Source organism: Vombatus ursinus, unplaced genomic scaffold, assembly GCF_900497805.2.
Source record: "Vombatus ursinus unplaced genomic scaffold, bare-nosed wombat genome assembly UNPS02012319.1, whole genome shotgun sequence".
NCBI lineage: Eukaryota > Metazoa > Chordata > Mammalia > Diprotodontia > Vombatidae > Vombatus > Vombatus ursinus.
The window spans coordinates 1,298,043-1,427,602 of record NW_020952097.1 but is presented as its reverse complement, the minus strand read 5'-3'; the positions used below and the strand labels follow the sequence as shown (position 1 = coordinate 1,427,602).

At 44.5% G+C, this 129,560-nt stretch overlaps 4 protein-coding genes and 1 pseudogene across 4 annotated transcripts in view; 3 read left to right on the top strand and 2 right to left on the bottom strand.

The window, feature by feature from the left end:
• The window catches only part of LOC114039900 (cytochrome c1, heme protein, mitochondrial), a 4,718-nt gene extending 355 nt beyond the window's left edge, over window positions 1-4,363 (top strand). The window contains exons 2-7 of the mRNA XM_027857821.1: window positions 2,090-2,286; window positions 2,479-2,605; window positions 2,832-2,989; window positions 3,149-3,309; window positions 3,763-3,863; window positions 4,027-4,363. Coding sequence (XP_027713622.1) covers window positions 2,090-2,286; window positions 2,479-2,605; window positions 2,832-2,989; window positions 3,149-3,309; window positions 3,763-3,863; window positions 4,027-4,131 — 849 coding nt within the window. The 3' untranslated portion in view covers window positions 4,132-4,363. The remainder of the gene's footprint in view (window positions 1-2,089; window positions 2,287-2,478; window positions 2,606-2,831; window positions 2,990-3,148; window positions 3,310-3,762; window positions 3,864-4,026) is intronic.
• A 3,313-nt stretch (window positions 4,364-7,676) lies between these two features.
• On the bottom strand, window positions 7,677-11,509 carry SHARPIN (SHANK associated RH domain interactor). Its single transcript, XM_027857597.1, has 9 exons — window positions 11,119-11,509; window positions 10,809-10,995; window positions 10,471-10,587; window positions 10,101-10,242; window positions 9,855-9,945; window positions 9,567-9,735; window positions 9,325-9,443; window positions 8,299-8,427; window positions 7,677-8,170 (listed from the first exon to the last, which is right to left on the bottom strand). The coding sequence occupies exons 1-9, from the start codon at window positions 11,308-11,310 to the stop codon at window positions 8,084-8,086; spliced, it is 1,233 nt and encodes a 410-aa protein (XP_027713398.1). The 5' UTR covers window positions 11,311-11,509; the 3' UTR covers window positions 7,677-8,083.
• A 13,258-nt stretch (window positions 11,510-24,767) lies between these two features.
• On the top strand, window positions 24,768-33,974 carry MAF1 (MAF1 homolog, negative regulator of RNA polymerase III). The gene is made up of 8 exons (XM_027857753.1): window positions 24,768-25,007; window positions 26,206-26,352; window positions 30,381-30,509; window positions 30,647-30,812; window positions 31,039-31,160; window positions 32,662-32,781; window positions 32,928-33,065; window positions 33,351-33,974. The coding sequence occupies exons 2-8, from the start codon at window positions 26,270-26,272 to the stop codon at window positions 33,370-33,372; spliced, it is 780 nt and encodes a 259-aa protein (XP_027713554.1). The 5' UTR covers window positions 24,768-25,007; window positions 26,206-26,269; the 3' UTR covers window positions 33,373-33,974.
• Window positions 33,975-34,898: 924 nt separating this feature from the next.
• Window positions 34,899-98,744, top strand: WDR97 (WD repeat domain 97). The gene is made up of 20 exons (XM_027857705.1): window positions 34,899-35,326; window positions 35,685-35,815; window positions 36,081-36,709; window positions 36,937-37,058; window positions 37,488-38,250; window positions 38,363-38,505; window positions 39,599-39,841; window positions 40,041-40,131; window positions 40,447-40,579; window positions 40,905-41,026; window positions 42,125-42,188; window positions 42,562-42,717; window positions 43,865-43,933; window positions 47,038-47,133; window positions 81,992-82,123; window positions 88,278-88,475; window positions 89,146-89,267; window positions 97,616-97,737; window positions 98,304-98,538; window positions 98,657-98,744. Exons 1-20 carry the CDS (start codon window positions 35,194-35,196, stop codon window positions 98,742-98,744), a joined length of 3,792 nt encoding a protein of 1,263 aa, XP_027713506.1. The 5' UTR covers window positions 34,899-35,193.
• A 16,092-nt stretch (window positions 98,745-114,836) lies between these two features.
• LOC114039823 lies at window positions 114,837-115,571 on the bottom strand (annotated as a pseudogene).
• Window positions 115,572-129,560: the final 13,989 nt, after the last annotated feature.

Below are 129,560 nucleotides of genomic sequence, written 5' to 3'. Positions count from 1 at the left end.
GCCGGGCTGGGCACCGTGTCCCCGCTCCCCGCCCTGCAGCCCGGGCCGGGCTGGGCACCGTGTCCCCGCTCCCCGCCCTGCAGCCCGAGCCGGGCCAGGCAGCGTGTCCCTGCTCTGTAGCCCGGCCCCCGGCCTGGGGTCCCCGCCCTGCAGCGCTGGTCCGATCCATTCCTCCAAGGATGCGGCTAGTCCTGGACCCTGTCAAGAGTAACAGCCCCTGCCCCAACTACCCCCTTCCCCGGACCCCCATTCTCTCCCTCCCCAGGGTCGATTCCCTGTGCCCCGTGGGGCCCCTACTCCACCCTGCCTTTCCTCCCAGGGGTCCCTGCTGGCTTTAGCCTCACCTTAAAATCCCCACTCCCCTGCCCTAGGGGTCACTGTACAAGTCAGGCTGGAGGGCAGCCCCACCCTTTGGCCTAGGCTTTCCACGCATGACCCTCCACGCCCCCTGTGACCTCTTTCTGTCCACTCTGAGTCTGTGTAGCCCCCTCCTAGGTTATTTTGGGATTGCGGAGCCCCTAGGCCCCTCTATCCTTGGAGCCTGAGGTGACCTTGGCCCAGGGCTATGGGCTAGGGAGGGAAGCTGACACAAAGTACAAAGGAGGAGGGCTAAGCATTTGTAACTGTCTCCAGCCCTGGGTAATGCTTCTTCTCTAGGAACTGGGAAAGGGACCATCATGGGAAAGAGTGAGATCACACCCTAGAGAGAATCCTTCCCAAACACCAGCAGTCTGATATGCGCTGGTCTGCCCTCTGTATAGGTGTAGGTCCTGGTTCTAATTTGGAGCTCCAGCCTCTAATCAGCCCCCAGAGCTGGCTGACTGGCTGTGGGGAAGTAGGTTTTTATCCTTGGATTGGTTTGTTTTCTGGTTCCTGTGGCCTGTGTCTGCCTACCCTGCTCCACTCAACATTTAGGGGTTGCTGAGGTCCACTTTCTTCCCTCATTTTCTCCTGGATTCCTCCAGCCTTGGCAATCCCCATATGGGGGACCTTGGCCTTGTATGGCAACTGGAGCTCCTGGGACCTGGAAGTGGGAGAAGCTGACTGAAGGTCTGCATTGCAAGAGAGAGGAGGGCATGCTGTCTTCCATTCCTGCTGCCTTAGTGTGGAGAGAAGGGATGTATGTGTTGCAGCAGGAGGAAGAGAGGTTAGATCACCAATGAGATGTGTAGCTTCTTGATAGGCAGTAAGATTTATATGGTCCTTTAAAGCAGGATTTGTACGATCCTATAAAAACAAGGTAGATCTCCTTCCCCAGTCCTGTCTAGAAACAGAAGGACCCTGGCTGAGTTGTCCTCCTAAGCATCCTGCTTACAGGGACATAGAGACGTTTGTATACCTGTACTCTGTACAGTGCTCCTCTCCACTTGTGTCTGGGCATGACCTTAGCATGTTCTGGTCTAGCTACCTTTGACCTTGAGCTTCTGCCCTTACCTAAGAGATCCATCTGAATCCCTCTTCCCTTGTTTCCCTTCATTCTCTAAACCTCCTCTTAAAATTCATTCCTTATCTAAGGCTGGGTTAGGTCAACCCTGGGGGCTGATCTCTACCTTTGATTGAAAGAAAAAGGTGGGGGATGGTCACCTTTTCTGTTTCTGAGTGGGGGAGAATGGAGCCCTAGGCCTTGTTGAAAATAGTTTTCCTCTTCCCCTAGTTAGGATGGGTAAAATAAGTCTTAGACCTGGAAAGTACCTCAACCATATAGGAATATTATAGTATCTGGAGCTAGAAAAAGCAACTTTAGGGATCATTTTTTACTGATAAGAAAACTGAGGACCAAAACAGTTAATGAATGAATTTGCTTAGTACATAGTCACAGTGGCTAAGACCTGATTTTCCCCCACTATTCTTCCCTTGGGAGACCAGGGGTGGGAGGGGTGAGGGGGAGGTCTGCAGTTCATTTGGCTATATATAAACACCTGTTTTTTGGGGATGTGAGCTTTGTATTAAGCAGGGCACGGGAGGTGTACTATAAATTAATTGGAGCCTTGTAGACTTCTGGGAACGAGAAGGGAACCTTTAGGCACTGAGCTGATGAGAGCCCTGAGTGAGGATGGCAAGAGTGCTGAGCTAAGTGGATACCTTTCAGGCTGCCACAATGTCATCATTCTCAAACCTCTCGAGGGGCCGGAAAGTCGTGCTATCAGCCCTGGGCATGCTGGCGGCGGGAGGTGCAGGGCTCGCCGTGGCCTTGCACACTGCTGTAGGTGCCAGTGACCTAGAGCTGCACCCACCAAGCTACCCCTGGTCTCACCGAGGCTTCCTCTCCTCCTTGGACCACGGCAGGTAGGGTTAGGATTTTGCTATTGAATCCTGTGGAATTTAAGTTAGTGGGTAGAACTTTCTGACAGGGTGGAGTGGGAAGTGGTAGAATGGGGGACAAAGTGAGCTGGCTACCCTCAAGTGTGTATGTGTGTATGCATTTGTAGTGGAGGGTTACTTGAGGCTTCCCTGAGTTCTCTGTCTTTTCTACTCTAGCATTCGCCGGGGCTTCCAAGTATATAAGCAGGTGTGCTCCTCCTGCCATAGCATGGACTACTTGGCTTATCGCCATTTGGTGGGTGTGTGCTACACTGAATCAGAAGCCAAGGCCTTGGCAGAGGAGGTAAGGAAGATGTGACTGTATCAGAGCAGAGGTCGAGGTCCTGAGAAACTGAGATCGACCAATAGAACAGAAAAGGGCTGGGAGAGCTCTTTGAAGGCCACATATAGGAGACAGGGTCTATGCCTGGGCTATCATCAGGGAGACTTTGGGGAAAGTTAGTTGGGTGACTGGGGATAGTCTGTACCTTAAATAGCTTGGTGACTTAGGGACAATGTCTGGATTCTAGATAGAGGTTCAAGATGGCCCTAATGAAGATGGAGAGATGTTCATGAGGCCAGGCAAGCTTTCTGACTATCTCCCCAAGCCTTACCCTAACCCTGAGGCTGCTCGGGCTGCCAACAATGGGGCGCTACCCCCCGACCTCAGCTACATCATCCGAGCCAGGTACTGCAACCTTTTTTTTTTTTTTTTTTTTTTTACCAGTCATTGGGAGCTGAGCTAGGTCCTAAACTTAAAGGACCCCAGTGGGTAAGTCAGGGGCCTGCGTATGAGCATGGGTTTGGGAAGATTGTAGTTAGTACTTACTACTGTCTCCTGGACCAGGCACGGCGGTGAGGATTATGTCTTTTCCCTGCTCACGGGATACTGTGACCCACCTGCTGGAGTCTCCCTTCGAGAGGGTCTTTACTTCAATGCCTACTTCCCTGGCCAGGCCATTGCCATGGCTCCTCCTATCTACAATGAGATCCTTGAGTATGATGATGGTGAGCTTCATACTGCCCCCATCCTCTGTGTCTTCTTTTCCTTTCCCCTACCCACTCTGTCCTATTCTTAGACCATCTCCCTGTGCCTTACTCTTTCCTATTCCCCACTAGTCCTAGTCCTCTTCTCCCATACCTTATTTACTTACTAGTTGTGTGACCTTGGGCACAAATGAAGGCCTTGAGCTATACATCCTAAGGCCTCTTCTAGCTTTGAACTCTATGATCCTTCCCTCTCTTCCTATTTTCTGTTATCAGGGCCGAAGTGGAAGCTCAGGGCCCTTGCAAGAGGCTTTGCCTGACCCACAAAGTCCTGTCAACCCATCATCTTACCATGGGGACCTATCCCCATGGTCCTATTGCTCTGAGCCCAGTCTCTTCAGTGGTCTGGGCTGTAGTAGCAAATCTTGTTGGTAGTGCTTTGTGTTCATCGTATCACTATTCTGGTCCCCACAGGTACACCAGCCACTATGTCACAGGTAGCAAAGGACGTGTGTACCTTCCTTCGCTGGGCAGCTGAACCAGAGCATGATCATCGCAAACTTATGGGGCTCAAGGTGATAAAGGCCTGGAAGAGGCTGGGGTGGGAGAAGATGGAAGTTTGGGGGGGGGCAAGGAGAGGGAGAAAGGAAAGGGTGGGGTGTTGGGGCAAGAAGCCCGCAGCCTGTAGAGGGAGGGAAGGGAGTTTCTCCCTGAGCTCTTTGAGGTCTTCTTCCCCAGATGCTGCTAATGTTTGCTTTGCTGATCCCCCTCACCTACGCCATGAAAAGGCACAAATGGTCAGTGCTGAAGAGTCGGAAGCTGGCATACCGGCCCCCTAAGTGATTTCACCTTGATGTGGACATCTTCCTCCACTATTGGGCTTGATTCACTTCAGCCCAACCTGGCAGATCTCATCCTGCAGGCATGGTCAGTCTGGCCATCAGGTCCAGCCCAGTCTGACCACTCCTCTTGGATGGGCAAGGGTCGGGGTGGGGCAGAAGAACTGGCTTTGCCCCACCAGCACTGCCGGTCCCCTCCTCCCCCCACCAGAAATAAATTAAGTTTCTCAATGTGACTGTTTGAATGGCTAAATGAGGAGACTGAATAGGGCCAGGTCAAGGTAGCTAGCTTGAAGTTAGGCTCTTCAGAAAACTGAGTGTTAATAGGTTTTAGTTGCCCTCAGGAATGAGGAATAGGATATGCCTATGCTCTTCTGAAGCAGTTTAGATAGTTGTAAGTTAGGGTTTAGGCAGGGGCTAATCTGTCACCCTTTAGTAGCAGGGACTTGATGTAGAGGGAGGGACCAAGTAGGATCAGTTACCAATCTCTTCATTTTTAGAGGCCCCAGAAGTTGTTGATTTGCTCAAGGTCACACTGTTAGAAAGCAGTGTTTGGGTTTGTAAGGGAAGGAGTTTGGGGGAGGGCATTGTGATAGACCTGAACTTCCTTATGTTCCCTGAGGCACTTTCCCTGTTGTCCCACCTTCTGAAGAAGCCCTTAAAATCCCTCCTTCCTTTCTGCCATCCTTGATGATATTTACTAGGGAGGAGGGATAACAGGACATAGAGGTTTATGTTTCTATACTTTGAACAAAAAGATGCCCTCATTGAGCTCTAGGTTTGGGTGCCCTAGGATCCCGGAGTTTTACCTATCCTCTTATCTTACTCCTCCCTATTCCTCTGCCCCTCAATAAATATACAGTATCGGAGGTGGTACAAAAAGAAACATTTCCACACCCATACACACACCTTTTGGGGATTGCCACCTTCTAAACTCAGACAAGGCAAGGAGAGTGGTGTACCCTGCCTGGGGGAGTGAAAAAGACTGGATTTTCATCTCCAGTGCAGTTACCATTACCCCAGTTTCCCTCAATTCTTCCCCTTAAAATTCACCTGAAAAAGATTAGCAACTAATGACACTTCTAGACCCCCCAGGCTCACATCCTGTCATGCTCCCATTATTTTAAAGTCCTGTTGACTCTACCTCCGGTAGCTCATATCTGTCCCTTTTCCTAATGGCACTGCCCTGGTCTCAGTCATCTGCCTTCTCTAACCTTCCCACTACTGAGTAACCTTCCCTTCCTCAGACACTGTTCTCATCCTATCATCCTTCTACTCAGAAACTTTCAATGGTTCTCCATTGAGGAAAAAAAAAAATAATGGTGCCCAGCACACAAAGCTTTCCATAACCGGGCTCTAATCTCTTTCCAGCTTTATTTTGCTATTGCTGTTTACATACTGTGTTTGAGGTAAGTTGTGATGACAAATGTCTCTAGTTCTTTCTTGCTGTCCTCTCCCCCAAAAGCCTGGAATGGACTGTCCAACCCTTCCCAAATGCAGGAATGCCTACTTTCCAGGCCCATGGCATGTTTCTCTCTGTAGAACTTTTAGGACATCTTTCTCCTTAGCCATCTCTCCCTACCGCACCCCACTCCTTTCAGTGAAAATGATTTCCCTCACGTTGCTCACAGAGCATTTTCATCTCTCCTTGGTATTTGGTATCTTGCTCTTTTGTGTGTGTATGTGTTTCCTTTGTACTACATCATGAGGTCCTTGGCAGGATGGCAGTGCCTTTTGTACAGGGGTGGTTGTAGAATGCATGAACTAAGGGAAGGAGAGATGTGCAAGTTACAGGACCAGTCTCCTAAGAGCCAATCCCTTAGCCCCCAATGACCCACACAGCTTTTATTAAAGATAGAACCTCCACATTTTCTCAGCCCCTTTCCTCTTACCTCCTTGATTTCCATGGTTATCCCTTCTTACTAAAGCCAATCCCTCCCTCCTTACCCTTCTGACTCCTCTAGAACTTCATTCCACCATCTCATCTCCTTCATGCGTCTTGAATTTCTCCTTCCATTGGCTCCTGCAAACACATCTTCCTAAACCTGAAAAAACCCTTTACACTTACACTCAATCGCTTCTATTTTCAAAGCTAATATATATGAAAATAACTGGCAAACCAACTGTTATTAGCTCCATTTTACAGATGAAGACACTGAGGCAGACATTTGATCTTCCTGACTCCAAGGCCAGCATACTATTCACTGCACCACCCAGCTGCCTCTAAGGAAATGCCTGATAATAACCTGCTATTTTTACTATTTCCTTACCATTCCCTCTCTTGTCATCTGGCTTGCATCACAAGTTTTTACTGAAACTGCTCTCTCAAAGATTGCCAATGATTTCAATCACATAATCTAAAGGCCTCTATTTAGACCTCATTCTCCTTGACTTCTCTGCATCATTTTATAATGCTGCATTCTGCATAGTCAGTCTACTGTTTCTCCTGTGACTCTGGGATTCTTTAAAGTGAGCATTCCCCAGGTAACTTTCCATGGCTTTCTTCTCTCTACACTCTATTAAGCAATTTTAATCATTTCTATGTAGATGATAAGGCTAGGTGGTGAAGTGGATAGAATGCAGGGCCTGGAGTCAGGACCACCTGAGTCCAAATTTGTCCTCAGACACTAGCTGTGTGACCCGGTGCAAGTCACTTAACTCTGTCTCAGTTTCTTCGGTAAAGTGAGCTAGAGAAGGAAATGGCCAACCACTCCAGTATCTTTGCCTGGAAAACCCCAAATGAGGTCATAAAGTCAGACATGACTAATTAACAACATCAACAGATATCAACGATGCCCCAAGCTGTATTTCTAGTTCTAAATTTCTGTGCTCCAGCCAGGACATCTCCACCTCGGATGTTCTACCAGAACATCAAATTCAACATCTCCAAGCCTAGGCTTATTTTTTCCCACTATGAAAACATGTTTTATTCATCCGGTCTCCTGTATGTCACCTTGGTTATCTTTTTTCTTCACCCCTTCTTATCTAACCAGTGGCCAAGTCCTAGCAGTTCCACCTTCTCGATATCTCACACCCAGGACCTCCACTATTCCTGCTGCCATCACACTGGCCTGGGTTCTCGTGATTACCTGCCTAGACCATTCATGATGACCTTAAGTGGATCTCCCTGACTCCACTCCACAGCCATGCTGCCAAGTCAATCTTATGTAAAGAGCTCATCACATCAGTCCTGCTGCAAACTCCCAGTAGCCACCTCTACAAGAGCCTTCTGAGGGAAGTTGATATTTCATATCCTGGCATTCAAGGCCCCCCACAACTTGGTATTCCCCCCTGCCTTTCCAGCCTTATTTTATATTTACTTCCCTGGCATTATTCCAGCCAAACCAGACAATTCTCAAACCCTATACATTCCCACCTCCTGAGCTTTTGCTATCCCACAAACATCTCTGTATGGTGGATTTTTACCCATCTTTTAAAAAACCCAAGTCTGTACTCTTCCAGGAAGCCTATTCTCATCCATATGCCCCCTCAAAAAAAAAAAAAATTACTAACCCTTCTGACTTCACAAAACACCTTGGTTTTCATCTCTAATGAATTTAGGTAATGTTTATTATGGTTCTCCATTCTTATTCCCTTCTTGGCCTATTGAGTTCTCTGATAGGCAGGGATCCTGTGTAGATGTGGAGATGGTATTGACCACAGGAGGTGGTAAACACAGCAGGTGTTTAATAAATATTTGCTGAACTGAACTGATAGCTTCCCAGTGCGTTTGGGGGAGAATCTCAATCATAGGAGCTTGGCTTGGATAATGGATGTAAAAGTGCTTTTACATCTTCTCCAGTGCTTTTTAGTCTTCTCCAAATATGATGGCTTGTTTTTATTATTATAGTCCAATTTCCATCCTGTTGTCCATCCAGGATTAAGTGGGTAAATCACTCTCAGACTTCTCTCCATCCTATAACTTAGCCCCAGTCTGTCAGATTGACCTTATTGGGTCAGGAAAATTCACTTGACAGGTGAAGGAAGGCATCTAGGGACCCGATGCTGGGGGGAATGGTCATGTCCTCTCCCTGCCTTGTGATCTGAGGAGGAAACACGTGGAGGTCAGTTCTTAGTCCTTAGCACTGTGCACTGCATACGAGACTGCATACAAGATGTTCACTGAATTCATGAATTAATGACTGATCCTCAACACTTTCCCCACCCTTACCTTTGGGGGCTGTTGAGCAGAAGCCTCTGGCTGGGGGCTTCGGAAAGCTGGTTGTTCGGTGCTGCACATTTCGCACCCTGGTCGCCCAGGAACATTGATGAAGGTGCAAGAAGGGCAGGACCAACCCACCTGGGAGGAGGACAGATAAGTTCAGGGATCAATTCAGCCACCCTTTCTCAAGCCCCGAGACCTGGTATGTTAAGTACTTTATAACAGTCCTCCCATGGGGCAGTGAAGAGAACCCCGTACTAGATTATGAGTCAACAGTCTGGATTTAAGAGCCACTTCCGGCAGGGGATGACAGTGGGGGCAAATAAGAAGCACAGTCACATCTGGCTCTTTGTGACCTCATGTGGGGTTTTCTTAGTAGAGCTAATAAGTGGTTTGCCATTCACTTCTCCAGCTCATTTTACCAATGAGGAACTGAAGCAAGCAGGTTTAAGAAACTTGCCCAGGGTCACACCGGTAGTAAGTGTCTGAGGGTGGATTTAAACTCATGAAGATAAATGTTCCTGATTCCAAGCCCAGTGCTCTAACCACTTTACCACCTAGTTGCCCCGGAATCAGGAAGACCTGAGTTCAAATCCAGCCTCGGATACTTAACTACCTGTGTGACCCTGGGCAAGTCACTTAACCTCTGTCTCCCTTTCCTCATCTATAAAGTGTAAATACTAACAACACCAACTTCCCAGGATAGCTGTAAAGATGATAAAATGACAGTGTTTGTAAAGTCTGTTCTTGTGTACAATCAGGGGATGAAATTAGATAATCTCTAAGTAAGGAACCTTCCAGCTCTGTCAGTTGGTATCCTAGCAGGTGCTTACAGAGTGAACTGAACCGATGTTCATTTTTTCATCATACTCTTCCCAAAAACCTGGGAGAGGTATGTGGGATGTTGAGGGTATGGGGTGGAGATAAAGCAGGACACGGTTAACCCTTCTGACGGACGGAGAATGGGACTTTCCAACCAGTCCCATTCCCCGTCCACCCTTCAGACTGGCAGACATTTTCACATGATACACTCACTTGCAGGCATCCAGACAGGTTGGTGGGGGCTGGACTCGAGGCTTGGGGAAGCCCTGGTTGCTGGGCGAGGAGGGAGCTGACCTCCCCATTTGACTTCTCGCTGGCCTCTAGTCGCCGGCCTGTATCAAAGAGTAGGTTAGTAGGCAGAAAGGAGTACTCCTCTCCCACAACTTCACCTTTAGGCTAATCCCCACACCTGGCCCTGACTGCTTTGCCACCCCCCTCCTGATGCTGTCACTGACCTGGAGGCCGAGCACTGTGAGGTCCAGGGGGCCCGGAAAGCAGGTAGAGGAAGGCAGGGTCTCCATCTCTCTGCACCCCGTAGGAGGCCAAGCTCCTTTCGGGCACACACAAACATCGGCCTATCACCCAGCGCTGCACCCGAGGTGGGAAGCCGTATTCTTTGAACACCTATGGTACGGAACAGCCCAAGTCACAAGGTCCCTTATCCCTGTGGGGATTTGAGACAACCACCTCCCCCCCCTTCCCCTCCCCCCAGGCCTCAGAAGCCCCACCTTTGCCACTCTCACCTGTTCTTGTAGGGCTGCTACCGTGCTGTGAGGATGAACTCGGAGGGAGATGTGAGCTGATGATGCTGCATCCTCCACTGTGACCTGCACCCTGGACCAACAGATGAACCGATGGCAGAATGGATGGATGGACCTCTTGGTGGCCTGGGGATCTGCCCGGAGATCTCCCAAACATGTGGCAATGACTCCCCACTAAGGCCTTGGTCAGGATGGGACTGGTGTTGGCCAAAGAAAGAAGGCTCTCACCTGATGGGACCTGGAGGGAAGCAGCTCTCCTGCAGCAGGATGCTGAGGGACACTTGCCTCTGAGCCAGGGCAGCTGCGGCTTGAGCTGCTCCCTGTTCATCTCCCCCACAGATGGCCTGGGTCAGACGGTTTGCCAGCTCCTCTGCCAGGGACAGGGGGACAGAGGGAGGGTATGTGAGAGTGCTCAGCTTACCTAAAGACTGACTGTCTTCCAGGCCAAGCCCCTCAGCCCCATCCTGCCCTCCCTTTCTCAGTCTCTGGACCACCTCTTCTTCCCTCCTTATCCTCATGCTCTCTTTCCTGACCCAACCTAACCCCCCATGACCCAGTCATGTAGTCTCTGAAAATGGGAGCCACAGCCCAACCTCACCTTTCTCAGAAAAATCCTGGGGGCTCCACAGGGACTCAGCCTCAGAAGCTGGAGGTGGTGTGGAGATACTAGGGGGCAGAATGCCTGGGGCAGGGGCTGAGGCAGGGCTGGCAACAGCTGAGAGAGAAGACAGGGGACAGGACAAGCAATTTCTTACAAAACTGCCGACCCTGCATGTGTACTCCCAGGCCCCAGTGGTATGAACCCATCCCCTGTGACTAGTCAGTCATCTTCTGTGACCCAATCTGATGTGGTCTCATACCCAAGCACTTGCCCGTTTCTGTGACTCTGTCCCCAGTGCCTGTTCCACCCTGGACCTCCATAAGCCCTGAACAGACCTGTGCCCCTGAGGGCAGGATCCCTGGCTCTCTCCAGCAGGGCACTCCAGCGCTGGGCGTCTTGAGTATCGCGGAAGCACAGTGTCAGAACACCTGGCCCGGGCCCTTCCTTAGGTGGCTGGAGCTCCAGCTCGCAGGGACTACGGCTGGTGCAGGCCACGGATTCCAAGGGCCACTGAAAGCCCTCCTGGGTGGGCAACCACGGCAAGCACGCAGCTCAGTTCGGTGCCCGAGCTCGTCCTGGCTCAGCTACTTCTCCCCCCCACCCCCACCCCGGCCTCTCTCCCTCCTAGCCCCAAGGTGCGCTCACCCCGGAGGGGCTCCCGGAGCCCTGTAGCTCCAGGCGGAAGTGCCCCGGTCTCGACGCCTCCGCGCTCAGCTGCAGCCGCCACTGCCCATCAGGCCCCGGCCCGGGTCCCAGGCCTCGCACCTCCACAAGCACCGCCGCCTCCTCGAGCGGTGCGCCCTCCCCCTCCTCGCCCCCGCCTGCAGGCGGCGCCATCACCCCAGCCGGCCCGGGCCTAGGCTGAGCCGCGCGTCGGCCTAGGGCAGGGGGCGGAGGAGAGAACCGTCAAAACCACCCGCAGGGACAGGGCTCTACCAGGTGTAGTATGGCGGGGGGAAGGAAAGGGCTGGGAGGATTCCAACACCAATCCGCGGGGGTGGGCGGGCTGAGCCAGTGCCGGGCCTCTTCTCCAGAAGGAGCGTGAGAAGGACCATACCAATAACGGGGATGGGGGGGAGCCGAGGCGGGCTGTACCACTGAAGGGGGGGAGACCAGGGCACCTGAGAAGGGAAGGTCGCGGGGCTGGGGCTGAGGTGCAGATTCTGGAAGAGCAGACGCCACCTTACTGCGCTAACAACAGCAGCAGCAGCAGAAACATAATAATAAAGGCTAGGCGACTTGTCCAGGGTCACAGAGCTAAGTATGTAAGGTGGAATTTGAACTCTGGTCTTCCTGCTGCCTGGCCCGTAGCGCTGCCCGTTGTGCCCCCGAGCACTCGTGGATCCCTGTATCTAGACCCTGACACTTACCTGTGTGGCCTTGGGGACGTTCATTTCGTTATCTGCGGTTGTTTCCCTCCTAAGGTTTCTCGGATTTTCAGAAAACAAGGAAAGATTCCCCACCCCCAGGCTGGGACAGCCGCGTGGCAGGCGGTCTCCCGTGGAGTGACGCAGGATGCTGTAGTAGGCCCTGTGCTGCTTCATAGTTTTATCACAGACTTGGACAAAGGCAGGGATGGTCTCCTCATCAAATCTGAAGATGACCCCAAGCAGGGAGGAGAGTGAACCAGGATCTAAGAATATCTTACACGCTAGAGCATTGGGCTGAATCTATTAAGAATACAATTCAATGGGGCAGCTAGGTGGCGCAGTGGATAGAGCACCGGCCCTGAAGTCAGGAGGACCTGAGTTCAAATGCGGCCTCAGACCAAACACTTGACCCTTACTAGCTGTGTGACCTTGGGCATGTCATTTAACCCCAATTGCCTAACCCAAAAAAAAAAAAAAAAGAATACAATTCAATAGGGGTAAGTGGAAAGGTTTATACTAGGATTCAAAAATGAACATCACCAGTACAGAATTATGGGAGGTATGGTGAGGTATCTGTGAACCTGAAGAAGAGCTGGAGGTTTCAGTAGACCACAAGCCTAATATGAGTTGGCAGTGAAATGTGGTGGCCTAAAAGGCTATTTTAGTCTTGGGCTGCATTAAGAAAGGCATGTGGCCTCCAGGAATAAGGAGATGACTGAGACTCCATCTGTACTCTGACCTGGTCAGAATATTGTATTCAATTCTGGTACCGCAATTTAAAAAGAGTATTCCTTTTTTTTTTTCTTTTAATTTATTTTTTTAAGGCAATTGGGGTTAAGTGACTTGCCCAGAGTCACACAGCTAGTGAGTGTTATGTGTCTGAGGCCGGATTTGAACTCAGGTACTCCTGAATCCAGGGCCTGTGCTCTATCCACTGTACCACCTAGCTGCCCCGTAAAAAGGGCATTCCTAAGCTGTAATGTCCAAAGGAGAGGCAACCAATAGGGTCAAGAACCTTGAGTCCACGTAATATGAAGATGACTTGAAGAAACTGGGCTTGCACAGGGACCGACATATCAGTAAGTGCTTAATACCGAATGCTTGTTAATCAGTTGATTGCTGATTGACTGATACTTAGGCTGGAGAAGTAAAGACTCATCTAAGAGGAAGGCTTGATTTGTCCTCTTTGTTCCCAGAGGGCCAAACTAGGTTTAAATGTCAGGAAAAAGTTCCCAAGGGAGCTGACCAAAGCTGGCATGAATGGGCCGCCCATCTGAGAAGTGCTGGGTTCCCCATCACTGGAGATCTTCCAGCAAAGGCTAGATAGCCACTTGCATGCTACAGTGGCTATTTCTTTCCAACGTATGTTGGACTGAACGGCTTCTAAAGTCCTAACTCTCCAATTCTGGGATTCTTTGGCTTGCCCAAGGTCCCTTGAATGCCCCACTGTAAGATGGAGATTTTTTAAATCACCGGGCTTTCCAAAAAAGAGGTGCTAAAGAGAGACATTGTAGGCTGTGAGAGAAGACCCCAGTGTGACTCCTGACCACATACCCTCATGATTCAGCCATGAGGTCAGCAGCTTCACCTGCTTGGGAATGATAAGCATACAGAAGAGCCTATGGAGAGGCATCAGGTGATCCTTGCTGTAGTAGCCAGAAGGCAGGATGTCAGGAGACTACCCTGCAGGTAGTACCTTTGGACCAAAATGCTGTGTGCAGGGCATCCCCTAACAAAGTCTTTAGGTGTGCCTGTAGAAAACCAGACCCAAAGGACTGAGTGGGAGGGGCTGAGATTCCAGGAGGTGCCATGGTGAGGACAATGCTCCAGAACCTTGTCCATTTCAGTTCTGCTTTGATAAATATACTCTGATATACACATAGATATGTTTTTATATGTACATGTATATAGATGAGCACACACGTGTATGTGTGTGAGAGAGAGAGAGTAATCCTTTTAGGACTATATATGAAAGTGATTCCATTCTGTCTTCAACAGCAGATTTCCCCTTCCATCATCCCCACTCTCACTTGTCTTCAATCTTTTCCTGTCTACTAGCTGCTACTGTATTGCCTACAAACATGCCCACGTCTCCCACATCCTCAAAAAGTCCTCACTTGATCCCGTCTATCCTTACTAGTGATTATCTCATATCTCTCCAACCTTGTATGGCTAAATTCCTTGAGAAGGCCATCTATGTTCAATTTCCTCTTACTTTCATCATAACTCTCCATAGTCTGACTTTTGATTTCATCATTCAACCAAAACTGCTCTCTCCAAAGTTATGAACAATTTCTGGATTGCCTAATCCAATGGCCCTTCTTCAATCTTTATTCTTGACCTCTCTGCAGCCAACACCCTCTTCTCTTTGATATTTTATTCTCTCCAGGTTTTCATGACATTATTCTCTCCTAGTTCTCCCTATCTGACCACTCCTTCTCATCCTCCTTTGCTGCAGCTTCATTCAGGTCATTCCTGCTAACCATGAGTGTTCCAAAGGGTCTGGTCCAAAGGATCCTCTTCTCTTCTCCCTCTATATTATCTTGCTTGATCTTATCAACTCTCATGGATTCAGTTATCATCTCTGAGTTGATGGTTCTCAGATCTAGTTATCCAGCTCCAACCTCATTGACCTCCAGACTCTTATGTCCAACTGCAACCTCCACCTGGATGTCCCATAGACCTCTTAAACTCAACATGTCCAAAATCAAACTCATTCTCTTTCTCCCCAAACTCCCCTCTCCCTAACTTCCCTATTACTGCCTAGGGTACCACCAGGTGTCCTAGTCCTCCAAGCTTAAAATCTAGGTGTCATCATCACCTCCTCATTCTCTCTCTACTTCTCCCTACTCCTTTTCCAACCTGTTGCCATGGCCTGTTGATTTTACCTTCATAACATCTCTTTTACATGCCCCCTTCTATCCTCTGACATTGTCACCACCCTAGTGCAGGCCCTCATCACCTTGTGCCTGGACTGCTGATGTTTCCCCACTCCAGTACATCCCCCACTCAGCTGCCAAAGTGATCTTCCCAAAGCTCAAGTCTGACCATGTCATTCTTCTATTTGATTAATAATAATAATATTTATATAGCACTTACTCTATACCAGGAACATTGCTAAGCACTTTACAGTTATGTCATTTGATCCTCATAAAAACCCTGGGAGGTAGGTGGTTTATTATCTCCATTTTACAGATGAGGAAACTGAGGCAAACATAGATTAAGTGACTTGCCCAGGGTCACACAGCTAGTACTTATCTGAGGCTGGATTTGTGAAGTCAGGTCTTCCTAACTCCAGGTCTGATGGTCTATCTTTTTTGGGGGGGGAGGAGGCAATGATAATTTTTTTAGTATTTTATTTTTCCCCAGTATTTAAAAACAATTTTTAACATTTGTCTTTTAAACTTTGAGTTCCAAATTTTCTCCCTCCCTCCCCACCCCCCACACCCATTGAGAAGGCAAGCAATTTGATATAGGTTATACATGTGTTTTCATGCAAAACATGTCCATGATAGTCATGTTGTGAAAGAAAACATAGACAAAAAAGACCTCAAGAAAAATAAGATGAAAAAAAGTTGCAGGGCAGCTGGGTGGTACAGTGGATAGAGCACTGGCCCTGAAGTCAGGAGGACCTGAGTTCAAATCCAGCCTCAGACCAAACATTTGACACTTAATACCTGTGTGACCCTGGGCAAGTCACTTAACCCCAATTGCCTTAAAAAAAAAAAGTTGCTTCCATCTGTATTCAGACACCATCAGTTTTTTTTCTGGGGATGGACAGCATTTTTCATCATAAGTCAGAGTTGTCTTGGATCGTTGTATTGCAGAGAATAGCTAAGTCATTCACAGCTGATCATCTTACAATATTGCTGTTACTTTGTACTCAGTGAATTTCACTTTGCATCAGTCCATGTAAGTCTTTCCAGGTTTTTCTGAGAGTATCCTGCTCATCATTTCTTATAGTACAATAGTATTCCGTCATAATCACGTACCACAAGTTGTTCAGCCATTCTCCAATTGATGGGCATCCCCTCAGTTTCTAATTCTTTACCCCCAGAAAAGAGCTTCTATAAATATTTTTGTACACACAGGCCCTTTTCCTTTTGTTTTTTTTTTTATCTCTTTTGGGATACAGACCTAGTAGTGGTATTGCTAGGTCAAAGGGTATGCCTGGTTTTATAGCCCTTTGGACATAGTTCCAAATTGCTCTGCAGAACGGTTGGATCAGTTCACAACTCCTCTGGTGTTCTATCTACTGTGCCCCCTCAATAAACTCCAGTGGTTCTTTGTCATCTGCAGGATCAAATATAAAAGTCCTTAATAACCTTGTCCAGATGTATACACATCTGTCTGGTCTTCTTACACATTATATCACTCTCTATCGTGGGCCCTGGGATTCAAGGACACTGGCCTCCTTACTCTTCCTTTTTTTTTTTTTTTTTTTTTGTTAGGCAGTTGGGGTTAAGTGACTTGCCCAGGGTTACACACTCCTTACTCTTTCTTGAACAAGATGACTCCATCTCAGGTAGCTAGGTGGCTCAGTAGATAGAGCACCAACCCTGGAGTCAGGAGGACCTGAGTTCAAATCCAGCCTTAGACACTTGACACTTACTAGCTGTGTGACCCTGGGCAAGTCACTTAATTCCATTGCCTAGCAAAAAAAAAACAAAACCAAAAAACAAAAGATGACTCCATCTCCTCATTCAGGGTATTTTCACTGGTTATCTTCAATACATGAAATGCTTTCCCTCATCTCCACTTCCTAGCTTCCCTGGTTTCCATTTAGTCCCAACCCTTCCTAATTCTAGTGCCTTCTCTCTGTTGTTATTTCCAACTTAATCTGCACCTATCTTGTTTGCACGTGGTTGTTGGCATATGATCTCTCCCATCTGATTATGCGCTCCTTGAGGGCAGGGACTGTTTTTTTGCCTTTCTATATATCCCCCATGCTTAGCACAGCATCTGGTACAGAGCAGACACTTAATAAATGTTTGTTGACTGACCAACTGATTAGAATCTCAATTGGATAGAGGCCAAACCGTGAGGTATTTATGAGTTATCACTTTACTGGAAAAGCTAAGGATGACAAAAATTCGGATCTCATGCTTCTATCAGGAGCAAGGTGGTATAATTCAAGCTTTGAGCACTCTCTACTGGCTTCATCTAGATATAGCTAACCACCAACAATACAGGTTTGTTCACTGAAGTCATCCAATGAGTAAGCCCACTTGCACAAGTTTAGGAGAATCTGGAGTACCTAGATCGTAGGAAATAGGTCATTAGTGAACCTCCAGAAAAGGAAAGTTGATTATAATAGCCAGCATAGCTTCACCAAGAACAGGCCATGCTCTGTGGGTGTGGAATATTGTATACACTCTCAAATTACTGGTTTTGCTGAATCATTATTTTTTCCTTTTTCTTTTTTAATTGCTTGTTCAAGGGGTGGCTCACTAGGTAGGGTAGTATCACATACACATAGATACGTATATGTGTATATATGTATATGTTGGGCATATAGGTGTATATACACTTATATTTAGAAATGAATATTATATAAGAAACAAAGTGACCAATAAAATATGATTTGAAAAGAACAGCTTTTGTCAGACTAACCTTATTTCCTTTTTTGAAAAGAATTACTAAACTATACATCAGGAAAATGCTGTAATTTTAGTTTAACCTAGATTTTAGGAAAGTATTTGACAGAGTACATCCTGCTATTCTCTTGTGGAAAAGATGGAGAGAGGTGCTTATTCATTGATAACACAAGTAAGTGGATTTGGACCTGGCAGAATGGCGGTACTCAAAGTAGTTAATTTTTTTAACGCAAAGAAGAGAGCCAGGGGAAATTGTCTCTCCCTTTGAAGGCTACTGAGTGAGTGACTCTTCCTGGCTCAGGGTCCACTCTAATTTGACCCATCACATGGGCCAGGGGAAGCATATTCCTTAATAAACAGCTGAAATCCTTATCTCACGTTCCTGTGGGGTGTGTTCTACTCTATTACACATATTTAATGATATGCATAATACATGTGACATGAATACAAGGCAGTTGGGGGATGGGAGGGAGGGGGAGGAGCACTAGCACTGGAGGAATCAGGAAAGGCTTCATGTCGAAGATGGTGATCGAGCTGAGTCTTAAAGAAAACCAGGAATTCCCAGAGGTAGAAGTAAAAAGGGACTGGATTCTAAGCATTGAAGCTAGCCAACCAGTGCAAGGCATGAAGAGACAGGCCATGGAGCATCCTGTGTACAGAGCGGGCTAGATCACAGGGTATGTTTGGGATTGGGGCAGTGGAGGTGGGGGAGGGAATTAATGTGTGAGAAGGAAGATTGAGAAAGGAGGGAAGGGTCAGGTTGTGAAGAGATTTAAATGCCAAATAGGTAATTTTACATTTCATTCTACAAGTAATGGGAATAGAGAGTTTATTAAGCATAAGTGTGATATCAAATCTGTGCTTTAGGAAAATCATTTTGAGGGTTATATGGAAGGTGAAGTGGAGTTGGGGAAGAAACCTGAGGCACGGATGCTAAATCGGCTAGTGAGCTGGAAAGCTGGAGTGTATGGAGCTAGGCTCTTGGAGTCAGAAACACCCAAGTTCAAATCTAGCCTCCAACACTTACTAGTTGTGTAACCTTGGGCAAGTTACCTAACCTCTGGTTATCTTTATCTGTAAAATGGGGATAATAAGAGCTCCTACCTCCCAGGGTTCTTGTGAGGATCAAATGAGATAATATAAAGTGCTTTACAAATCTTAAAGCACTATAAAAATGATAGCTATTATTATAATAATTATTAAAGACACTCCCCCTCATTGGGAAGTGTTCAGAGGTTGGATGACCCTGTGTCAGCAAGGTTGTTGAAGGGACTATTGATCAGGTACAGATCTCTTCCATGAGATCTTGGGAAAAGATCTGACTCTTATCCTCATGAATTTTACAATCTCACAGAGGGATGACACAAATCTAGACAATTATTATACAAGATTACTTTGCTTTCTAGCCCAGCTTCTACTTCTGACTTCCTTATTTCAGTCAATGACACCATCTTGTAGTCTTCTGCTTACTCAGGCTGCCTCATATAGGGAAGTAGTTAGAAATATGAAAGTCATACAGAGTGAAGTCATCTTGTAGAGAACTTTGAATGCACGGTAAGGACTCTGGATTTTATCCTGTAAGCATAAGCAGGTCAGTCAGTCATGTCCTCCCAGATCATTGGGTGTAAATAAGAGAGAAACTGAAACCACACTTGCCCATAGCCCATGGGAAAGGAATGAAGGAAAGGGATGTCCCCTTTCTATCTCAGGTTCATGTACTAGAAGCCAGGGAAAACAAGGAAGATCAGTTTCCCAGCTCACCATCCCAAGAGAAGTCATAAGAATTGGTAATCTCAGGAATTCTGGATCTTCCCTCCTCTGGGCTCACTGCTGTCTCCCTCCGTGTAATCCCAGAAACTCAAGGCCAGTGGAAGGATGCCAGGATGCAAACTGTGGATTATGTCTGCCCTCTCCTGGGGCATGGCTTCTTGTTCCCAAAGCACCTATGTTGTCCCCTCTCTGTCCGAGAGGCAATCAGGGCAGTCTCACTTCTGATGGAGTATCTCACAAACGTTTCTCTGTTTCTCTCTGTGGAAGACCTCCTGAGCCCTAGAGTCTTCACAGAGATGAAAAGAGGGGAATGCAAAAGTACTAACTACAGAAGTAACCTGGGTAAAGGGGCTAAGGGAAAACAGGTATATTTAATTCACTGTTGGTGGAGCTGTGGATTGGTCTAGCCATACTGGAAAGCACTTTAGAACTATGTCTGAAAGTAAAACTTTGTATACCCTTTGGCCGCACAAAACCACAGCTAGGCCTACACACCAAAGATATTTTAAAAAAAGAGGAAAAGGACCCACATGTGCAAAAATATTCATAGCTCTTTTTGTGGTGGCAAAGAATTAGAAACTGAATGGATGTGCATCAATTGAGGGATGGCTGAACGTGTTATGGTAGGTGAATGTGATGGAACACTATTAGTGTTATAAGAAATTATGAAAGGGATACTTTCAGAGAAACCTGGGAAGGCTTGTATAAACTGATGCAGAGTGAAGTATGAAGAATTAGGAGAACAACTTACATAATAAGAACAATGTTGTAAAGATAAACAACTTCGAAAGATTTAGGAACTCTGATCAACACAATGACCAACCATAATTCTGAAGAGTCATGATGAAACACGCTAGCCACCTCCAGATAGAGAGCAGATGGACTTAGAGAACAGATGAAGACATTTTAAAAAATACATATGGCCAATGCAGGAATTTGTTTGGTTTGACTATACATGTTTATAACAGGGTTTTGTTTTTCTTGTTTTCTCAATGCAGGAGGAGTGTGTTTGGGTGGTGAAAGAACATGGAAATGAAACTAAAATTGAGTTTAAAAAAAAAAAAGAACCTCACCAAAGTGGTGTTTAGGAAGATTAATCCTGTAGCTGTGTGCAAGGTATAGTAAAGGAGAGATATTGGAGGTAAAGAGTTGGTTAGATTAGTGTAATACAGTGGGGAAAAATACTGGATGAAGTATCCAAAGGCCTAGTTTTAAATTCCAGCTCTGCCATTTATAATCTTTGTGATTTTTTGGTGAAGTTATTTAACCTCTTTGGATCTCAGAGGGTTGAACTATATTATGTTCCAGCACAAAATCTATGACCCTAAATGATAAGTGCATTAGAGAGGTTCAAAACAAACTGAGTGATCTGTGGGGTACCAGGGGAAAATCTTCCTGACTAGTAGAATTGGGGAAGGCTTACTGCGAAAGAAACTATAAAAGCTGGGTGGAAAATAATCAAGCAAAGACAGGAAAGGAGAACATTTCAGGCCTAGGGAACATAGTGAACAAAGACAGGATGGCAGATGGGCATGGGCGAGGGAAATTAAACTATCCACTATGGCTGGAGTGTAGAGTATGAAAGTGTGAAAGACAGGAAGAAAAGTCTAAAAAGATATGGTGGTGCTAGCTCTGAATTGTGGCAGGCCTTGAATGCCACACATAAATTGTGTGGACTGGCTGTGCCACTTTGTGTGTAGACTATGACACTTGGGGCACTGCATTTGGACTCTAAAGCATAAGCAGTTCAAATTGGCTTCTATCTGGCCTTCCTTAAGCCTATAGAAAGGCAGGGTGTCACTGTATTATCATCTGAGAGTATAATATGCCTGAGTTGTCCACCAGGTGGCATTCTATTCCAGTCAACAACCAAGTGATAACTTACACTACTATGTCAAGAGGGTTCTGATCAGCGGAGCAGTTTAAAACCCATGTAGGCTGGGTTTGGCATTGAAATGAGTGAATATTATGCAATGTTGGTCAAAATAATTAAAAATAGTAAATCTATGGCTCCTCCACTACCGTGAATCTCTGTCAAAATAATCCCACATTTACAGGACACAGGTATTCAGCCTGCTGCAGTCACATAGTTTATTAAACACAGGGAAAAAAAAAAAAAGAAAACAAATGGCTGAGGTTTCTACATGGAACCTTCCGCCTAACCATCCTCCAAAATTCCCCTTGCATCCATAGGTCATAGAAAGGGAATAAGAAGAGAAATCAGGGAAACCTAGAGGTTCCAAGAATGGAGCCATCTTTCCTTCTGTCTACACCATCTGCTGTTCCCAATAGCTGCTAGTCCCTGCTGCTCTGGACCTGCCTCTACTGTGCTCATCTTTACCATCTGTCTTGAAGTGCTGTGGATTTGGGGAGCACTAGGGAGCACAAACTTGGCTCCTCCTCTTCTGGCCCTAGCCATCAGCATAGTCTTCTGCTTTTGACGCATCTGCTACCACCCCAACATCCCCAACCTCCCAGAGGTATGTCTCTTGCCAGCATTTTGATTAGCACCTTGGCTCCAAGCCAGCCACTGAGTGACCTAATTAATAGTTAGCATTTATAGAGCACTTTGGGGTTTGCAAAGCACTTTACCTGTGCTACCTCATTTGGATCTCATGACAATTTTGGGCTGTTATTTTCCCCATTTTACAGACGAGGAAACTGAAGCTGATGGAGGTTAGGTTAAATGATTTGCCAGCGGTTATGCAGCTAATCAGTGTTTAACTCAGATCTTCCTGGCTCCAAAGCCAGCAGCACTCTACTGTTCCATTAGGTTGCCAATTCCCCTCAAAGCAATAGGAAGTTAAAATCAGAAAGAAAGGGAATTACAGACACAGGTCTACTACTTTAGGAACAGGAGAGGCTTTTCTTCTATTGTAAACACACTCAGGGCAGTTCCAGGGAGGGGCAAGGGCATGGAGATCATCATAAATGTTTTTTTTCCAGTTTATCTTTCTCAGAATCATCATCTTCCATCATTAGCAGCAACAACAATATACCTGGGGGTGGAGACGGACACATAAAGGTAATTCAAATAGATAACAGGAGTTAGCAGAGGTTAAGGAATTTGAATTTTCTTTATTAGGCAATTGGTAGCTGCTTGAAATTGCTGAACAGGACTATATACATATATATATATATATGTATGTATAAATATAAATATAAGAGTGATCCTGCAGAACTGAATGCAACATACTCATTTTGCAGATGGAAAAATTGAAGCCAAGAAGGGAGTGGTGACTTGCTCAAGGTCACAAAGTCAGCTAGTGGCAGGTTAAGGACTCAGACCTAGGTTGTTGGATTCTTGGGCTTCAGTGAAGAGAAAAACTACCTTATAATCAGAACTGCAGTAAAGGAGCAGAAAATGGGGGAAGATGGTAAGGGGTTTTGCATTGTAGAGAAAGAGAGAGGAAAGAACTCACTACAAATAGTTTCTATTTTCTTAGTCAATCAGTTAATCAATAAGGGGTGTATGGGTGCTCAAGAAGGACCAGCACCTCTGATGTGAGGGCTTGCTGAGCTCTTTTTCAGGGCAGCTCATCCACCTCTGGTGTCCACCTGGCACTCAACTCTCATCTGTGGCTCCAAGAAGGTATAGCATGCACAGTGGCTACATCCTGGTAAAAACATTTGGCAGGTAGACTAAACCAGATTGAGGGTGACCGACAGGCCTCAAATCCATCAGTAAATTAAAAGGGGTGTCTACCCCAAGTGTGTGAAGACTTCCCCTGGCATAATGAGTGGATGAAAACAATTTTTTCCAACATACATGAAGGCAGCTGAAGTAGGTGCTGTGGAGTGCTTAGAGCTTGGTCAGGCATTGAAGATGCCAAGGTCATCCACTTCATCTTGGGCCATCCCAGTCTTTTGTCTTGCTACTGGGTTTCTATGACTTTGGAAGACAGAATGAGGCTGATGACTTTGTGGAAAATCTGCCCCACTTAAACCTGATTCATACACAAGTCAAGATATCACCCCCCTGAAGTCATTGGTTCTCTTTGAAAACAAAGGACAAATAACAAACATGTATTAAGTGCTGGGGTTACAAAGGCAGTATGTTTCCCAAAAACTCCAAATGGGATCATGAAGAATCAGGCACAACTGAACAACTGAGGTGATGAGGGCTTGCACCAGAGTGGTGGCTGTGTCAGAGGAGAGAAGGAAGCATATTCCAGATATGTTGCAAAGGCAAAATTGACAGGATATCGGGATTGAGAGATGGAGAGGAATTCTGGATGACTCCTAGGTTGTGAGCCTGAAAGACTGGGAGGATGTTGTCCTCTACAGTAGTAATGAAGAAGTGGGAGAGGAGGAGTGCAGTGGTTAGGTAGAAAGATGAGTTCCATTTTGAACATGTTGAGTTTAAGATGTCTACCGGACACCCAGTTCGAGATGTCTGAAAGGCAGATGGAGAAGTGAAATTGGAGGTCAAAAGAGAGATTGGGGCAGGAAAGGTAGATTTGAGAATAATAAGCACAGATATGTTAATTAAATCCACTAAATCCTCAGTAAAGCATGAGGCTAGGTTATTTGCTGACAGACGGGAGAGAGACGTGTGGGACACGTGAGAGTAAAGTTTTGGAACACCTGCTGTGAGGAGCATGCTGGAGAATCAACTGGGGAGGAGTACAGAGGATGGACTTGCAGAGTGGAGGCTTGCGTGGAGATCAGCTAACAATTTTGCAGTGGACCCTTCAGCTTGGGAGACACACTAGGACCACAGCACCATAGGTTTGGAAGTAGAAGGGGCCTTAGAGGGCATGGAGTTCAACACCATCGTTTTTACAGATGAGGAATTTCCTGCAGCAGAGGAATAGGAACGGAAGAGATCAAGGATGGGGGTAATTCAGGGTTGGGGTTTGGGGGCAAGAGATTCAAGATGAGAGGTCAGAATGAAGCCAGAGCCGGGTTGATGGCATGGGGGCGGAGGTCACGGGGTGGCACTGGGAGAGATGAGGCTGCAGGACTAAGGCTCCCAACTCCAGCTGGCCAACTCCACCAGTATAGGAGAATTGCTGGAGAGACAAACACGAGCGGCAGCCAATAGTACTTCTGTTCCCCCTCGCATTCTTTGTCTCCGAGCGTCCAACCCGCAGGCGCAAACCAGCTCACTCCTCCTCGTCCCCGCCCCTTTCCAGGCCCTCCCTGAGAGGAGTCCGTACTTAAAGCACACAGAGAAGGGAGAGAGGGGGGCGGACAACAGGGGAGACAAGAATGGCAAGTGGGGTCACCAATGAGAAACAAGGCAGAGTCTAAAGACGCTACAGGGGAACTACACCACTATGAGAGCTTCCCTACAAAATAGATCAATCGGTGGGCCGGGCGCAGAGGCTGTTAAAAAAAAAAAATGACGAGCAGGAATAATAGCCAATAGTTATGAAGGACGTGGTGAGCGGAGGGAACCTAGACCAATGGGAACAGGTTGGCTAACCCAGGGCGGAGAAGAAGAGCCCAATCATCAAGACAGGATCCGTGGTGGGGGCGGGGCCGGGCCTAGCGGGCGCTTGTTGTTCTCGGGGTTGAGGGAGGCGGAGGCGGCTTCGTCTGTGTGTCCGTCTCTACCTGTGTTGCCATAGTCGGGCGCTGAAGGCAGCCAGAGCCGGGTTGGTGGTGGGGCCATGTCGCGGAGATCGCCCGCGCAGGCGGGCGGGACCCAGAGGAGAAGACTGTCGCTGCGAAGTTTTCCTCGGATACAGCGCGGCCCAAGCGGAGGTCGCAGCGTCGTAGCCCCCAGGGACTGAGGAGCCTCTCGGACCCCTGGATTTCGTGGTGCCCAGCAGACGGACGCCCCAGCCAGGTTGGTGTCGCCGACGCCTCAGTGGCTGTCTCCGGACTACAGCTCCCAGCAGCCCCCATACCCTCCCTTCTGGCCTTCCAGCGCCGCACTGCCTCTTGGGAGTTGTAGTTCCGGGGAGGCGGGGCTTGACCTGGGGGTGTGCCCGGCCTGGGTTCTGGGAGGGGTGAGCTGGGAGCGGGCTCCTGGGAGGCTCTGATAGCATTAGGGGCTAGCGTATGGAGCCTTCCTCTCCCTCTGGGGAGTCGAGGCCGGTACTGTGGAGATCTCCAAGTGCTTTAAGCAACCTGGCGTACCAATCCAGGTAAAGGAGACTCGGCCTTGTTCACTGGGGGAGGTGGGGGTGGGGGTGGGGGTATGGAGGCGTCTTGGGTTGGTTGTTGACCGACTCCCTCGGGTGTGGCTTTGGATTTTCCTTCCTCTCCCCTCCCCAAGGGCAGCAAGTGTCCAGGCCCTCAGGCCCTGCCTGTCTGCTGAACCTCAAGAGGTTCATGGACAGCTACCTATAGACTGCCCCCTCCCCCATCCTCTCCAGGCTGAGCAGCACCCTGGGGTGATAGATATATCCATACATACAAGTATGTATATATACACACACATGCATATATACACATATATACATGGATACACACGTATCTATACACCAAGGGGAGGAAGGAGTGGCTGTTAAAGAGGTTTTGTAAGTGCTTGGAAATCATGGTGAAGCCTCTTCTTTCTTGGGAGAGAAAGAGACACCTTAAACTAGACCTGAGCCCCACATCTCAGCTTTCCTCTTGGGTAAGGGGGGATCTCCTCCCCTCCCTAATACCAGAGCCTTCTAATAGGAAAGGAACTGGGGTTCTAGTGTCTTAGGGTTTAGGTATGGGAAAGGAGGTATATTTGCCTCAGGTTGGCACTTGGTCCCCCTGCCTGCTGTTCTCTCCACAAGCTCTGGGCAAGGGCCAGGTTTCTGCTTGTTTACAGTTTCTCCACTTACAAGGCAGGCAGCTCGTGTGTGTGGGGAGGGGAAAGTAAAAGGCTTGGAGGAGACCTAGGCCTGGCTGGGATGAGGGATGAGAGACACAAGATCCCTTTTTTCTGGTACCTGAGACCCTGCCATGGTAGGAGTAGGTGGTTGTGGAATTTTAACAATGACCTTTCCTACCCCTCTCTCAAACAAGACAACTCAGAGCCACAGTGACATGCCCCATGTTCCCAACAGGCATACCTTCTTTGCTGCCCTAACCCAAGGCCCTTGACTTCCCTGTCCCTGGCCCCAGCAGAAGATGAAGCTCTTAGAAAATTCCAGTTTTGAAGCGATCAACTCCCAGCTAACGGTGGAGACAGGTGATGCTCACATCATTGGCAGGTGAGGCCCTCAGCCCCTCAGGGTCCCTCTGCCTAAGGGGAGGCGCTTAATTTGAGAAGGGCCTTGAGATTTCTTTCCCTGTGAAGGTAAGGGGAAGGCAGTGTGGTTAGTGACTCCACCCTCCCATTTCCTTCCTCTCTTTCACACCTCTTCCCCACCATTTCACTCACTGCAGCCTTCATATCTTGTTTCTAAGGCTAGGTGTTCTTGATTTCCTGAAATATGTAGAAGGATTGGAGGTTCTGCAAGAATTGGCCCTGGAATCCAGTTAGGCTAGACACATAATGGAGGGGAGTGCTGTCAAAGCAAATAGAAACAGGAGCCACATGTTGACTTAGTTTTAAAATGGAATATTGTCTCTGTTTTAGTCTGTTTTTATTTATTTTGTTAAATATTTCCCAGTTACATTTTAATCTGGTTTGGATTGCATTTGGGAGTGTTTCAGGATGCTGCCATGTGTTTGACAACTTTGGCATAGTAGAGTGCCAGTCCTAGTATCAGGAGGGTTCAAATCTAGTTTTTGAAAATGGGTAATACTACTTTAGGTCTCAGTTTCCTCATCCATAAAATAAAGGTATTGTACTAGGTGGCCTCTAACATCTCTTCCAGCTTGATCTATGATCCTATGAAACCACACAACCCTAATCCTTGTCCTCTTCTTCCTCTCTGTTCCAGGTACTGCCTCCCAACAAATATATCTGCCATCCCATCCCCTGTGTATGTGTCCATCCAGTTTCCGAACTTCTACATGTATCTAACCCCCATGTTTATATCCAGGCTTATAACCTTTTCTCCATTACTGTTTGTCCCCATTTGCTATCCCCTTGAGTGTGTCCAAGATTCCTCACCTACATCAGTTCACAGAATGTTAGTGTTAGAAAGGTACCCGGGGGGCAGGTAGGTGGCACAGTGGATAGAGCACTGGCCCTGAAGTCAGGAGGACCTGAGTTCAAATCCGGCCTCAGACCAAACACTTGACACTTACTAGCTGTGTGACCCTGGGCAAGTCACTTAACCCCAATTGCCTAAAAAAGAAAAAAAAAACAGAATAAAATAAGAAAGGTACCTTGGAAGCCATTAAGTTCAGCCTCTCACCCTTCCCTTCCATTCTTCTCCTTCCCCTCCCTTCTCTTCTCTTCCCCTCCTCTCCCCTCTCTTCCCTTTTCCTCTTTTTCTCTCCCCTCCCTACATTTTATAGCTTGAGCAACTGAGACCCACAAAGCAGAAATTTAATTCATCAAAGATTTATTAAGCCCTTGCTTTTTTGCAGAACTCTGATGGGTTCTGGGGGAAGACATAAAGGACATAATTTAATTAACCAACATCTGTCAAGTGCCTACTGTGTGCTCTGCTAGTAGCTAGGAATTCAAAGACAAAACTAAAATAGTCCTTTCCATCAGAGAGTCTATATTCTGCAGGAGAATACAACATGTGCCTAGATTAGTAAATATGAGGTAATTTGAATAGGACTAGAACGTGAAGAACTTGGGGAATCAAGACAAAACTTCAGAGAGGAGGTAACACTTGAGTTTAAAGGAAGATCAGGAATATGAGAGCTGGAGATGAGGAGAAAGTACACATTAATGCTGGAGGGTGGCTTGTGAAAGTACTTGGAGTCAGGAGATAGAAGGCCAACTTTTTGGAATAGCTTGTAATCCATTTTGATTGGAACATAGCATGAAGGGGAGTAATGAGATGTGAGGCTAATAAGGTTAGGGAACCCTTGAAGACTTTTGCACAAGGGAGTGACTTGGTCAGGACTGGGTCCTAGGAAGATTATTTTGGTGTCTCTTGGAGTATTAGATAGGGGAAAGATCAGAAGTAGAGAGATCAACTAAAAGGCTATTACAACAGTCCACGTGAAAAGTAATGAGATCTGAGCTGTGGTAATGGCCTTGTAAGTAAAGAGAAGAGTACCGATTAGATGTTGTGGGGCTAGACTTGGCATCTGGTTGGTTATAAGAGAGGGAAAGATCAAGAATGATGCTGAGATACTACCACACTTGGGTGATGGTAGTATCCTTCACAGAGACAGCGAAGTTAGGGGGAGGTATTGATGGGACATTGAGGAAGAGGTGTCCAGCAGACATTTAGTGTTGCATTTGGAGATGCAGGAAACAGATTAAGCTGGGATGTATATATTTTGGAGTTATCTGTCTAGTGATGATCATTGAACCCATGGAAACTGATGAGATCACTAAGGAGGAGAGTGCAGAAACAGAAGAATGTCCAGAACTGCCTTGGAAGACACACTCATGGTTGGAGGATGGGACACAGATGGACAGATGGTGAATAAGCAAAGTAGTCAGACGGGCAGGAAGAAAACCAAGAGAGAGTGCAGAGGCCAAGGAAGGAAGGGATGGTCAGCAATGGTGAAAGTTGCAGAGAGGTTAAATAAGATGATGGAGAAAAGACCATTGGATGTGAAGTAGACAGCAAAGCTGTGGAAGAAAGGCAAGACAATAGTTTGAGGAGATAGCAGAGTCAAGTTTAGGTTTTTAAGGATTGGGGATGCTTGGATATTTTTTCAGGCGACAGATAAACTTGTAGAAATAAGGAGATTGAAGATGAAAGAGAGAGAAGGAATGATTGGGTTACACTCCAGGAGGCAGGGATTAAGGACAGAAGCAGAGGGTTTTGCCTTGACCAAAAGGGTTATTTCTTCCTGAGAGACTAAATCAAAGGAGGAGCAGACAGATGAAGATAAAAAGAGAGGTTTTGAGAGGCAGAGAAGAGTTGATGATGGCCTCAATTTTCTCAGTAAAATAGTTGATGAGGTGATTTGATAAGAGAGAAGGGAGATATACATAGAGTAGGGAATTCAAGGAGATTGAGAACAGCTGCTCCGGAGAATGTGGTTGGTAGTCATGGAAGAATAAAAGGATCACCATGTTGTAGTGAGCTTCCAGTTCAGACCATCCTAGTACAGGCCCTTGTTACTTGGACTATTACATAGCCTCCCAACAAGTTTTTCCGCTCCTTATCTCCCTTCTCCAAAACATCCTTAGTATCCAGAGTAATTTTCTTTACACATCGATATGGTCATGTTACTCCTGTGTTCAGAAATCTTGATTGGTGTCCTTAAGTCAAAATCAGATTCCCTGTCCTGTACAGGACCCTTTTATTTCATGTTATTCCTATCCATGCCATCTATACTCCAGCAGAAGTGAACAACTCTTTTCTAAAACATACCCCACACCAGACCACTTTTATATCTTGCCTTTGCTCAAACAGTTCCCTCTGCTTCTCCTTCCCACTCTTTGCCGGTGGAATTCCTGCCCATTCTTTCCTGCTCAACTCAAATGCATCTCAGACCTCCTGTAGCACTTTATAGGATCATGGATTTAGGGCTGGAAAGAAGATTAAAGTCTATTTGATGGTTCTTTGTTTTATAACTCCAGTAGGTGCTTTTATTATCGTATATTAAGGTTATCTCCATTTGTGTCTTATCTCTCTACTTGACTTAAGCGCCTGGATGGTAGAAACCAATTATATCTTTTTCACTGCCCAATGGTTTGTTGAATAAATGAATGTAGGGCTGGAGAATTAATTTAGGGGAATCGGGAATACTTCTTCAAGGGAGTGGAAGCCATTTGAATTGGGCTTTAAAAAGGGACTATTAGGGATCACCCCAAGGAAAAATGGGAACAAAGGTAGGAAAATGAGATGTGTATAGAAGATGATGAGTCTGATGATTTCATAGGGTCATGTTAATTAGTAGCAGATTTGAGACTAGCTCCTGGTTAAGAGAAAGTGCACTGGACTTGAGATCAGGAGGGATCTGGGTTCAAATTCTGGCTCTGACAGTTGCTAGCTGTGTTTCTAGCCCTAGTCAAGTCATTTAACTTCCCTGCACCTCAGTTTCCTTTTTGTCCTTATACAACCTACTTCTTAGGGCTATTGAGAGAAACTTTACAAACTTCAAAGCTCTAGAAATATGAGTTGTTGTGGTTGTTTCCTGACTTCTAGTCCTGTGCTCTTTACATTCTCCACCCTCATCTGTGGATCCCTCCCCCCCTCCCCCCCAGGATCGAGAGTTACTCCTGTAAGATGGCAGGGGACGACAAGCACATGTTCAAGCAGTTCTGCCAGGAGGGCCGGCCCCATGTACTAGAGGCTCTGTCGCCCCCCCAGACCTCTGGCCTCAGCCCCAGCAGGTATGGTCTGTCCTATAGGAAAGATGGGTTCTCCAATCTCCAGGGGAAGGGCACCCAGGGATTCTGAATCCGGGGGTGGCAGGTGGGAATTTCCAGAAGTGGGGTGGGGAAGGATAACAGGGCCATGTCCCTGGCAGGCTGAGCAAGAGCCAGGGAGGGGAAGATGAAGGGCCACTGAGTGATAAGTGCAGCCGAAAGACCCTCTTCTATCTGATTGCCACTCTCAATGAGTCCTTCCGGCCTGATTATGACTTCAGCACCGCCAAGAGCCACGAATTCAGCCGAGAGCCTAGCCTCAACTGGGTGAGAGAGGGAAGGCACCTGAGCAGGGTGGGGAGTGGGGCTGATCATTTTTTGAGCTGGGCAGTGTGTGTGTTTGTGTGTCGGGGGGAGCATAGCTTTAGTGATGGGTGGAAAGCTAGAACTGGCCCTTGCCCCACATCTTTGTCTTCTGGCCATGAGTGGTTGCTTATGTTGGGGGTGACCAAAATATTCTTGTCATTATTCCTTCCTCCCCACACCCTTCCAGGTGGTGAACTCAGTAAATTGCAGCCTGTTCTCTGCAGTTCGTGAGGACTTTACTGCCCTGAAGCCCCAGCTCTGGAATGCAGTAGATGAAGAGATTTGCCTCTCTGAGTGTGATATCTACAGGTGGGAATCTAAGAGGGATTTGGAAGTCAGTCAGAGCATGTACAGGGGACTGTTAGGGCAGTTTGTGCTCCTGTCTACACCTCAGAAGCCTTTGCTGGATCATCATTCAGGTCTGGCTCACTGTGCATGGATGTACTCACTCTGTCCTAGAGCACCTTCTCTTTAATACCTGCAGTTTATACCTTTTTGGTCCTGGATCCTTTGGCAGTCTGGCAAAGCCAGTGGACCTCTTCTAAGAATGTTTCTGAAAGCACAAAATAAAATACATGGGATTACAAAGGAAACCAATTATATTGAAGTACAATTATCAAAATATTTTTAAAAAACAAATTCACAGGTGCTAAGTTAAGATCCCCTGTTCTGTACATTGGGTGACTTATTAACTTGCAAGGATTCAGATGTACATACATATCCAGCCCTCATCTCTCCCCACAAACTGCCTTCCAGACATCATCTCCACCTTGATGCCCCACTGGCATCTCAAACTCAGTATCTCCAAAATGGAACTAATACTTTTTCTCCCAAACCCACCCCTCCTTTTTGTAACTTCCCTATATCTACCAAGGTCACTACTATCTTTCCAGTCACCCAGGTTCACAACCTCATAGTCATCCTTAACTTGTCCCTCTCTCTCATTTCCCAGGTTCAATCAGTTGTCAGACTTTCTGATTTTTATAACATTATCCAACCCCTTACTCCATTCATATGGTCCCCACCCCCATGGTGACAGTTTAGCGCAAGGTCTTCATCACTTAGACCATTGCAGTAACTTCCTAATTGGTCTCCCTGCATCCTATTTCTTCCCTCTCCATTGCTACAGAACTGACATTCTTAAAGCACCAGTCAGGCTGTTCATTTCCTGCTCAGGAAGACTGAGTGCTTTACTGTCACCTCCCAGATAAAACAGAAACTGTTTAACGTTTTAAATTTCTTCCCATTAAGATCCCAGTCCATCCTTCCAGACTGGCTTCACATTGTTCTCACAATGGGCCTTTGCACTTGCTGAGGTCAGGATTTCACCTTCAGTGTTGGTGCCTTCCTTCAGTCTGACTAAACACCTCCTTCCCCCACCCCTCCCCCCACCCCCCCCCCCCCCATGCCTCTTCTAGTCTCCAGGACTAGATATCCTTCAGGGCCCAAATTTCAGGTGGTATGTGCTATACCAGAGGAGTCTTTAGTTGTCTTGTAGTTTGTTGATATTTTCATCACCTGGAAATTACTCTTATTTGTATATTGAATGTTTACTTAATGTTGTACATATTTCCCCCAGTAGACTGTAAGCTCTCTGACAACTAGGAATTTTGTCTTTTGTGTGCTTCCCACCCAATACTGTTGCCTGGCCTGTAGCAGACACTTAATGAATTGAAGCCACCTGGTCTTCATTCTTCCCTCTTGTTTGGGGCTCTCCCCACCCCAAATAAGATGTCTAAGGTGGGGGTGGGGATGTTCAGGTAACCCATGGGGATCTCTAACCTTGTCCCACCCCACCCCCACCCCCTAGCTACAATCCTGACCTGGACTCTGACCCCTTTGGTGAAGATGGCAGCCTCTGGTCCTTCAACTACTTTTTCTACAACAAGCGGCTCAAGCGAATCGTTTTCTTCAGCTGCCGATCGATCAGGTCTGAGCCAGGGCCTCTACCCTCTACCCTCTACCCTCAGCTCTCCGCTCTCCTCCTGGGGCCAGTTGGGCTGTGTATATATGGGGGAAGGGGTGTCAGGGCTGGAAGGGGCTCCTAAGGCCACATCTCTCCTGCTCCTCCCACAGTGGCTCCACATACACTCGATCAGAAGCTGGCCAAGAATTGGACATGGACTTAGGAGAGGAGGAAGAGGAAGAAGAAGAAGAAAGAGGAGGTAGCAGCAGTGAGGGGGCAACAGAGGAGACCAGCACCATGGAGGACAGGTTTGCCTTCAGGATTGGGGCCACTTTGCAACACCTTCTCTCTCACCCTGGCCCATCCACAAGAGAGGGAAGTTCTTAATAAACTAGCAATTTTCTCCACTCAACTCCCATCCTTTAATACCTCTCCTTCTTGGCCCTGACCCTTCAGACACCTCACACCCCTGTCTTTGCTGCCCCCTCCATTTCCCCCATTTCCTACCTCAGCTTTTAGGGTTGACCAACTCAACTCCTTTCTCCTCCCTTTTTGGGCTCTTGACTATAGTAACCTTCTGTCCTCTGTTCTAGGCTCCAGGTGATCTGCATGTGAGAGGTACAGGAACCACTCATCTTCACCGCTCTTGGGCGAGGACTTTTCCTGTCTGCTCGACCCCCTTGGGCCCCCCAGTTGGCCGTCCCTCTGCAACCAGCTGGGCTTAGCCCTCCTAGCACTTTGGCTCCAGACTGTGAGCAACTGACTCCCCCCTAATCTTTCCCAATCCTACAGAACCAGCACCAGAGCCCCCTGCCTTCTCCCTCATGCTGCCTAGCCCTGGACTTTTGGGGAAGGATTGAGGCCCACTGACTGTGCGTGTCCTTGGAGGTGGCAGGGCTAGCTTTGACCTGCTCCCTCTGGCTCCCAGATTGTATTTTTATATTTTGTACAGGGGCATAAGCTCCTCTTTTCCCCACCACACTCCACCCCAAATCCCTGGGGGCAGGTGGGGAGCTGTATGTACTCTGGGCCTGCTGGTAGCTGGTCTGGACAATGGGCACAGCCTTCACCTAGTCGTGCCAGGGCAGGGTAGGACGGGACCCGTGCCCCAGGCCCCTCTTACCTCGGTCCAGCCCTGAAGGGCAGCCGCCAGTGTGCACTGAGGGGTCACTTTGCTGCAGCTCTGTGTTTGTCTCCAATAAAGTTTCTGTGACTTAGCTTTGAGTGCCTGGGCTAAGGGGAGAGGGGAATGAAGTATCTAGATCCAACTGGGATGGAGGTAGTAAGAACGAGGGATGAAGGCGACACAGCGCAGGAGAGTAGTCCGATTGGGTGCATAGTGTCCTCGTGCCTGGATGGAGGTTTCCTAACCTCGAGCGCAATTCTTGCTTGGAGAGGAAAGGGGGAGGGGTCTGATTCAGCCGGGTCTCCTAGCAGCCAAGGGTGGAGCGGTAGGAGTGACCGGTACTGGACTCTAGCTGTAGGTGAATTCTAGTGGGAGGGGATCAAGCCTAAAAACATCGAGGCGTTTGCTTAAGCGAGACCATTGGGCGAGTAAAGTAGGCAAGTGGTTTGCCTCTACCCGGAAAAACGCTGTCCTGAGGGTTACGGTCACACATGACCCGGGTCTGCTCCAGGATTGTACACTGCTGTGGGAGGAGTTACGGAAGAGGGTGCAACAGTGCCGGGCACAGTCCTTAGGGTGGTGGCACTTGTGGAAGGGGGGATCGAAATCCTAAGGGGTGTGTTGGTGTGGGGCTGGGTCCCAGGACAGTGCGGAGGGATGGTGCCCTGTTACGGAAGAGACCGGTGGGGTGAGATGTGAAGGTCTGAACTAGGAGAGAGTGCCGTTACAGGAAGAATTCTGGAAGCAGTGAAGAGAGACGATCCTGACGGATGTGGTTTGGGGGCCCATTTCAAGATAGGGTACTGCTATGGGACATGTGCTGCCCTGAGGGGTGTAGTTAAGGGTGTCTCCCTACCCGGAGAGAAATGGAGGGATGAGAAAGGTGGGGTGATGGGGAAGGATCTGTCCCTATTATGGAGAATTTGCCATTGGAGGAATTGGGGGGTGGGGCGCGCTACTCTGAGGGGTATTAAGTCCTCAGACGTGATTTAGGAGTCCATTCTGGGCAGGGGCACTGCTATTGGCGGTGGGGAGATCTGGGGCGGCGCTACTGTGGAGACGTAGTACTGAGGAGTGTAGCCACAGGACTCTCCCAGGGTAGCGAAAACTGCTTAAGAGTGACTCTGCTGTGGGGTGCAGTTATGCGGGAGGGTGGCATCGTCTCTCTTACGTGGAGGCACTTCAGTAGGGGGGCACTGTCCCCTTAGGGGTGCAGAGGAGGGACCCTGCCCCTCAGCGCTGATCCTGCGAGAGGGAGCTGTACCTGGAGTGACGAGCGACAGCTCCCAACCCCAGGTCCCAGAGCCGCAATGGATCCACAAAAGCCTGAGGCAGACAAGTCGAAAGGTCAAAGCGACTCCAACACGAATCAGCCGGAGATGGCGGAAGAGCCGCCTCAAGAGATGGAAGCTGAAAACCAGGGCAGTGGCCAGATTCAGTCAGGTGAGCTTCGAAAGGTGTCCGAATCTGAAAAGATTTTAGAATAGGAGAGCACTAAGATGTCACTCCAGATCTGCCCTCTGCTTCTACTTTCCCGTTTTGGGGAAAGTAGGCATTCGCTCCCGCCTTTCCTTCCTTCTAACCACTTCCCATAATTGAGAACTCCTCACCCCCGCCTTTCCAAACTTCTGTCGGGGCACTCCAGCAAGGTGCCTACTTCGACTTGAGGGCAGAGGAAGCAGGCTCTTCCCCAGCCTCATGTTCTCATCTTTAGGGCCGGGTGTTTAGGGGGGCGGGAGAAAGGGGACAGGGAGGATCCTAGGTTATCCCTGCCATAGACCTTGGTATTCCTGTCCAAAAGTCGAGGACGTAACCACAACGACGACGGGCTCCTTCTCCTCGAGCGAGCTGTGGTGGAGTATCATGCCTTTCTCCCGGGCCCGCCGCCTCTGGCTAGTGTTGCGCGATGGCTTGTACCGCATAGTGGAAAGGGTAGGGACCCGGCCCCCTTCCTGTCTCCGCCACTGTGCGACTGTCCCATCTATGACGCCGCATGCCTGTCCCCTACCTGTAACGCCCCTGCGGTGTCCCCCTGCATTCCCCTGATGAGTGCCCTCCCCCAATACATGCCCATGGGCGGTCTTTGCACAGCCTGATCCCTTTTCCCAATATGAAGCTGTCTTGCTGTTCACCCCAACTCCGGCGCCTGTGCAGCAGACGATGCTCCAGCTCACCACAAGTCCTGTTCACTCTTCAGATGAAGCACGCCGAGATGCAGGTGGCGCACTTGACTCACGGGCTGGAATCCCTGCGGCGCTTGGAGGTGCCAGCGGGGCTGCTGGCAGTGGCGCAAGACGAGGAAAGTTCACGCTTGGTGCTCCTGGATGGTGCTGGCCAATTGTATCTGCATGCTGAAGATGGCTGGGCCCGTGGCCGCACCTGTGCTCCAGTAAACCTCACAGGGCTCGTGGCCCTCGTGGGTTTTCAGCACCTGGGCCAGAACCCAGGTCGCTTTATAGGTTGGGGGCCGCAAGGAATGGTAGTACTGAATGAGAACCTGCAACTGCTGTCCAGCAACTTCTTGGACCCGTCTCGATTGCCCACGTGCTGTGCTTTGTTGCCTGGAAAGGGGATGGTGGCCATTGGCCAGGAGGGTGGCGGGCTGTCAATATGGGAGTTTCGAAGTGGTGGCCGGCGTCTAGTGCTGACAGCTACGCTTCCGGCGTTCCCAAGCCAGGGACAGCCCTGTGCTGTCAGCCGCATGGCTCTAGATGTGGCACCTCATGGGGTCTTCCCTCGCTGCTTCGCTGCCTGCGGGGCCGAGCTGCTCACTTATGACCTAGCTACCTGCTCGATCATTGATGTGCGCCGGAAGCTGCACAAAACGTGAGAGGCAGAAGGGATCGACTGGAAGGGGGCGAAGGGAAGGAAGGGGGCTTTGAGATTCGCTGAGAAGGGAGCAAGGGAAAGGGGTAGAGGATGGGACAGCCTACCGGGAGGGCAGTGTAGGAAGCCGAAGGTCTGGCACTGAGACCATATAGCAATCTTCTGGCATACACGACATGTCTTGCAGAGGGGCCTTGGATTAGCTTAACCCTCTGCTCCCTCCCTAGCATAATCTCGGACGTGGTGTACTGTGAAGCTGCAGAAGCTGTGGTAACAGCCTCTCGAGACAGCACTGTGAAGGTGTGGGACGCTGACTGGCAAATCCGCAGCGTTTTTGTGGGGCACACAGGTAATAAGGGGATACAGTCTCCAGACTTCCCCTCCAGTTCTCTATATTCCACAAGTCTCCTCTCAATCGACCCTATTCGGTAACCTAGGATCCCTGGGGCCTCCTGATGTCTGCGATCCCTTCCATTCACCCCATTCACCGTCAGGATGCAGCACCCCTCGATATACTTCCACGTGTACCAGTCACTGCCCTCTGACATGTCACCCACTCCCATAGCGTGGAACCCTCTGCCAACTTGCCCTGTGCCCTGCCTTGCTTTCACTTGCCTTTCCGTTTCCCACTTCAGTCGTTCTTCCTCCTCTTCCCGTAACGCGTGCCCCATTCCCATGAGGTAGCCCCAGTCTGCAAACCCTGGTCTGTATCTCCTGCCTCAACTCCTGAGGTGTGTTCCCTGGTTCTGGTGACACGTGCCGTGTCCCGGCCCCACAGGTCCAGTGACGGCTTTGACTATGTTGCCTGGCTCAGCGCTGGTGCTGTCGGCATCCCAGGACATGACTCTGCGCACTTGGAACCTGGAGACAGCGCAGCAAGTGGGCGAAGTGTCCCTTCGGAATCATTCAGAGACCCTGTCGGGGGTGCGACGGGACATCGCGAACGAGGATGAGATGCCGCCCCCCTGTACCCCTAGCAACTACAGCGAGACCGTGTGCCGTCTTTGGGCACCAGTCCGGCGCGGTGCTCCTGTGCTGGTGCAGGGCTTGGCGTACCTGGAGCTCTGGGTAGTGCGCGAGCTCCACCGCCCACTAGTGGCCCTCAGCTCCCGTGTGCAAGGCCTGGAACTGGCACCTCCGCCGCCGCAGCCAGACCGCGACGTTCTGCCGCAGCGCATGGTAGTCAGATGCGCCGACAGCACGGTGCGCATCTTCTCAGCAGTCACGGGAAGGATGATTTCGGTGCTGCTGCTGGCGCCTGGAGAGATGGCTGCAGCCACGGCCTATTGCTTGCCTCGTGAGGTCCTGCTGGTGCTGACCCTCGAAGGGGTCTTGCTGCGCGCCAACGCAGCTCGCTACCCCATGCCCGTGGTCCGCCGCATACAGCCTCAGCCGCCGGACGCCCGGCCCTGCTGCCTCCACCTGATTAGCCACATCGCCGACCCGACGCGGGCCTATAGCTCTTGGGCAAGCGTGCGGAATCGTGGCGGGGAGCTCCGCAGGAAGAGCTGGCTGGGCACCACGTGGGAAGACAGGAACAGGTCCGCACACTGACCCTGGAGAGACCGCGGGCTTCGGAGTGTGGGGGAGGGGCGGGGGCCGGGAGAACCCGGGGTGTGGGGGAGGTAGTGACGTCCATCCTCTGGACCATAGGTTCTTGCCAGTGTTAGGCTACACCAACGGCACGATCGCGGTCCTGGATTGGCAGTGTTTCCGGAAGCTCTGTCACATAGAAGCCCACGGCCCAGGCTCCACGACTACCATTGCTTCAAGCCTGCAGAGTCTGGTGACCTCAGGTCAGCGAGCCTCGCCCTCTTTTCCTGTCCAGCCTTCACACCCTCTGCTCAGTCCTTCCTCGGTCCAGCCTTCCCTTCCCTCTCCAAACAGACTTTCACCCCTTCCTCTCTGTTGATGCCCTCTTCACCTGTCCCGACCCCATCCCATTCCTCCTCCTTTCTGACCCCACCCCCTACCCTCTACACATACATTTCCCATTTCTTCCTCATTCACTGGTCCTTCTTACCCATGTTCTTTCCCCTGCCTTCCCCTTTCTGGTCCAGCTTCCCATGTCCCTCTGAAGTAGCCACTCTTTTTTTTTTTTAAATTTTAATTTATTTATTTTTTTTTAGTCATAGTCTCATTACCCAATTACCTAATGCCTTTCTCCTCCCCATCCCAGAGAACCATCCCTTAAAACAAAAAAAAGAATTAAAAAGTTCAGCAAAATTAACCGACATCAAGCAAGTCTGACGTGATATATAGTGTCCTTCCCCCAGAGACTCTCACCTCTGTAGGGAAGGGAGGGAGGTTCATTGTCTGATTTCTCCTTTGGGGCCAAACTTGGTCATTATAATTTCCTGGAATTCACTTTGTGTTTCTTTCCATTTAGGTATTGTGTATATTTTCCTGGTTCTGTTAGTTCACTTTGTATCAGATCTTTCAAGTATTCCCATGCTCTGTATTCATCCTTTCTCCAATTTGTTCAGCCATTTCGCAGTTGAGGGGCATCTACTTTGTGTCTCTTTTTTGGGGAAAGAAAGTGCTTCTATACATATTTTGTTTTATATATTAGATCTTTCTGTCATTGATCTGCTTGGGGTAGGTGTTTAGCAGTGGGACCTTTGGGTCAGCATCACTTTCTTAGCATAATCCCGAATCAAAACAGCTACTCTGATGACCCAAGCTCCAGAAGACTTCAAGGTCCTGCCCTCATGCTCTGAGAGACTCCTTGGTCTCACCCCATGGCAGCCCTGTCCCAGAAGCCTCCGCTCATCCCTCCCAGTGATCCTCTCCCCACCCCTTCTTCCCAGGGTCCTGCCCCTCATGCATCCTTATGTCCACCAGTAGGCAAGCTCCCTGACATTTCCATCTCTTCTTCCTGGGGCGCAGGCACAGATATGACTGTAAAGATGTGGCGAATATTTCCCTACTCAGAAGAGAGCCTGACCTTGCTTCGGACATTTTTCTGCTACCAGTCAGCTGTGGCACTTTGTGCCCTGGGTTCTCATGTCACTGTGGCCTTTGAGGACCCCTCCAGTGCCACCTACAGCTTGGTGCAGTATGGGACAGCTGACAACGATGACATACGCCATGACCATGGCCCCCAGGATGACCCCACAGACCACATCACAGGTCAGCAGTGGCAGTCGGTGACGGTCCTGCACTGAGCACCTGACACATACTCCTCAGTCCCTGAAGAGGGCTTCAGGTCACATACTTTCCCCATGAAGGGTCCCTAAAGGCATCCCTGGTCCCCTAATGAGCCCCCTTTCACTAGACTGAGACTGCCATACTGGTTCCAGCACCCTTTTTCTTGTCTCCCAACTCTCAGGCTTGTGCTGTTGCCCTTACCTGAAGCTTTATGCCTGCTCAAGCCTGGATTGCACTGTGAGAATCTGGACTCAGGACAATAAATTGCTCAGGTATGTGATAGGGCCTAGATCAGGGGTGGGGAACCTATGGCCTCGAGGCCACATGTGGCCCTCTAGGTCCTCAAGTTTGGCCCTTTGACTGAATCCAAACACTTGAGCACCTTAGAGAGCCACATGTGGCCTTGAGGACACAGGTTCCCTCTCCCTGATGTAGAATATGTGTATCCAGAGCCCAGTGGACCTGTGGAGTCCACCAACCCTCTTTGGGCCTCCCCTATCTGCAGAGGAGCTGGGTTGGAAGAAAGGTAGAATGAAACTCAGTACTTCACCTCCCTGCCCACTCTCCTCCTTGCCCTTACTCTCCAGGGTAATGCATCTGAACATGCCTCCAGAGGCCATAACCTTCTGCAATGACAAGGGTGATCTGATCTTTTCCTTTGGCTCACACCTTCGCCTGCTCTCCCACAAACTCTACTTGCCCACATCTTATCTGGTCAAGGTACCTGCTGGCACTGGGTTGGGATTCAGAGACCCTAGCTTCAAAACCCTGGCTCTGCTATTTAAGCACCTGGGTGATTTTGGACAAATTCCTTTCCTTTTCTGAGCCTCAATTTCTTAATCTATCAAGTAAAATTGGATTATAGATGATACGAGAAGTTGTGGGAAGGGCTTAACTCTGACTCAGACTCCTGGTATAACCCAGATATTCTCCTCCCCAAAAAAAGGAGCCAAGGAGACATTGGGGGGGTGCAGCTTGGAGGATGTAAGGAGAATGGGGCTTCCAAACCTAGCACACGCACTATTGTCTTCTTTAAACCCTACAGGTTCTGTGTCGGAAAGTGCCAAACCCTAAGGATGACCCATCCCTGCCACTGACAGACCCGGAGCTGCTGACCCCAGAAGAGCTGAAAAGGCTAAAAGGATTGCAGGCTCTCCCTAGTGTCCGGTCAGACCAAGCCCCATCCTCCCCCAACACACACCCTTCCTTCTTCTATCCCCACCCTAACCCTAGCCCTTGCCTGACCCCATAATTGGATCAGTCCTCAGATTCTACACAGGTTCACTGACTCCCCCAGCCCAACAGATTTTCACACTCCTCCAGCCTCATGGACCACTCCTATCTATAGACCCCACAATCTGTCATACCCTCTGTCCCTACAGATCTCTTGGGCACTCACCCTTTCTCCCTTTCATAGCTCTAGACCCCATAGCTACCATGGATTTCTAGACTCTTAATACCCCCACACCCAAGCCCCATAGACCCTACTACTTGTCCCATCAATTCCATAAACCCTCCCACTCTCAACTTTCAGTCGTCACTCATCCCCTCCCCCATCCGACACAGTCTGAAAACTCTCAGACCATGTGATCTCTCAGATCCCAGCGTCTCCCAGACTCTCAGTTGAGCCCCCCCTGCCTCTGCAGACGAGCTGTCACAGGCTGCACAGACTGTCAGCACGGGAAGATAATTTCTGATGTCTCAGTAGGAATCATCTTATAACATCCCTGACACGTAGGCCAGTTTTAGGAAATCCACAGGCTCTTGGGGCAGCCAGTTCCCTTCCTTATAGGCTTTTGAGTGTTGTGCTGATTTTCTCTGCATGAAACCTAAATCTGCCTTTCTCCAAGTTGTAGTTCTGCCTTCTGTAGCCAGGTAAATTAAGCCTGGTATCTCTTCAAATGAGATTACATGTGTACAGTGCTTTGTATACACAACTCAGCTATTTACCCATTATTTATTGACTTACTGTGTCCCATAGCAATCCTCGAGATGCCTGAAGAAAGCAGTCCTGTCATCCCTAAGCCTTCTTTTCTAGTGGCTTAACATCCCCAGTTCCTTCAGCTGGTTCTTGTATGGGTGAGGGGATAGGGTTCCTCCCTTCTCTACAGAGCCAGCTCTGATCTCTCGCTTTCTCAAGCACCCCATATAAACTCCAGCCCTCTTTCCCTCCCCCCCGCCATGACTGTGCTTAGCGGTTCATAGGTGTCCCACAAAGGGCTGGGTCTTGTGTTTTATTCTCATCCCATGTGTCCTTGTGTTCAGGATGAAGCAGGTTATAAGGCAGGAGTATCTGGAGGCAGAGAACAGACAAAGAGAGATAGATGAGGTATTTAAGGGAGGGAAATGGAATAAAGGGTAGATGGGGTGGGGGTGGGGGTTGACCTCCGTGGTCCAACTCCTTACCTAGTAGTCTCCCAATACAATAGCCGTGCCCTGGACTTGCCTGTGTGCCTTGGTATCTTTCTGTCTCTGTTCTTTCCTTTTGTGTGTCCCTGTATTTCTCCCTGTTTCTGACTATCCCTGTATATGGGAGTGTCTTTCTCTGATTTTATCTCTCTTTTTGCCTCTGTCAGTGTGCATCCCTGTTCCTTTGCCTCCCTTAGGCATGCCATTGAGCAGTGTTGGATGAGGACCCTCTTGAAGCTTCTACTTGGGGTAAGGTTGGACCCAGTTTGAGAGGTATGCTTTGACTCCCTTAGGCCTGTGCCAAGCTGGCTGTCAGGGATGAGGAGGTACGGAGCCTGGCCTTGGGACAAGTGGAGCCCCTGACCCAAATGCTCCTCACCCCACAGATTCGTATGGAGGCCTTCCACAACTACCTACAGGTCATCTATGGCTCCCAACTGGATGATGTGGTAAGCTCCCCTTCCTCTGTACGTAGCTCAGAGACATCCCCTGCGCCTCCATCCTACCGTGCCTAGTGACATTCTTCCCAGACAAACATGTGGGCGCTCCAAACTCAGGCTGAATATTCCTATCAGCTCAGATTATCAGGTTTCTTTCTAAGAGGCCAATTTCCCCTGTGAGACCCTGGGGATTCCTTGGGCTGAAAGGCAGGAACAGTTGAGCCAAAGATAAAGCTGCCTGCAATTTTGTGAGAATGGTGCTGGTGAAAATGTAATGGGATTGGGAATGATTGCAGTGTGGAGTGAGCAAGTGTGACTGAAAACACTGAGAAGGCTGGTCGGGATGGGGAGCCCAACGGTTTGGGCAGGTAGAGGGAGAGAGTTGGTGTCTGCCCACCTACAGGGAGTTGGGTGGATGCTGGGGCCTATTGCACAAAGCATTCTCAGGCTGGGGAGCAGTGATAACAGGTCCTGATGAGGTTGCTTATGACTAAATGGCACAGCTCTGAGCCCTCTCTGTTCTCCACATGAAAAATATTATAAATAAGGAGGTATAAGAGGTGATAGTATTGGGACTGACAGGATATCCAAGTGGGTCAGACTCACTCAGGTTTCCTCCCTTCTCAGGTTTATCACACACACACACACACAGACACACACACACACCCCTACTTTCAGGGCCAGATTTCTTCACTACCAACACTCCAACCCCCTTAGATTCTCCCCCCCCCCCACTCAGAATTGCTCCTCTCAAGTTTAGTTTTTCTCTCTCCAGGCGCAAGTTGTCTCCTAAAATTTCTCCCCCTCAAGGCTCACATTTCTCTCCTCTCTTCAATTCCAACTTGGGTTCAGGTTTCTCTCTTTCTCTCCCCCAACTCAATTCTATTCTTCCTCCAGGCTCAATTTCCCTTCTTCCTGCTCCCCCGGCTCAAATTTCTTTTTCCTATTCCCCACCAGGTTTAGATTTCTCTTCCCCTTTCCCAGTCACCAAACTGAGATTCCCCCCCCCCCCACCACCCGGTTTTGAGTTTCTGCCCTGCTTGGGCCCCAGAGCCCCCATGTAGTCCAGCTAAATTCTTGAGCTTCTTAAACATCTCCCAACTCCAAGCTAGAGCCTTCAGACTCATGATCTCTTTCATCTTTTCTCTTCCCAAAGAGCAAAGAGGAGGATGAGGCGTTGAACACCTTTGGTTCAGGCTCTGAGGACAGAAAGCCTTTGAGCTCGGTGAGAATTCCCTAACCTCCAGAAAACCCCGTGTCTTCCTTGGACCCTCCCCTATCTATCTATTTCTATACCCTCTGCCAATATTTCCCTAAGATCCTACCATAAATTTCTCTTTGATTTTTCAATATAACCTTGGACTTTCTCCCACCAGTCTCTTTACCTAATATTTCCATAAGCCTTGTCTACCATGTCTTTTTTGCTTTTATCTGTTCCCAGTATCCTCTCCTAATACTTTTGCGGGTTCCCTAAATATCCTTGTGTGACTCTCCACTAATATACCTTCAAGACTCTTTCTCAACACCCTCCTGGAAACACTCTCCTCCTCCTCTCCAGGTCCCTAGTATATCTAGAGGACACCCCTTCATTGTACATGAAGGACAAAACCCAATATCCCTCTTGGATCCCTTCCCCAATAAGCCTCTTCAAAAACTTCCCTTAACTTCCTCTTAGATGGTTCTCCATTATACCCCCAAGATTTAATCCCCTTCCACAACTTCCCAAGAAAGTATGAACAGGACCTTTCCCCAGTATGTCTTCCCGGGATCCTCTCCCACTTCTGCAGAGGGACCTTTTCCCATTGTTCCCCTGGTTCTCTCATCCTTAGTCTTTCCATGTATGGGCCTTTGCTTGATTGACTCCCACTATAGTTGCAGGATACCACTAATACCCTTCTTCCTGGGATTTGCCCCCTAATATCCCTAGGATCTTCCCCAATATGCCTGAAAAGGGCATTTAGCCGGTATTTCTTCTGGACCACCCCAATATGCTTCCTTAGGACACCTCCTCCAATATTCCTTCAGATGTTTCCCCACTGTACCCATAGGGCCCTCTCTTAATATCTCCTGGGACCCCTTCCCCAGAATCTCCCTAGATCCTCCCAATAACTTTCTCCCATTCTCATGCCCAAACATCTTCCAAGTACCCTTTCCTAATATCCTCTTATTATTCCCTCTCCCCCAATAAAACTGCAGGATATCTGTCCCATGCTGTTCTGAGAATCCTCCCCTTTACCCCTCCTCAATCCCTTCTAGGACCTTCCCCTTCCTCAATATCCCGTGATATCTTTTCCCCCTCTCTAGTATATTCCCAGAATCTTTCTCTAATTTCTTCTTAGTTTCCTCCCCCAATAGCTTTTCCCTTTATTTCTACCCTTTGTACCCTCCTAGGATCCTCTACCAATATGTTACCTAATATTCCTAGGTGACCCTCTCCTGTTTCTACCCTAAAATAATCCACCAGTAACTTCTTCTAATTTCTCCAGAGGATCCTTTCCAAATATCCTTCTGTGACTAGTCCCATTATAAATGCAAGTTACTTCCAACACTTTCCTGGGACCTAACCCCTATCTTTCCTTAGGATGCTCTCCCAATATTCCTGGGACCCCCCCCCAAATACTTATAGAACACAACTGGGATCTTACCTCTCTCTAATAACCCTTCTCCCAGTATCTCCTGGAGCTCTCTCCTAACATCTCTTCCCAGTTTCCACCATCTAGTTTCCCCTCAGCACCTTTTCCTAATATACCCCAGAAATCTTCCTTAATATCTTTCTGTGACTGTTCCCCAACATACCAAGAGGATACTTAATTATCTAATTAATTATCTGTTTATCCAATCTAATTAATCTAATCTGTTTATCCAGTCTAATTAATTATATGATTATCCAATATCCCTTAATTATCCAACCTTCCAGGGCCTTCCCCTAATATCTCTCCTAAGACGCTCCCCCAATATACTTGTGGGACACTTTGCCCAATTTTCCTCCTAGGACCTTTCTCCCATATCCCTCCAAGACCATTTCTCAATATTCCTCCTCAGGACCCTTTCTCAACATCCCTAACCTTAACCCAATCCCACTGTACCCTGAGCTCCTCCCCCCCCCATGTCCCCCTATTCCCTTAGGAAAAAAATTCCCTCACCAAAAATCTTTTTCTCTGTATCCACTCATCAATATCCCCTAAGCACTCTCTACTAATAGGCCTAAGGGAGTGGCCCCCTTCCCTCTTCCCAGTATCCTTATGTGATTTCCCAATGAATACCTGCAGGCCAATTATCCACAATCCCTCCTGGGATCCTCCCCCAGTATCACTTGGGGCCTTCTACCGGTACTTCCAAGGACCCTCTCTCTGTATTCCTTAGGTGTCTCCTCAAATATCTTTTACGTTTCTTCTCTGCCCCCTACCCTCAGCTGCCATATGTCCCTAGCACCCTCTCCTAATGTCCTTGGGTGGCCATTTCCCAATATACTGCAGGATATATAACCAGCCCCCTTCTGGGACTTTCCTCCCTTCAACTACTTTCTCCCTAGGATGTGCCATCAGTGTACATGAATTCTACTTAATCTAACATTCTCTTGGGACTTTGCCACCATATCTCCCCAGGACTTTGCCCTCAATATCCCTGCAAGATAGTTATGCAAAACTTTCCTGGGATTCTCCTTCAAGATCTCTCCAGTACTGTTCTCTAATATGCCTCCTGCAGACCTTTTCCCAATATCTCCTGGCACCTTCCCCTAATATACCCCTAGGACCCTCTCCCAAGATAGCCTGTGATTCCCTTCCTGGTACTTCCTTAGGTTCCCATTATTCCACCTCCCCAGTATTCCCAGAGCACCCTTTCCCGATGTTTCCTAATATCTTTGTGTGACCCTCCTACAATAATCTAACAAGCCACCCCCAGTATTCCTCTTGGTCCTTCCCCAGTATACTTTTGGGGATTTTTCCTGATATCCTCCATGGTCCTTCCAACAGTATCCCAGAGGGACCCTCCCTCACCATCTCCCTGGGGGGGGACTTTCTGCCAGCATCTTCCCAGGGGACCCTTCCCTAGTACCTCTCAGGAGTCCTCCCCCAATATCCCCCTGGGACCCTCCCTCAGCCGGTGGCCCAGAACTCCATGTGTCAGAAGTTGGGACTGAACTTAGATGTCATATTCATGCAAGGAGCGACCTCTACAAAGAGTCCCAGAGTGCATAGGATCTGGAAGCAGCCCCGAATGAGTGCCATAAGGGTCAGGAACTTTGGATGAGGGAATGAGGTCCTCGGGGGTGGGAGAAAGTCTTGCCTGCGGGCTGTCGTCAAGCTCTCAGTGCCCCCCATCTTCTAGATCCCGCTGAGCCAAAGGATTCTGCAACCCTCTACGGAAATCAGCGGCTTCTTCCCCTCCAAAACCCAGACCAGACCCTCTTCCACCGAAAGCAAGGTGAGGAGTGAGCCCCTACAGAGGTGGGCAGAAACTTGTGTTCTAGAGACACATGCACACAAAAGAAACCTGGAGATTTCTGTCTAGAGATTATCCCCCCACATACACACAGAGAGACCCCTCCCCGTCCCAACTACCATATGAAAAGCAGGTAAAGAAGCCCCCTCCATGAACCATTTGAGGTTGTGACTTCCGTCAGAGACCCCCTCCTAGATATCTTCCCTTCGAGATCACACACATAGACCTCCAGTGATTTCTGCAAAAGAGCCCAGAAATACTCTTAAAGTCTTAGGACCCCACAGAGATACCCTGGAACCCTCTATACCTTTTGTACATAGAATCAGTCAACCCTAGAGCTGTCCCTGCCAAGACTTCCCCACACACATATAGACTTCTCCCCACTCAACCTTCACACATGGAGGTTCCCAGCAAGGTACAGACTTCCACACATCAAAAACACACAGAAATAAATGAGCGCAGGCAGGGACAGGAAGGTGGAGTGGGTCTTCCCAAAGAGACATACACATAGACCCCCCACCTCACCCCAGGAAGATTCCTCTAGCCACAGAGACCACTCCCTTCTGCAGAAACTGCCTCCTAGAGATCTCCCAGAATCCCCAAAGACCCTCTCTAGGAGACCCACCTCAGACCCCCCCTCACCCCCAGGAAAATACCTCCCAAGAATCTCTTCTCCTCCACCTCAGTTGCTTCTTAGTTGTGTACTGCCTCTCTGGTCACTCCCACTATGCTTTAGGCCCTTCTCACCTCAGGAGTTTCTAAGGGTTTTGTTGCTAATATTATCAGGGACATGAGTGTAGACCAGGAGAAGATTGTCAGAGACAGGGTGGCTCAAAGCTCAGTGTAGGTAGGGTTTGTCCTCTGTTTCCACTAGACCTTAGATGGAATTACTCCTTCACCCAAAGAGTCGTTTCCCTCACCCTTCCCCCTCCCCATGGATGTTCCTTGGGCAGGTGCTCCCGATTCCTCCTTCCTATTGTAAGGAACCTTCCCCCTTCTCTTTTCTGTAGGTGAGGAACTTTGGGTTCTAATTCCAAGGACTTTCCCCAGGAATTGTCTCTTGTTCTTACAATCCATGTCAAGTGTTCTTCTTTGGAAACCATAGGGAGAATGTTGTGGGGTGGGACTGGGGGCCACTCCCCTTAGAGTGGCCAGACATCATTGGATCATAGATTTGATGTAGATATCATTGGAAAGGAGCATTGGAATCATCTGGCCCACCTCCTGTTTTACAAATGAGGAAACAGGTGGAAAAAAGGCACACAGGGAGCTGGAGCTAGAATTCCAACCTAGGTCATTTGACTACAAATCCAAAGTTCTCAACACCACCCAAGCCACACTGCCTTTTGTGGTTGAGTCATTAGACCAAAGCTGGAAAAATGAATAGAACTATGGATCCAAGGTAGGCTGGATAAGGCACTGGGCTGAGAATATGTCCCTTGTGGCCTCATGAGCAAGAGCCCACCTTGGAAAAGAAAGAAGGTGGACCAGTGAGAGTGGGGTGGGAAGAATCACAGAATGTCAGAATTGTAAAGGACCTTAAGAAGCATTCAGCCTAACTCTCTTTCATTTTCCAAATAAGGAAACAATCTCTAAGGGCCAACAGAAAGGGGGCTGAAGCCATCCCTTAAGGGAAGAAACCCAGAGGAAAAGATGACACCCACTTTCAAGAAAGAATAACCACTAGGGAAATAGATGGGAGATGGAGAAACTAAAATATACCAAATGAGAGACCCAGCCCTAACCCCACTGGATGGTAAATGGGGTTTGGGGACTGACCTGTACAGAGACAGACAAGTCATGAGCAGAGTAGAATTGCGGATTCAGTCCAAGTCAACATGGCAGCCAAAAAAAAAAAAAAAAGGCTAACTCTCTTGTAGGCCGTAGCTATGTTAAGAGACGTGTTGTCTTGGGTGAGGGAGGGATAATTTTGCTTGTATTCTACCCTAGTCAGACTCTACCTTGATGCAGTGCTTAGTTTTTGGGGTACCACCTTTTAGGAGGGACATGGATTGACTATAGAGTATCCAGTGAAGGGTACCCCAAAACTATGCCAGATAAGGGTTGGTTGAAGGAACCAGAAATAGCCTGCAAAAGAGAAAACTTTTAAAAAGGAAGGATATGATAGCTAGCTGTCTTTGGAGGGTTGTCATATGAAAGAACAGTCATCAGACTTGTTTTGCTTGACCTTATGAAGACAGCACTAGGAGCAGTGGGACATCTCAGAGAGGTAGATTTCAGCTCAAAGCAAAGAGAAACTTCCTAATAATTACAGCTGTCAAAAAGTGGAATGGACTTGCTGAGGCAGTGAGTTCCCTGCTATTGAGGGTGTTTAAGAATATAGTGGATGACCTCTTGTAGGGAAGATTGTAGAGGTTTTTGGTTGTTATGGGGTTTTTTGGTTTTGGTTTTTTGAAGGACCCTTCCAACCTCAAGATTGTGAAGTTCAGAGTCAAAGCCTCTAGGGAGGTGAATGGAGGGTGAGGACAGACTGAACTTAGAAGAAGATATTTGGGGCCTAACAGGGAAGGGGCTTTTTGTATGGAATTGACCTAAGGCAAAAGGCCAACATTGGCGGCCAAATTCCAGATTCCATTCTGTGAGGTGTGCTCTCCATTCTGACACTCATGCCCCTAGCTTTGCTGCTTAGTACTCTTTCCAGACTCCATCTCTGTTCTTCTCTGGCTTCTTCTCTGCCCTGTCTTGTATCCTTCTTCCAGGGAAGGGCGGAAAAGGTATGGTTAGACAAGTTTATTAAAAAAACAAACAAATAAATAAACAAAACCCTAGGGTTTTGGTGGATCACAAACCCGGAGAATGGACATTTTATGAGAGCAGCTAATGGTTTTTTTGTTTTTTGGTTTTTTGGTTTTTTTTAGATTGAATGGATGCAGACATGTTACTGCCCAGATGGGAGGGTAGGGGGTGAGAGTCAGAATGATGATAATTCTGTTGTACTCTGCCCCAGTCAGAGCACAGCTGGAGCATTTTGCCCAGTTTTGGAGGCCGCATTTTAGATAAAACATTGACAAAATGGTCAGACAAAGTGTGTCAGAGAACAAGGAGTTCATATTGTGAGAAACAGCAGGAAGCCAGCTGTAAATGATTGCCCTCCTCTCAGAAACTGGAAGGAAGCACCAGATCCTTCAATCCAGAAGCAGTAAGATGGAAGGTGGGGTCCAAAGAGGTAAACTGGTAAATGGTATTATACTTAAGCTTGTCTTGCAAGGGACAGCTGGGGGATGTTTTCATTAGAACTCAGCAGGACGTTGCTAATTACCAAAGATGAAGAAAGGGTCATGGTGAACTGACACTTCATGAGAATTAGTCCATAGAGCTACCAAAAAAAAAAAAAAAAGCCAAACAGATTGAGGGTCTTGCTTCCAATAAACCAAGAAGGCAAGAGGAGTTTTCAGTGACCTGTCTCAAAGGGCACCATTTGTTTCTGCAAATTGATCTCCCTACTTGGATGTTTTTCTACTTTTTGGCTTACCTGGTAGTATGACATTCATTCCTTGAAAGAATGGGGAAAATGCTTTGAAAAGAAAAGTAATCTGAAGAGACAATAGAGAATTCTAACTTGTCATGAGGTTGGAGGAGAGGAGAGGTATATTGGAAGAATGTGACCCAGAAGAAAAAGAACTATTGAACAGTGGGAGCTGTGTAGATCAGTTCATTACCTTTTTTGTGTCCTAGACTCCCTTGGCTTTCTGGCAAAGCCTAGAGGCCCCTTCCAGGAATATTATTTGTAAGTTCATAAAATGAAATACATAAGATTACAAAGGAAACCAGTGATACTAAAGTAAGTTATCAACATTTTTGAAAAAATGCAGAGAGTCCCTAAGGTAAAAATCTGTATTGTAAAGATTGGAGCTGTATATAACCTTTGAGGAAGAAACAATCTCCTGTTCATCAAGGAATGATGGGGACCCATAGGGGCCTGCCAGAAAGAGATGACTGGCCAGGGGAAAAATAGTGATGGTGGATGACTCCATGTCATGACTTCCTGGTGTATGTAGCCAGGGTGATTCAGAGAACCTTCCCAAACCTCTAAAACTTGACAACCACCACTCAACTCTTGGTGGTATATGTGGGGGACAAATGATAACTGCCAGGAAGAAGCTAAGAAAACATTACTAGGGATTATGAAGTCCTTGGCAAGGAATCGAAGATCTTAGGGACACAGGGGGTATTTTCATTACTGCTGTCAGGTGAATGTATGAAATTTGAAAGAGGAAAGTTTGTAAAATGAATATGCTAGTTAAGAAGATAGGGTCTTGAGAAGAGATTTTGGATTTCTGGACTATGCCTTAAAAGATAGGAATGAAGGATTCTTGTCCTGAGGACACCTATCAAGGATTGGAAAGAATATGTTTGCTTGAGCCTTATGAATCCATTCAAGATTGTTTTAACCTGAAATTGGAGCAGGAAGGAGAAAACTGTCCACATATAAATCTGCAAGCTGTAGTCCACAGAAGGTAGCAGGCACAATATAGGAAGAATGGTAGTATCAAGGACCCATAATTTACAGAAGACTCAGCAATAAAATGCATAGCCCCAGATGACAGTATACAAATGTACAAAGTACAATAAAGCTATAGCCATCTGAGGCTGAACTGAGAGGTATAGTGCTCAAGCTAAGGAGGCACAAATTCACTGTCCTCTGAGTGTTTGGTACAGTGCCCGGTACATAGAAGGTGCTCAATAAATGCATGCTGAAAGAATGAATAATAGACAATGGAGGGGTGAAGTTGTTCAGCTCCATCTTTTCCTTTTTATTTGTATGCTAAAGTTCTTCAAACTGAGGAGAAGGCTAAAACAAAACCCAGTGAACAGAGAATTAAAACCCAGGATGACTGAGCAGGGTAGTAAAAGAGAACCTGCTTGCCCTTAATTACTCATCACCAAACATAGATGAACTATATCCACAGGTACTGAAAGAACTGACAGATGTGGTAAGTTGGTTACTGATACTGATCTTGGAAAGATTGTGGGGAGCAGGAGAGATACTACAAGATTGGAGAAATGATTATGTTCCTATTTCCTAAAAGAGACAAGAGTGGAATCTTCAAAAGTACAGGACGTTGGGCATAACGGATTCCTTACAGTTATGAGGTTTCACCACTGGGTGGCATCAATAGCCACTCACTTGATCTTGTTCAAAAAGGATCTGATCCTGAGTCTTCTCATACTCAGCCCTGGTGGTGTGTGCTCCTTTCCTGCTGAGTGGAAGTACTAATTTCAGAGCTCTCAGTGGTTGTCAGAGAGCTATTGACCTCTCTTCAGGTCTTCCTCCTCTTGTCATTTTACTTTTTTTTTTTTAATTTTTAAAGATGTCATTGTGGGCATCAATTTCAACCTGTGTGTCCTTGCTGTGCTTGACTGAAAGCTTCATAAATGTAATTAAAGAAGTTTTCTGAATCTGCTTTGAGTTCCTTGACCAAACCAGTGTCCTGGAGAGCATTCTCTCGCTGAACTGCATTTTTAAGCATCTTAGCTGTGGTATCTGCCTGTGGCATCCACTTTAGGAAGTTCTCCAGATCCTGAAAGGAGGCCTGCCCCATCCTCAGCTCAGCCTCTAAGGCAATTTATCTGTCATGGTTGCTTTGATTTAGCTTAATCCAAGATACGTTCAGATTGTCACTGCTTTCTTTCACTTTCCTTGGGTCATTGCTACTATAATTCTAAAGCAAGTTCTTTCACAGATCATCATAGATTTTCATTGTAGCTTCACTTTTATTCAACTCTTGAATTAGCATTTTGTTCTCAGAAAGCTGTTTGATCAGTGGTTCCTTTGAGACCTCTGGGATACTATACTTTGGCTTCATGCTGTCTAATAAACTCTTCAGCTTGTTTGCTCAGACCTTTCCACTGTTTGCTGTCAGCATGCATGTTGTGAGGCTGCTCCTGTTATGTGTCCACACCAAACTCAGTACCAACCCACTGGATTTTGACTTTATTTAATCTTTCTTTGGTTGCTGTTCTTATAACTGTACTGGAAGTATTAGTCTTCAAATTCTGAGCCAAAGTAAAAATATAATCCAGTTGGGGTGCTGTCTTTTTATCTGTGGGTGTATGAATTTGTAAATCTATCCAGCCAGAACAGCTCTGAGCCCCCACCTACTGGCCAAACCTCATCCCCTTCAACCAGATATATTTCAATGAGTCCTAGTCATGTGACTCTGGAATATTGGTATTCAAATCTTCACAAAAGGAGACAAACATTCTTGGACACTGTATGCAGTATTTATTCAGCATAGGACTAACAAAAGCAAATGCTACAAAAGAAAACATTATGGAAGAAAAAAAAATCTACCAAGTGGCTGCATGCCTGCTACTCTCCTAGACCCCTGAAGTCCCCAGACGTAGGACTGATTTGAAGCCCCAGGAGTTTTAAGAAATGCACAGTTTATTTCCTGTACTGCTAGCAGAGAAAGGAGTGTCCATTTGATGTTTGGGTTACTTCCCATAAGATCAATCAGATGAAGACAAACTCTGAACTCTCTCACAAAGAATGAAAGAATTTTAAGGCAGTTCAATCTAGGATATAGAACTCATAAAGGTCAGTGATTTTCCTTGGTCTTAGTTGAACTGTCCTTGGCAGTGATATCTGTTTCTGGCCTCAGATAGCTTCTCAAAGAACAAGGTAGGTGGATTTAGCAGCCACGCAACCTGGTAAGGAGTAGCACCGGTATTCCTCTGCCTTGGCATCTCTCCATTAGAAGGTGTTCCTGAACATGGCAATTCATCCCTATAGCTTCATTGGGTCATTTCCTATAACTTTCTTGCTCTGCTAAGCCATAACCCAACCACTCTACATCAGGAGAGGGTAGAGGGGAGCAGTGTGAGAGGGGGTGCCACAGTATTATTAAAGGGCTGGTTTATGAATTTTTAGAAAAGGAAGTAATGATAGCTAAGAGCAAGCATTACTTGATTGAAAACAGGTTCTAGATCTGGAGAATCTCATAGAAACAGTAAATCTAGATTTCATTAAGGCATTTGGTGGTCTTTCATGCTATCTTTATGGACAAGATGCATGTCTGTGTGTGTGTGTGTGTGTGTGTGTGTGTGTGTGTGTGTGTAGAGAACAGGCTTGAGGATAATAAACTTAGCGTGATTAAAAATGGGTTAAATAGCTAAATCTCTCCCCCCCTCCCCCGTATTATTAGTGGCTTGTGTCAACTCTGGAGGTCAGTGAAGCAGTGCCCTGTCTTTGGCTTTGTTCAACATTTTTCATCAGGGACTTAGATGAAAACATAGATGGCATACTTATCCATTTTACAGATGACACCAAGTTAAGGAGAGTTAACTGGTGGGATGCCAGAATTCAAGATGTCAATATGCTAGAAAGATGGACTGAATCTAAAAAGATGACAGTTAATAGGGATAAATGTAAGGTCCTACACTTGGGTCTAGAAAACAAATAGAAGAAAGACAGAATTGGGGAGGACTGACTAGTCCATATGAAAAAGATCTGGGATTTTTAGTGGGTTGCAAAGCTTGCTGCGAGTCAGCAATGCAACATGGCAGCCCAAATGGCTAATGCAGTCTTGGGCTGCCTTAAGAGACGTGTGATGTCCACATTCAGGGAGGCGATAGTCTTGCTGTACTCTGTCCCAGTCAGAGCGCATCTGGATGTGTTTATTTTAGGGAACTACATTTGGGAAAAACAATAAACTGCAAAACCTCTAGGGTGGGTCAACTAGGATGTGGAACTGGTGACTATGACATAAGGCTCAGCTGAAGGAACTGGGGATATTTAACCTGAAAAGGGGACATTAAGGGTAACTATGGCTCTCCAAGTATTTGAAGGCTTATCATTGTGGAAAAGGAATTAGGCTATTCTGCTTTGCTTCAGAGGGCAGAAGTAGGAATAAGAGGTGGAAACCACAGAAAAATTTGTCTAAATATGTAAGGGGAGAAGAGATTGGATTCCTACTCAGGTATGGGTCTTTCTCATTCTGACATTTAATGATTCTCTCCAGGCCCAATCTGTTGTTTCCCTAGTCTGGCAGACATTGCCCTCCCCAGCCTTTGTCTGGGAAGATGGTCTCTGGTCTTACTCTTTTTCTCTCTGGACCAGTAGCCCAGAACAGACTCATTAGCCCACCAAACCCTTTTTTAAGGAACCTGTTCTTGCCCTGCCTTGTCCAGTAGCCTCAGAATAGCTCCCTCCCTCTTCACACCTTCTGATAAAGAAGGTCCAGCTTCTCTCTGTGGGAGTCTCCTGGGACCCCTAAATATTTGGACTTCTGTCAAGTCAGTCACCTCCATCCTCCTCCCTGTGGGTTCAGACTGATGAATTTGGGGGCCCTGCTAAAAGAGGCTGACCTTTATATGGTATATTAGTCTGACAGACCAGGCAATCAGTGCTTGAGTTTGAACTGTGAGATGATGAAAGTAACTGTGAGTGTCTTATGTTTAGAAGGCTAGAGACACTTAATTGAACACAGAGGATCAGGTAGGAATTAATAGCCTCATGGTCCAATTCCAACAGTCATTAAATGGAGTGGTGACCTCATTTGCAACACAGCTGACCCTAAGCCCAAGTTTCCCGCATTCTATGGGGGTGGGGTGTTGCTTCAATACCCACTAATCATAGGTGTATGGCTACAAACAATACATTCCTCTGGTACTGAGTGGACCACTCCTTTGAAGCTGAGGGGGTTTTATGCCCCTAAAGAAAGGCTGGATGGAAAAGTCCTTACTGTGTCCTCATGACCCTGGCTGCATATTTTGGGCATCATGATCACCTCCTGAGACAGTCTAATACAAGGCACCCCGGGGGAGAGAAAGTTATTACATGGAAGCTTTAAGACACAAGGGCTGTGAGAGATCTTCAGTCTTGGAGGGAGCTAGAAGAGGCTCCAGTAGTCATCGAGTTAGTAGACCCTCACATGTGGTTGTCTGGATGGTTGCTGGGGACAGGAAATGTTTATGGAATCACACCCTCTTCCCCTGACACCAGAACCAGACTGGGGCTATATAACCTGTGTTATATGGTGGTCTCAGGGTCCCCTCAGGATGAGGACCTTGTGCTCTGGAAGTGACTCATTTTGGACATTTGTAAAAGTCACTCTCCCCTACCCCCCCCAGGGGACAAATCCTGGTTTTGAAAACCCATGTCCTGGAGAGGTGAACCCAGGAGAACCAAAGGGCTCAGGAGAGGTGACCCTTAAGTAGGCTCAGAGACCATACTTCTGTACCACACTCCACCTATTTCATTTGCCACATTAGGATAAATCCCCACAATTACAAACTTGGGCCTTTTGGGTCTAGGATGTACAAAGAAGACAGATGTCCTTGACCTATCTTGGCTGTATAGGCTCACATGGCCAATACAGCCTGGCTAGAATGAGTATACTCCCCAGGGTCTAGGAAATCAAAAATGCCTAGGTGCCCTCCCAAAAAAATCCCTTTGGATCTTTGTCACTCCCCTATTCTTCAGTCCTCTGGAGTGTCTCCTGTCTAGTTTGTCCATCATCCCTCTTGGGAAGCCAAACTCTAACCTTCAATCCATGAGCTCTCCTGTCTGTAGGAAAGCCTTGAGTTGCAAAGGTTCCCCCTTTACCATTCATTAGTTGCTATATTTCCCAAGACGTAGAGAAAGGGATACCATGCATTCATTCAGCAAATGCTGGGTAGTGACTCTGAGCAGGGCTATCCTAGGGGAGAGAGAGCCCAGTTCCCCAGAAGCTCCCAATGCAGCTAAGATAAAACCTGAACACACAAAGAGGAAGGGACATTGTTTGAGAGCAGACACATGGTCATGGAACCTGGGCCTCACGTTGATAAGCCGACCACCAAAGTCCTCCAATGCTGCATTAGTGTAGAGGTGACCCTGGGTTTTAGCAGGTCCTCCCAAACTGGAGGGCAAGCTTGGTCACAGTTGACTGAATGCCAAGAAGTGTAGTGTTGGCTAAAGAAAGCCACCAAGGCAATTCTTAACCAAATTGTAAAGGGTTATTTTTGCTGCATCAGGGGAGGGACTGCTCATACCAGCACAACATCAGACTTGAAAAGTTAGAGTTCATCCCAAGGAGGGAGGTCCTAGCATAAGAGAATTGGTAGAAGGAACTGGGAATATTTAGTCTGAAGAGAAGACTTATGAGGAGAGGGGGGTAGGGGAACATGCCTTCAAGTATTTGGAAGGCTACCTTGTAGAAAAGGTATCAGGCTTGCTCTGTTTGCTTCCCTGTCCCCAACCAGGGGCAAAGAATGCAAGTTTTTAAAGAGGGCATGGGAAGTAGAATCAGTTGGATTTAGCCCAACCACTTCCTCCTCTTCTTATAAAATCATGGGATTTAAAGCTGGACAAGATTGCCCAACCTACCCGTTCTATGGAGGAGGATGCTAAGTCTCGGGGGGGGGGGGAATTGCCCATGAACAGACCATAACAGAACTGGGATGTCAGCTTGGGTCTTCTGACTCCCCATCCACAGAATATGCCTTCCATTACAGCACTGTCCAGCCAGACTCATAGTTTCAGAGGATTTAGAGCTGGAAGAGGTCATTAGTTCAACTCCCTCATTTTACAGATGAAGAAACTGAGGCTCAGAGAGATTTAAGTGACTAGCTCAAGGTCAAACAGGTATAAAGTGGGAGAACTGGGATTTGAATTTGTGTCTATTGACTCTAAACTCAGTGCTTTTCCAAATGCAGCATGCTATCTTTATCCTCTTCCTCTCCTCGACTCCAGGGATGCCAATCCCCGTCATGAGAATTGTTATGTTCTGGGCCCCATCTTCTCCTTACTCTGCTGCTCTGGATGCTATTCTGGGGGAGACACAGGTGCTCATGCTATACTCGTTCTGAAAGCAGACCCACTTGCATTTCAGGAATTGAGAACTTCAAAGTTGGAATTTGTTCATCAGTTTTCTTCCTACCTGAGATGAGTGTTACCTCATCTGGTGGGGTCACCCACACCTCTGTCCTGGTCTGGCTTGGGTGGGGGTAGGGAGCCTTGAAGGGAGGAAGGTAGACATGTGCAAGCTTGGCTGTTGTCCTAGGAAAGTGTCCCTCCTTCTGTCTGGTCCTGTACTTGTCTCAACTAGGGGAGGCCAGTGAGGGGCCCTGGGCATCAATCTAACAAATTTACTAAGCACCTAATGTGGGCAGAATCCTGTGTCTGGTGCTGGAGAAGTTCCTGGTCTAGCTAAGACAAAGTTCCTGACTTCAGCCAGCAAGCAGCAAAAGTGTACCCAGATAGTGTCTGCACCTCAGCTTCAGTGGTGGCAGGTAGTCAGATGCCTCTGCACAGTTTTCCTTTGCTCTTCCCTTTTCTCCATCTTCTTAACCGAACCAAGAGGCTGGTCATCTGCCATAGACATGATCTCAAATATCTGCTTCCAGGCACATCCCACGGCATTCTTCCTTGGCCAATATGGTCTTGGGCTTTCATTCCTTTCCCCTACCCATTTCTAAAACCCCTGCAATGTGTCTCACCTGCCCTTCCAGCTACTGTTTCAAGGGGGACCATCCCTACTAATCACCTGGTACCCCATTGCCTCCCCCAGGGACTTTGCCTTTGGGGCCACTTGATCCCCTTCCCCTAATCCCTCTTGGAAAGTCAAGCTCCGAAAATGGAACCATGAGCTTGGCTATCTGGAGAGGTGGGGAGAAGGAGAAAAGCTTTCTGAATATCCCAGGAGAGAAGGTGCTACAGTTCTGAATTCGTTCCACAAGTACTGAGCACCTACTCTGGGCAGGAAGGTCCCCTTGTGCAGACAATGCCATCAAGGCAAGAGAGGTAAGAAGAACCACATTCAGTTCTGAGTTCCACTTTTCAGGAAAGATATTAATAAATAACCAGAAGACAGTGGCCAAGAAAGTGAGGAGTGGAGACCTGGGTGTGTGAGGATTGGTTCAAGAAAACTGGGAGAAGGGAAGCTGAGATTGGGGGTGGGGATGAGGGAGAGCCACAATAGCTGTCTTCAGGTATATGAAAGGCTATTCCCCTTTTGTCATAGAGCTAGGAAAAGGGGAGTAGATTTGGAGGCAGGTACATCTGGGGGCCATGAAAGAAAAAAGTTATGAAAGCTGTCCAAAAATTAAGTGGCCTCTCCCAAGAGCTGTTACTGGATATCTTCAAGTGGAAGCCAGATGACCATTTGGGGCTATTGTAGAGGTGATTGCTGTCCTGCTTAGGTACTGGTCAGGCCAGATGAACGATGATAATATTTATAGAGCACTTTAAGTTCAGCTCTATATATAATCTAATTTGATCCTCATAACAGTCTTAGGAGGGAACTGAGGCTGAGATAGATTGACTTACCCATGATCATACAGCTAATGAGGCAGGATTGATTTCAAGTCTTCCTGGCTCTAAGACCAGCACTCTAACTACTTCACCATATGGTTGTCTCAGGTGTTATCTCTGAGGTCCCTCTTGACTCTTAGGTTCTGTGTTTCAGTTTCTGCCTAAAGGGAATCCTTTCCCAGTGGGTATCAGAAAGATGCTGTGGGCATCCATAGTGCCAACTTCACCAAGGCTAAGGGAAGGAAATAAGCATTTATGTAGCACCTACTATGTGCCAGGCATTGTGCAAAGTGCTTTCTACAAATATCTCATTTGATCTTCACAACAACCCTGGGAAGCAGGTGCTATTATCCTTATTTTACAGTTGAGGAAACTGAGGCAAACAGGTTAAGATACTTGCCCAGGGTCACACAGCTAGTAAGTATCTGAGGCTAGGTTTGAACTCAAATCTTTCTGACTCCAGGCTCAGCACTCTATTCATTGCAACACCAGCTGCCTCTAAGTAGGTGCCATAATCTATATACAGTGGCTTGCCTGGAATAAGACCGGAATGGTGATATCACTCCCACCATGCCATTCAAGGAGCAGATGAAGGAAGTAGGTGGGGATAGTTAGTCGGGAGAAGTCAGCGTGCATTTATTGTGTTTACTATGGGCCAGGCACTGTGCTAAATGCTGGAGATACAAAGAGAGACAAAAATAATCCCTGTCCTCAAGGAGCTTTTATTCTAATGGGGGAGACAACATGCAAAAAGCTATGTACTTGGAATGGATTGAAACTGATTTCAGAGGGAAGCTACTAGTATTAAAGTGAACCAGGGAAGTTCTCATGCAAAAGGTGGCATCTGAGCTGAGACTTGAAGCCAAGAGGAAGAAATGAGAAGGGAGAGCATTCCAGGCATGGTGGACAGCCAATGAAAAGGCAGAGTTGGGAGATAGAGTATTGTATTCCAAAAATAGCAATGAGGCTAATGTCATTGGACCATGAAAAGTAATAAGATAACACTGGAGAGGGCCAGGTTTTGAAGGGCCTTAAAAGCCAAACCCTAACTGCTGGAGTTTGAGTAAGGTGGTGACTGGTTTAGTCCTGTGCTTTAGGCAATTGCTGTGGAAGCTGGGCTGGAGTAGGTAGATGTGAGACAGGGAGACCAATCAGAAGGTTATTTCCATAGTCCAGGCATGAGGTGATGAAGTACTAAGCCCAGGTGGTATTAGTGTTAGAAAAGGACACCTACTAGAGATGTTTCAAAGGTAAAATTGACAGGACTTAGCAATAACTTGAATATGGGCAGGTGAGTGAAGGAATGATGCTTAGATTGTAAGCCTGGGAAACTGGGAGAATAGTGGTGCCCTCTCCATAATAAGGAAATTGGGAAGAAGGGAGGATTTGGGAGTAAAGATTTGATTTCACTTTTGGAAATGTTGAATTTAAGATGTCTATGGGACATCCAGTTTGAAATGTTCAATAGGAAGTTAGTGAGTTGAGCCTAAAGAGAGGTTGGGGCTAAGTAAACAGATTGGAGAATCATCTGCATAGAGACTGTATCCATGGAAGTCAGTCAAGAAACACTTATTAAGCACCTAATGTGTGCCAGGCACTGTGCTAAGTGCTAGGGATACAAAAAAAGAGGTAAAAGACAGTCCTTGTTCCCATGTTGTTGCTCAGTTGTTTCAGTCATATCTAGCCCTTTGTGTCCCCATTTGGGGTTTTCTTGGCAAAGATATTGAGTGGTTTAGTTTCCTTCTCCAGATTATTTTATAGATGAGGAAACCAAGGTAAACAGGATTAAGTGACTTGCCCAGGGTCACACAACTAGTAAATGTCTGAGGCTGGATTCAAACTCAGGTCTTCCTGACTCCAGGTCTGGCCACCTAGCTGCCTCTTGGACCTCACATTCTAATGGAGAAAAGCAAATACATGTGTACACACAAGTTATATACAAGATTCATAGGACATAATTAAAAGAAGGAAGTCATTAGAATTAAGATGGTTGGGAAAGTTAGTTGGGACTTAAAGGAAGCCAGGAATGCCAATAGGTAGAGCTAAGGAGGAAGAGTATTCCAGGCATGGGGAAAATGTCAGAGAAAATACCCAGAGCCAGAGATGGAGTATTTTGCTTATGGGAACAGCCAGGAAGTCAGTGTCACCGGATTGAAGAATATGTGTCAAGGAGTAAAGTATAAGAAGGCTAGAAAAGTAGGGAGGAAATAAGTTGTAAAGGGCTTTGAATACCAAACAGGATTTTGTATTTGATCCTGAAGAAGATAGAATGCCGCTGGAGTTTATTGAGTTGGGGGGGGTGACATGGTTGGAACTGTGCTCTAGGAAAATCACTTTGTCAGCTGAATGGAGGATGGATGGGAGAAGGGAGGGCTTTGAGGCAGGCAGAGGAAGGAGTGTGTATGAGAGATGTTGCAAAGGTGAAGGGACAATTCTTGGCAATAGATGTCAGAGATGAGAGAGAAGAGTTAAAGAAGACACCTAGACTGCCAGCCTGGGGAAACTGGAAGGATGACAATTCCCTTGACAGCAATAAGAATATTGAGGAGAGGGGAAGGAAGGGGAGGGAATGAGTTCCATTTTGGACATGTTGAGCTTAAGATGTCTACTAGACATCCAGTTCAAGATGTCTGAAAGGCAAATTGAATATGTAAGATTGGAGATCAGCAGAGAGATTAGGAAAGATAGATTTGAGAATGTATCATCAATGTAGAGATGGTAATTAAATCCATTGGAGTTGATGAGGTTACCAAGTGAAATAATATAAAGGGAGAAGAGGGCCAAGGACAGAATGATGTGGGACACCTGTAAGTTAAAGGTATCTCCTTATCTCACCTGGATGAGGATTCAGCAAAGGAGACTGAAGAGTGGTCTGATAGGCAAGAGAAGAACTGGGAGAGAGTGTCCCAGTTTTTGGTGTCTCAAAAACCTGGAGAGAAGAGTGTGTCAAGGAGAAGGTAATCAATAGTGTCAAAGGCTGTGGAGAGGTCAAGAAAAGTGATTGAGAAAAGACCATTGGATTTGGTGATTAAGAGATTATCAGTAACCCTGGAGAGGGCAGTTTCAGGGGAATGTTGAGGTTGGAAGCCAGATTGTAGGGGGTTAAGAAGAAAATGAGAAAAGAAAAGTGGAGGCACATATTGTAAACAGCCTTCTACAGGAGTTTAAGCACAGAAGACAAAAGAGGTATAAGACAATAGTGGAGATGAAAGGATCAAGTGAGGGTTTTTTGAGAATGGGAAGAGACACAGGCATGATTATAGGTAGTAGAGAAGGAACCAGTAGAAAGGAAGAGATTGGAAATAAGTAAAAGAGTTGAGATGACAGAGGGGGCAATCTGTTGGAGGAGACAGGATGGAATTGGGATGGTTTATGAAGTTAGAGGGGTTAGCCTTGGTAAGGAGTAAGGCTACCTGTTCATGCGAGACAAGGGTGAAGGAGGAGATAATGGCAGAAGACATCTGAGCGATATGTTATGGGGAAGAAGGGAGAAGAGAGAGCTCATAGTGAATGACCTCATTTTTTTCCTATAAAATATGAGGCAAGGTTCTCTGCTTGGGGAGGGGGGAGCCATGGGAACTTTGAGGATGGAAAAAAAAGGTTTAGAAGAGCTACTGTGGACAGTGGGATATAATGAGTTGATAAGAAAGGTATAGCAGGATTGCCTAGTGGCAGTGAGGGGTGTAGAGTGTGTTCAGGGAAGACTAGCATCTCCGGCATGGCAGCTGCCAAGCTCTTTTCAAGACTGCTCATCCACCTTTGGTGTCCACCTAATTCACCCAACTCTCACCTCAGTAAAACCATCTCAGCAGATGGGCTAAACCAGGTTGAGGGTAATTGAGGAGTCTCAAATCCATCAGTGAGTTAGGCGAGTGTCTACCCCAAGCACGTGAAGACTTCCCCTGGTTGAATGGGCAGATGAGAACAGTTTGTTCCAACAGCCATGAAGGTGGCTAAAGCAGGCACTGTGGAGCGCTTAGAGCTTGATCAGACATTGAAGATGCCAAGGGCATCCATCGCATCCTGGACCATGGCCAGTCATCCTGACTTTTTTCTTGCCACTGGACGCTGATGACGCTGAAAGAGAGAGTGAGGCCAACAACTTCTCGCAACTCTGTCTCGCTTAAATCCAATTTATGCATAAATCAAAAGACATCACCCATACCATGTTACCATTTTTACCTACCTCAAAGTCCTGTGGTGACAGTCAAGTGATGAAGCAGCAGGTACCAATACACAGGGCGCTGTGGTCACAACCCTGCACACAGGGTGGCCCAGGCCATAGGGTCTTCTTCTCGCTGGACTGAGGTAGCAGTGGGATTTGGTAACCCCCTGGGTGACTGAGCAGCCTTTTTTTTTTTTAAATGAAAACTGAATTTTTATTTGATCAATTTACCAGATTAGCAGGCACAAGATGCAGTTTTATAGCCCCTAATTCTCAGTAATTCCCGTGAAAATTAAACAGCTGTAAAAACTACAGATTCAATGCTCCAGGTAACTTAATGCAGGAAAGCATTTACCAGTTTTCATCATTTCCATAAAAATATCTTGGGGGCAAAATTTCTTACAAGTAATTCCCTTATATCAAGTTATTGCCAGCAGCATTTCCCATAGCTAGTATTTCAGTATTCTCCAGGTTAAGGCCTTGTGCGGTACCAAATGTTTTTTTTTTTAGATGTGATAGTGTGGATTTATTATTGTTCTGTCGTTTTAGTCGTGTCCAACTCTTTGTGACCCCATTTGGGGTTTTCTGAGCAAAGATACTGGAGTGGTTTGTCATCTCCTTCTCCAGCTCAATTTATTTGTCTATTTTGATTTATCAACAATCACTTCCATAAGCTTTTGAGTTTTAAATTTTTCTCCCCTTTCCTCCCCACCTCCCTCCCCTAGATGGTGTGCAATCTGATATACAACTTTTTTTTTTTTTTTTTAAGGAACTCACTTCCCACCTCTTGGCATGTGGAAGGGGCTAGAAAAGGTGTCCTAAAAATTGTCTGCTTTGCAACCCTGTTCTGCTCACTACAGCAGGCAGGGATCCTACCCTGCAGTTGAAACACAAAAAAATGTACAAAATTTAAAAAAATTTTTTTTTTTAATTTTTAGGCAATCGGGGTTAAATGACTTGCCCAGGGTCACACAGCTAAGTAAGTGTCAAGTGTTTGGTCTGAGGCCGGATTTGAATTCAGGTCCTCCTGACTTCAGGGCCGGTGCTCTATCCACTGCACCACTTAGCTGCCCCCAAAATTTTTTGCAAAGATAATTCCACTCACCATCAGTAAATGGAATGTGCTTATGCTTATGGGCAACATGAAATCCAGTAGACCCAAGAGACAAACAGCTCTTGTTTCAAGAGAACTCAGCACGTATCACATCCAAATAGCAGCCCTGGGTGAAACAAGGCTAGCAAATGAAGGCCAGTTTAGTGAAGTTGAGCTAGATACACATTTTTCTAGAGTAGCTGTAGTGAAGGGGTGCACCATGAAGCTGGCATAGATTTTGTGATCAAAACTAATCTAGTTAACAAGCTTGTATGCCCAAAAGGAGTGAGTGACAGGCTTATGACAATGTGCTTGCCACTTGCAGAAAAGCACCACACCACCATCATCAGTGCCTATGCTTCCACCACGATGACCCCGGCTGAGGTCAAAGAAAAGTTTTATGACGCCTTGGAAACCTTCATCATCAGTGTACCAAAGAGGGCAAGCTTATAATTCTGGGTGATATTAATAAAAGAGTAGACACAGACTACCAAACATGGCAGGGAGTCCTTGGGAGGAATGAAGTCAGAAACAGCAACAGCAATGGTCACTTATTACTGAAGACTTGTGCATCTCATGACCTTCTCTTCACCAACACTGTCTTCCATTGCCTAAACACGATAAAACTTCATGGATGTGCCCTTGCAGAAAATAGTGACATTTAATAGACTGTGTCATTGTAAGAAGAGATAGACAGGATGTGAGAGTAAGTAACAAAGGTAATGTGTGGTGTGGAGTGCTGAGCCAATCATAGACTTATCCTCTCCAAGCCACCACACTGACGATAAACTATTTAACTTGAAAAAGCTACGAGCCAAGACTAAAGTGGAGGGAGAATTGGGGCATGATTTTTTTTGTTCACAAATGATTGTGCACTCATTGCAGCCTCTGAGGCCAAGATGCAACAAATTATGGATCAATTCTGTGCAGCTTATGTTAATTTTGGCCTAACAATTAACACCAAGGAAACACAGGTTCTCTACCAGCCAGCCCCACACCATCCGTATGTGGAACAATGCATTGGTTTTAGCAAATGGAGAAGTACTAAATGCTGTGGGTAATTTCACTTACCTTGGCAGTGTACTTTTCAGGGATGTACACATAGATTATGAGGTGGATATATGCATTGCCAGAGCTATCTCAGTGTTTGAGAAGCTCCAAAAGAAAGTATGGAAAAGAAGAGGTATCAGGCTGTTTATCAAACTGAAGTTCTACAGAGCCATTGTGCTGACCTCATTGTTGTATGCCTGTGAAACCTGGAAAGTATGCCAACTCCAAGCCAGATAACTGTATAATTTCCATTTGAATTGTCTTAGGAAGATTCTGAATGTAAGATATCAGACACTAAGGTCCTTTCTCAAGCTAAACTGCCAAGCATTCAAACTCTACTGCGGAGAGTACAACTCCAGTGGACTGGCCACATTGTTTGACTGCCAAATGTATGTTTGTCTAAAAGACTATTTTACAGAGATCTCACACAAGGCAAGTGCTGACATGGAGGTCAAGATACTGAGAGTGACTGCTGCAGAAGAGATAGCCTGGGAGAGAATTGAGGGGTCAAAGGATTGGAGGTCATGGTACAGATGAAGAGTAGGATTTTGTGAAGGAAGGCAGAGGGTGAGATTATTGTTGCTCATCCTCCATTCTTAAAGAAGACCAATGACATCAGGAGGGTGATGGTTTGATGTGCAAAGTGAGTTGGATTTGAGTGAGGCAGGGCTGTGCAAAGTCATCAGCCTCACTCTCTCCTCCACAGTCATCTGAGTCCAGTGGCAAGACATAGGTCAGATGGCCCTGGATGCAGTGGGAGACATTGGCCTTTTTAAGCTCAGGTCTTTCCCAGGTCTCAGTGTGTCTGGAAGCAACACCCATTCAATGATTTAAGGCTAGGTTAGAATTGAGGCAAAGGATGGCCTAGTTTGCTTATTCAAAAAAGTCAATCTGGGAGGGGAAGACACTCAGGGTTTCTGCCCATAATAGGAACAATTGCTATTTGTACTCACTCAGAGCCATCAAAACCCAAACAATGAGCAAGTAAGGCTTGGGTTGGCCAATCAGTGAGAGCCAGAGTGATTTAGCTTTAAAGGCATAGTCAAGTAGCTCCATTTGAATCCCAAGGGGCTTTATCAAAGCCTGGTTTTCCAGAGCTCTATTTCTAGAGAGAAAGTGAGATAAAAACTCAATAGATTATAGAGAAAACTTGGAAGTGGCAATGGGGAGCGAGTATTCCAACTGCTCTGTCTCAACCAGGGAGCCGAGGGGAATGAATAAAAGTTCAGTCAGCACTGGGAAAGTTGATGAGGGAGAGTTTGTTAAGGGGGAGGAGTGGAAGGGGGTAGTAGGTTTCAATGATAACAGGAAGATGGAAAGAGTGGAAGAGGAAAAGATTTAAGATGAAGGGAAATGTGTTGCCCTTGCAACAGGCATTCCAGAGGGTACAGTGGAAGGGGTGGGTGACATTTGGTTGGGATTTTGGGGTGGGAAGATTGAGAGGAATGGAAATAAGGAATCAGGTGGTGGTAAGGAATGGAGTTTGGATGATGACCTATAGGGGTTCAGAATCATTGGGATGTGTAGGATATGACCAGATGTGTTCATCGTTGAGTGGAAGGGGTCACTCCTATCCTCTTCTCAGAGGAGGGTAGAGATCAGTCTAGAAACAAATGTGTCAGAAGATGGAAGGCACACAGTCAGATGTGAGATCCAGTTATTCTTCCATTGGAAGGCTGGAGATTAGGCAGGAGATGGAAGTCCAATTCCCCATCAAATTTCCTCTTACTCTTCCCTCAAGGGATGGCTGCTGCAGGAGATAGAAGGCTTGAGGTCAATGGGACGATTGTACCTCTTTGTACCAGAGGCTTTTTCCCATCAAGGGTGGGAGGTCAGGCATCAGGAGGTGGAGCTGCCTTGTGCTGATGGCCCTTGCCGATGATTGCTCTGCTGGCCCCTCAAAGCCTTCCCTCAGGGGCCGTGCACAGCAAGAGACAGAAGGGGAGGTCAGAGGGAGTCCTTGACCCTCTTCTCAAGTGAGGCCAGAGATCAGGCAGGAGCAGCAGTACGTGAAGCTGATGAGATCACCAAGTGAGATGATATGGAGGGAGAAGAGGGCCCAGGACAGAGCCTGGACACCCAGGGTTAGTGGGAATGACCTGGATGAAGATCCAGCAAAGGGTCAGACAGGCAAGAGGAAACCAAGAGAAAAATGTCATGAAAACCTTAGAAAGAAGAAGTTAAGGAGGGGAAGGGGGTAATTGACAGTATTAAAAGGTACAGAAAGGTCATGGAGGATGAGGATTGAGAAAAGGCCAATGGATCTGGCAATTAAATAATTGGTAACTTTGGAGAAAATACTGAAGAAGGGGAGAAAGAGGAGACACAAAATCTATCTTTAAACCTCGGAAGGGCTTTTCGTGTAAGAGAGATTCATCTTGTTCTAATTTAATTGGGACAGAATTAAGCCTCTAGTTCAAGTCTTTCACCTGCCTATATAACTTTGCTAACTTGAGATTTTCTAGAAACATAATTTATGAGCTCCTTGAGGGCAGGGACTATCTTTTGCCTCTTTCATATCCTCAGTGTTTAGCACATTACCTGGAACATTTGTTGTTGTTTAGTTGTTTCAGTTGTGTTTGACTCTCTGTGACCCAGTTTGGGTTTTTCTTGGCAAAGATACTGGAGTGGTGTGCCATTTCCTTCTCCAGCTTATTTTACAGATGAGGAAACTGAGTCAAAAGAGAGTTAAGTGACTTGCCCAGGGTCCCACAGCTAATAAGTGTCTGAGGCCAGATTTAAATCTGGGAAGATGAGTCTTCTTGACTCCAGGCCTGGCACTCCATCCACTGGGCTTACCAGACTTGCCTGGAACATAGTAAGTGTTTAATAAATTCTAACTGACTGACTTATTGCCTGACCACAGAGATCATCTAGTTCAGCCCATACCTGAAGAGGAATTCCTTTTTTAACATACTCAATCAGTGGTCATCTAGTTTCTTTCTGAAGACTCTTTTGAAGGAGCTCCCATTCCTTGCCATTCCACAGCTCTAATTCTTTCTTTTTTTCTTTTCTTTTTTTTCTTTTTTTTTTTTTTTTTTAGGCAATTGGGGTTAAGTGGCTTGCCCAGGCTCACACAGCTAGTGTCAAGTGTTTGGTCTGAGGCCTGATTTGAACTCAGGTCCTCCTGACTTTAGGGCCGGTGCTCCATCCACTGCGCCACCTAGCTGCCCCTACACCTCTAATTCTTTCAAAAATTTTCCTTATACCCCAATATTTGCAACTCTCCCCTCCACCTCATCCCTCATTGTTTTAGTTCTCTCCGAGGCCAAGCAGAAGGATAATACCATATGCTGATTAATAGCTTTTCAAATATTCAAAGACAACCAAGACTCTTTTTTCTCCAGGCTCAATGTCCCCAGTTCCTTTTTTTTTTTTTTTTTGCTTTTTTTGTGAGGCAGTCAGGGATAAATGACTTGCCCGGGGTCACACAGCTAGTAAGTGTCACGTGTCTGAGACCAGATTTGAACTCGGATCCTCCTGACTCCAAGGCTGGAGCTCTATCCACTGCGCACCTAGCTGCCCCTACCCAGTTCCTTCTTGCCTTTCCAGTATGGCATGATCTCCCCCAGTTCACCTCTCCATCCTCTTTGCCTTCCTCTGGATGTTGTCTTTCTTTTCAGAAGATTATAGATTTATAGCAAGAAGGGACCTCAGAGGTCATTTAGTCTAACTTCTTCATTTTGCCAAGGAGGAAACTGAGGACAATGAAGTGCCTTGCCTGAGGTCACACAGATGGTAAATATTAGAGACTAGGATTTGAACCTGGATCATCTGGCTCTAGAACCAGTGCTCTTCCCACAACAGCATACTGCCTCCCAATGGCCTTCCTAAAATATGGGACCCAGAATTGAATGGAAGACTCGTGGTCTAGCCAGGGCAGAGTAAAACAGGACTATCACTTCCCTCCTTTTTGCCCTCAGTACCAGTCAATGCAACCCAATCAAACTAGCTCTTCTTTCTCTCTCTTTTTTTTTTTTGGTTGCAGCATCTTACTGTTGGCCCATATTAATCTTCAGTTCATTAACCTAAATCCTAGTTAATCTTTTTCACCCAAAGTGTTTTCTAGCAAAATCTTTTCCACCTGTATTTATGAAGTTATTTTTTTTAAAGGTAGGCAATGGGATTAAGTGACTTGCCCAGGGTCACACAGCTAGTGTCTGAGGCTGGATTTGAACTCAGAAAGATGAGTCTTCCTAACTTCAGGGCCAGTGCTCTATCCACTGCGGCACTTAGCTGCCCCTGAAGTTAATTTTTTTGAACTTAAGCACAAAACTTCACATTTCTTCATGCAAAGGCAGGTAAAGTACCTGTGCCCGCACACAAGGGCAACCTGTGATTCTAATGGTCTGCTTCCTAAGGAATATGATGATAAAGAGATACTCTTGGAGCAGAGATGTCAAAAATTCAGACCACATGGGGCCCACGACATTCCAGGATGCATCCCAAACAAGATTAAAATGTAATTGGAAACTATTTTACCAAAAAAAATACAATAAAAATAGGTAATATTACATCTTAAAACTAAGTCAATATACAGCCCTCAAAGATTGAGTAATGGCCCCAGTTTCTATGTAAGTTTGATGCCCCTGTTCTGGAACACAATATCTATGTGATTCAGCAGGTGGTGTTCCTAGCTCACTTTCTTTCTTTTTAATTTTAATTTAATATTTTATTTTTTTCCAGTTACATGTAAAAATATTTAACCTTTGTTTTTTACAATTTTGAGTTCCAGATTCTCTCCTACTCTCCATCCCCTCCTCCCCATCATTGAAAAGGCAAGCTATTTGATAAAGGTTATGCATGTATAGCCATGAAAACATTTCCCTGTTAGTCATGTTGTGAAAAAAAGACACAAAAAACCCCCGAGAAAATGAAGCTTAAAAAATGTGTTTCAATTTGCATTCAGATTCCATCAGTTCTTTCTCTGGAAGTGAATAGCATTTTTCATCATGGGTCCTTCAGAATTGGATCTTTGTATTGCTGAAAATAGCTAAGTCATTCACTGTTGATACAATATTGCACAATATTGTTGTTACTGTGTACCATGTTCTCCTGGTTCTGCTCATTTCACTTTGCATCAGTTCATGTAAGTCTTTCCAGACTTTTCTTCCTTTTTTTTTTTTTTTGGCTAGGCAATGGGATTAAGTGACTTGCCCAGGGTCACACAGCTAGTAAGTATTATATGTCTGAGACCAGATTTGAACTCAGGTCCTCCTGAATCTAGGGCCAGTGCTCTATCCAATGTGCCACCTAGCTGCCCCTTTCCAGGCTTTTCTGAAAGCATCCTGCTCATCATTTCTTATAGCACAATAGCATTCCATCATAATCATATACCACAACTTGTTCAGTCATTCCCCAATTGATGGGTATCCCCTCAATTTCCAAATCTTTGCCACCAGAAAAAGACCTATTATAAATATTTTTGTACATATGGTTCCTTTCCCCCCTTTTTAAAAATCTCTTTGAGATACAGACCTAGTAGTGGTATTACTAAGTCAAAGGATATGTACAGTTTTATAACCCTTTTGGTATAGTTCCAAATTGTTCTCCAGAATGGTTGGATCAGTTTATAATAGTACATTAGTGTTCCAATTTTCCCGCATCCTCTACAACATTTGTCATTTTCCTTTTCTGTCGTATTAGCCATTCTGATAGGTGTGAGGTGGTCCCTCGTAGTTGTTTTAATTTGCATTTCTCTAATCAACAGTGATTTGGAGCATTTTTTCATATGACTGTAGATAGCTTTGATTTCTTCATCTGAAAACTGCCTGTCCATATCCTTTGACCATTTATCATGTGGAGTGACTCACATTCTTATAAATTTGACTAGTTCTCTATGTATTTGAGACATGAGGCCTTTATCAGAGATACTTGTTGTAAAAATGTTTTCCCCAGTTTTCTGCTTTCTAATTAGCCTGGCTGCATTGGTTTTGTTTGTGCAAAATCTTTTTAATTTAATGTAATCAAAATTATCCATTTTACATCCCATATTGCTCTCTGTCTCTCATTTGGCAACAAATTCTTCCCTTATCCATAGATCTGATAGGTGAACTATACTACACTCCCCTAATTTGCTTATGATGTCACCCTTTATGTTTAAGTCATGTATCTATTTTGACCTTATCTTGGTATATAGTATGAAGTGTTGGTCTATACCCAGTTTCTGCCAAACTGCTTTCTAATTTTCCCAGCAGTTTTTGCCATATAGTAAGTTTTCCTCTACTAGCTCACTTTTACTGCACCTACAAGGCAGCTCCTAGATTTCAATCAAACAACTGCCTTCCTGTTTAGGTCAGGAGTTCTTAACCTTTTTCTTTATCATGGACCTCTTTGTTGGTCTACTAAAGCCTTCTTAAGATAATGGTTTCAAATGAATCAAATAAAATACATTACATTACAAAGGAAACCAATTGTATTAAAATACATGTATCAAAATTTTTTTTAATTCACAGACACCCCCCCTAAATAAACAACAACCCCATTCATAGATCCCTAAGAGCAGGAGCATGGACCATAGGCTAAGAACTAGGGTGTGGGTATTCCCAATAATAATTCAAAATTTATTTATTTATAAATCTATTTCCCATTCCATAGGATTTTAACCTCTTTCTCAACTTTGAGCCTCTATGAAAAAAATTATTCATTCACACATAGAAGAGAGTACATTTACTAAAGCAAAAACAAAATCAAGAAGAGTGTTTGAGTTTTGGAACAGTGGGGCTATTCCTAGGACAGAATCTGAAATCTCACCTGCCCCTATCCAGATTTCTTCACCACCATCCCACCCCTCCCCCCAGCATTTTGGTTTCGAAGGTAAAAGAGTACAAGGTGGTCCATGACTTCTTTTGTAATGACCAATACTCAGTGTCCTCTTGGGCTCTTTATTCTTCCGCCCATCTTCTCTCAGTTTCACCACCATGTTGGGGAAGGAAACAAGCATTTATTAAGTGCCTACTGTGTACCAGACACTGTGCTTAGCATTATTATTTCATTTGATCCTCACAACAGTCCTGGGAGGTAGGTGCTATTATTATGCCCAATTTATATTTGAGGAAACTGAGGCAAACAGAGACATGCTCAGAGTCATATAACTAGTAAGTATCTTGAAGAGGATTTGAACTGAGGTCTTCCTGATTCCTGAACTAGCACTCTCCACTGTACCACCTAGCTGCCTCTAAGCAAGGTGGAAGGGATGGAGGGGAGAAGAGAGAGGGCAAGTTCCTATCCAAAGCAAAAGAGCAACACTCACTTCGGGTGCATGATGCTAACTCACCATTTCTTGCTGACTTCTTGCTTAGCTGGTGTCTTTTTCAAAAGCTGGTGACTTTCACTTTAAAAGCCAAACTCTGCCCCTGCCTCCCTCCACACAATCCACTACCCTCTCTCCAGTATGAGATTAGAACATGAATTCTTAAGCAGGGACCCATGGATAGATTTTTTTTTTTTGGTGAGGCAATTGGGGTTAAGTGACTTGCCCAGGGTCACACAGCTAGTGAATATCATGTGTCTGAGGTCAAATTTGAACTCAGGTCCTGCTGACTTTAAGGCTGGTGCTCTATCCACTGCACCACCTAGCTGCCCCTCATGGATAGATTTTCAAGAGATCCTAGGAACTTACCTAAGGAAAAAAATGTCCTTATCCCAATATAATTAGTTTCCTTTGCAATCCTATGTTTTTTATTTAAACATTTAAAGACATCCTGAGAAGGGGTCCATAGATTTCACCAGATTATCAAAGGGGTCCAGAGCACAAGAAGGTAGAATGCCAGGATTAGGAGGACTTCAGGCAATCCATTTGCATGACATGTCCCTAAACTGTTCAGCCCTGAATTTTCTGGACCTTCTACCAACAAAAAGACCAAGAAATCTGAAGGAGGAGAGAGGACCAAGAGCTAACAGTTGAGGCATCAATTACTTCAGACAGAGATTAGGTCTGTTATTTATTTGCATCTTATTAGATTTGGATCACCTGGCTGCAGTGTCGGGGAAGATTTTAGGGTATGGGATTAGGTAAAACAAGTGGGTAAGTGATTTCAACTCCCCACCTCAGCTCTGGGGTTTTATAAATGCACTGCAACAACAACTAATTTCTAATTGATTATGGTGTTCCCCACCCACAGTAGCTGTTACAAGTCTTTCTTTCCTCTGGCCTCCCATATTACCTTCTCCCTCCTCCCATTCTTTTAGCTGAGGACCTACCTCACTTTACAAAGAAAATAGAAGTCCTTCCCTGTGAGCACTTTTTTCTCAATATTCTTTCTCAAAACTCCTTGATGTCGTTCCCCATTCTCTCCTCCTTTGCACCAGTCTGATGATGAAGTAGCCCTTCTTCTGCTCCCTTGATCTCATTCCCTCCCATCTCTCCTGGCAGATTGCCCCTACAATCATTTCTCCCACCTTCATATCCTTAAATTTTTTTCTTAGAAAAAGCTGTCTCCACACTTTGCATTCAGCTTCTCTCACTTCTCAACTGTTTTCAATTACATTTTATTTAATTTTTTAAATTATCAAACATTTGTTTTCTCTCTTGCCTCCCTTCCAGAAAAGATACAAAAAGCAAAATCCTTGTAGCAGATTTGTAATTAAGCAAAACAAATTCCTATATTGGCTATGTTCAAAAAATGTATTTCTCATTCTTCGTATTTAGTCCATCATTTCTCTGTTAGGAGTCATTGTATGGATCAGAATTCTAAAGTCTTTCAAAGTTGTTTTTCTCTATGAGGTTATTGTCATAGAAATTTTTCTCCTGGTTCTGTTTACTTCACTTAAGCATCAGTTCATAGAAGTCTTCCCATGTTTCTCTGAAACAGTCCCCTTTATCCTTTCTTATAGCACAATAGTATTCCATTATGTTCATATATTACAATTTGTTCAGCCTTTCCCCAGTTGATGGGGACCCTCTTATTTTCTAGTTCTTTGTTGTTGAATCATTTTCAGTCATGTCCAATTCTTTGTGACCCCATTTGGGGTTTTCTTGGCAAAGATACTAGAGTGGTTTACCATTTCCTCCTCCAGCTGGTTTGACAGATAAGGAAACTGAGGCAAATAGGGTTAAGTGACTTGCTCAGGGTCACACAGTAAGTGTCTGAGGCTAGATTTGAACTCAGGAAGGTGAGTCTTCCTGACTCCAGACCCATCACCCTATTCACTGATCACCTAGTTGCCCTTTTCCAGTTCTTTGCAACTATAAAAATATCTGCTATAAATATTTTTTTTACATTTAGGACCTTTTCCTCTTTGATACCTTTAGGGTATAGGCCTAGTTATGGTATCACTGAGTCAAAAGGTATGCACAGTTTATTTTGAGATACAGTTTCAAATAGCTTTCCAGAATCACTGTACCAATTCACAGCTTCACCAAAATTGTGTTAATGTGCTTGTTTTCCCAAAGCCTTTCCAAATTTGTTGTTTTCCTTTTTTGTCCACTTTGCTGATCTGATAGGTGTGAGGTAGAACCTAGAATTATTCTAATTTGTGTTTCTCTAGTTATTAGTGATTTGAAATGTTTTTCCATATTGCTATTGATAACTTGCCTGTTCAAATGCCTTTGACCATTTATTTATTTATCTTATAAATTTGAATCACTGCCCTTTGTGTCTTGGAAATGAGACCTGTATTGGAAGATTTTATTGCAAAGAGTTTTTACCAGTTAACTATTTCCCTTCTAATCTTAGCTACATTGTCTTTGTTTGTACAAAAACTACGCTTTTCAATCTAGCTTACAACCTTACTACTTCGATTTAAATTGCTCTCTCCAAAGTTATCAATAATCTCTTAATTGCCAAATCTCATGGCCTTTTATCATTCCTTCTTCCTTGAGCTCTACAGCATTTAACACTGTAGACCAGTGGTGTCAAACTCAAATAGAAATGGATCCCTGCCAGCTAGATATTGACCTAGAAAACCACCTGTTGGAGTTGTGAACTAGTTCAAGCATTCTGGAAAACAGTTTGGAACTAAACCCAAAGAGCTCTAAAACACTGCATACCCTTTGACTCAGCAATACCACCAGTAGGTCTGTGTCCCAAAGAGATAAAAGAAAAGGGGAAAGGACCTACTGTATAAAAACATTTATAACAGCTCTTTTTGTGGTGGCAAAGAATTGGACATTGAGGGGATGCCCATCAATTGGAGAATGGCTGAATAAGTTTTGGTATATGATTGTGATGGAATACTATTTTACTGTAAGAAATGATGAACAGAATGGCTTCAGAAAAACCTGGGAAGACTTATATAAACTCATGCAAATTGAAGTGAGCAAAACCAGGAGACAATGTGCACATTAACAGCAATATCGTAAGGATGATTAACTGTGAAAGACTTAGTTACTCTGATCAAAACAATGATCCAAGACAATTCTGAAGGACTCACAATGAAAAATGCTATCCCCTTCCAGAGAGAGAACTGATGAACTCTGAGTACAGATTGGAACATACCTTTTTTCTTTGTCTGTTTTTCTTGTTTTTTTTTCTTATTAATTTATTTTTAGTTTTCAACATTCACTTCCACAAGATTTTGAGTTCCAAACTTTCTCCCCATCTCGTCCCTCCCCCACCCTAAAATGGCATGCATTCTAAATACCCTTTCCCCTAATCTGCCCTCCCTTCTATCCCCAACCCCCATTCTCTTATCCCCTTCCTTCCTATTTTCCTGTAGGGTAAGATAGATTTCCATACCCAATTGAGTGTGTATGTTATTCCCTCAAGCCAAATTTGATGAGAATAAGATTCACTCATTCCCTGTCACCTTTCCCATTCCCCCTCCACTGTAAAAGCCTTTTCTTGTCTGTTTTATGTGAGATAATTTACCCCATTCTACCTCTTCCTTTCTCCTTCTCCCAGTATAATCCTCCCTCACTTCTTAATTTTATTCTCCAGATATCACCCCTTCATCTTCAGCTCACCCTGTGTCCTCTATCTATCTATCTTTCTACATACATATAATTTTTTCCCTCCAACTACCCTAATACTGACAAAGGTCTCATGAGTTACAAATATCTTTCCATGCAGGAATGTGTACAGTTCAGTCTTAATAAGTCCCTTATGATTTCTCTTTCCTGTTTACCTCTTCATGCTTCTCTTGAGTCTTGTATTTGAAAATCAGATTTTCTATTCAGCTCTGGTCTTTTCATCAAGAATACTTGAAAGTCCTCTATTTCACTGAATGTTCATTTTTTTCCCCTGAAGGATTATACTCAGTTTTGCTGGGTAGGTGATTCTTGATTGTAATCCTATCTCCTTTGACCTCTGGAATATTATATTCCAAGCCCTGTGGTCCCTTAATGTAGAAGGTGCTAAATCTTGTGTTATCCTGATTGTGTTTCCACAATACTTGAATTGTTTCTTTCTGGCTGCTTGCAATACTTTTTCATTCACCTGGAAACTCTGGAATTTGGCTACAATATTCCTAGAAGTTTTCTTTTGAGGATTTCTTTCAGGAGGTGATCAATGGATTCTTTCAATTTCTATTTTGCCCTCTGGTTCTAAAATATCCATGCAGTTTTCCTTGATAATTTCTTGAAAGATGATGTCTAGGCTCTTTTTTTTGATCATGGCTTTCAGATAGTCCAATAATTTTTAAATGATCTTTCCTGGATCTATTTTCCAGGTCAGTTGTTTTTCCAATGAGATATTTTATATTGTTTTCTACTTTTTCATTCTTTTGGTTTTGTTTTACAATGTCTTGATTTCTTATAAAGTCACTAGCTTCCATGTGCTCCATTCTAATTTTTAAGGAAGTATTTTCTTCAGTGAGCTTTTGGACTTCCTTTTCCATTTGGCCAGTTCTGCTTTTAAAGTCATTCTTCTCCTCATTGGCTTTTTGGACCTCTTTTGCCATTTGGGTTAGGCTATTTTTTAAGGTGTTATTTTCTTTAGTATTTTTTGGGGTCTCCTTTAGCAAGCTGTTGACTTGTTTTTCATGATTTTCTTGTATCACTCTCACTTCTCTTTCGAGTTTTTCCTCTACTTCTTTTACTTCTCAAAATCCTTCTTGAGCTCTTCCATGGCCTGGGATCAATTCATATTTTTCTTGGAGGCTTTGGATATAGGAGCTTTGACTTTGTTGTCTTCTTCTGGTTGTATGTTTTGATCTTCTTTGTCACCAAAGAAAGATTCTATGGTCTGACTTTTTTTTTGTGCAGTTTGCTCATGATCCCAGCCAATTACTTGAGTTATAAACTCTTTGTTAAGGTAGAGGTCTGCTTCCATTGTAGAGATTGTACTGTCCCAAGCTTCAGGGGTTTTGTGCAGCAGTTTTTAGAGATACTTCTAAGGAACTGTCAATTTTCAGTTCTTCCAACGTGGTATGATCAAGGGCAAGGTGTTTACTCCTTTCCTGGCCTGTGCTCTGGTCTATGAGTGACCACAAGTGCTCTTTTCTACCTTGGAACTGTGAGGAGGATTCCCTCTCCACCACCACTACAAGCTCCACTATGCCAGCATTCCTCCTCACCCCAGGACTGCTACCCAAAACTGCGACCCAGATCCAAGCACGAGCAAAGCAAGAGAATCCTGCCTCAGCACCAGCAAAGAGATCCCTGCAATCTCCCTCTGATCAGCCACTTGATTCCCTCTCTGTTTATGGGGTGAGCTCCAGAAGCAGCCACCACCCTGGGGCTGCATAGAGACTGGGGCTGGGACTGAGCTTCTCTCTCACTGCAGTTACAGACTTTTCCTACTGACCACCTAAGTTGTCTTTGGCATTTTCGGGTTGAGAAATCTGGAAACTGCCACAGCTGCCTGTGATTCAGCCCCCTGAGGCCTGCTCCAGGTTTGCTGAGGCCTGGTCTCTGCCTGTGCAGCCCACTCTGAACTGTGGCACAATAGACCTTTCTAATCAACCATCCAGGTTGTCTTGGGCTGGAAATTTTTTTCACTCTGTCTTTTTGTGGGTCCTGCTGCTCTAGAATTTGTTTGAGCTATTTTTAACAGATATTTGGAGAGTTTGAGGGAGAGCTCAAGCAAGTCACTGCTTTTACTCCGCCATCTTGGCTCTGCCCCGTTTTTCTTGTTTTGTTTTTGTCTGTGTTTTATTTTGCTTCATGGCTAATATGGAAATGTTTTGCATGACTTCACTTGTATAATTTATGTAAAACTGCCTTCTCAAAGAGGGGTGGGGCAGGAGCGGGGGAAAGAATTTGGAACTCAAAAATTTTTTAAATGAATGTTAAAAATTGTTTTACAAGTAATTGGGAAATATTTAATGAAATGAAAATAAATTAAAAAAAGAAAACCACCTTTTAACATCATTAACTATGTTGTGTTGTATTTTTGTTTATTTTGCTAAACATTACCCAATTACATTATATCTGGTTCTGGTTACACTGGAGTTTTGTAGCAGAGATTTTGACCCTTCTGTTGTAGACTACTCTCTCCTCCTGGATTCATGGCACTGCTCTCTCTTGGTTCTTTTTCCCACTTTGTTGACCACTACTTCTCAGTCTCTATTGATGGACCATCATCCATATGGAGCCCCCTCCCCCCCATATGATTGCAACCCAAAGCTCTGTCCTGGCTCCTCTTATCTTTCTACACTCTTTTTCCTTGACCACATCAGTACTTATGGTTTTGATTATCTCTATGCAGATGACTTACAGGTCTATATATCCAGCCCTTCCAGCCCTCATCTCTCCCTAGAACTTCAGGCTTGCATCTAAGGGACATTTAGAACTGGATATCCAATAGGTATCTCAAACTCAATATAACCAAAACAGAACCCATTGCTCTCCTCCGTTCTTCCAAACTTCCTTGTTTCTGGTGAGAGTGTCACCATCCTTCTGGTCACTTAAGTTTGCAGCCTTGGAATCAACCTCAATGCCTCACTATTGCCCATCCCCCAAATCCAACAGGTAGTGACCAGGACACTTAATTGCCAGGTATTGTCAGTTCTTCTGCATCTCATATCTTCCTACTCCTGCGTTCAGCCCTTTATCACCTGTCACTTGGACTGTTGCAACAACCTCCCTCTTTTAAGCCTTTCTCATCTCCAGTCCATCCTCCACACAGCTGCCAATATGTTTTTCCTAAAGCACAGGTCTGACCATCAGTCCTTTTTGCAGTAAACTCCAGTGACGCCCTGTTATCTCAAAGATCAAAGGTGAACCCCTCTGTTTGGCATTTTAAAGCTGTCACAACCTAGTTCCAGCTACCTTTCCAGTCTTGTTATTTATTACTACCCTTCATACATTCTGTAGTCTTGCCAAAATGTCCCTCTTATTGTTCCTTATCCATGACATTCCATCTCTTACGGCTGGGTCTTTAGGAGCCCAGCTTCTCCCCTATGCCTAGAATGTGCTCCCTCCTAATCTCTGCTTCTAAAATCCCTGGTTCCTTTCAGAGCTCAACTCAAATGATGCTTCAGTATATTGTAAACTCCTTCTCAGCAGGGAATGTTTCCTTTGTGTCATATCCACAGTACTTAGCGTAGTAATTGGCACATAGGTATATGCTGACCAATTGAGCAGAGGATCAGAAGAACCTAAGCTCAAATCTTGACTCTGAAACTTACTACCTGTGTGACCATGGGCAAATTACTTAACTTCCCTGAGCCTCAGTTTTCTCATCTGTAAAATGGGGATAATATCTCACAGGTTTTGTGAGGCTTACATAAGATAGTATTTTTGTTGTTGTGTCATTTGAGTCATATTTGACTCTTCATGACACCTTTTTGGGTTCTCTTGGCAAAGATATTGGAGTGGTTTGCCATTTCCTTAAAGCTATTTTCAAACTTTCAAGCGTCATATAAATGTCAGTTCTTATTAACACAACAAGTTTTTATTAAGCACCTACTGTGTACAGTGGATGGACAGCCACCGTAGTGATCATGAATGACAACATCAGGGGGAAACTCCCTCATACTAACTCTAAATGGGACTTCTCCATCAATCTGTTCCTTAATTCATTCAGCAGACATTTATTAAATATCTTTTACATGCAGTGTCCTCTTCTGGGCTACAGTGTTAGGGGACAAGACATGAATGAGATATCCTGTCTTTACTTCTTCCCTAGGAAAGTAGAGTTTACTTCCATTGTTCTACTCCCCGACTTTTCTCATATTTCATTTACTGGACTGTCAGCCCATTCATTGTACACTGTACAGACAGGAGATTGCCTCTGGCTATTTCCTGGTAACTGTCCATGGTGACCTCAGAATGTCTCAGTCTAGGCTCTGAACCATGGTTGCTGTTTGATGTACAAGGTTGATAAAAACAGGAGGGAAACCAGAATGGGGAAGGCATGAAAGATGATGTCATTCAGTACTGGTGGGCATCTATATACCAGAGAAGGACTTGACAGGCTTCCACGTGGACAAGATTCCAGACATGGCCCTAGAAGGCAGAGATAGGAACAATGGTGAGAGATAGGTGAGGCGAAGAGGGAAGAGCTCTAAAAAGGCAGATTTTGACTTTATATAAGGAAAAACTTCCTAACCATTAGTGTTAATCATGAGGGCAGCAGGCTCCCTCTGGAAATGGTATGTTCCCCATTCCAAGAGGCATTATAGGGTCATAAGATTTAGAACTGGAAGGAGACTTAGAGGTCAACCTCTTCATCTTACAGAAGAAGAAGAAACTGAAACCCAGGTGCCCAAAACCACACAGATTACTTAGTAGAAGAGCCAGGATTCAAAGCTAGGTTCACTTTCCACTGTCCCTTTGTACCACAGAGGTTAAGATGAACTCTCTTTGGGACTGTGGTAGGGATTCCTATTCAGGTGTGAACTTTGATGAGATGACTGTTGCATCTCCTTCTAGCTCTGAGGGTTGGAAGGGGGTGAGGTTCCTGTTTTTCTGTGATTCTTCTGTGCTGTGGGGCCTGTAGGTGTAGCCAATAATGATCCTCCTTTAGCCAGAGTTTACCCACTGACCTCTCTGACTCAACTTTCCATCCTAGAGGTGGTACTGTGGCTGCAGGTGGTATGACCTCTTTCTAGTCACCCTGAGGAGAGCTCATCCCCACAAGGGTAGCCATGCAGCCCAGAAAGAGCAGGTGTTTTAAGATCAGTTCAAATACAATCCAGTCTGTGTCTCTAGCAGGGCCTGGACAGACCGATTGAAGAGTGTCTAAGAGCAAGGATAGCCAGGGACTCCATGAAGGTTGAATTCTGTCTCTCCTGTCACACGAGAGGCTCTTTGAAGACCAGGCCATATCTCCCCATCTCTCAGAATATCACAGTAGGGCTGAGTGGAAAAGTCAGTCCCTGGTTTCTTTGCCTTCCAAACCCTGTAACCTCCTGGTCCTCTGACACTGTGTTTTTTTCTCTCTAGTAGATGCCTCCACTGATCCAGTTTCCGGGTTACATCCCCAATTCAGTGGCAATACAGCAACTATGGCCAAAGACAGAGTTGAAGGGAGTTGGGCAAGTTATCGATCTGAAGTCTGAAAGCTTTGAAATCCTGGAGGTATGGAGACAGATGGTTCTTAACTCTGTGAACCTCAACCTGGTAAAATATTTCCATGACTTCCATCTTTTTCATCACCCCAACTGTGAGACTGCATCCTTCCAGTGACCACTACCCCTGTGACCTTTCTTCCCTGTGTACCTCATCCTTTCCTTTGATTCCCATCCTCAAAACCCTATCCATTACCTCCCATCCCTTTGACTCCTATGGCCACAATCTCTACGCCTTCCCTTCCTGTGACCCTCATTCCTCAAACTCCTATCCCAATGAGGCTGATCAGATTTGGAGATGGCACCAAGCTAGAAGGGATAGCTAACACCTTGGATGACAGGCAAGAGGCAGAAAGATCTTGACAGCTAAAGCATTGAGCTGAATCAAATAAAACAAAATTCACTTAGGTTAAGTGTAAAGTCTTAAATTTAAAAAAAAATCACCTTTGCAATTTCAAGCTAGAGGAGGCATAGACAGCAATTTGTGTAGAAAAGATCTGAGTTTTAGTGCTTCACAAGCTCAGTGTGGATCGCCATACTGATGTGACTGACAAAAAAAAGTGATCTTGGGTTTCAGTAATAGAGGCAAAGCTTAAGGAGGTGATAGTCCCATTGGCCTCTGTCCTGTTAGACCACAACTGGAGTATTATGTTTATTTCTGGGTACCAGTTTAGGAAGGATATTGATAAATGGAAGAGTACTTAGAGGAGAGTAACCAGGATTGTGAGTCCATGGTGGAAGAAACTTGGACATTTAGCCTGAAGAAGAGAAGACTTGGGGAAGTGGGAAGTGAGAGGAATGTCATACCTGTATTCAAGTATTTTTGGAGAACTATTGTGGAAGTGGAATGAGATGGTTAGCTGCCAGGATCTCACCCCATCTGTGTGAGTCCACAGGGCTTCTGGCGTCCTTGGGCCATGGGTTACAAATGTATTCTGTTTGGTCCCAGAGAGCAGAACTTGAAGAAATGTATAATGATGTGAGAGAGAAGCAAAACAAAACAACCTCCTCGAGATTAGAGCTGTCCAAAAATGGAATGGCTTGCCTGTAGGAGTGGTGGGTTCCTCTATACTTAGAGGTCTTTGGGCAGCAGTTGGATAGCCACTTGTCAGATATGCTGTGGTGGGGATTCCTTTTGGGTTGGGTAGAGGGCCCCTCAAGTCCCTTCTGAATCTCATATTTCTGTCATCATAAGATGCTAGGATGTTGTATTTTTTCTTCCCTTCCCCCCTGTTCCCAATTAGAATGTAAAATCCTTGAGAGTAGGGACTTTTTCATTTTTTCTTTTGATTTCATTTTCTTTTTCATTTTTCTCAGCACATAATGCTTTACAAACAGACAGACTAATTGGATTAGATCCATCATCCCCATCACCCTCAACCCCTGTGACCCCCCTTCCTTGTGATTCTACCCTCTTTCCAACTATCATTGTTATCTTTCTCATTCCTTTCAACCCTGTCCCTGAAACCATTCATTCCCTTGATCCTGATCAATGCTATCTTAGCACCCCAATTTCTCTCAAATCCATTTGTGTGCTTCTCCCATTCCTATAATCTCCTATACTTCTAGTCACCATTATTATGACCTTCCTGCCCTTGTGACTCTCCCTCCCCTTTTCCTATGACCCCTCCATTCCTGAACCTATCTCTTCCTCATAAGTGATTCATCTATGTTCTCCTGTCTGTGATCAGTATGAGATGGACACAATGTGGCTTCCATGGGGCACAAGTAAGAAGAAAGAGAAAGCCTGGTTGAAGAAAGCCTTGGGTTTGCAACCCAGCTTGATCCAGGATACTATGCCTCAGTCAGATTCAAGCTTTGTGCAACAGGAAATCTTCCCTGTAGGTGGCTAGACACATATTTTTCAGTTTAGTCAGACCTAGGATCCTGCCCTACCCCTTTGGAACCCTCAGGACCCTCTCCCCAACTTCCTAGATACTCCTAGACAGCCCCTGGGACCCATAGGACGTCCTCCTGGGACCCTTAGACAGCCCCTGGGACCCACAGCACCTCCCTCTGGGACCCTTAGACAGCTTCTGGGACTCCCTCCAGACCTGCTCTTAGAGCTTCTCAACCCCTTCCAGGAACTTCTATCCCTCTGAGACCTCCAGATTTAGCCCCCAACACCCCCCATAAGATACTACATGTGTCTCCTAGATCCACCCGCAGATCCTCCTTCTAAGTCCTCCTAGTCATCTTCCTGATGTACCCCACCCCTTGTCTCCTTGGAGTCCCACACATTAGAGGAGATCCTATGGAACGGAACCCACTTATCACTTGGTGCCTTTCATAGAGACTAGGAATTAGACCAGATAACTTTCCCTGTGATCCTAGGAAGGTGTTGTCTCTGAAAAGCTTCATGAAAAAGAGAGTGAGAAGGAACATGAGAAGAAACAGATGCTGCCTGAGATTACTGTGACTCCAGAATTACGCTCCCAATTAGAAGAATTCCTCAGCTCCATAGATGCTTCTGAAACATGGGACCTTGACTCAACCTATGTTTCTGATAAGGGCACTCATCCTCTACTTGAATTTCTCATCTCTTTGTTGAATAAAGTGTGGTTCCAGAAATATTTGCATGATTTCAACCTTGAGGTAAATGGCAGGGGGTGGCATGCAGGAGAGAAAAAAAGTGTTCTTTACCCCTTTCCCAAGTCTTGTCTCTGACCTGATCCTAGCCCCCTGACTCTCCTTCTCCACCCCAACAAATCTTGTATAAGTTCTTGGAATCTTTAACCTTCTGATATAACTAGGACCCCCTGAACCTTTCCAACCTCATGGTACAACTCCCTCCCCAAGTCTAATAATCTCTAATGTTATAGTGTAATATGTAACATCCCCATGTCTACTAACCTTGTGGTACAGTCCCAAGAAAGTGAAATGCCCTTCAGTCTAATGGCATGGAGCTGGTACTCCCTACCCCATTGCCTCTAATCTCCTCATATGATGCCTAACTTTCCCCAATCTTGTGGTATAGTTGAGGATCCCTGATATAACCTGTAATCACATGAGGCCTCAGGATACCTAATGTGCTCTAAACTTACCCTCTATCCCCCTTCTGCTCCCATATCCCCTTTACCCAATGCACAAAGAACCAAAAAACCTTGGAATCAGTGCATTGTTCCTTTTTTCCCCACAGGCTTCCAGCCTAGGCCCTATCTGCTTTCCTTATCCATCCTAATTCTGTCTCTTAAGACCCTGGGTTTCTCCTCTTCCAGGTGCCCTACAGAAACAGATTACATGCTCCCAGTATGTTTTCCCCAAACTCCTAGAGGTCACCACATGACCCTCTATGGTTAGGGGCTTCTAAGGGAAGCATGGTGAATGATGGAAAGACCCCTGGGCCTAGAACTGGGAGAGATCTAGGTTAGAATTCTGGCTTCAGCACTTACTTATAAGCCATTTGACCCTAGGCAAGCCATTTCCTCTCTCTGAGTTCAGTTTTCCTCTTCCAGAAAATGGGGTAATCAATAATATGTGCACTACCCGTCTAACAGAGTTGCAATAAGGAAACTTGGAAGATATTGAGGGTTTCAGTGCTTATAAGGGCAGGGTAGGACAGGAAGCTAGAACATAGAAGATAAGAGAAAATTATCAATCATCTGCTACTAATATTTAGACCAGATTACCCCTCTATGATCCTAGGAGATTATTGTCTCTGAAGGGCTTCGTGAGAAGGCATCACATGAGATGCAACGACTGAAAAAACAAGAGAAGGAACAGTTGGTGCCTGAGGTTACTATGACTCCAGAATTCCTTTCCCAATTAGAATGCCTCTTTAGCTCCCTAAATGGTGATAGATCCTTCCAGGGCTTCCTTGTCCCCTGACTTGTGTCTTTGAAGCTGAACCTGGCAGGGAGTGGGACCCAGGCACATGGTGCTGGGTCTTTGGGGACCCAAAGGGCTAAGGTCATGCTTGGGATTCTAGTCGTGGCCCCCAAATCCTCCCTCAGCCCCTGTTCTCTTGCCACTACTTCAAAGACATACCAAGAGTGCCGCACAGGGGAGGATCTGGCCACAATACTGCTAAAGGCTTTGATGGAAAGACCCCTGGACCTAGAATTAGTCTGGCTTCATTACAAGCTATTTGACCCTAGCAAAGTCATTTCTCCTCTCTGAGGTCAGTTTTCATTTTCCAGAACATGGGGGTAATCAATAATATGTGCACTACCAACCTCACAGAGTTGCTGTGAGGAAAGTGCCTAGTAAAACTTACAGCAATAGAGAATTGGGAGCCATTGAGGGTATCAGTGCTTGTAAGGGCAGGGTAGAAGAGGAACATAGAACATAGAAGATAAGAGAGAGTTATCAAGCATCTGCTACTAATATTTAGACCAGACTACCTTCCCTGTGATCCTAGGAAGTTATTGTCCCTGAAGGGCTTCGTGAGAAGGAACGTGAGAAGGAACAAGAGAAGGAACAAGAGAAGGAACACTTGGTGCCTAAGGTTACTATGACTCCAGAATTCCTTTCCCAATTAGAATGCCTCTTTAGCTTCCTAAGTGGTGACAGATCCTCCCAGGGCTTCCTTGTCCCCTGCCTTGTGTCTTGAAGCTGAACCTGGCAGGGAGTGGGACCCAGGCCCATAGAGCTACGGGTGCTGGGTCTTTGGGGATGCAAAGGGCTAAGGTCATGCTTGGGTTTCTAGTCGTGGCCCCCAAATCCTCCCTCAGCCCCTGTTCTCTTGCCACTACTTCAAAGACATACCAAGAGTGCCGCACAGGGGAGGGTCTGGGCACAATACTGCTAAAGGCTTTGATGGAAAGACCCCTGGACCTAGAATTAGACTGGCTTCATTACAAGCCATTTGACCCTAGCAAAGACATTTCTCCTCTCTGAGGTCAGTTTTCATTTTCCAGAACATGGGGGTAATCAATAATATGTGCACTACCCATCTCACAGAATTGCTATGAAAAAAGTGCCTAGTAAAACTTACAGCAATAGACAATTGGGAGCCATTGAGGGTTTCAGTGCTTATAAGGGCAGGGTAGGAGAGGAACATAGAACATAGAAGATAAGAGAGAGTTATCAAGCATCTGCTACTAATATTTAGACCAGACTACCTTCCCTGTGATCCTAGGAGGTTATTGTCCCTGAAGGGCTTCGTGAGAAGGAACGTGAGAAGGAACAAGAGAAGGAACACTTGGTGCCTAAGGTTACTATGACTCCAGAATTCCTTTCCCAATTCGAATGCCTCTTTAGCTCCCTAAGTGGTGACAAATTCTACCAGGCTTCCTTGTCCCCTGTCTTGTGTCTTGAAGCTGAACCTGGCAAGAAGTGGGACCCAGGCCCATGGAGCTACTGGTGCTGGGTCTTTGGGGACCCAAAGGGCTAAGGTCATGCTTGGGATTCTAGTCCTGGCCCCCAAATCCTCCCTCAGCCCCTGTTTTCTTGCCACTACTTCAAAGGCATGCCAAGAGTGCTGCACAGGGGAAGGTCTGGCCACAGTATTGCTGAAGGCTTTGATGGAAAGACCCCTGGGCCTAGAACTGGGAGAGACCTAGGTTAGAATTCTGGCTTCAGCACTTGCTTATAAACCATTTGACCCTAGCAAAGACATTTCTCTTCTCTGAGTTCAGTTTTCCTCTTCCAGAAAATGGGGGTAATCAATAATATGTGCACTACCCATCTCACAGAATTGCTATGAAAAAAGTGCCTAGTAAAACTTACAGCAATAGAGAATTGGGAGCCATTGAGGGTTTCAGTGCTTATAAGGGCAGGGTAGGAGAGGAAGGTAGAACACAGAAGATAAGAGAGAGTTATCAAGCATCTGCTACTAATATTTAAACCAGACTACCTTCCCTGTGATCCTAGGAGGTTATTGTCCCTGAAGGACTTCGTGAGAAGGAGCGTGAGATTCAACGAGAGAGGGAAGGAAAGAAGGCACAGTCGTTGTATGAGGTTACCATGACGCCAGAATTCCTTTCCCAATTAGAATACCTCATTAGCTCCCCAGATGCTGATATGTGTTCCCAAGTTTCCTTGTCTCCTTCTCTGTGTCTTGAAGCTAAATCTGGCTGGAAGTGGGACTGGACACATAGAGTTACTGTCTTTGGGGACCCAAAGGGCTAAGGTTTCTGGATTTCTTCTGGGTTTCTTGGGTTTTTGGTCCTGGCCCCCCTGTATTCTTCCTCAGCCCCTGTTCTCTTGTTACTACTACAAAGGCATATCCAGAATGCTTCACAGTGGAGGGTGTGGCTATATTGCTGCTGAAGGTCCTGGAGCGAGCCACCTGGGAGGATGGCACCGAGGCTATGATGGTGCTCACAGAGATGATGCCCTGGCTGGGAAATGAATTCCAAAAGAGGCTGCAACACTTGCTGTTGAAACTTCTCAACAAAGACCCTCCCCCAAACCTTGTGGTATGGCCCCAGACCACGCCCCTCCCCGCCAAGCTCCAGACTTTATATTCAAGCTAGGGGAGCACTCCTTAGTCGACTTTAGTTACTTCCAACATATCCCCAGCCTTGAGCTGGTAATACAGCCCTGGGCCCCCCAGTTCCCCTGACCTCATGATATGGCCTATTGTTGTTTGTTGTTTAGTTGTTTTCAGTAGTGTCCGACTTTTCCTGACCCTATTTGGGGTTTTCTTGGCAAAGATACTGGAGTGGTTTGCCATTTCCTTCTCTAGCTCATTTTATACAGATGAGGAAACTGAGGCAAACAGGGTTAAGTGACTTGTCCAAGGTCACACAGCTAGTGTCTGAGGCCAGATTTGAACTCAGGACTTCCTGGTATGGCCTATATGGCTTCTTTTTCCTGCCTGCTTGAGCTCCTGAAATAGCCCTGAAACTTCAGGCATCCCAGAACTTCCCTCCCCTTCACCTTCCAAACCTGTAACTCCAAAGCCCTGGAGAGTCCCCATCGCTAACAACAAATTTCCAAAAACTTGGCACCTTCAAGCCCTAGGAAACCCTTAGTCCCAATGATGATGCCCCCTAGGGCCCCTCAAGTCTAAGGACTGACCATGGAATGGCTGGGATAAACCTGGTTATGTAGACACTGACTCAACCCCAACCTTGGAGTCCCCAGGACAAGATAGAGAAGAAATTTGTGATGACAGCCCTGAAGGTGCTCATGATTGTTTCCCTGGGCTCTCGGGACATGGTCCTGGAACTTATGTCCTACTTCCTCTACTCACCCCCTCGGTGCAGGTGAGATACTCCCACCCACCCCCACCACAGAGGTGGGACCACTCTGGGACAACAGTGAAAACCCCTTGGGACAGAGGTGAGATCCACCCCACACACACAGGTGTGATCTCTCCTGAGAGATGAGGGTGACCTTGCTGAGAAATAGGTGAGAGCTACCACACCCACAGGTAAAACACGAAAAGGCAAGAATTCCCCACACAAATGAGCAAGCCAACCCCACCCCCGACTTACCCAAGTGCACGTGAGACCCCACCACCCCCTGAGCACAAGTGAAACCACATGTGAGTCCCCCCCTACCCAGGAGACACCTCACCCAGCTAAGGCTTCACTCATGAATGGAATCCACATTCAAGTGAGACACAAAGATAAGTCCCTACAATTTAGTTGGGGAAGCATTTATTTACTGCCTGTTCTGTGTCAGGCTGTGCTAAGTGCTGGGTGTGCAAAGCCAAAAATGAAAAACATCTCCTGCCTTCAAGCAGCTTACGATAGAACAAGGAAACAGATAACTATGCACAGGATAATTATAACACTATCAATGGGGGGAACAGAAGACTTCATAAAGGAGGTGGAACTGTGAAAGAAGCTGAGAAAGCAGAAGCGAGGAAGGGCAGTATTCCGGGTGTGGGATGGGGTATGGGGGGCGGGGGCAGACTTAGAAGCTGGAGCCTGAATGCTGAGTTCCAGGAGGCAAGTAGGCCAGTTTGGCTAAAATGTAGAGAGTATGTAAAATCAGTCTGGAAAGGCAGGCGGGAACCAGGGTAAAGGGCTTTAAGAACTAAGTTGAGGCATTTGTATTTTATCCTAGAAGCAATAGGCAATGACAAATGTTTACTACATAGTTTGCAAAGCATTTTCAACATATTATTTCATTTAATACCCACACCAACCCTATGAAGCAGGCGCTATTATTGTTCCCATTTTACAAGTGAGGAAACTGAGGCTAAGAGAGGTTTAATGACTTCCCCAGGGATACACAGCCGTAAGTGTCCAGCTCAGGCCTTCCTGTCTCCAAGTACAGCACTCTATACTCTGTGACATCCGAAGAGTCTTGGACAGGGGAATTTCATGGTTAAAACTGTGTTTTGAACAGATTGTTTTGTCAGTTGTGAATTGAGGAGGGGAGAGACTGGAAGCAGGGAGTCTAATTAGAAGAACATTGTAATGTTCCATATGATGGATGATGAGGGCCTGAATTAGAACGGTGACAATGTAAGTGGAGACAAGGGGACAGAGATGAGAGATGCAGTTAGAATCAGTAAGACGAGGTAAGTGATTGAATAAGGGATGCTTGAGAGGAAGATGCTGAAGATGATTCTGAGGTGGTAAATCTGGGGGACTTGAAGAGGCCCTGGAAAAAAATAAGGAAATCTGGAAGAGCAAGAGATTTAAGGAACTGGGACCGTTTTGGGGTTTTTGGTAAGGGTTTAATAAGTGCTTGCTGATTGATTATGGAGGGAAGATAATGAGTCTTGTTTTACGCATAATTGAGTCAGAGGTGTCTAAGGGCATTCAGAGAGAGTTGATGATGAGGGTGTAGAGTCTGAAAGATGAGGGTTATATTCTAGCCAGCGACACCAGCTATTTGCATACCCTTGACCAAAGATTAATTACAGCTCTATAGGAAAGGTCTCCCTTTTCGACGGAGCTTGAAACTTTGGGAGGAATATACAAGGAGTGGTGAGAGAGAGAGGGGACACCCACCTAGCCAGTCAGATTCGCCAAATCAACCCTGGCCATTAGTGGAATGACAGATAGACCTAGGAATCATCTACATAGGGTCGGACATGTAATTCATAGTATTGAAGAGATTACCAAGACAGAGGATCTAAAGAGAATAGAAGAAGGCTCAGAACAGAGCCTTAACACAGGTAAGACCCTCACCCACTCACCCACCCAAATGACACCTCCCACACACTTGAAACAGCTTGTATTCTAAAAAGATGTGTAGACAACGGAAGCAAGGATGGATGACAGCCAGTGAATACAAAGGTAAGGGACAATCCTATAAGAATAGTATCAAAATAGACTAAGAAAATTTTGACTAAATGTCCATACCCCTTGACCCAGAGATTCCACTGCTAGGCACATACTCCAGGGAGGTCAGCAGTAAAAAAGAAAGACTTCATATATACCAAATATTTATAGCACCACTGTTTGTAGTGACAAAGAACTAAAAACAAAGTTGTTTCTGCCCATTGATTGGGGAATGACTAAACAAGTTATAATGGAGTATTATGGTGCTGTAAGAAATAGTGCATACGATGAGTTCAGAGAAGCATGGGAAGACTTACGTGAACTGATACAGAGTGAAGTTAGCAGAACAAGGAAAACAATATATACACAAGGACTGCCACAGTGTAAATGGAAAGAACAACTGAAAAAGCAATTGCAACTAAATGCTATGAAATAATGAACAAGTGTGGCTTTAAAGAAGAACCATGATAGAAGAGACATGGCTCCATCTTTGGAGAAGTGGGGATCAGATTTTTTTCCATGTTTTGGTTAGTTTTGCTGAACTGTGGTATTTTTTCTTATTTTTTTTTAACCCTTTGTTATAAGGGATGGCTCTCCAGGATAGAAGGGAGGAGGAATATCAAATGTAGTTGATGTTAAAATTAAAGGATAAAAAAATGATTAAAAAACTCAATAAAATTAGTATCAGGAGAGCTAAAGCTCAGGAAAAGCTGGGGCTGGTGAGAGAAGCTAGGGACGAGCTTTAAAAAGAGGGGGTTTTCAAATAGCTATGTTGGTAAAGAGAGGCAGTTCAAAGAAGGACTAAGAATGGAGCTTTTCATTGATATCACAGTGACATCTGAAACAGAGAAAAGGCACAGAGCTAGCCAATGTTTATATTGCTTCTATTCCTTTTACCAAGGAAAGTGATCTTTTGACTCCAAAGGAAAGAACAAATATGGAGAATAGGGAGTTGATACTCAAGATCAGTAAGGAGACAGCAAAAGAACCCATAGATTCCCCTGATGACTTCAAGTCACTGGGTCCAAATGAACGACATACAAGAGTACTTTGAAAGAATTGACAAGAGTGATTACCAGGCTATTGTCAGTAATCTCTGAAAGATCATGGGAGATGGGAGAGGTACCTCCAAGATTAGTGAAATGTCCTGATTTTCAAGAAAAGGGGAGATAATGGAGTCTGCAAACTATAGAACAGTGAGCTTCATTTGAACTCCTGGCTAGAATTTGAGGGTGTATTATTAAAGGAATGGTTAGTGAACTTCTGAAAAGGAAGCAATAATCAAAAAGATGCAGCATAAGAACATGTCATTCCAGGCTAACATAATTTTCCTTTTTTGGCACGGTTACTGAAATATTAGGGGTATGGCTGTAGATATAGTTTACTTAGATTTTAACAAGCATTTATTAAGCATCTATTATGTGCCAGGTGATTTTAAAATATCTCATTTTATTCTCAAAACAACCTTGTCTCCATTTTACAGTTGAAGAAACTGAGGCAGACAGAGGCTAAATGACTTGCCCAGGGTCACACAGCTATTAAGTGTCAGAGGGCAGATTTGACCTCAGGTCTCCCTGACTCCAGACCCAATACTCTATCCACTGTGCCACCTTGCTGCCTCTTTAGAGGCCTTCAAGCTGAAGCTGGATTAACACCATTGGGTATTTTATGGATCAAAACCCATACACAGAGGTGGACTACACACACATACACACACACACACACACACACACACACGCACACGCACACGCACACACACATTGGTCAAACCTCACACACACACATTGATCAAACCTCACACACTTAAGCAAGACTTCTTACACACAGGTAACAGTCACAAACTCATAGGTGAGACCATATACACTTAGGTAAGACCATACACTCAGGTGTGAACACACATACCACATTCACACAAAGGTGAGACCATGCACACACGTGCACGAGCACACATACATACACACATATACAAACACCGTGAGACATGCTTTACTGTAAGCCTACAGATGATACTGCCTCTACCTCAACTCTCTTCTCCCCCTGACTCCCTAGACCTATGCTGAAGAAACTACTAGAAGAATTGGGCCTGAAGGACCCCCATAATTTCCTGTTCAAGGAAATGGTGACCTGGGCAGAAGGGAAAGATTTAACTAACAAGGCAGCCCTGAGAGGGCGCTGTGGACAGAAACTGGAACTTATGATCAAAAACCTTCAGGTTAGTCAGGGAGGGAAGGAGAGAGGGAAGGAGCAAGGGTGCTGGGGGGAGGAAGAAAGTGATGGGAGTTGGGAAGAGTGTTTTTTTAAAAAAATTTAATATTTTATTTTTTCCCAATTACATGTAAAAACAGTTTTTAACCTTCATTTTTTTTACAATTTTGAGTTCCAAATTCTCTCCCACTCTCCCTCCCTTCCCCCATCATTGAGAAGGCAAGCAATTTGATAAAGGTGATACATGTGCAATCATACAAAACATATTTCCATATTAATCACGTCATGAAAGAAAGCAGAAAAAAAACTAAAGAAAATAAAGTAAAAAAAAAACAAAACCCCAGCATGCTTCAATCCGCATTCAGATTCCATCAGTTATTTCTCTGAAGGTGGACAGCATTGTTCATCATAGGTACTTCAGAATTGTCTTGGTTCTTTGTATTGCTGGGAATAGCTAAGTGATTCACAGTTGACCATTGTACATATTGCTGTTACTGTGTACAATGTTCTCCTGGTTCTGCTCATTTCATTTTGTATCAATTCATACAGGTCTTTCCAGGTTTTTCTGAAAGCATCCTGCTCATCATTTCTTATAACACAATAGTATTCCATCACAATCATGCACCACAACTTGTTCAGCTATTCCCCAATTGATAGGCATGAAGGGTGCTTTTTGGAGAAAAGTGGGGAAGGTCTGTGAGCAGTTCCAGCCCTTCTGACCTGCCACCCTCTCTTTAGACCCACTTGAAACAAGATCTCCTAATGCCTACTTGGAAGGAGTATGAGGAGGTAAATGAGAAACAGTATGTATGCATAACCCCTTCTTCAACCTCCTGCCACATCCCCTTCCTTACAAGAGAGAGACATGCCCCACTCTGGCTCACCCCCTTCCCATCTCCATTCCTCCAACTCCAATCCCCACTACCCCTTTGCTCTTGGTTCCCCCCAATGTCTTGTTTTCTTGCTTTAGGCCCTAATTCTCCATCTCCTTATCCATTTCCCTCCAATCCAGTCCTCTCCCTTCATCTAACCATCTTCTTGTGCCCATATCCCTAATGTCTCCTCTCATCTGCTCCCCAGCTCCACAATTTCCTAATCCCCTGTCCCCGTGCTCCCAATATTCCCCTATCTCTACCTTTGTGCAGCAGTTCCTTAGCCTCCTTCTCCATTGCTTCTAGTCCATTCCCTGACCCCTAATCCCTTGATTCCCCCTTTCAACCATCCCCTAATTTCCAACCCTCCTGCCTGGTGATTCCTCCTGTCTCCATGCCCCCATTCTCTCATTACCTTGCCATTGTAACCCCAATGACTCCATCTACCCAGCCTCAGAACCCAGTCTTCCTGCCCCTTAACTACAGTGTTGCTATCTCCCTGCCTCCATACTTCTAATCCTGTTCCCTACCCCATGCTCCTATTTCCCTCTCCCCTACACTCATACTCCAAATCCACTGTCTCCCTGCTCTTGTGTCCTTAATCTGACATCCCTGGTTCCTAGGCTCCACATCTTTGATCTCCCTGTACCTTTATCCCTTTCCCTCATTCCCCCAACTCTCCATTCCCCTGCCTCTGTGTCTCCATTATTTCTGTTTTCTTGCCTCTAAACCCCCAATGCTCCATCTCCCTATCCTTTTATTCCAATTATCCTGTCTCCTGCCTCAAGACCTCCAACCCTCCATCTCTGTGACCTGGTACCCTTGATCCCCATCTCTAACTTCCTAGACCCAATATCCCCCTTCTCCCTGTCCCTGTATCCCCAATATGCTATTTTCTTCCCCCATTCCTCAAACTCTCTGTTTCTCTATCCCAGTGTCTCCACTTGTTCCTTTTGCCTCCCTGCCACTAGATCCTCAATCCCTGCCCCCTCACCTGATACTCCTCATGGCAGCACTCCTTGCCTCAGGATCCTTTATAACCCAGTATTCTTACCCCTGAGCCCTGGTGTTCCCATCCCGTCTGTACATCCCTCAATCCCCCATCTCTTGCTGTTATGGCCTCACTAAGTCCTAGGCCCAAAATGCCTCATACACCCAGTCTTATAACTGCATTATGCAATTCTCCTCCTCTCCCCACCTCCATTGCCTCCATATCCTCAATCCCTCCATACCCTTGGTTGCCTTGACATTGTAGTTCCAGCGTCACCACCCCTTATCTCTGGTCACCTGATACTAAGGTTCACCCCCCCTCCTCATCTCCTTTCTTCTACACCTCCAGTTCCTTGCCCCAAAGCCCTCAATGTTCCCATCTCTTTGCCTCCTTGTTCTAATCCTATCCTCTCTCTCTTTCCCCAAATCTCCATCTTTCTTCAATCTATGATCTCTGGGACCTATATCGCCAGTGCCCCATCCATTTACCCCCAATATGCCATATCCTTTCCCTAATTTTCCCAACTCCTCATTTCCCTTCCCATTTCTCAACTGTCCCCAGTCCCTCAGTATCTCCACTATGCCCTCTATATTCCCACTCCATTCATACCCCTACCTTTGTATCACTAAGATCGGCCCCACTATAAAATTTCCCTGCCCCTAGGTCCCCATTTTTCCATCCAGCTGCCTCCATACCCTCACTCTCCCATACCCCTGAACCCTTATCACTATTATCCCCTCCTCTGTCTCTATACCCTGAATCCCCTTTCTTCTTTTCTTTGTATCCTTAATCCCTATACTCCAACTTCTATCCCTCCATTCTCCCCATTCCTCTGTCCCTATACTACCAATTGACCATGTTCCATGCCCCAACTCCCAATTCCCTTGTCCCAATACCCCAATCTTCCCAAATCCCTACCCTTAATGCCTTCAGTCCCTAACCCCTAGATCCTATGCTCTGAATCCTTCCATTCCCATGTCTCTCTGCCCCCAAGATACCATGCCCCTGCCTCTATGTCCCCAACTCTAGTGTCTCCACTGACCTCATCCCCTTGTCCCATAACCCAACACCCTTATCTCCCTGCCCTTGTGTCCCAAATGGTACCACTCTCTTTCCCCATGCACCTAATATCGAATCTGCTAGTTCCTGATTCCCCAACATTCTTCTTCTTCATCCTTATGTCTCCACTATCCCCAATACCCTAGGGTCTCCACTGCCACCAGCTCCTAAACCTCCCAATTCTTTATTCCCTGTATACCAAGATCCTTCCCTCATGTCCCCATTCCCCATCCCTCTGCCTGTTTTCATAATTTCCAATCCCCCTCCCTCCCAGGGAGTCTCCAAAACCTTCATTTACACAATCCCCTTATAACCATGCCATGTACCCCAAACCTCTCTACCTTTCATCCCCTGGACCTCCAATACCCAATTTCCCTGTCCCTGAGCCCCCAATGTTACTGTTCTCCTGCTCCCATCCCCCTAATCCTCCATTTCCCTGTCCTATTGTTCCTGTCATCCTCTTCTTAGCCTCCATATCCCAAATCCCCTATGTCTCTGTCCTCAATCTGTTCCCTAGCTCCTATGTCCCTGTGTCCCTATTCCCTCATCTCCCCAATCTCCCTGCCCCCGTGTTTCTACTGTCCCCATTCCTCCATTGTCTTCAGTGCCTCCACACCCTCAATCTCCTGTCTCCCTGCTCTTTGCCTTCAGTCCTCAGTTCTCAAGTCCTAGCCTCCCAAACCTCTTCCCCACCTCATGTCCACAATATACCACACCTTTCCTTCCATCCCAGTTCACAATTTCTCATCACCTTTGCCCATGGGTCTCCTCTGTCCTCATTCCTCTGCTTTTATTCCCCTCAAATCTTCCAGTCCCCTTGACCCCAAATTCTCAATTTTCCACTTATCCCCTGGCCACCAATTTTAAGCTAACCACTTTTGTACCCTCAGTGTCACTGTCCCTGTTCCTCAATCCCCTTTCCACTTTCCCTATTCCCCTAATCCCCAAACCCAGTCACACCCCCTGCCCCAATACCCTTTTCTCATGTGTCTTCATGCCCCTCTCCTCCCCCAAACCCCCAATTCCCTTGACTCCATACTCCCAGCATCCCTTTGCCCTGCCTCTGTAGGCAGTCCTACCCCCAAGTTCTTCATGCTCCATGCTCCATTTCTCATCCTCTGTATTCCTGATTCTCTTGTCTTGCTATCTCTCTGCCTTCTCTGTCCTCCCCAGGCTTTCTCTCCTTTCCTTCCTCTAATGACGTGCTCCCTTCCACTAGTAGTGCTTGCCTTTTCCCTCTACAGATTTCTGTCAGTCCCCAGGAGCATCGAAGTCGGGAAAGCCTCTCTCCGGTCTTGCCTACAACCAAGACTGAGCTCCCCTACTTCAAGTTCCCACAACCTCCCACCCCCGCCTCCTCTGCAAAGTACAGGACCATTTTCCGATTAAGACCCAAGTATCCCCCCCAGCATTCCCTCAAGTCTCTCAAGCATTCCCCCAAGCGTCCCCCCAAGCTTTCTCCCAAGCATTCTCCCAAGCGTCCCCCCAAGCTCTCTCCCAAGCATTCCCCCAAGCTTTCTCCCAAACATTCCCCCAAGCTTTCTCCCAAACATCCCCCCAAACTTTCCCCCAAGCTTTCCACCAAACTTTCCTCCAAGCTTTCCTCCAAGCTTTCCTCCAAGCTTTCCTCCAAGCTTTCCACCAAGCTTTCCCCCAAGCTTTCTCCCAAGCATTCCTTCAAGCTCTCTCCTGATTTATCCACTGCAACTCCCTTCTCCCTCTCTCCTCATTCTGGGCGAAGCCCCAGCGAGACAGTCCTCAGCCCCGAAATCTCACCACCCTCAGAGACTAGGACTATCTCCCCGCCTTCCTTTAGATTCGTTTCTTTCAGCCAGTCCCTTCCCCTGCGAAGGATAATGTCTGAGCCTCAGTGGTACAAAACCTTTGAAAAAAAATTGCTCTCTAGCCACTCGGCTCCGGCCTCCACGATAGGTGGCTGGCTGCCGTTTCTAGATTACGAATACCCGACGGTGAAGTCCTCCATCTCTGTGCCTCCATCTTCCGAGGAGATTGAGATTGTGGTCACACCTATTGATGCTCTCAACTTCTTCTGTGAGCAGCAGCTCCAAGCTCACAATGACCGGATCAAGATGAGGAGAGCCATGCGCAGTGCCGTGCCCAACACCATTGTCATGCAGCCTCCGGGAGTCGTGTTACCCACCTATCAGTGAGAAAGCACCCTGCTCCTTTGACTATCTTTGCATAGAGCCGCAGAATCGGAATGCTGTGGGCTAGTGGGGAGGGGATCTGAGGAATCACATAGCATCTCTAACCTCCCAACCCAGGCAGGAATCCTTCCATAGCACCTGTGACAGATACAGCTTCACCTTCGACCCCCCACTCCCCTCCAGTGACAAGGAATTCCCCATCTGATGAGGTAATCCGTACACTTGGGGAAGAGGAAGGAATGGGACCAAGCACTTATTAAGCACCTACTATATGCTGAGCTCTGTGCTAAGTGCTTTACAAATATTATCTCATTTGATCCTCATCACAAGCCTGGGAAGTAGGTGCTATCATTGTCCCCATTTTCCAGTTGAGGAAACTGACAGAGAGGTTAAGTGAATTGCCTAGGGTTGCACAACTAAGCAGGATTTGAACTCCGGTCTTCTTGATTCCTAGCCCTATCTGCACCATCTGTGTGCCTAGAGCTGTTTGGACGACTCCAATTGGGTTAGGAAGCTTTTCTCGACATCAATCTGAAATGTGATTTCCTATAACTTCCATCCGTTGCTCCTAGCTCTACTTTCTGGGGTCAAGAAAAGACACTTTCCACCCAACAACTTTTCAAATACTTAGAATGATTACATGCCCCCTAGGTGTTCTCTTCTCCAAGGTAAAGGAAACACTGTTATCTGTATCCAGGGACAGTTGGAGTCCCACAGTGACAGTGTTTATACCAGCTTGAGGGATCAAGTGACTGCTTGGCCTTGAGCTCTTTGGTGGCGTGGGTCACTAAGTCAAGTCAAAAACAGCAAGCATTTATCATTTATTATGTTCCAGGCACTGTGCTACGTGCTGCAGATGCAAAAACAACTAATGATAATAGTTAGCATTTATAGAGCTCTTTATAGAGCAAAGCACTTTACAAGTATTATCTCATTTAAACCTCACAACAACTCTGCAAGGTAGGTGCTAGTATTAACCTCCCTTTTACAATCGAGAAAACTTAGGCAGACAGAGGTTAAGTATCTCACTCAGAGTCACACAGCTAGTAAGTATCTGAGTATGGATTTGAATTCAGGTCCTCCTGACTCTGGGTCCACTGCTCTATCCATTGCATCATTTTGCTACCTAAAGAAAGTTAAAAATAGTTCTTGCCTTCAAGAAATTTGAATTCTAATTGGAGGACCAACATGTAAATGACTTGATACATACAAGATATATACAGAATAGAAAGAAGGTAATCTCAGAAGGGAAGGTACCAAAAGCTAGAGGGATTAGCAGAAGATGGGATTTAAGCTGAGTATTAAAAGAAGCCAGAGAAACCAAGAGGTAATGGGACAGAACCTTCCAGGCATAGAAGATGGCCAGTGTAAAGTCATAGAGGTTGGAGAGAGAGAGAGAGTCATGTTCAAGGAACATTAAGCAGTCTAGTGCAGCTGGATTGTAGAGAATATGAAGGTGAATAAAGTGTAAGAAGACTGGAAAGGTAGGAAGGGCTAGGTAATGAAGAGCTTTATATTTGATCCTGGAGGTAATAAGGAGCCACTGGAGCTCATTGAGAAGTGTGCTGATGCTTTAGGAAAATAACATTGGCAGCTGAGTGGTAGGTACTTTGGAGTGGGGGGAGACAAGGCAGAGAGAAAAGTTGGAAGGCTATTGCAGTAGTCCAGACAATTGGTGATAAGGTTCTGCACTGTTGTAGCTGTGTGAATGGAAAGAAGGGGATACATATACACACAGATACGTATGTGTGTATACACGCAAGTATATATGCATATATACCATATAGATACACACGTGTGTGTATATTTTTTTTCTTTAAAGGTTGAACAAACAAGATTTGGCAGTGGATTGGGTATGTGGGATGAATGAGATCTCTAATGTAAAGCCTACCTGCCAGTACACCCTTCATTCCAGCCCATTATCTATGGCAACATTTGGGGGGGCTGGCAATTGATCTCCACATTGACATTTCTTCCCCAGGCCAAAAATTTTCTGCTCCCTGCCAATCACTTGGAGGTACCTAGGGTTCTACAAATGTACATCTTAAACTTCATGATCTTCCATTTGGTCTATGGCTGGCACTTGTAAATCAGGGATTGTAGATTTTTTTTTTTTGGAATGAGATGTATATATAGATTGTTGCTTTGAGAAATCTCATATTTTTTAATGAGAGCACCTTTGAAGCTGCATTTTAAAAGTGATCACTTCTTTTGTAACATCATAAGTTAGCCTGATCACAGGTTAATATGGTCCTAACTCCTATGTGATTTGACCTTTCTTTACCAAGACCTGAGCTGGTTAATGGTATATTAACTATCATAAGCCTACATTCTCAAACCTGAACTTACTGGGGACCCGGGCCAACTGCCAGAAATTCCAAGTTCTGTATATTGTCTTGGTGCTTAAGGGATCCACATAACTGAGGTTCTATTGAGAAACTGAGTTCTGTCCTCCCTTCCTATTTGGCCAGGGATCCTCCTCAGATGCAGGCCAGGGGTCTTATATGAAGAGATGTGTTAATGACAAGCTTTGGTGACTGGTTGTATATGAGAGGTCAGTTAGAGTGACAAGTTGAGGATGACAATGAGGTAGTGAACCTGGGTGAGTTGGAGGGAAGTAATAGTTTAGAACAATTGAGAAGAAGGATTTAGGTTTTGGGGGTGGGGGAGAGAATGAATTCTGTTTTGGATATGTCAACTTTGAGGTGTCTACAGGACATCTAGTTGAAAATATATCTGAATAGGAGTGCACTCTAAAGTATATCTCAACCCAAGTCATCTAAGTCTCCACTGCAGCACCTTCAGTGATTTCCCATCACTCATTACCTATCAAAACAATCCATTCTTTTTATTTTAATTTTTTAAATTTTTAGATAGCTATAATTGTTAGGAAGTTTTTTTTTCTTACATTTAACTAAAATCTGCCGTTCTATGTCTTCTGCCCATTGTTCCTAGTTTTGCCAAATAAAGCAAGTCTAATCTCGTCTCCTCCTGGACATACAATGCCACTCTGACCTTGTCCTCTTTTGTCTGTCCTGTTCCTTTGGGACAAGGCCTACCTTACACTGTCATATTCTAGTCTTTAGCTGCATCTCTGCATATTCTAGCGATTCCTATATATGAGCCTCTCATAGCATACTCTCTGGGCTCACTCTTCTAACTTGCACTGGACTGGAAGTTTGGGTTACCAGAGGATGGCTGGCTACTTCTCATTTCAGGATTCTAAAGATAATCTGGAGAGGTTGTGACTTCTAATACTGTCACTCACAAGTTTCCATCTGGTGTGCTTACCCTCCCTCCAATAGAATGATAATAGTTGATTGTTTGGTTGATTGGTTGTTCTTCCTTCTTGAAGAAGACCAAAATGACATCACTAGGTTGGAATCAAGGTACAGTGTATCCATCTGTGGCTGATCAGACCAATATGAGGTCGGAAAGCTGTACCACAGGTCAGGCACAGATAATCTGCATGAACATCTGGATTGGCGATGTCTCTAAATTTGCCTTATCTCACATTTCTTTTGAACTACTGCAATTCTGCTTCACTCATAGAGCACAACTCCATCTTTGATGTGGGCACACCATGCTGGGATGTCCTTTGCCAGTGTCTTCCATGTCGTGATGATAATGATAATATGATGATGGTTCAATGAACCATTATGAATAATGGGCAAGAAGGTCTGGGGGAGGTTAGAAGTATAATAGATACCTTAGGTTTTCCCGTGTCTTCACCTTTCTTCCTACATTTTCTGGGCACACTAAATAATAATCTGTCTTCCCTTCTGCAAACCACACAGTGTTTACTGTACTTGGTGCTAAAATATCTATGGGCACCCATTTATCACCCCCTGGGTGTCTACACCAAACTTTACTACCTTATTCTAATTGTGGGAGTTCCAAATAGGTGGACGAGGCAAACAGAACCCTCCTGTGACCTTGCTGGGGAAGGCCTATGTGTGGGCACAGGGAAAATGGAAGGTAGTATGGTGACCTGAGAAAGTTGTCTCCTTCCTGGGATCCAGGTACCTTTGTGATGCTTTGTTCTTGCTCCCATTCCTGGGTAAACGCAGCACAAAATGAGGTTCCATAGTCAGTGGAGATATGGATATCCAAACCTCCAGCAGAGGTCAGTCTTGAGGAATTGAACAATGACTTTTGCTTGTCCTTATGAGATGTAGTCAATTCAGTACAGTGGAGGTGTGGTATCTCCAGTCATAGGACTACAAACAGGCTCCCTGTAAGTCTCTCAATCTCTACTAGAGCCCAGTAGCAAACTAAGAGCTGCTTTTTACAAGGTGTATAGTTTGGCATAGCCCCTGTTAGCATGCAAGACCAGAATTCCTGGGACCTTCATATGCCTTATGGTCTCAAGCAAGTCATTGATGACTGACTCGTGTAATTCAGCATAGTCCTGGGCATGAACACATCCCAGCAGGAGGGCTTGTTTAGCTGCCTCTTGGACCTATTTCAAGGCCATGTTGCTGTTCAGGTCTCCAGAAAAATATTACTTGCTTGACTGCAGCAGACACTGGATACAGATTTGAGCAAAAGGCCAAGGTGAGAAATGCGGTACTGCCACAAACCATATTCCTATCAATTTAGGAATATCTTTTTTTTTCCCCTGGGGGAGGCTATAGTAAACTGTTTGTCTTTTGCCTGCTTCGCGGTATGTGCCACTCAACTCCACTGAGCCCTCAGAAGGGCCCTGCTTGGCAGAGTTGGTGGATTTTATCAGGGTCATTAGCCCTGCAAAGCCCAGCCCAGCCATCTGCTTTCAAAGTTTTTTTTTAAGAGGTCAGTTTTTACTTCTCCTCTTTTTCCAACTGGATGATCAGCATAATGTCAACTATGAAATGCAAGGCTGTAACCCCAAGAATGCAAGAGACCTTGGACACCATCCACTTTACCCACAGCCGTTCAAGTATAGGACGGAGAAAGTGTACTGCCTTCCCCCCTTCCCAAATGAAAGTAAATTGGTCCTTGTCCTCTCTGAGAGCACAGAAAAGAATGTGTTTGCAGACGAGACTATCACAAAGAGAATCCTTCCTCCAGTTCACTGAATTTTTAAAGGTACCCGAGACTCCAGGGGGAGGAGTCCTTGGACCTGGACCCCGCCCCTAATCTAAAGTCAAGTCTTTGAAGTGAGTCAAGTCGGGTTCTACGTTGCCTTGGAAGGTTCTAGGGGGCAGTGAGGAGGATGGGATGGCAGGAACGAGACCGGCGTGCCCTCTATTCACTCACCTCTACATCCGGTTTCTCCCTTCTCCCCTCCTCAGTTCCCCCTAACACACACATCTTAATCTCAGGAATTGGCATTCTCCGGGGATTTCAAGTGTGCGTGCCCAGAACTCCACTCTTCTGCTCTGTTTTGATATTTTTCCTACATAAGATCGGGTTTGGGATCCCATCTACATCTTCTCGAGGAATCCTTTGATCTAATGATTGCCACAAGAAAATAGATTTCCTAAAAGGGGTTTCAGGAGGGGAGTACAAAGAACTTGGGGTTTCCCCCTCCCCTTTTTGGGTGAGGTTTTTCCCTCTCTTTCTCCCCAGCTCCTCCCGCCCTCCATCATCTCAGCTCCCTTTCCATGACTTCTTGTGAAAAATATTCCCAATGTACTGATGAGGTCCCTCCTGGCTAGCACCATTAGGGGAAGTCAGTGAAGCACCGTCTTTGGGGGGGTCGGAGGAAACCAGCAGTCTGACGTATAACAGAATAACATATGCTTAATGTAGCAAGTTAATTGTCTCCGAGGGAATTTGCTGCTTAAAGAGGACTGGCCGTGGGAAATACTCGGCCTACTCAAAATCCCGCAAGCGTCGGGCGAAGTCTGACCATTCCCCAGCATCAATCCGGGGGTGGCCTTGATATTCGAAAGGAGGTCTACTGAAAATCCTCTTCTCCCCACCTCCACCCCCACCCCTCCCACAAAGCCGGGAACTCTCGTGTAACCAAGGGGACAAGGGTGAGCTCCACCCCCATCATTAACCATTATCCTGTTTTGAATCTCTATATTTTCTTCCTCATGCGGTCTAACTCTTTCAGTTCCCTTCTTCTAACTCCCGCTTTGAGTCGTTACTGGTTTGAGAGCAGCGGGTGGTATTTCTCCGAAGAATTCTCTGCTCCAAAATAGTGAACAATAACCATGGGAGTAAATGTTTTGCTTCCCTTGGATGACTTTCGATTTCTCCCTCGCACGAAACCCAGGAGGGGAGATGCTTTGAGATCTTGGAGGAGTAATTCCCCTCAACGACTAAACTCCCTTAAAAGCGCTTCCCCAGGAGCCCGGCCACCTCTTTCCATGGGGATTCTTCCCAATCCTTGGGGATTCCCATTGCCTTCCAGATCCAGAGAGACAAGATCACAAACCGTATGCCAGCAGAACTTCTGACACCGCTTGTGAGGTGATCACAAGTCAGATAGTTGATTAATCACTCACAGACGTGCAAGCCTGCAGCTCCCCAGGCCTCCAGTGTCATGTTGAGCGTATGGTGGGATATGTACCCCGATCTAGGTTTCCAATCTCTGTGTCTCTGTCCTTATATCTGATTGTTGTTACTGGGCAGATTCACAGGGACCAAGGGGTAGGAGAACCTTAGGGGCAGTCAATGAGAGGACAGCCAGGACTTTGACACTTCCGTTTCCTCACTGTGTTGATCACAAAGGTATTGTGATTTAGGAAAGTTTGCTAACCTGGATTAGATGTTTTCTAAACTGATTATGATCGGTAGAGCCTTGCATTCTTTGCCTAAATGTAACTGACTGAACTGGCATTGGGTACACAGGAATTTCCCAATAGGTAGGTATGTCAGTCAGCGGTCAAACATGAAGTCACTTCTGTCACCTGGAGCCTAAGAAGACAATCTTCACCCAAGATAAGGAATGCAAAAGAAACAGGCACCACGTATTTAAGGACACATGGTAGCAAGGTGGGAGATAGAGCATAGAGCAGCCTGCTCCACCTCTTCAACCCAGTATTTCACAGCAATCTTCTTCACTTGAGAGCTTCCAGGGAAGACAGCAAGAGATTGTCTCCTCAAATCTTTTATATGAGGGGCAGCTAGGTGGCATAGTGGATAGAGCACCAGCCCTGAAGTCAGAAGGACCTGAGTTCAAATTTGACCTCAGACCAAATACTTTACACTTAATAGCTGTGTGACCCTGGGCAAATCAGTTAATCCCAATTGCCTTTAAAAAAAAAAAACAAACCTTTTATATGAGAATTAAGTTCTGGCTCCTCAGCCAGTCAGAAAATTCTTTGTCACCACACAATACAAGCCCCTCAGTTGCTTATGGCTGAAAGAAGGCTCCCCAGGCCTCCACATGTTGGGTCAAAACCAGGCAGTTAATATTACCCATTCTCTGTGTGTAACCCACCAGAAGTACGCATCTAAACATGCCTTTAAGGCCTAGACTTTCATTGATCAGTCTTTCCATTGTACAATATCATGTCCCTTTATCACCTACACTCTGAGCACTGATACACAGATGTACAAATCATGATTAGTTACCCTGATAAGAGAATTCCCTGTTCTTCCCATGGCACTGAGAGGAAGTATGGCAGAGTAGAAAGAATCCTGGCTTTGGAGTCATTGAGTCTGGATTAGAATCCTGGTTCTATCACTATGTGACCATGGGTAAGACACTTCTCTCTGAGAGGTCTCCTCATGTGGAAAGTGAGAGGATCAGACTAAATGATTTTCAAAAGTGAATTTTTATAGATAGCTTTTGTTTTTAAATAGCCTAGATTCTCTTCTATTTCCCTCCCCGGCTCCCAGCCACCCTTTATGACAGAATTTTAAAAAAAACAAACAAGAAAATTGAAAGGGAAGTTAATTGAAAAATTAACTGAATGTATCAAAACACTGAAAAAACTAACAAAAATCTGGGGTGGGAGAAGGTGCAAAGGGTTCCATATTCATGCACCCTCACCTCTATATAAAGGAGTAGGGGGATGCATCTTCTCCCTCTCTTCTTTGAGGTTGTTTAATTCTTTGCAGTTTTGCCACACTCATTTTGATCATTTTTGTGGTGGTTGTTCTTTCCATTTACCTTATGCTAAATGAATTCTAAGATCTTTCCCAGTGCAAAATTCTAAACCCAATGTGCCTAATATCCTGCAAGGTCAGAGGTGTATAATCCTCACCTTTAAATTTCAGTTTTCTTTCCCCCTGGGCAACTGAAGGGTCAGGGCTGAGAAAACTGAATAAAAGAAAAAGGAAGGGATATGGGACTAGAAGGGACAGGACTATAGGATGTGGTTTTAAGGCAAAGTGAGAGTCTATAGGAGGAAAGGCATTAGTAAAGGAGTTGGACCTACAGAAGAGAATAGAGCTTCAAAGGTGACCAGTAAGGTGACCATGGCTAGGTGGACCAGTAAAACTGGCAGTGGGGAAGCCTGCGAAAGAGATGGTACTGTGGGAGGTGTGAGGACTGGAGAAGACTCATCTGGGCTTCCATTTCTACCAGACGCACTCAAGGCCGAAAGATCCTGCGGCTTCAGGAGCATAGGGGTCCCCTGACAGCCCTGGATGGTGAGTGGGAGGGTGGGGGGCGGAGCGGGCAGATAAAGAGCATGGGTGCCTGGGAGTCAGCTCCCTTACCTGTCTCTTCTTTCCCTCCCTATCCTCCAGCGTTGACGTGTAAACCTGCCCCAGTAACCTATTCAGCCTTGACTCCACCCCCCATCCTGCTCCTCTGGGCCTGACCCTCTTCAACCCTTCCTAGACCCCCAGATCCTCTTCCTCTTGATCAATTTTCCTCCCTCCCCTTTACTGTTTGATTTCTTCCCTAGGTGCTGGGGTGGCAAATTTCGAGAAGACCCGATATCGCATGAGAACCATTTCTCATTCAATGAAGCTACCCTTGCCCCGAGTGGAACCAATTCCCTTCCCACCAGCCTGGCCACCTCCATCCCGTCCGCGACCTCCTTTGATCCTGGATGACTCCTTGCAGCGCTATTTCCTACCCAAACTTGCCCAACCAGAGAACAATCGCTGAGTCAGTCTGCACTTCTTACTGCCCCCTCCTGTACCCCCAGCCCAGCCACAGATTGGTCCCTGGCCAGGCCCAGCTCAATCTGACCTGGCTTAGCCACTCAGAGGGACCTTGATTGTGGATAGACATAGCTACCAAGTGGCCCATACTGGCCTAGCCATAGGCAGAACCTCAAGCCACAGCTGGCCTGGTCACAAGAGACTCTGGACCCGAGACCTGCTATAGGCATAGGTAGATAGGACTGACAATGGAATAAAGAGAGAATGTTTTACCTGACACAGACCCACTGGGACAATAGTGTCAACTCTACCTTACACTGGACCAGGACTAGTTAGCGTCCTGGGAAAAGATCCAGCAGCCTAAAAGTTGGGATGGGGGTAGGGGAAGGAATTGGGCCTCAGAGAACTGTGCCTAGGGGGGATAGAGGTATCCAACCCATAGCCAATTCTGCACACATTTTCTGAGGCTCTCCATGTTGGCACACAGATGAAGCAGAGGTGTTGGGCATGATCAGAGATTCAGACCTGAAAGGGACCTTAAAAGAAAACTGAGGCCCCAGAAGGAAATTTACCACCCCAGAAAGGAAGTGACTTGCCCGAGATCCTAGGAACGGAGAGACAGGACTAGAAACTGGCTATTCCGGCCCCAAAATGCAGTGCTTTTTCTAGCACACCACATTGTGAATCATCTGAACACAATCACGGAATCTCAGAATTGCGCAGGACTCCAGAGGCCACCTAGATCAACTCATGACTGAACAAGAATTTTCCCCGTGTCATGCCCAAACAAGTGTCATCCAACCTCTGTCCGAAAGCCTCCTACCACCTCCATAGTATCTCACTCGACTTTGGGTCCATTGTCATTAGAAAGGTTCTCCTTATGTCGAGCTCTTTGCAACTTTCTGTCATTGCTCCTAGTTCTGTGTTCTGGGACCAGAGAGAGTGTAATCCCTCTTCTGATGTGGCAGCCCTTCAAATACTCCAGAGCTACTTAAAACTTCTCTTCTTCAGACTGTCTCCAGTTCTTTCAAATGATCTTTACAATTCTGCCCCAGTAACCTATTCAGCCTTGACTCCACCCCCCATCCTGCTCCTCTGGGCCTGACCCTCTCCAACCCTATCTCCTGGCACCCTCATCATCCTCCTTCCTTTACCTCACAATTTGAATCTCCCAATTCCTCTAGTTCCTGGATCTCCTTCCTAGACCCCCAGATCCTCTTCCTCTTGATCAATCTTCCTCCCTCCCCTTTACTGTTTGATTTCTTCCCTAGGTGCTGGGGTGGCAAATTTCCAGAAGACCCGATATCGCATGAGAACCATTTCTCATTCAATGAAGCTCCCCCTGCCCCGAGTGGAACCAATTCCAAAGTATACAGAGCAACGTTTTTGTCTTGGGCTTCATTCAAACAAGTCTACCTATGAGGTTAAACTTACTTCCTATGGAAGAATCTCTTGTTTTTCTGGCTAGTAATTCATTTTTAGTGCATTTATGTATAGCCCTAAACTCACTCTCCCAGAACAAGGCTGGCTACATCTCCCTTTTAGGGTTTTAGCTTGAGCCCCCCAATCTGGTGTTCCTCCTCCCCACATCCACCTAGAAAAAGAACAGACATACAAACATTTCTTGCCCTACCATCTGAGGGGCACACTCTCCCTTACACCACCCTAGTCCTAGAGAAAGTGGGTTTAAACTTAATGCAGTTTCTACTTAACACTTATTCTATTAAGTTTATGTCCAAATACAGCATAGCTGTTAGATGATTTAGAATCTCAGCTACCTCCAAGATGGGTCCCTAAAGTCATTCCTAAATGCTGAACTGGCTGACCAAAAAAAAAAAAAAAAAAAAATTCATCATGGACTCCACTCTCAGATCTCCAAGTGGCTCATTCTCCTAACCTTTGGAAATTTACAAGATTGTAACCGTCTCCAATATCCTTCACTTAAAGCAGAGCCATGAGCTCCCAGTCCACATTGCGGCTCGATGAGGGTACAAAGTCCCATAGCCTCTCTTCCCACCCAAACCGTAGTCTTTGCCTTTTCACTTGAGCATTCTAGGCAGGAAAAAGCCAGACCAAACAAGAGACAGGCCTTGGCTGACTAGTACCTTTTAAATGTACCCCAGTTCCATCTAAAGAGCTAATAAAAGAGGGGAAAGTCTCCTCTTCATTATGATCTTGTCTAGAAGACTACAGCCAGCTACAGAATGAGAATGTTTCAAATTGGGGAGCAAGGTATTTCTATTATGCATCACTATGGTCTCCTGAAAGCAGCTTCCCCAGTCTATTCCACTTAGGGGACCATATCAGCCCCCTGTTACATATGTATAAAACATTCAAAGCCATAGTTTTTATTACCTGTTCCTTTCTTAGATTTTTGTCTTCTCTGAACTTCTGGAACCTTGCTACTAATTTTTTTTTGGTCATTATAGTTTACTCTCCATAGTAACTAGCTTGGTGAATACACATAGGCAGTTTTCTCTCTCCCTCTCTCTACAGTTAAAATTCCCTCTCAATTAGATTTGTAGGAGACAGGCAAATAATTCTTACCAACCCTTCTTAGGTGCATTGCATCCCTGGCTAGGAGCCCATAATTCCTGTATTTTTACAGGAAGCTAAATCTCATTCCCAATGTTTGCTTCCCAATCATTTTTTATTTTCTGAAACCCTTCTCTCTGATAGGCAGCAGTGATGGAAACATTACCTTTGCTCTTGAGGTTTTTAAGTTTCTTGCCTGTTTTTAGAGATGAAGAAACTAATGCCCATAAAAGTGAAATTATGTTTCCTAAATCACATAGCTAATAAGTAGAAGTCCTAGGATTTTAATCCAGGCCTTTGGATTATCAATCTAAGGCTCCACTATTCTATACTGTCTCATATTCCATAAGGTTATACTGTAGCTCCATGACACATAGAAGGGAGAAAAGCACAGGTATTAAGGATTGGTAAAGACCCCAGGAGCTGAAAGTACCATTTGCTTTATAAAGAAGTGATAATGAAATGCTAATACAATAAAGTACTAACATTATGGTAGCCCCATGTTCTGAGCCCCATGAGAGCACCTGTGAGTAACTACCACATGCTAGGGGATAAATTAAGCTTCACACTTTCTGGATCTTTTTTTGTTAATCTCTAACTTAGTCCTTTGGGTCCTATCCTCCTTCCTAGTCAGAGCTCTTCAATATTCATTAAGGAAATTGATCTATAGTTTTCTTTCTCTGTTTTAGCTCTTCCTGGTTTGGGAATCAGCACCGTATTTGTGGCATGAAAGGAAATTTGGTAGGACTCCTTCTTTAACTATTTTTTCAAATAGTTTATATAGTGTTGGAATTAATTATTCCTTAAATGTTTGGTAGAATTCACTTGTAAATCCATCTGGTCCTGGGGATTTTTTCTTTGGGTGTTTATTTATGGCTTGTTCAATTTCTTTTTCTAAGATAAGGTTATTTAAGCATTCTATTTCCTTTTCTATTAATCTGGACAATTTACATTTTTGTAAATATTCATCCATTTTACTTAAATTATCAGTTTTGCTGGCATGTAATTGGGAAAAAAACTTCTAATAATTGCTTTAATTTCACCTTCATTGGTGGTGCATTTGCCCATTCACTTTTGAGACTGTTAATTTGGTTTTCTTCTTTCAAATCAAATTAACCAATGGTTTATCTATTTTATTATTTTTTTTCTAAAGCCAACTCCTAGTCTTATATATTATTTCAACGTGTGTTTTTTTTTTACTTCCAATTTCATTAATCTCTCCTTTTACTTTCAGGATTTTCATTACGGAGTTTAATTTTGTGGTTTTAAATTTGTATCTTTTCTAGCTTTGCTGTTGTTGTTGCATGTCCAATTCACTGATCTGCTCTTTTTCTCATTTAGAGATATATATTTTCCTCTAAGTACTATTTTGGCTGTATCCCACACATTTTGGTATGTTGTCTCATTGTTGTCATTCTCTTTTTTTCTGTAATTTATTTATTTTTTAGTTTTCAACATTCACTTCCATAAGATTTTGAGTTTTGAATTTTCTCCCCCACCCTCTCCTCCGTCCTCCCCAAGATGGTGTGCAATCTGATATAGACTCTACTTTTATATTCATATTAAACATATTTTCACATTAGTTATGATGCAAAGAAGAATTAGCACCAATGGGAGGAACCATGAGGAAGAAGAAACAAAACAAAACAACAAAAGAAAAGGAAAGGAAATAGTATGCTTCCATCTGCATTCAGACTCCAGAATTCTTTCCCTGGATGTGGATAGCATTTTCCATCATGAGTCTTTTGGAGTTGTCTTAGATCCTTGCATTGCTGAGAAGAGCTAAGTCTATCAAAGTCAGATATCGTACATTGTGGCTGTTACTGTGTACAATGTTCTCCTGGCTCTGCTCACTTCACTCAGCATCAGTTCATATCAGTATTTCCAGGTTTTTCTAAAGTCTGCCTGGTCATCATTTCTTATAGCACAGTAGTATTCCATTACATTCATATACCACAACTTGTTCAGCCATTCCCCAATTGATGGACATCCCCTCAGTTTCTAATTCTTGGCCACCACAAAAAGAGCTGCTATAAATATTTTTGTACATGTGAGTCCTTTTCCCATTTTTTTGATTTCTTTTGGATACAGTGTTGTCATTCTCTTTAATGAAATTGATGGTTTCCTTAATTTGTTCTTTGACTCACTCTTTTAGATTAGATTGTTTAGTTTCCAATTAATTTTTATCTATTCTTCCCCAGAACTTTTTTGAAAGTAATAGTTATTGCATTATAGAAAAAGTACATTTAATACTTCTGTTTTTATGCATTTATTGTGAAGTTTTTATGCTTTAACACATGGTCAATTTTTGTGAAGGTGCCATGTACAGCTGAGACAAAGATATACTCCTTTCTATTCCCTTTCTGTTCAAATTTCTCCAGACATTCATCATATCTAACTTTCCTAAGGTTTTATTCATCTCCTTAACTTCTTTCTTATTTATTTTCATCATTATATTTATCTAGTTCTGAGAGGGGAAAGTTGAAGGCCCCCACTAGTATAGGATTACTATCTTTCTTCCTAGAATCCATTTAACTATTCCTTTAAGAATTTGCACGCTATGCCATTTGGTGCGTATATATTTAGTATTGATATTACTTCATTGCTTATGGTGCCTTTGAGCAAGATGTAGTTTTCATCCTTATCTATTTTAATTGTCTATTTTTGCTTTTGCTTTGTCTGAGATCATGATTGCTATCCCTGCCTCTTTTACTTAAGCTGAAGCATAATAGATTCTACTTCAACCCTTTATTTTAACTCTGTTCGCATGTCTCTGTTTCAAGTCTCTCTCTCTCTCTCTCTCTCTCTCTCTCTCTCTCTCTCTCTTTTTAACCCTGAAAGGAAAAATTTATTGACAAATACCCAATATCTAGTTTAAGGAGAAGAAAGATCAATTTCCTTCTCTTTACTGTTCCCCAACAATTTTAGCCACAAATAATAAAACCTGATAAAAGGACACTACACAGCATATTTCCTACTGCATCTACTGCCTAACGTTTCTTGGAATGCAACCCCTAGGAGTTTATTTTTTGTTTGTTTGTTTTTTTTGTTAGGCAATTGGGATTGTGACTTGCCCAGGGTCACACAGCTAGTAAATGTTATGTGTCTGAGGCTGGATTTGAACTTAGGTCTTTCCTGACTCCAGGACCGGTGCTCTATCCATTGGGCCACCTAGCTGCCCCAACCCCTAGGTTTGGTAAACAGATACTGGTGTACCAGAACTTGCTTCTCTAGAGTAGGGAGAAAATTAAGGCTGAACAAAATAGGGTCACCTTGGGCTGGAGGGAGTATTCCTTCAGCCAGCGACATTTTATTGATATATATATATACAAGCAAACTGATTTTAATCCTGCTGCTGAGAGCCAATAAGGCACAAAACTTCACCCTCAAAATCATGCCCCACATCAGGCAGGGTAGTTGCCATGAGAAATAATGCCATATAGCATCATTTTGAAAATGGGAAAAAAAGTCTCAGAGCTCCTAAGAAATATTGATATTAGGAAGTTAAAATTCCAAGACAGATTCCTGCTAATCCAAATCAACTCTTTCATCCATTCCTATCCTGTCTTGGGAGAGGGTCCAGTCCTACTTCTCATTAAGTCTATTTTCTGAATTTATACCTACTGCAAACAATGGCAGGTACAGATTTACTGACCAATAACGTACAATCATTTGGGCTTATGCAGAAGTAGAATAGCTGGTAGGACAGGAGGACGAGCTGTTGTCACTTTAAAGTCACTTAAGAGACAGGTTTATCTCTCATCTGGTTATGATATTCCTTGCTGTCTAGAAGCCTTTGAGCTGATTACCTAAAAGTAGGAACCTGCTAGGAGCTGCTGCAGCAATTCAAAGGAGAACAGAGAAGCAAGTTTCACATACTCAAATGAAGTTAGAGAATGAGCTAAATAAACACACAAACTGGCAAAGGCATGCCGCCATGAGGGTTAAATGCAAAACTCAGCTTTAGAACCCCCAATTTCTTTATATAAAAAGATTTATAAACAAGTAAAGCCTAAGGTGTGGTGTAAGGCTTGCATTTCGGCTTCAGAGTTCCAAGACAATATTTCCCTAATATGAGACCAAAGCTATTTTGCTTTGCTTCATTTTGATTTTTGAAAAGTCTGCCACATTTTAAAAATAAAGATTTTCATTTTGTTAAAGCTTGAGCATTAGTGTAACAACCAGGCAGTTGCTAACTAGAGTCTCCTTTCTGGAAGGCACAGAAAAATGTCAGTTTCACAACCTGACAATCATTTTTTGGAGAAAAAAATAATCAAGCTAGTTAGAATCTTCTAGGTTACTTATAAGAGCTTTCAGAAATTGAGGGAAAGGAGAAGAGAAACAACATTTTGAAAAAGTTTGTTTCATAATTATACTTCTTTCCACTCCCAAATAGAAATCTATTTGGGCATTCAGCTAAACTATAGTGTTTTCCAAATGGGAGTTCATGCTTTGGCTTCTATTCCCAATGAGGAAGTTCTGTCCATTTAAATGCACCCCCCCCCCCCAGGAAGAATAGCACAGTGATACATTTCATCTATAGACTTCAGTGTAACATATCTGTGTATAAAACTTTTTTGTTCTCTATTTTACTCAAATCCAGCAGCAAGTGTCTATATATGTATGGATATGAATTTTCAAAACTGGACTCTGTCCATTTCCTGGTTTGAATGATAATTATATTGGTTTTTTCTGCAGAGTCGCTCATGATGAGTTGAGAGAGTTCTTGAACTCATTCTGTGGCAAAGTAGAACTCCAAAGGGCTCTAGAAAGGGGGGTGATCCTGCAGAGGTTTATTGCTGCTTCCTGTTGGTGAAGGAAGGTTGTCACTGCCATTCTCCCTGCCATCAACAGCTTTGGACTTTATGGTCCCAACTCGATCTTCAAAAGACTTGAGGTTGCAGAGTTCCTCATATCTCCAAGTTTCCTGCTGATAGCAGAGCTCACATTGGACAGTGCAACTGCAGTCTTCTGTCTTTCCTGGGAGAGAGTTTCCTGAGTCTTCTTGTAAGCTTCTGAATGGGTTAATTTCTCACTCAAGTCCTCAAGTATGCTGCTTGCTGAGAGATACATGTTAGAGACCTGAACACCATGCCAATTCTTTGAAAGATTCTGCTTCAATCCACCCAAGGGCGTCAGGCCCAGCTTCCTCTTCAGTTCGCCGTAGTGTCTTTCTTTGGCTGCCAGGACCTGCCATACGGTCACAATTTTTTTCTTCCACCTTAGTGAGTTCAGATCTGAGCTCTTCTTCCTCCGCCTCTGTCAGGCCTTTAGGAATGGAGGTCCTGGCAGTCCCTGTATCCACAGGCACATCTGATATGGTATCTGATAGCTGACCTTTGTTAGGAGAATTCAGGTTGAAATCTTGGTTGGTGGGATCCACGTCTGGGCTGTATGCTGGGCAAGTGCTGAGGCCAAGCCTGGTGTCTGTGGCTTCCACTTGGTGTCCAGAAGACTCAGAGACGCTGCAGCCACCATGACTGCACATAATCCCAGCCATGACTACTCACTTGCCCTTGCAGGGCCTGCTGTGCCCGGTCACCTCATGTCTCTTATAAACAACATATTGCTGGATTCTGGTTTCTAATCCATTCTGCTGTTCACTGCCATTTTATGGGTGAGTTCATTCCATTCACACTCAGTTATAATTACTGTGTACTTTCCCTCATCTTATTTTCTTTCTGTTTATCCTTCTCTTCTTTTTACCCTGTCTCTTCTCTAAAATCTTTTCTGCTTCTGATCACTGCCTTTCTTAATCTGCCCTCCACTTTCTCTTCTCCCCTTTCTCTCCTACTTCTTGTTAGGCAAGATAGATTTCTATACCCAGTTGAGTGTGTGTATGTGTGTATTTTTCTCTCTTTGAACCAATTTAAATTAGTGTGAGGTTCAAGCATTGCCTACCCCCTCCATTTCCCCCTCCACTATAAAAGCTCTTTCTTGCACAGCTCTTTTATGTGAGATAATTTTTCCCATTCTTCCCCTCCCTTCCTCCTTCTCCTAGAGAATCCCTCTTTCTTACCCATCCATTTTTTTCACATCACCCAAAATAATTGTCTCACTCCATGCCATCTATCTATGTAGTATCCTTTTAACAGCTCTAATAATGATAAAGTTCTTAGAAGTTACATGTATCATCTTCCCATATAGATATATGAACAATTTAGCCTTATTGAGTCTCTTGTGATTTCTCTTTCATGTTTACTTCAACCTAATTCTTGTCTGAAATGGACAAAGAAAAGTAGAAAACCCACATATATGAACAGTTTGGTGTAAAATAAATCAAACTCAAGAGGGAGGTGTGGAGTGGATTAAGGTGTAGAAAGTGAGATCTAGAGGAAGGACAATACCAGGGAGAGACTAGTCACAAGTAAAACAAACTTCTTGAGGAGCCAAGATGGAGTAGAGGCTGAAACCCAGTTGAACCCTCTCAACATTCCCCTCCAAATAACATTAAAATAATGTCAAATTATATCCTGGAATGGTAGAACCAACAAGAGGTCAAGGTGAGACATTTATTCAGCCTAAGACGACTTAAGAGGTTGGCAGGAGAGGTCTGTTACATCAGGGCAGTAGCTTATAGTGCAGCAGCAGTCTTTGGAGGCAGCTATAATAGCAGTAGCAGCAGTTTTGGGAACTCTCATCTCAAAGATGATAAGGGGGTCAGATAACTGGTCAAAAAGAGACTACGGGGGACCCTGACCTGACACTGGGTGCAGGATCTGACATTGGTTGGCAATCCTATTGCTCATATGCAGTTCTGAATCATAATTCCAGGGTGGAGAGGAACACTAGCACTTGTAGCTGCAGCGGGGGCCTTTCATGGGTAAAAACCAGAGTACAGACCAGAAGAGCAGTTACCACACTTCTACCTAGATCATACCACCTTGAAAGCACTGAAAACTTGCAGACCTCCAGAATTAGCTCTGAAAACAGCAGCACAAAAAAGCCTAAAGCTTGGGATAGTGCCCCCTGCATCCCAGGAGTAGAACCCAACTTTAACATTAAGTTAAAGGTCAAGAAAGAGGCTGGAAAATGAGCAAACAACAAAAAAAGAAACTGACCATAGAAAGTTACTATGGTGACAGGGAAGATCAAAACACAAACTCAGAAGAAGACAACAAAGTTAAAACAGCTACATCCAAAGACTCAAGGAAAAATTTAAATTGATCAGAGGCCAAAAAAAAAAAATTCCTAGAAGAGCTCAAAAAGGATTTTAAAAATCAAATAAGAGAGGTAGAGAAAAAATCAGCAAAAGAAATGAGAGTGATGTAAGAAAATCATGAAAAAAGTTAATAGCTTGGTAAAGGAGGCACAAAAATATACTGAAAAAAAATGACACTTTAAAAAACAGAGTAGGACAAATGGTAAAAGAGTCATAAAAATTTACTGAAGAAAAAGATTCCTTAGAAAGGAGAATTGACCAAAGGGAAAAGGAGGTACAAAAGCTCACTAAAGAAAATAATTCCTTAAAAATGAGAATTGGTCAAGTAGAAATAAATGACTCCATGAGACATCAAGAAACAAACAAAATCAAAAGAATGAAAAAAAATAGAAGAAAATGTGAAATATTTCATTGAAAAAACAACTGACTGGAAATAGGTCAAGGAGAGATAACTTGAGAATTATAAAACTCCCAAATATATTATAGCCAAATTACAGAGCTCTCAGAGGAAGGAGAAACTATCATAAGCAGCCAGAAAGAAACCATTCAAATATTGTGAAGCCACAGCTTGAAGGGCTTGGAATATGATATTCCAGAGGGCAAAGGAACTAGGATTACAACCAAGAATAACTTACTCAGCAAAACTAAGTATAATCCTTCGGGGGTGGAAATGGATATTTCATGAAATAAAAGACTTTCAAGCATTCCTGATGAAAAGACCAGAGCTGAATAGAAAATTTGATTTCAAATACAAGACTCAAGCATAAAAATCATAAGGAATTTAATAAGGTTAAACTGTTTACATGTCTACATGAGAAGATGATACTTGTAACTCCTAAGAACTTTGTTATCATTATTAGGGCAGTTAGAAGGAATATGCATAGATAGAAGGCACAAGTGTGTAGACTATGATGGGATGACATCTAAAAAAATTAAGGGGTGAGAAAGAGGGATGCACTAGGAAAAAGGAAAAGGGAGAGGTAGAATGGGGTAAATTATTTCACATAAAAGAGGCACAAAAGGAAGAGCTGTTACAGTGGAGGGGAAGATGCGGGGGGGGGGAGTGTCGGACAATGCTTGAACCTTATTCTTGTTGATATTGGCTCAGAGAGAGAATAACATACGTACTCAATTGTGTGTAGAAATGGGGAACATTTCCTCACATAAAAGAGCTTTCATAATGGAGGGGAAAATTGGCAGGGGGGGAGGGGAGGGGGAACAGGCAACATTTGAACCTTACTTTCATCATATATATGTATATATGTTTCATATATGTATGTATGTATGTATGTATACAACTCAGTTGGGCACAGAAATCTCTTACCCAACAGGAAAATAGGAGAGAAAGGGGATAAGAGAAATAGGGGGAGGGTTATAAAAAAAAAGAGGACAGATTAAGGAAAGCAGTGGTCACAAGCAAAACAGACTTTTGAGGAAGGACAAAAAAAAAAGGACAGAAAAGGATAAACAGAATAGGATGAAAGGAAGTGAACAGTTAGTAATCATAACTGTGAGTGTGAATGGGATGAATTCATCCATAAAATGGAATGGAGAGCAGAATGGATTAGAAACCAGAATCCAATAATACATTGTTTACCAGAGACACCCTTGAAACAGAGAGACACATGGAGTTAAAATAAGGGACTGGAACAATATTTTTTATACTTCAGCTGAAATAAAAAAGGTAGGGGTAGCAATCATGATCTCAAAGCAAAAGCAAAAATAGACCTAATTAAAAGAGATAATCAGGGAAGCTATATTTTGCTAAAAGACAATAAAGAAATATTAAAAATGTACCTAGTTTCTCTGATAAAGACCTTATTTCTCAAATATATAGAAAACTAAGTCAAATTTATAAAAATAGGAGCCATTCTCCAACTGATAAGTCGTCAAAGGATATAAGCAAACAATTTTCAGAAGAAGAAATCAAAGCTATCAATCATAGCGTGAAAAATTCTCTAAATCACTAATGATTAGGAAATGCAAATTAAAACAACTTTGAGATACCAATTCACACATCAGATTGGCTAACATGACAGTAAAGGAAAATAACAAATGCTAGGGAGGATATAAAAAAAAACAGGTACGCTAATGCACTGTTGGTGAAGTTTTGAACTGGTACAATCACTCTGGAGAACAATTTGGAACTATACCCAAAGGGCTATCAAATTGTGCAAACCCTTTTACCCAGCAATACCACTACTAGATGTGTATCCTAAAGAGGTCAAAGAAAAAGGAAAAAGACTTATATGTACAGAAATATTTATAGAACCTTTTTTTTTGTGGTGGCAAAGAATTGGAAACTGTGAAGATGCCCATCCACTGGGGAATGGCTGAACATGTGTTATATGATTGTGATAGAATATTATTTTTTGGTGGGGCAATTGGGGTTAAGTGACTTGCTCAGAGCCACACAGCATGATGGAATATATATAATATGTGCTATAATATATATATAATATGTGCTATAAGAAATATATGTAAATAATATATAATATGTGCTATAAGAAATGATGAGTAGGATAGTTTCAGAAAAACCTGGGGAAACCTGTATGAACCGATGCAGAGTGAAGTGAGCAGAATCAGATCATTGTACACAATAACAGCAAAATTGTAAGAATCTGTGTCTCCAGAGTAGTTGTGCTAATGCGTGATACCATCTCTTTATGGAAAGGTGATGGACACAAGGTACAGAAAAGAGATACTTATTTTTGAACATATCCAACATGTGAATGGGCAGCTAAGTGGTACAGAGGATAGAATTCTGGTCCTGGAGTCTGGAAGACTCGTCTTCCTGAGTTCAAATCTGGTCTCAGACACTTCCTAATTGTGGCAAGTCACTTAACCCTGTTTGCCTCAGTTTCTTCATCTGTAAAATGAGCTGGAGAAGGAAATGACAAACCATCCTAGTACCTTTGCCGAGAAAACCCCAAATTGACTCATAAAGAGTCGTGCGTGACTGAAAATGACCGAACTCCAACGTGTGAATTCATTTTGCATGACTATGCTTATTTGTTAGAAGAATTTGTTTTTTCCCCTCCCGTTTATTACTCTTGGCAAATTGGGGGGGAGGGTAGCAAAAGTGATGTTGAAAAAAGACCCATCGAAACCTTTTAAACTATGTACAGAGTACAACAGAAGGAAGTTTCAAAGGAAGCATAGTTTTGAAAGTAATGTGTAGCATTTATCATACTCTTTTTAAAAAAGCAATTATGAAATATCAATAATAATAGCTAGCATTTCTATAGCACTTACTGTATGCCAGGCACCGTGTTAAGCATTTTAACAAATATTAGCTCATTTGGTCCTCACAGCAATCCTGCGAAGTAGTTGCTATTATTATCCCTGTTTTACAGGTTAAGTGACTTGCCCAAGATCACACAGCTGGTAAGTGTCTGAGGGCAGATTTGAATTCAGGTCTTCTTGATGCCAAGCTCAGTACTCCATCTACTGTGTCTTACTGTGTACTTAGTTGCCTAGGTTTCATGAAATTCATGGTTTCACCTAGAATCCTCTTTTGTATTCCACTCTTTGTATGGAAATGTTCTCTTTTTTTGTATTTAAGTTTAGGATAAAAAATGAAATTAAATTACACATTTTTAATTTAAAAAAAGAATAAATATAAATGAATTAAACACAAAGTAGTTTAGAAGAGAAGGCATTAGTAGTTGTGAGGGATCAGAAAATGCTGCCTGTAGATGTTGTTGAAGCTGCTTCCTGAAGGAAGAGAGGGCTTCTGTGATGTGGAGGGGAAGAGAGAGTGCATTCCATGGAAGGGGTAGGCCATTGCAAAGGCATGAAAGGTGGAGTGCCGTAGTTGATAAACAGAGAACAGTTTGGCTGGATCACAGAGTGTGGGGTGTAATATCTGATGAGGCAGGAAAGGTTTGGTGATAAATATATTTTCATCAGGGATATCACAGAAAAATCACTAATGATTAAGACAGACAAAAGCTGACTAAGGAAAAATAAGCAGGCATTCGAAGGAGAAATCTAGCTGTGGACATAAGTACTTTGCACCTACCTCAAAGGGTTGCTATGAGGATTAAAAGAGAATATTTGTAATGCACTTAGTACAATGCCTGGCACATGATAGGTGCTTAATACATACTTGCATAACCCTTGGCTTAGAGGGCCAGTTACATGGGACTATCCTCATTGGTGGAGATTGATTATTTGTTACTCCTCACCTGCTTGAGGAACCCCAAATTGGTGAGAACTGGAGACAAGAAAGATCCTGGTCTACTGGCTCTAAGCTTTGAGAGAAAAGTCACATCATTCTAGACTCTCTTCAGGTCCCTAAAGGGAGAAAATACTATGGGAAGATGCTGATATATAGAAGAGCAGACACTTTGCTCATGTTCTTATTCTCATTCATGCCAATCAAGTGACAAGTGTTTATGAAGTGCTAACTCTGTGCTAGGCACTATGCAAAGAAAGCATGGTCCTTACCCGCAAGGAGATCACATTCTAATGGGGGAGACAATATGCAAACTACTATGTATTCAAGATACATGGAGTATAAACGGGAGGTAATACTAATGGGATGACACTATCAGTGGCCAGGACAGGAAAGTCCTCTTGTAGAAAGTGAGATAACAAAACAGTTGCTGAATCGTACCATACCCTACAACAGCTTTGGTAGATATTTCCTTTTCTCCCCTTAAATAGTCACCACCCTAGCTCAGGCCTTCATCACATCTCACCTGACTATTGCAATTGCCTCCTAATTGGTCTTGTTTCTCTCCAATTCATACTCTACCAAGATGCCAAAGTGATCTGAAGTACAAGTTTGACCACGTCTACACAGTCTCTATGGTCTACCAAAATATCCTTCTTACTTTCCTTCGTACACAGTACTCCATCTCCCTTTTTCATGGACTGGCTCTCCCCATACCTGGAATGTACTTCCTCATCAACTCTGCTCCTTCAAGTGCCTTGAAATTTCTTTCAAGATTTAGCTCAAGCACTACCTTCTATATGAGGACTTTCCGATTCTCCCGGTTGTTAGTGCCTTCCTCCCCACCCCAAATTACCATGTGCCATTTTGCATGTGCATGTCTATGTGTGCATGTGTTGCTTCCCCCAATAGAACGTAAATTCCTTGAGGGCAGACCAGAGTCTATTTTGCTTTTTGTGTTTGTATCTCCAGAGCCCAGTACTGCCCTTCATATAGTAGACTCTTAATAGATGGTCAATTTTTACAAGCCCCCCCCCCAGAAAGATAATGGAGCAACTCTGAGAATCCCCAGAATGGTTCAGATATTTAATCAAAGAACTAAGTGAAAATATCAAAGAAATAAGGACAGAAACAAATGTCTTCCCTAAGATATTAGAAATGTCTTAGGGAAGACATTAGAAATTCTTATTCAAGACTGGAGAATTTAGGATAAAAGGCAGAGACACTTGCCACATCAATAAATTCTCTAAAAACATAACAAAACAAAGCAATGTGTCCACATTGCTTTGCACAGTGCCTGGACTAAAGTAAGAAAAATGCAGAAGGAAAATAACAGAAAATAATTTTTAAAAACAGATTATAAGAAACATGAGAGTTCTACAAAGCAATAATACTGTATTGAACTTGAAGATAGCATATGAAGAGATAATCTAAAGATTATAGGTGTTCTAGAAAAATGCCATGAAAAAAACTTGCTTGATCTACTTTAAGAAATCCCACAGAAAAATTGCGCAAAAATATTGGGAAACAACTGACATAGGTGCAGGTAGGTGGTGCAGTGGAGTTCAAATCTGGCTTCATACACTTTTTGGTGTGTGACCCTGGGCAAGTCATTTAACCCTGTTTTAACTCAGTTCCCTCATCTGTAAAATGAGCTGGGCAAGGAAATGGCAAACCACTCCAATATCTTTGCCAAGAAAACCCCAAAAGGGGTCACAAGGAGTTTGACATGATTGGAAATGACTAAACAAGAACAATAACAGAAAGACTCCACAGAACACCAGCAGGAAGAAACTCAAGGGTTGGATCCATCCTCCTTTTGGTAGTCATCCACTTAGATTTAGAAATTCTTCTTGCTGCTAGTCAACTTTGACTGAAGTACCCAGGAGCTCAGAGCTCTTGAACTTTCAAGGCTGTCTCCAAGGTTGAACATGTCGATTGTCAGGATCACCTAGGCTTAGGAGCAAAACACAAAACAGAAAATGCATCCAGGGTCCCAAGGCCTAGACTGAAGGATCTAGCAGTTCCTACCTTTTTAATTAATAAGGCTGCAGCTGAGGCTGTAAATATCCATCTTAGCATCACTGTTGAGTCATCTATTCTCAGGAAAGAAACACAAAGCAGAAAATGCAGGTAGGCGCCTAAGGTCCAGGTTCAGCTCACCTTGTTGAGCTCCCACTTTACTAATTATGTGTCTGTAGCCATCATGCTGCCAGGATGTAGAAAATGGCGCTTGCCCTCATAAGAAATCTAGAAAGGCACAGCTACTTGCCACATGGGACAGTTGGAGGAAGAGAAAGCCTCTTAAAAAAAGTTTTTATTGATATCTTCTATTTCTTAGATCATTATAGTTATACCAAGCATCCCCCCCCTCTTTCTCTTACTCCCAGAGAGCTATTCCATATAACAAATAATACTTTTAGAGAGGAAAAAAAGTCAGCACAACTGATACAATTAAAAAGTCCAAACACATGTGCAATGTGTAACACCTTGGACCTCCTACCTCCATGAAAGGTGGTTTGGGGATGTCTTTTTATATTTCTTTATTCTAGTACTGCTTGATCTTTATAATTTTGTTACATTTACTTTTTATTTTTTGATATGTATTCATTCTTTCCATTTAATTGTTGTAGTCACTGTGTAGATTGTTTTCTTGACTCTACTCACTTCACTCTCCATCGGTTCATATAGAAATGTCCATACTTCATCATTGCATCATTTCTTTTTTTTTTTGGCCATGCACCTTTATTAGTTAAAAAAAAATGAGTATGCACTGTGTATACACATGCACTATTGTTCCAGTACATTATATACATTATAAATCATAGACAAAAAAGACATTTTAAAAGGATGAAATTAAGATAAAATAGACAATACTTTAAAATGTTTTTACTTCTTAATGATACAAAAACAATTTTGCTTTTTCTAAAAATATTATAGGTTGTAGGCAATATGACTAAATATGCTTCCTTATTTTCTTTTTAAAAATTTTTTAAAATTAATTAATTATTTAATTTTTGGTTTTTAACGTTCACTTTTATAAGATTTTGAGTTCCAACTTTTACTCCCCTCTACATTCCCCCCTCCCCAAGATGGCATGCAATCTGATATAGGCCATACATGTATGATCATATTAAACATATTTCCTCATTAGTCATGTTGTAAAGAAGAATCAGAACCAAAAGGAAAAACCATGAGAAAGAAAACACACACACACACACACACACACACACACACACAACAAAAAAAGAAAATAATGTGCTTCGACCTTCATTCAGACTCCATAGTTCTTTCTCTGGATGTGGATACCATTTTTCATCATGAGTCTTTTGGAATTGTCTTAGATCGTTGCATTGCTCAGAAAACTTAAGTCTGATAAAGTCGATCATTGTACAATGTTGCTGCTACCGTACACAGTGTTCTCCTGGTTCTGCTCACTTCACTCAGCATCAGTTCATATAAGTCTTTCCAGGTTTTTCTGAAGTCTGCCTGTTCATATCCTTTGACCATTTATCAATTGGTGAATGACTTGGATTCTTACAAATTTGACTTAGTTCTCTATAAAGTTTAGAAATGAGGCCTTTATCAGAGACACTGGCTATAAAAATTATTTCCAAGCCTTCTGCTTTCCTTCTTTTTTTAAATTAATTAATTTATTTTTAGTTTTCAATATTCACTTCCATAAGATTTTGAGTTTTAAATTTTCTTCCCATCTCTCTGCAACCCCCACCCCAAGACAGCATGCAATCTGATATAGGCTCTACATATACATTCATATTAAACCTATTTTCACATTACTCATGTTGTAAAGAAGAATTAGAACCAATGGGAGAAAGCATGAGAAAGAAGAAAAAAAAAAGAAAAAAAAAGAGAGATCAAATAATATGCTTCAATCTGCATTCAGACTCCATGGTTCTTTTTCTGGGATGTGGACAGCATTTTCCATCATGAGCCCTTTGGAGTTGTCTTGGATCCTTCTATTGATGAGAGGAGATGAGTCTGTCAAAGTTACCATTGCACATTGTGGCTCCTATTATGTACAATGTTCTCCTGGTTCTGCTCACTTCACTCAGCATCAGTTCATTTAAGTCTTTCCAGGTTTTTCTGAAGTCCTCCTGCTCACCATTTCTTATAGCACAATAGTATTTCATTACATTCATGTACCACAACTTGTTCAGCCATTCCCCAATTGATGGGCATCCCCTATAGTTTGAGATCTGGTAATGAATGCTACTATGCTTTGTCCCTACTTCTTTTCTTCTAGATCTTTGTTTTCCAAATGAATTTTGTTATTTTATCAAGTATGTTTTATAAAATATCTTCTTGGTAATTTGATTCGCATGGCCTTGGCATGGAACAGCTAGGTGGTACAGTGGATAGAGCACTAGGCCTGGAATCAAGAAGACTCATCTTTCTGAGTTCAAATCTGGCCTCACATACTTACTGGCTGTGTGACTTTGGGCAAGTCACTTGATCCTATTTGTCTCAGTTCCTCATCTGTAAAATGAGCTGGAGAAGGAAATGGCAAACCACTCTAGCATCTTTGACAAGAAAACCCCAAACTGGGTCATAAAGAGTTGGACATGACTAAAACAACTCAACAACACTAACATGGTATTATAAGAGTAAAATTAATTTTGATAGTATTGTCATTTTTATTATATTAGCATGGCTAGTGATGAGCACTGAAAATTGCTTCAGCTATTTAAGTTGTTTTTATTTCTTCGAGGAGTATTTTGTAATGGATAAGGAGTCTTTTGTCATTGACTCTCTCAAGTCTTTGGTAAAATATCCCCAAATATTTTATGCATTTTGTAGTTCTTTGGAATGAGACTTCCTTCTCTATTATTGCTTCTTGTATTTTGTTATTGTTATATGGAAATACTGTTAATTTTTGAGGACTTATTTTGTAGCCTGCAACTTTGCTAAAGCTATTAATTGTCTTAATTAGTATTTTTGGTGATTCTCTGTGAACCATCATAACATGAGGAAAGAGGATTAGTTTTTTCTCTTCTTCACCTATCTTTATGACTTTAATTTTCTCTTCTTGTCTAATTGCTAGTGCTAGCATTTCCAGAATTATGCCAAACAATAGTGGGGAGAGTGGGTATCATTGGTCCACTCCCATATTTATTGGAAAAGGTTCTAGTGCATCCCATTGCATTTGGTGCTTGCTTTTGGTTTTAGGTAGATACTTTTTATAATATTAAAAAAGGTCCCTCTATGCCTATATTTTGTAGATTTTTTTTTTAGCATAAAGGAGTCTTTTTTTTGTCAAAGGTTTTTTTCTGTATCTGTTGAGATGATCATGTGGTTTTAGATATTTTGGTCTTTTAATATGACTGATTATGTTGATTGGTTTTCTAATGTTGAACCATCCTTGCATCCCTGGTATAAATCTCACTTGATCATAATGAATGATTTCTTGGATAAGTCATAGTCTGTTTTGATAAGATTTTATTTTAAATTTTTGCGTCACTGTTCACTAATGATATTAGCCAATAGTTTTCTTCCTGTGTTTTATCTTTCTCTAGTTTAGGTATTAGGATATATATGTCTCACAAAAAAGATTCTGGTAGGGTGTTTTATTTTTCAATTTTTGAGAATGATTTGTGAAGTTTGGGTACTAACAGTTTTTTAAAATTTTGATAGAATTCTCCTGTGATTCCATCAGGGCCAGTTTTTTCCTTTGGTGGCTCCTTAAGGCTAGATCTACTTCCTTTTCTAAGATTGGGTTATTTAAGATCTCTAACTGGTCTTCTAGCAGTTTGTTTATTTCATATTTTTGAAGGTATTCTTTCATGTTCTCAGTTTTGTTAGCATATACTTAGGCATAATATGTTCTGATTATTCTTTTTATTTCTTTCGGTTTTGCTGTGATTTCACTTTATTCATTTGCTATTTTATTGATCTTATTTTCTGCTCTCTTTTAAAAATCAAATTAGCTAAGGGTTTATCAATTTTATTAGTCTCCTCAAAGAACCAACTTATAGTTGTATTTATCATGTCTATGGGTTTTTTGTTTCCAAATACCTATTTGCCCTCTAATTTTAATATGATCTCTTTTGTGTTTATTTTAGGACTGCTTATTTGTGGGTTTTCTAATTTTCAAATCCCTATTCAGTTCATTAATCCTCTTTTCTATTTTGTTAATGTATGCTACTATGATTTTCCCCTAAGGACTACCTTAGCTGCATCCCAGATGTTAAGACATTGTTTCATCATTCATCATTTTCTTTTATATAGTTATTAGTTATTTCAATGATTTGTTCTTTGACCTACTCATTATTTAGGATTTCATTGTTAAATCTCCATTTTGATCTGTATCTTTTGTTTGTGGTCCCTTAACCAATTATTGTTTTTATTACATTATGGTCTGTAGAGGATGTACTAACTATTTCTGCCTTTTTGCATTTGTTTGCAATACTTCTGTGCCCTGTTACATGGTCACTTTTTGTAAAAGTTCCATATGTTGCAGAGAAATAGGTATATATATTTTTTGCTGCCTCGTTTAGAAGGAGCCATAAGTCTTTTAACTTTAGCTTCTCCGGGAGTTTGTTCAGTTCCTTTTTTGTTTTCCTTTTTGCTTATCTTTCTTTTAGACTTATCCAAAGCTGAGAGAGGAATATTTAGATCTCTTTTCACTATTGTGTGTGCTTTCTTGCAGCTCAGATAATGTTTCCTTTAAGAATTTAAATGCTAGGGGCAGTTAGGAGGCGCAGTGGATAGAGCACCCGCCCTGAAGTCAGGAGGACCTGAGTACAAATACGGTCTCAGACCAAAACACTTGACACTTACTTGCTAACTGTGTGACCCTGAGCAAGTCATTTAACCAATTGCCTAAAAATAAAAAAAATAAAAAATTTGAATGCTAAGACATTTGGAGTGTATAAGTTTATTACTGATATTAGTTTGTTGCGTATGGTTCCTTTTCAGTGTAATATAGTTTTCTTGTTTATCCCTTTTTTATTTTTTGAATGTTTGTTTTTGTTTTGTTAGTTAGCATGATTGCAATTCTTGCTTTTTTGGATCCCTTTGATACATGGTAAGTTTTTTTTTCTCCATCCCCTCAGTTTTATTTTGTGTATGTCTTTGTTTTTAAAATATCTTCCTTGTAAGCAACAGATTGTAGGGTTTGTTTTCTTATCCAGTCTGTCATTTTTAAAATTTTACTGGGTTGTTTAATCTATTCACATTTAAAGTTATGAGAGTAAGGTTTATATTTTCCTTCATCTGCCTCTAGTATTTTTCCCAAATTATGATATTCCCTTCTTCTGCTATAAATACAGCACTATGTTCCATCAGTTACTTGCATCTTTTTTAAGGTGGGCCTGTTCCCACACCCCTGATCCTTTTCTCTCATTTGTTACTTCTTTCTCCTTTTGGAGTTTTGCTTGTTAGTTCCTTTTTCTCTCCTGCTTTTATTTGTTTATATAATTCTTTCCCCTCTTTTTTTTCTCTCAGTCTCTCACCTTCAGCTAGTCCTATTTATTAGTTTTTTTAATTTCATTTTTTATTCCCCATCCCAAAAAAGAATTTCTCTTATTCTCTTCATTATCCATCCTTTCTGTCTACTCCAGTGCCTCATTCTCTTAATTCATGACCCCTCTAATTATCAGGTCTCATTCTTTCTCTGTATACCTCATGCAATCAGAGCTTCCAAGGTTTTCATTCTACGCTCTCTCTTCTAGGCAGTTTCTGCCACTGCCTTGTACAGCTTTCCTTGTGGATTTCCCTTTTCCATTGTGCCTAACTCACAAAACAATACTAATTATTGCAGGTATCAAAGAGGATACTACTGCATGGTCATGCCCCTTCCCCACCACATCCCTGTTTATGTAGCCTACCACTGATCTATACTTTCTTCCTCATTACCTCTCCCTTCAACAATTACCTCAAAATCTGCTCCCTGGGTCCATGCTCTCCCATTTTCCCCGGCTCCAGTTGTTCCAACTTGTGCCCCTTCCTGAAGTAGCACAAGAAGTTTTTTTTCAAGCAACAAATCCCCCAGGCCACACCCAACACAAGGTCCCCAACTCCCTTCATAGATTATCTCACTTCACCTATAGGAGCATTCATCATTGGAACATCTTCCCACTCCAAAGCTAGGCCTTCTTTCTTTCCCCAGCTTTTCAATCATTCCCCCT

Bases quoted from the DNA above. Each gene is read 5' to 3' on its own strand.
- WDR97 (XM_027857705.1), top strand. From the start codon at position 35,194: ATGGATCCACAAAAGCCTGAGGCAGACAAGTCGAAAGGTCAAAGCGAC. The intron at 39,842-40,040 runs GTCAGCAGTGGC...CCCAACTCTCAG, and splicing joins CCCCACAGACCACATCACAG to GCTTGTGCTGTTGCCCTTAC. The intron at 89,268-97,615 runs GTGAGATACTCC...TTCCCTCTACAG, and splicing joins TACTCACCCCCTCGGTGCAG to ATTTCTGTCAGTCCCCAGGA.
- MAF1 (XM_027857753.1), top strand. From the start codon at position 26,270: ATGAAGCTCTTAGAAAATTCCAGTTTTGAAGCGATCAACTCCCAGCTA. The intron at 31,161-32,661 runs GTGGGAATCTAA...CCCACCCCCTAG, and splicing joins TCTGAGTGTGATATCTACAG to CTACAATCCTGACCTGGACT. The intron at 32,782-32,927 runs GTCTGAGCCAGG...CTCCTCCCACAG, and splicing joins TTCAGCTGCCGATCGATCAG to TGGCTCCACATACACTCGAT.
- SHARPIN (XM_027857597.1), bottom strand. From the start codon at position 11,310: ATGGCGCCGCCTGCAGGCGGGGGCGAGGAGGGGGAGGGCGCACCGCTC. The intron at 10,996-11,118 runs GTGAGCGCACCT...TTGCCCACCCAG, and splicing joins GCTCCGGGAGCCCCTCCGGG to GAGGGCTTTCAGTGGCCCTT. The intron at 9,444-9,566 runs GTCAGTGACAGC...TCTTTGATACAG, and splicing joins TCACAGTGCTCGGCCTCCAG to GCCGGCGACTAGAGGCCAGC.